Source organism: Ahaetulla prasina, chromosome 4 (genome assembly GCF_028640845.1).
Source record: "Ahaetulla prasina isolate Xishuangbanna chromosome 4, ASM2864084v1, whole genome shotgun sequence".
NCBI classification, from domain to species: Eukaryota; Metazoa; Chordata; class Lepidosauria; order Squamata; family Colubridae; genus Ahaetulla; species Ahaetulla prasina.
The window spans coordinates 36,859,675-36,982,682 of record NC_080542.1 but is presented as its reverse complement, the minus strand read 5'-3'; the positions used below and the strand labels follow the sequence as shown (position 1 = coordinate 36,982,682).

General features: G+C 39.3%; 6 protein-coding genes across 15 annotated transcripts in view; 3 read left to right on the top strand and 3 right to left on the bottom strand.

Moving 5' to 3' along the window:
• The first annotated feature begins 6,165 nt into the window (after window positions 1-6,165).
• Window positions 6,166-6,729, top strand: LOC131198185 (uncharacterized). The gene has a single exon (XM_058182685.1). The coding sequence runs from the start codon at window positions 6,166-6,168 to the stop codon at window positions 6,727-6,729; it is 564 nt and encodes a 187-aa protein (XP_058038668.1).
• Window positions 6,730-15,829: 9,100 nt separating this feature from the next.
• CALCOCO2 (calcium binding and coiled-coil domain 2) lies at window positions 15,830-48,067 on the bottom strand. Its single transcript, XM_058182303.1, has 13 exons — window positions 48,006-48,067; window positions 45,288-45,362; window positions 34,768-34,974; window positions 33,836-33,938; window positions 32,386-32,519; window positions 30,677-30,802; window positions 29,974-30,080; window positions 23,283-23,373; window positions 21,962-22,084; window positions 20,162-20,248; window positions 18,360-18,483; window positions 17,632-17,651; window positions 15,830-17,213 (listed from the first exon to the last, which is right to left on the bottom strand). Exons 3-13 carry the CDS (start codon window positions 34,963-34,965, stop codon window positions 17,031-17,033), a joined length of 1,296 nt encoding a protein of 431 aa, XP_058038286.1. The 5' UTR covers window positions 34,966-34,974; window positions 45,288-45,362; window positions 48,006-48,067; the 3' UTR covers window positions 15,830-17,030.
• Window positions 48,068-61,385: 13,318 nt separating this feature from the next.
• On the top strand, window positions 61,386-74,262 carry ATP5MC1 (ATP synthase membrane subunit c locus 1). Of its 6 annotated transcripts, none has more exons than XM_058183638.1 (6): window positions 61,386-61,468; window positions 61,919-62,078; window positions 63,052-63,100; window positions 68,296-68,373; window positions 69,513-69,688; window positions 74,073-74,262. In XM_058183638.1, exons 3-6 carry the CDS (start codon window positions 63,062-63,064, stop codon window positions 74,185-74,187), a joined length of 408 nt encoding a protein of 135 aa, XP_058039621.1. In that variant the 5' UTR covers window positions 61,386-61,468; window positions 61,919-62,078; window positions 63,052-63,061; the 3' UTR covers window positions 74,188-74,262. The 6 variants fall into 6 exon arrangements, with proteins under 6 accessions (XP_058039621.1, XP_058039620.1, XP_058039617.1 ...); XM_058183635.1 differs by having other exon boundaries at window positions 61,413-61,555; XM_058183639.1 differs by lacking the exon at window positions 61,386-61,468 and adding an exon at window positions 61,469-61,530.
• A 4,600-nt stretch (window positions 74,263-78,862) lies between these two features.
• Window positions 78,863-106,173, top strand: UBE2Z (ubiquitin conjugating enzyme E2 Z). The gene is made up of 7 exons (XM_058180902.1): window positions 78,863-79,309; window positions 81,431-81,503; window positions 88,306-88,493; window positions 93,818-93,929; window positions 96,853-96,965; window positions 101,222-101,312; window positions 103,633-106,173. Exons 1-7 carry the CDS (start codon window positions 78,948-78,950, stop codon window positions 103,801-103,803), a joined length of 1,110 nt encoding a protein of 369 aa, XP_058036885.1. The 5' UTR covers window positions 78,863-78,947; the 3' UTR covers window positions 103,804-106,173.
• Window positions 106,174-107,734: 1,561 nt separating this feature from the next.
• On the bottom strand, window positions 107,735-119,360 carry SNF8 (SNF8 subunit of ESCRT-II). Of its 5 annotated transcripts, none has more exons than XM_058180903.1 (8): window positions 119,189-119,360; window positions 116,533-116,583; window positions 115,957-116,095; window positions 114,970-115,074; window positions 113,413-113,485; window positions 111,857-111,998; window positions 109,853-109,927; window positions 107,735-109,296 (listed from the first exon to the last, which is right to left on the bottom strand). In XM_058180903.1, the coding sequence occupies exons 1-8, from the start codon at window positions 119,240-119,242 to the stop codon at window positions 109,159-109,161; spliced, it is 777 nt and encodes a 258-aa protein (XP_058036886.1). In that variant the 5' UTR covers window positions 119,243-119,360; the 3' UTR covers window positions 107,735-109,158. The 5 variants fall into 5 exon arrangements, with proteins under 5 accessions (XP_058036886.1, XP_058036888.1, XP_058036889.1 ...); XM_058180905.1 differs by having other exon boundaries at window positions 116,047-116,095; XM_058180906.1 differs by lacking the exon at window positions 119,189-119,360 and adding an exon at window positions 118,965-119,182.
• Window positions 119,361-122,521: 3,161 nt separating this feature from the next.
• GIP (gastric inhibitory polypeptide) overlaps window positions 122,522-123,008 on the bottom strand; it is a 6,527-nt gene continuing 6,040 nt past the window's right edge. The window contains exon 4 of the mRNA XM_058182683.1: window positions 122,522-122,618. Coding sequence (XP_058038666.1) covers window positions 122,522-122,618 — 97 coding nt within the window. The remainder of the gene's footprint in view (window positions 122,619-123,008) is intronic.

Below are 123,008 nucleotides of genomic sequence, written 5' to 3'. Positions count from 1 at the left end.
TATTCATCATTTTCTGTAGTGGGGTTTCTACAAATGCTGCTATATTATAAAAATAAAGGCATGAAACAGTTAAGATAACAATGAAAAAATTCTACACATTCAATATTCATTAATACAATACAACTCAAAACACAGCATTCAACAAATTTTATTTTTAAAAAGAGTGATTTTGGTTCTCATTTTCACATATATATGGCAACAGCAATTTACAAAAAAGCATAATGAGATTTTGGATTATTAAACCAGGGGTCTCCAACCTTGACAACTTTAAGCCTGGCGGACTTCAACTCCCAGAAATCCCCAGCCAGCAAAGCTGGCTGGGGAATTCTGGGAGTTGAACCGCCAGGCTTAAAGTTGCCAAGGTTGGAGACCCTGTATTAAACTGTTCATTTTCTCTTATAAATTGTGCCATTTCCTAGTAGTTTCCATTAAGCTGATTACACATTGGGAAATAAAAAATAGGATGCAAGTGAGTTAACACTAACTTTCTAATAAATATTTGAATAATAAACTTGCTGGAAAAAACCAGAGAAAAATAAACGTAATAAATATATGTACGTACAATATCACCATAAAATGTATGTATGTCTGCATGTATATCTTATTGCATATAGTAAGTATATTGTTAAAGAATAACTGAAGTGGTACACTAATTTGGATTTCCAAAACCTTAACATTTTTAACACCTAAGAATGTATAATTCTATTTATTTTTAAAAAGAGAAAAATACTTTTTATTTACTTCTGGGGCTTTCTTTAGTATATTTAATTGTTATATTTATCAAAACTAACCTGATTCTCTGGCTCCAATCCTTAGAATGATTTTTAGACTCTTCCCAGATCTGTTCATAATGGAAGGAGTATGTTGCACTTGTCATCTTGATGTCTCTAAGCAGAATAAAAATCACACACAGTGCAGTGCAGTGCAATCCGATAAAATGGCAAACTATACTTTAAATACTTGATGTGTTTAACTGTAGATTATAATCACAGCAGAGTCTTGAATAAATCAGAAGTTACTTCGGAGTGGTCTGTTATGGCAATGCATCAGTTCTTCCGTCACTAGGGAATGGTTTGTTTGTTTCATTCACAGTTGTCTGAGCATGCCTTTCTATGTATATGTACACAATTGCAAGTGATAAAACTGTACAGAGATTTTTTTAAACCGTGACTCTCAAAGTATATTATTCTTTAGTAGAAATATGTTTTTAATTTAAAAATTAGATGTATTCATCATTTTCTGTAGTGGGGTTTCTACAAATGCTGCTATATTATAAAAATAAAGGCATGAAACAGTTAAGATAACAATGAAAAAATTCTACACATTCAATATTCATTAATACAATACAACTCAAAACACAGCATTCAACAAATTTTATTTTTAAAAAGAGTGATTTTGGTTCTCATTTTCACATATATATGGCAACAGCAATTTACAAAAAAGCATAATGAGATTTTGGATTATTAAACCAGGGGTCTCCAACCTTGGCAACTTTAAGCCTGGCGGACTTCAACTCCCAGAAATCCCCAGCCAGCAAAGCTGGCTGGGGAATTCTGGGAGTTGAAATCCGCCAGGCTTAAAGTTGCCAAGGTTGGAGACCCCTGTATTAAACTGTTCATTTTTCTCTTATAAATTGTGCCATTTCCTAGTAGTTTCCATTAAGCTGATTACACATTGGGAAATAAAAATAATTTTGGATAATAGCTGTATCCAAGTTTACATTGGTGTATTAAAGGCATAACATGGTACACTGAAAGTTTCACTAGCAGAGCTCAAGTACGATGGGGTGCATATAAGAAGTTCTCATCTACAAGACAAACTTAGGTTTTTGAGAAGGCTGTGGGATTTCAATTAGAGAGCCCTACCATAGATGGACTACCTGGTCTAATGCCAGTTAAATTTTATTTGTGGATGACTTCTAACAAACTCAGGATAGAGGAAATGTGACTTGCTTAGTATTGTTTGCTCACTTTGCAGCCATTGACACCATTAGATCTGCTAGTGTAGATTCTTTTGGTATCTCTTTTCTCAGAATGATCAAATGTGCGCCTGCATCAAGAGAGGGGGAGGATTTGGTCCCTTCAGAGTTTTCCCAGAAAAAGACTGCTGTCCTGAGCTGGATGGGGGAAGAGGGAAGTGGTTCAGTGTAATCACACCCTAGAATCTCTCAGCAAATACCTAATAACTTAGAAAGTTGTACTGGGGCAAGATTCTACTAGGTGTAAGCAAAAAGTACTGGACTCAGTTAGGTCTGTCTAGTCCCTGGGCTTGGGCCTAACACCAGTCTTCCCCACTGCAGCTGCAGGTGCACATTCCATAACAGAATGTCATCAACAGTTTCCTGCCCTCTTCTGTATAACAACACTCTCCAAGAGATTTGAATGGTCCTCCCTATTTTTTTAGGTGTTCCGAAAGTCCTTTGTTTTCTTGAACTTTTGAATATTTGTGTAATGCAACTGATGGTCTGGGTATGTATGTATGTCATATATATGTATGTATACTGTATGTGTGAGTTATATATGTATGTGTGTGTGTGTGTGTGTGTGTGTGTGTGTGTGTGTATCTCTATGTTTGTGTACGTGTGTGTTTGTGTTATGTTAATTTTTAATGTAATATTTTTAAATATAATTATTCAGAAAGGCATACGGCTGGACAACAAACAATATATAAGCCTAGTAAATTCATAATAAATACATTCTATTTCTTTAACAAAATAAGCCAAAGTTCTTCATGCACAAGTTTTAAAGTGAAATATGCCTATTGTACAAAATCTGATATTTAACTAGTTTCGGGAAATAATAAATACTATAATAAATAATAAATATCTTTCATGAGGTATCATCCATGTGCAATTGCCAAAAAACCCCAAACCTAGAATGGTTTACTCAGCTACTTTACATTTATAGATTTCCCCATACATTCACAGAGCTTAAAGTAATTATTTAAAATATAGTTAACTATAGTTACCCGTAAAATTAAATAAATGATTTCATGACACCAACTATAGTAATAATGTTCCTTCGGAATAAAGCAGTAATCACATCAGCCACCTCTTTTTTTCTGTTACTGTGGCTAATGAGTTTCTCTTACATCCTGCTTTTCAAAAAAAGGAAGAGTCATTGTAATTAACTGAGTTTAAGAAAATTGGTGCTGAATGTGAATATATTTAGGAAATTAAAAAGAATATTTTAAAAGGTTATGAAACTATCTTTGGAAAAAAGGAATGAACGTGAGTTGGTAATATGAACAGAATAAATAATATAAGGGGAGATTTAATCCAGGTTGCTAAAGAGCTTTGAAGAGCAGTGTTTACACAATAAGCTTTGATTAACTGAAATATGGCTTGTTGAATTAATCTAATTCCTAGAATTTGCGTATTGTCTCAAATCATAAACCAACTATGTGAGGAGGCTCTGTGTAGGCTAGGCTAAAATGTGTTTTGCAAAGTTACAACTCAGTGTAAGCCTGCTGAAGTGACTGTTTGGAAAGAATACAATTTCATCTCAAATAAATGTGAAATAGGGACAGAAAAAGTGGCATATTTGCTGTATATAGAAAACTGTATGAAGGGAATGTGCCTCGTTTTAAGAAGATGCCAAATAAATATAAGCAAAGACCAAACTCTCTTCTTGGTAGGCAGTAAGCAATAACGCAGAATCCTTTGCTTTTGGGATTGAAGAGAGTGGAAATGGAGAAGGAAATGGGGCGAAGGCTTAGACCTCCATTGCCTCTATTCCCCTGCACTCTGGGATGGGAGAGACCTTCATTACTTCCAGCTAGCTTAGCCAAAAATCGCACTGTCTGAAAAGAGTGAGCATTTGTGTTATCCAAGACCAGCCGGGCGAATAGGGGGATTGTTTACTACTGTTTGGAGAGCGTGAGAAACGAAGGAACTCACTGCTGAATACATATGCATACTACGGATTTCTTATTTAGCACTTCGTGAATGCATATTTGATACTCACTGCAACCTAAGCCAGGGTCTGTGAGAGCAAGCAAGGCAACCAACATCCATAACTGCACGCCCTCCCGCCAATTAAAAGACGCCAAAATCAGGTCCCTCGGTGGGTTGGGGGGAGGGAGGGAGGCGGAGGGAATGCAAAGCCTCTGGCTCTTTAAAGGGGCGTGGCCTCCAGATCCACCTTTGTATCAACCCATTTTTCTATGCACCCCTCTTTCACCTTTCCTGCATCTCAACCCAGCCGTAAGCAATCGAGTTTATTACTTGTCGTCTGCTGCAAGTCAATCGGAAGATTAACTGAATCCGAGACCCGAAAAACTCCTTCTGCTTAAACTCATTGGAAAGGAACAAAACATCCCGCTTTCTCATTGGTCCAAATTAAATCCCGGGATGCCTTTCTTTCTTTGTTTTAATTAGGTGACATCAAAGAGGAAATGCGGACGTGGAGAGAAAGGCTGGAGCAGAGATGGTTGTCATGGAGAAGATTCGAACAGCTGCCGGGAATACAAATCCCGAGAGCAAACGCGGCGGCTGCGCGCGCATTCTATTTCTCGTTTTTCTCTTTTCCATCGTTCTCCTAATGATTCAAACGCCCGATTCCAATTCTGTACATGCGTACTTGTGGTTCCAAACGAATGTTCTCACGTGTTTTCCCCTACTCATCCTCACGGTGACGAGCGGTTGCTTTCTCCTTTCCATTTCTTTCTTTCTTATTTGTCAACAAGTACAAGGAAACAAGTAATAGTACAGGCAAAGACATGGCCACATGAAAAAAATTGGCACAAATAAAACGATATAAATAGGCAAAACATAGCCATAAACACATGGAATGATTATATGTAAATGGCGACTGTAGACGTTATTAGATACTATCTAATCACAGTTGGCAGAGTAGCAAATCATGGCTACCTGGCTAATTTGAATATTTGTAAATAATCAACCTTCGTCTCTCCTCCGGCGCCCGGAGACAAGAATTAATTATGATCTGCTGTTGCCATAGTTCTGTCTATAGTAATTTAATAGGAGCTATCATGGTCTCACGATTCTTCAATAGTTAGTTTAACAAACCAAATGCTGGGATATTTAAACACTTTATGGGCTAGGAGGTGCAATGCACGTGCTCAGTAATATTTTTCTTTTCTCCCAATTGTCCATGATACACATAGCAAGAATTCTAAATACTTATGCATGAAAAATGAGCAATCGAATAGTTCTTAACATCAGACCAATTATTTCTAAAAAACACACGATTGGGAGATGTCAAGAATCAGCATTGTGGTTTAAATGTCTTGAATAAATGTTCCCGTTTTCACTTGTTCTCTGCTTATTTTGCCATTTGTTACAAAAAAAAAATTAAAGCTGGACACTGCAATACATAAAATCAAATTGTAATGCATTATTGAATCAACTTCACATATATTTCTATATATTTTTAAAAGTCTCACTTTTCCAAATGAAGGAGGCAATGTCTGACATTTTAAAAATCTCTATAGTAGTTTTTAAAAAATAGTTTTAAAAAAGATTATAAACTTACTTGGAAGTAAATCTCACTGAAATTCAGATTAATTCTAAATAGGAATATTTTACTATTGATACAACCCAATAATTTAAGATATAGCACAATTCAGTTTTATTCTTTTATCTACATTTCTATATCTTTTTCTTTCTGTATTAGATACAATATTGTATCAATTTTCTAATACTTTTCCTTATTTAACCAAAATTGTCTCATTTACATGCAGTAGATAACTGTGACACTGATCTTTAGAGAGCTAAGTTTGCAAGAATATAAAAATCTTTAGGAAGAAAAAGAAACCTAATCAAATGGAACTCGTACCCTTCAGATAGCAATAATATACCATAAAATCTCTCTCTGTGCATATATTCTTATGAAATGTTATAAAAAGTATCAAGTTGCCTAAGTATTTCCTGAATATGTGTTAATAATAACAATGAAGCAGTTTTATTAATAAAGTCTAAGCAGAAATTCATAACATCATTATAACATGGCTAGGCTTTAACAGTTGTGTCAAATAGGTACTCTTCAAAACTTACAGCATGTCAGCTGCTAACAAGATAATATTGTAATAATACTGTAACACACCACTCCCTCTAGCGTGCAGCCAATGAAGTAAAGGCTGGCTGGATATAAGATTGCAAACATTTCCCCTCTGTTTCATACCTTTCTTACGCTTAAACTAGCCATGGGGCTTTTATTCAGCCGAATTTTCGATTCTGTCTACGGGGTGGAGGCTCGTATTCTCCTCGTGGGTCTCGATGCCGCTGGAAAAACAACCTTTCTATATAGGCTGAAGAATAATGAAACAACTTTCACCATCCCCACTGTGGGATTCAAGGTAGAGACTCTTAAATCCTTTAACAATGTCTCTTTCAACATGTGGGATGTTGGTAGACAAAACCGTATCTCAGGTCTATGGAAGCACTACCATACCAATACTGATGGGCTGATTTTTATGGTGGACAGTATGGACTGTTATCGTTTTGAAGAAGCCAGGCTTGAATTAGAGGCATTACTGGAAGCTGATGATTTGCGAGGAGTGCCTTTGATGCTGCTGGCCAACAAACAAGATTTGCCGGATGCACGACCTTCCATGGAAGTTGCAGAAAGGATGGGAGTGAAAAAAATATCTGGACGCAACTGGCGTATTCAGGGTTGCTCTGCTATAAGTGGTGTGGGGATCCCTGAGGCCATGGAAAAACTATCTGAGATGGTCAAGGAATATCGGAAAACTAAGAGGTCCATCTGACTTCAACATATGAAGAATACCAGCTTTCTCAACTTCTTTCTATTTGCAGCAGACACTTGAAAAAAACCTCTTGAATCCCATTTACTCCTGATTCTCTTCATGGACTATATGAAAGAACATTCTTTAACATTGGGACTGCTTTTTGAATATAGAGTACGCTATAAAGCTCTGTTGGACTAAATACCAATTAGACTTTTAAAAAATGCAATTTGCCATCTTCATCCTCATACTGAACCAGGTTGAGAATTCCAAGACTTGAATAAATGAGACTTTAGTATCAACATTGGAGGTTTTTTAGAAGAGGACAAGCTTATTTTGAATCAGTAACATGTTAATTCTTCTGCTGTGTTGTGATAATTCTAGTTGTATTAAGAAAGCTGATGCTTTGCTTCATATCATATAAAAATTTATGTAATAATAAATAGATTGCATGTTAAAACTGGTATTTCTTCTTTGGTGATTGGGTAAAATGTACCAACTTTTCTTAAATACTGAAGTATTTCAAGCACAGCACTAAACTTTGTCTTTATGGGGGGAAAACTTACCACTCATTTTATGTTCCTTTGGTCTTAAGCATTTTACTGCTTAGGTGATGTATTTTTGGAAGATGCTGGTTATTTTGAAGAGGAGATGGTTTCCCTGATAAAAGTTCATAAATCTTTTAGCTTTATTCTTTAAACCACACACGCCCCTTTTAGGGTTCTATGTGAGCCTAAAAGTATCATTACTTTAAGAATTGCATTAGCTTTATCTTATGGGTTCCTTAAAGGATTAGCATTTTTTTTCAAGACCATATGGAAACCTGAAAAGTTAATTAGGAGTGAGGTGCTGCATTTGTACAAGGTCCAAAGGTTTTCCATGAAATATTTTTGAAGTGTACATAACCCTAATAATATATATTAAAAACACTGATGCTGGCTGATGAACATTGGCTATAATAGAACTATTTCAATATAGAAGCCTTGCTGACTTTATATAATATTTTACTAGGTTGCATACCTTTTGCAACCTTTTCTTAAATTGAAGTTCAATGCCTTTATTCCTCTTCGTCAAAACAAGTGTTAAAAGAAAGCACCAGAAAGTTGAAATAGTAAGAGAAGTTTCAGAACCTGGAGGTAAAATTAAAAGAGGGATCAGCCTAGAATTCTAGGTAGCCACTAGCAAAATGAGTACAGCCCCCTTTAATCATTGGCTGTATCAGGTTAGTTGAGAAAATTCTGCCTAGCTATGATTAACTTAGTTTAATTGGACCTTCATGTGGACCTGATCTTTCACACATCTTTCTGGTGCAAGGCATTAGTAATCAATTATAAAGTTAGTTAGTTTTTATACAGTTCTAAAAGCCACAGAGCATCAGAAAGAAATCTAGATATGTAGGAAGTTGCTACATATTATTAAAACAGCTGGATTTATGTCTGATGAATTTCTTCTGTATATGGAATATGGGAGAAGCACTATCTGTCTTGTTGAGAGGCTCCTGGGATACATTCCTGTATCAAGTGATGGGGAGAATTTGTTGATTGTCTGCCTGGGCACATGGCTCTAAATTTCCAGTGTAAGCCTGAAAAGATAAGCAAAATGCAAGCAGGCAGGTAAGTATGATTGGTATCATCATAGAACGGTGACTGGAACAAGTTTTTGCAGGCTACAGAGATGCTAAATTAGCTATATTATAGGGAACTGCAGTTAGTTGGATTGCCTCAAAATAATGATAGGCATGCATCGTGGTTTGATGCAAACATCCCGACATTCAACAAAAGTGTTTAAGGGGACCATGCTGCATGTTTCATCACTCATCTCTCTTGCAAAACCTATGCAATTTCCTGGTTGGCTTAAAGCATAGATAGAGATTGGGAGACTTTAATGTCAACTATTATCCAAGCTTTTTAAATTAATGAATGTACAAGATTTTATAAGATCAATAACTTATCAATAGAGTGAATTGAATTTGTTCTTGAATGAATTTGTTTGAGTTCAGTATGAGCAAATAACATACCATTTTTGAAAGAGTACTTGCATTTGGGAATGTAGTTTCACTGCTCCTGCCAAAATAAGCAAACATTTTTATAGAATACTGTAGCTCCCACAAGACAATATGAGCTGAAATGTAGTTTCTTTTACAATTAATCTTCCGCTTGCCTGCTTTCTACAAACCAAAGATAAATGATCAATCAATTGTAAATGTTGTACCTTGATGAACGTATCTTTTCTTTTATGTACACTGAGAGCATATGCACCAAGACAAATTCCTTGTGTGTCCAATCACACTTGGCCAATAAAATTCTATTCTAATTCTAATTCTATTCTAATTTAGTTAATTCCCTAAGCCAACCCCAGATCAAATTTCATGTTTACTTAACATATTGCCATCAAACAGATCAGATTGATTCTTCAGACTTTTAGCTTAAAGATCCATGAAAGACAAGGATGGCAGCTGTTCATTTTCAGACTTTTAAAGATCCATGAAAGACAAAGATGGTAGCTATTCATTTCTGAGCCACCACTTTTTATTTAATAATTCCAGGATGTTGGCTTATATTAGCAAATAAAGTTATCCCAAGAATATACAATGATTTTTGCCATAGCTGATTAACAGAACTTCTCCATGATTGTGCATTTTTCTTGCTTTACCTAATTCACATCCAGAAGGGGGCGAAAAAGTTTCATTTCAGCAGGCTTAGAACAAAAAGTTATTTCTGGTTTGTTTTTGCAACTATTGAACGTATCCTGCTTGTAATGATAGCTATGCATATTGTTTGAATTTGCACACACACTGATGCTGGCTGATGAACATTGGCTATAATAGAACTATTTCAATATAGAAGCCTTGCTGACTTTATATAATATTTTACTAGGTTGCATACCTTTTGCAACCTTTTCTTAAATTGAAGTTCAATGCCTTTATTCCTCTTCGTCAAAACAAGTGTTAAAAGAAAGCACCAGAAAGTTGAAATAGTAAGAGAAGTTTCAGAACCTGGAGGTAAAATTAAAAGAGGGATCAGCCTAGAATTCTAGGTAGCCACTAGCAAAATGAGTACAGCCCCCTTTAATCATTGGCTGTATCAGGTTAGTTGAGAAAATTCTGCCTAGCTATGATTAACTTAGTTTAATTGGACCTTCATGTGGACCTGATCTTTCACACATCTTTCTGGTGCAAGGCATTAGTAATCAATTATAAAGTTAGTTAGTTTTTATACAGTTCTAAAAGCCACAGAGCATCAGAAAGAAATCTAGATATGTAGGAAGTTGCTACATATTATTAAAACAGCTGGATTTATGTCTGATGAATTTCTTCTGTATATGGAATATGGGAGAAGCACTATCTGTCTTGTTGAGAGGCTCCTGGGATACATTCCTGTATCAAGTGATGGGGAGAATTTGTTGATTGTCTGCCTGGGCACATGGCTCTAAATTTCCAGTGTAAGCCTGAAAAGATAAGCAAAATGCAAGCAGGCAGGTAAGTATGATTGGTAACACCATCATAGAACGGTGACTGGAACAAGTTTTTGCAGGCTACAGAGATGCTAAATTAGCTATATTATAGGGAACTGCAGTTAGTTGGATTGCCTCAAAATAATGATAGGCATGCATCGTGGTTTGATGCAAACATCCCGACATTCAACAAAAGTGTTTAAGGGGACCATGCTGCATGTTTCATCACTCATCTCTCTTGCAAAACCTATGCAATTTCCTGGTTGGCTTAAAGCATAGATAGAGATTGGGAGACTTTAATGTCAACTATTATCCAAGCTTTTTAAATTAATGAATGTACAAGATTTTATAAGATCAATAACTTATCAATAGAGTGAATTGAATTTGTTCTTGAATGAATTTGTTTGAGTTCAGTATGAGCAAATAACATACCATTTTTGAAAGAGTACTTGCATTTGGGAATGTAGTTTCACTGCTCCTGCCAAAATAAGCAAACATTTTTATAGAATACTGTAGCTCCCACAAGACAATATGAGCTGAAATGTAGTTTCTTTTACAATTAATCTTCCGCTTGCCTGCTTTCTACAAACCAAAGATAAATGATCAATCAATTGTAAATGTTGTACCTTGATGAACGATCTTTTCTTTTATGTACACTGAGAGCATATGCACCAAGACAAATTCCTTGTGTGTCCAATCACACTTGGCCAATAAAATTCTATTCTAATTCTAATTCTATTCTAATTTAGTTAATTCCCTAAGCCAACCCCAGATCAAATTTCATGTTTACTTAACATATTGCCATCAAACAGATCAGATTGATTCTTCAGACTTTTAGCTTAAAGATCCATGAAAGACAAGGATGGCAGCTGTTCATTTTCAGACTTTTAAAGATCCATGAAAGACAAAGATGGTAGCTATTCATTTCTGAGCCACCACTTTTTATTTAATAATTCCAGGATGTTGGCTTATATTAGCAAATAAAGTTATCCCAAGAATATACAATGATTTTTGCCATAGCTGATTAACAGAACTTCTCCATGATTGTGCATTTTTCTTGCTTTACCTAATTCACATCCAGAAGGGGGCGAAAAAGTTTCATTTCAGCAGGCTTAGAACAAAAAGTTATTTCTGGTTTGTTTTTGCAACTATTGAACGTATCCTGCTTGTAATGATAGCTATGCATATTGTTTGAATTTGCACACACACTTATTTTTTGCACATGAATGATGGCTAGTTAGTGTGATTTAGTATATTGTGTGAACCCAGACTATTTAATTAATTTACAATTCACTGTATTATTATGGTTTTGGCAACCAAATTAAAGATGTAATGTGAACTCAGCCATTCTCTTTGAAAAAAGTATCTTAAAACAACTTGTTCCATAGTTAAATGTAATTGTTGCCTCATTAAAATAATTCAGAACCCCATTATTATGTATAACTATAATAAAATGCCAGTATATTAAATAGAAGCATCAACTGGAGGTTAATGTTTCTAAGTTAGATTTTACTTAAGGTATTTTCTGAGTTTCTAACCTTTGGAAGTTACTCTGCCAATAGACAAGGATACAACCCATCATTATGTATCTCTTACAAAAATCAGATAATGGCACAGACACTATGAATTAATAGTGGGAGAAGGAAGGCATACAGCCAACAGCAAATTTCTTCTTCCTATAGATTTCTCTCCTCTTTACAAAAGCATTCAGCCAATGATAAACCTCACATTCCTGCAGACCCCTCTCTTCTTTGCAAAAATGTTTTTGCAAAGAGCAGAGGGGTGTGAATCAGTGGGGAAATCTGAACTGATTTGCCACTGGTTCACTGGCCGCGCATGCACATGCATACTGTGCGCCAAATGTGCACTGTGCGCACATGCACAGTGCGCACCAAAAGGAGGCTTGGGAAGGTAAGTAGAACAGCGAGTGGGGGAGCGGATCAGCTGTGCCGCACGATTTAGATTCACTAGAAGGCAGGTTTTCTTGCTTTCTAGCAATTTTAAATCGTGCGGCACAGCTGATTGTCAAAAATACCAGTTCGGAGGAACCGGTAGCTTTTTTTTTTTTACTTATCTTGAGCTTTGGATATCTTAGAAAGGTAAGTCAGTGATCAGTGATGGGGTTGGTGCGGAAAAGACCCAAGCAGCTGTGGGGACCCAAGGTGTGAGAAGTGGAGCATGGGATATCTCAATGGATGAGGAGAGGACTTGGGTGGCCAAAAGCAGGTGATCTTGTTCCTGCACTAGGCTCCCCTGGTTTTCCCCTCTCCTGAGGTACCCCATGTGCTCTTAAAGACCTACACATATTTGGGAGGAGCAGGGATAAGAGCTCATTTACTTAATGTGATTCAATTAATGTCCTCTTGGCATATGATGGTAATGGATAGCTCCATTACAGTCATAATACGGACTACCTGTATTCTTTTTGGTAGGGAGAATGATATATGACAACCCTGCAGAGTAGTATTGTTCGGTCTTCTGGTATGATAAGATCCACAGCTTCTGGTGCTATGTGATTTTTGGGTGGGGATAGATTTTAAAAGTAATAAATCATTCTCAAATTATCCCATATCTTAACAATCTCAAACTATCAAATGATAAATGTTCTTTTATGCTTCTGATGTTTCAGGTGGGAAAAGTATATAAACACCAGTTTGGTGAAGTGGTGGAGATGCTCGCCTAGAAACCAGGAGACTTGTGAGTTCTAGTCCTGCCTTACACATGAAAGCCATCTGTGTAACTTTGGGCCAGTCATTCTCTCTTAGTCCAATCTACCTCACAGGATTGTTGTTATGGGGAAAATAGGAGAAGAGATATGATTTATGTAAGTAAACCACCTTGAGATATTAATAAAGTAATAAAGATAGGATATGTGTGTTATGTGTGTTTGTAGCGCAAAATTAGGGGCACAGTTGCTCAGTGGCTAAGACGCTGAGGTTGTCAATCGAAAGGTTGGCAGTTCAACAGTCTGAATCCCTAGTGCTGTAATGGGGTGAGCTCCCATTACTTGTCCCAGCTTCTGACAACCTAGAAGTTTGACAGCACGTAAAAAATGCAAGTAGAAAAACCTTTGGTGGGAAGATAACAGCATTCCGTGCACCTTTGGTGTTTAGTCATGCCACAGAGATGTCTTCAGACAGCGTTGGCTCTTTGTAAGTTTTCCTGAATTTTTAAAGCTTATTTTAAATCATGGGAAGAGCATAGAGGCTCTATGGCAATATTATGTACGATACGGTGCCTTTGGGTGTCTAACTGATTGAGTTACTGCAGGGGTTGACAAATGGTGGCTTAGTAAGCTGTGTGAGTTCAGTGATGGAATAGCTCATTTTTTATTTTTTATTTTTTTGTTTACATTTATACCCCGCCCTTCTCCGAAGACTCAGGGCGGCTTACAATGTATAAGGCAATAGTCTCATTCTATTTGTATATTTTTTTTACAAAGTCAACTTATTGCCCCCCCAACAATCTGGGTCCTCATTTTACCTACCTTATAAAGGATGGAAGGCTGAGTCAACCTTGGGCCGGGCTCGAACCTGCAGTAATTGCAGGCTCTGTGTTTTTAATAACAGGCTTCTCTATTGCCTGAGCTATCCCGGCCCCTACTCATTGGGTAGCTCTCCATATATTTTGAAGGACATCTGCCGGTACAGCAGGCAGCACAACGTCAGGTATGCTGGATGTAGTTCAGTAAATTTGAAAGATCATAACTTGTGCTTTATCACCTTGACTATAGAAACATTGCTAAATGCATTTTTGTATCACAGAAACACATTTTGGATTTATATCCACCTTTCATTCAAGAGTTCAAAGTGACATACGTAGTGCTCCTTCTCCAATTTAGAAAACTAGACTGAGAATCTCAGACCACCAGGGAGCACTTGTTGTGAAGGGTGGACCAGAACTTAGTGTCTATTTCTAGTCCAATACCTTCATCACCATTTTCAGTGGCTAGATAGGGACAAGAAAATTCAATATAATTTTAATTTTTTATAATTTTAATTACTTAAGCTCTATATTGTAGCTTATATATTCTAATTCAAATTGCACCAAGAATCCTTTTTAATATTTAAACTTTTGTGGAATCCCATATGACACTAGCAGGACTTTCAGTATCTGTTGATTAAAATAAAACAATGATTCAAAACCTAGCATGAATTCAATTTTAATTTTAATCAATTTGAATTCATTTGAATTTATTTTTTACTAAACACAATTAAAGCACAGGCATTGCACAGGCAATGGAAGTTTCCTCATTATACAAAAGTTAATAATTTTGGGTGGGTGGTGCATATTGTTGAGCTTGGTGCTCAGATGAGACTTAAAAGGAAGCCGGTGGTATAACCTAAGGCAGTGATGGGGAACCTTTTTGGCACAGAGTGCCCAAATTGGAATGTGCATGTGCATGGAATGTGCATCATAAACCTGAAGACCAGCTGGCTGGTGCGCATGCGAGTGCTGGCAACATGGTTTTGGGGTTTCTGGTGTGCATATGCACACCGGCCAGTTGGTCTTTGCGTGCGCTGGAGTGCCAGAAATGCATGCTGGTCTTTGGGTTTCTGGTGCTCTGGCGCACCTGAAGATCAGCTGGCCAGTGCAGATCTGGGCCCTGGAAACCAGAAGAGCAGCTGGCGATGGCGCATGTGCCCACAGGACCTAAGGGGTAAGGTGGGTGGAATGTCTTACTTATAGAAGAAGAAAACCGAAGAGGGGATTGCGACAGATGGGATGCATGAGAACCTTGGTGGAGTAACAGAAGCTCTTGGGGCAGGGAATACAGAACAAGGGAAGCAATGGTTATAGTTGTGTTGTTAGTAATAGGACAAAAAAACCAGAACCATGGGCAGTTCAGGATTGCAACTAGGCTGGAAAAATTACTCTTAACCAGCAGGAAGAAAGGAACTGGCCTAAATCAGTTGCGAATCTACCTCCTAAAACTGTATTTATCTTCTTCCCAATACTTCAACTCAGGCAGTAAAGCATCTGTGGCTTGTTTTATTCTCCATGTTTGATACATATTGTAGATTCCTTGCAATAACACTTGCGCCCCCCTCCCCTCAGAATTTAGGATTAGTGATTCAACTAGTTGCATAATGATAGCAGGATCTGCTTTTTTCTGGAACAAACTGTTCATATTTGGTGTTCCCCAATAAGCTAATTATGTATATTCCCCTATTTCATATTATTGTAGATTGGAAATTGCCCAAATGTGATGTGAGGATGGATAAATTAGACCTTTTCCAATTCTGTCACAGTGCTGATTGTGTGTGTATGTGTGTGTGTGATGTGTGATTTTCTAACAGGGTGCTGCAGTATTGGCTCTATCATTAGACATGCCCTGGAAGTACTAAGCAGTAGCTATTGCTAAAAAAAACCAGAGCTGGATATGTAAGGAACTAATCTACTGCCATTTCATTTGTGTAAATCACTTTATATCTATACATGAGAAAAAATTCTACTGCAAATCCATTCAGCTTCTCTATATGAAACTATGGAAATAAAATCTTGGGCATTACTTCAGGCAGCAAAATATCTTAAGGTATGTTTACACAGCACGTCTGTTACAATCTTTATGCAGCTCCTATAATAGAAATCTCACCAAAGAAGACTAACAATTACAGAGTAACCAGATAATAATTTTATTTTGGTAAAAGCAGCCAAGTGTGAAGAGAGCCAAAGTAAACTTCCAAGGAAGCTACAGAACTTCATCAAAAGAAACAGATGGCACACAGTACAAACAGAAAATATAAAGGAAGAAATTACTTTTACAACTGATAAGACAGGATCTTTAATTGCTTCCTGAGTGCAAGCAGAGTATCTTCTGGAAAATACCCTAATCCTGTTTTTTTCTGGTATGCTTAATTATCTGACATATTAAGTAGTACAATGGTCTCAGTTTAGTGCCAAAAACTAAATTTACTAGTACAGGGTAGATATTTAGAATTCACTATATAGGATTCACTGGATACACAGGTGTGTATCTCCATTCTGAAAAGAATTTGATATATTTTCAATAAGTAATAAGTACTTTAAAAAGATAAACCAAAATTTATTTAATTATCTAAATTGAATTAAACTGAATGCTTTATTTGGCCAAATGTGATTAGACAAACAAGGAATTTGTCTCTGGTACAGAAGCACTCGGTGTATATGCAATTATAAGATAGTTGAAACTCCTTAATGCTGGAGGTATGATACTGCAGTCCAATCTGAAGGATTCAATAAACTGACTCTATGCTAAAGCCCTAAAAAGTATTACTATTTTGTTTTAGTAAAAAGGGCCTTTTTTGTTTAATCCTTTCCATACAGTGACAAGACTGGTGAAAACTTGTCAGTGCTTTTATCAATCTCAGTAATATTAAAAAAAATTGGGTTCAGTCTTCAGATAATTTTCTGATTGATAGCGAGCTCCCTGACAACAGACATGGAACATTTTTTTAACTGGAAAGAATAATTGCTGCTTTTCTAAACAGGCATAAAATAGAAGCAACGCAAGCAAAAGTGCAAATTTTATTCTTTACTATAGATATAGAAGTCATGAATAAAGGTGAATATATGTGACCCAGGATAATGTTGTAGGATCTAATCTGGGTCATACAGAGGCACCAGAGGTTTTGTCTTCCAAACTTTCAGACTCGTGCTAAAGCACATGTGCTATGGGAAATTCTGCTTCGAAAGCAAAAACTCAAATTTATTTTAACACATGTATCACAAGAAACTTAAAGTAATCAGTACCTTAGGCCCAACAACAGACTTCAGTCTGTTTTGTCAATTTTAGCATATTAAGTATCTATCCCTGCCAGATCATACAAAGGAGAGAAAAGGAAAGAAAAAAAGGCATTAGTGTAATATCTTAGGTGATGCAAGCAGGCTTAATCCTGGTCTAAGCAATGGCAAAAGACATGGTCATTGTACACTTGCTTCTCAGAGCTGCGAAAGGTTAAATCGCAAAATGGACATTCGAGAATGTGATTTTGCACATGATCCAAATATTGCTGTTGCTCGATGTCATTAGGGAAGACTTCCTCGCATATGGGACACTTTTTCTGAGGGACCTGAAAGAAGACAATGGAATGTTTTTTTTTTCAAATTGCTTTGCAACTGCATGATATACAGTAAATTTCTGTTATGGCAATGGGAAAGCTTTGTTCTGTGGTATTATGGCAAGTGATGGAGTGAAACTGTAGCCAGCAGACAAAAAAGAGATGGATACCTCAAAACAACAAGTGCAAAATGTTAAGTGACTAAGGACTCACAACACTAATCTGCCTTTCCTTCAATTTTAAACAAGGCTGGTTTAAAGCACTGAAGGACTATTAAGGACAATGACTGTAACCAACAATTGCCGCTTCAATCACATATCCTGTTGCTGTTTTCTCTGACTTTTTTTCACTGTGGCACTGTCTTTACTGTGTGGTTTCAGGTTTTTTTGCATTGTGCTCAATAATAAAGGCATTAAAAGTGAAAACTCACCGGGTCCATTTCTGGTGGTGCTGTAAGACAAACCATAGAGAGAAAAATAAAACACTTTGACATTAATTTACATGAGTTATTTAATTTTAATTAATGTTAATATATAGCATCAGTGACACTTCAAAAATACCGTGGGATGGTAGAGAACAGTGATGTCAGGAATCAATCATGAAGTCTGTACATTTGTAAGATCTGCCAATACATAATCTATTCCATCTTATTTGGATGTACAACTCAGAATCTACCAATGCTTAGTGACTGTTCAAAGTTGGCATGGACACTCCCCACCCAAAAAAAGGTAGTTATAACCTGGTTTCAAAATTTCAATGACTGCCCCTGCCTACAGTCTTGTGATCACATTTTGGGTACTTGGCTATGACTTGTATTTACAGTCATTTGCAGCATCTCATAGTCAAGTGCCCACAATTTATGAAGTTTTTGCCAAAACCCATTGTTTGCTTCTGATTTTTGGCAAAAACATCCCATAGTGAACCATGGATTCACTTAACAACTGCTACAAAAAAGGGACATAAAATTGGGTCAGTCACCTGATGACCAACTTTATGATCATCATGACTTATGTCAATAATGAGCAGGCTCCATTATGGTCATAAGTTGAGGACCACCTGAGCAATTACGTATTTTTAAACAGCACAGCATTGAGTTATCAATTAGCAAACTTTTGCTGCTAGGTTGAACCTCCCAACTGGATGTCAAAGGGCACTCACCAGAAAATGGATTTCTAAACAGAAGCTCAGAGTTAGGTGGTGACTGGGATAGGAGGAATCCAGGAGGTGGACTGCGTATTGCAGGGAGGCGTGCCCTCAACATCTCATTTTCTCGCCATAATTTCTGTAAAAAGAAAAAAAAAAGCTAAAATGCAAAACCAGTAACTTTGGAACTTATGATATATAGATAGTTGGGGCCAGAAACAGTTGTTTGCATCTGAAATATAGGAGCAAAATTTCCTGGTTGCACATGGAAGTTGGTTTCTCACCAGTCCCATAACATATTTTCACAGTGGGAACATCCACACAAAGGTTTCCAACAGAAGCAGCTATAGATTTTTCTGATTGCATTCAGCTGGTTGATCTGCAGGGAACTGGAAAAGTTTATTTTTGTTCTGTGGTGATTTGAAACCTGAGCAAAATTGGATGCCACCTTTTGCAATACTGCAGAGCTTGTAAGCAGGCTCTTCTTTCATACTTGAAACTTTTGCTTATCCCACCTCCTCCTTTCAAAACTCACATTACTTTCTCTTGTCTCTTCCATCCTATAGCATCATTGTCCTATTCCTAGAGTTTGTCTACAGGTAAAATTTAATATGCACTTGCCACTGAAGCAACATGCAACCATGGTTATAACTAGTGAGTAAAGTGTCTGCCTACAAAAATGCCATTATTTCACTTTTTATAGTTAACACACAATACTGTAGAATACAATGCACTGTACAGTAAAGGAACTTTCCTGGTCATAAGGACCATTTAGTTTTGTTTCAAATCATCAGACAAATAGACACACATATATTGAAAATGTATATAGATATTATATACTTGACAACACAGTATCAACAGTAGAAACCTTCAAATTTCTAGGTTCTATCATATTGCAAGATCTAAAATGGACAATTAACATCAAAAACATTATCAAAAAAGGACAACAAAGACTGTTCTTTCTGCGCCAACTCAGTAAGCTCAAACTGCCCAAGGAGCTACTGATCCAGTTCTACAGAGGAATTATTGAGTCTGTCATTTGCACCTCTATAACTGTCTGGTTTGGTTCTGCAACCCAACAAGAAAGACACAGACTTCAGAGGATAATTAGAACTGCAGAAAAAACAATTGCTACCAACCTGCCTTCCATTGAGGACCTGTATACTGCATGAATCAAGAAGAGGGCCGTGAAAATATTTACAGATCCCTCACATCCTGGAATAAACTGTTTCAACTCCTACCCTCAAAACGACGCTATAGAGCACTGCACACCAGAACAACTAGACATAAGAACAGTTTTTTCCCAAAGGCCATCACTCTGCTAAACAAATAATTCCCTCAACACTGTCAAACTATTTACTAAATCTACACTACAATTAATCTTCTCATCGTTTTCATCACCAATCTCTTTCCACTTATGACTGCATGACTGTAACTTTTTATTGCTATCATTAAGGGTTAAATTGCAACCTATGACCATCATTTGTGTTGTAAATGTTGTACCTTTGATGAAGGTTTTTTTTTTCTTTTTCTTTTATGTACACTGAGAGCATATGCACCAAAACAAATTACTTGTGTGTCCAATCACACTTGGCCAATAAATTCTATTCTATAAATTCTATTCTATATTAGGAACTGATTTTATTTCCCTTTGTATAGTGGGGATGTCACATATCTCCTTGTTATGGGAGGCTTGTATTTTCTTCCTATAAAATAACCTGGAAACTTCTGCCTGTCCCTAATTGTACAATACTGCCCTCTGCACAATAATCCAACAGTAACAACTCTCATTACTCCCCACATGACAAAGTTTGCACCTGATTTTCGTGCTCTAGGTCATCTTTTTGCTTCTTCAGGATTTGAAGTGTAAGTGTTTGTTCTTCCTGGAGGTTGTTCAACATTTGCTGGGAAAAGAAAAAAAGCTTAAAAAATTAGAAGCCAAAAGAAAATTGTAAACATGTTTCCATCTCCCCCCCACTCCAAAAAAAATCCACTACCGGTAGAACTCAGGATTAAGATCCATTTAATTCTTAGAGTAGCTCTGTGGAGTACGGTAAGATTAGATTGAAAGATAACGGAGTGCAAGATCTTCCACTAAGTCTCAGAACTGGGAATTTAAATTAGGCAGGCTCTATCTCTAATTACTAGACAAGCCAGCATTTCCAGAAAGATGATAGCATTCACACTGGATGCCCTAATCAAACAATCTCTATATAATTCTAAAGCACTGATAGGTGATTTTGCGTTTTAGGCACAGATAAAATGGGTGAAGTGGGCAACAGGGAGACAGAATTGGCCCAATTTAAACTATGCATCAAAATTCTGTAATAGTAGGATTTATAAAATAAATGAACAGACACTTAGTTATGAGAGAGAAAAGAACTTTATAAAAGGACAGATAGATAGGTGAATGGATAATTTTTTTAACCGATTCAAGAGAAATTCAAGAGAACACAGTGTTTAGGACAAGCTTCAGCATAGGGTAAATAACAGAATTGCGTGGCTATGGAGGGATATTTTTGCCAAAACTGGAGCAAGAAGTTCATTAAAGGTTTTAATGGGAAAAGAGAAAGAATAAAAGGACAGCATATTCAGAGAAAGTCAGAACATGTGGATTATCTTCCAAATATAGCTCAAAGCATCTGCCTTAGTGCATTCCCATTTTTTGTCCTTGACTAGGCACTGAAGGAAAACAATGATAATGAACAGATTGGGAGCCTCAAACTAAAATATTCACAGATGTCGAATGAGGACTAACTGAAAATCATACCTAGGATGATATATCCTAAGATATTCATCCCACTGTTCATGTCCTGCTTATAGTTTTCTTATTATTAAGCAAACAAATCCTTTTTTCCTTTTTCCCCTTCTTTCTTTCTTTCTTTCTTTCTTTTCTTTCTTTCTTGTTTATACTTGTTTACTCTTTGCAAAAAGGCTTTGCTTTCTAACTCTTCCTCCCACTCTTGGCCCAATAAAAAAACCCTTACGGTAGAATTGTGAGCCTTCGTCCTTGCCACTGCCTCCTTTCCTCCCTCAAGCAGAAAGTGCATCATCGTTGTCTATCACAACCATCTCTCACTTCATAAACACAGTTAACCACTGAAATCTGCAAGGTTAATTTATAGAAGGCCATTGCTGTTGTATTGTGCACTTCAGAAAATTATTATTGTGTGGGTGACTCCGAGTCCCCAGACAAAACACCTTCTGGCTGCTTATTATCAGACAGCGGTGCCTGAAGTCTACAATGACAGAAAAAATGCTGGGAGAAGGTCAGGGTGACAGAGAAAGGATTTAGCGACAAAGAGTTGTTTTCATTCTTACATGCCATGCAAGATAATTTCTGTCTGTGATTAGCTTTTTCTTTGAAGGGAGAGGTGGTGTGATAAACTACAGTGAAGTGGCAGTTTCCCAGAAAGAAGGGATAATAAACTTTTTGCAGAGTTGGAAAAGTATGCATCGATCTGCAGCAGCTAGATTATCTGGAGTATAGGATCCCTATGGAGAGACTGCTTCATTAGATTAATAAACTATGCATTTTCTAGTAAAGAATACAAATTTAAAGTTATTTAAGGTTTAAAAACTATATATTAAAAAGAGAAAAAATGTAGGAAGATTACCTGTCTAAACAAGGCAGCATTTAATTGATAATTCTCTCCCTTCAATTCTTCCAGGTCCATTACTTTATCTTTAATGCGATCCTGCAGGTTGTCAATCTCCTTCTGTTGCATGTGCACTTGTAACTAACAAAGGGGAGAGATGTGTATCAAGTCTCAAATGCAGATCAAGAAAAGAAACCATTTAGGCAATCAGACTCAAAGTTAGTTTTAGGACAATTCTGTAAAATTTCCAGATTTGATAATTATGAAATTATATAATTCCTGACAGATATGGAAGCTAAAAAACCTTAACCATTCTGGCAGATGTTTTGATTAATGCCACAAATGATTGAGTTCTTTCAATAGCTGAGGTGACTAGAAAATAAACAAAAATCTTCTCTATGTATATATTATTTAGAAATCCTCTACTCCAGGGATGTCCAAACTTGGCCCCTTGAAGAGTGGTGGACTTCAACTCCCACAATTCCCCAGCCAGCAACTTGCTCATATTTATAGATCATGCTGGCTGGGGAATTCTGGGAGTTGAAGTTCACCAAGTTTGGACACCCCTGCTCTACTCTCAGCCCTCTGAAAATGGTGTTCTGAGCAGTTGCGAGTTTTTTTCCAGTTGATGAATGGCTGATTTCGCTGCCAAAACCAGCTCTTTGGAGGCAGCTGCTCCCTAGATAAAAATGAGAGCAACTAGGAACAGTCCCAGATGACTCTTGGATAACCATGTTTACCTGTGGAGAGAAACCTGGATGGTTGAAATTCACAGTGAGAACAACCAGAAAGTCAAGAATTTTGTTCATGTGGGGGTATTGCAATGGTCAGAAATTTAAGTCAGTGGTAAGTCCCTTAATTCTAGGCAGTCATAATCAATGGTATCAAGGGTCATAACTTGAGGACTATCTGTTTATGGAACAACTAAGGTTTTTAATTCTATGGTGTTAAATGTTAAGCATATAGATGCAGTGTAAATATAAATAGGGAGTATCTATTGAAAGAAGTTGTTCCTAAATTTAGATAAGGACGAAAATATGTATCAGAATTCATTTGTGGTAGATGCTGGTTTGGAAGTAAGTAATGTGAAGCAATTGGATATATTTGGTCCTATTCATTCAAGCACAAATGAAATGCTGTTTCTCTAAAATTGGGATTTGAAAAGCTTCCTCCTTCCAAGATTGAACCTTGTCTAATATGATATCCTTTGCATCTGTTGAGACTGTAAGAACCTGCAGAATCTGTACCTCTAGTAAAATTGAGTGACCTATCTGGAGAGGATGTGGTTACAAGCAATTCTTTTAAACCCTTAAGAAAGACCCCAGAGCTGTTAACTCACTTGAAATTCTTCTTTTTGATGCAAGGTGGTTTTCAGAAGGTTTTCCAGCTGTTCTTTCTGAGATAATGCAGATTCTTTCCCTATTTTGATCCTGTTTGGAAACAGGCATAAGAGATCATTATTACTACTTTATTGCACTTATATACTACCAGGAATAGTTCGCTGGATAATTCAGAAGATAAAAATTATACTGTAATCTCTATAGCATGCAAATGAAGTATTTATTGCTTAAGGTAAAACCTGTCATATACAAATAACCAGAAACATTCCACAAATAGGCCCAGGTAGATACTTTACCACTGGTCACCCACATTACAAGAATCTTGTCAGACTGTCTGCCTTCTCTTGGGAAATGGCAGATATAGTTCTAAAGGTTTTTTCGAATTGACTCCAAGCTAGAATGGTTTTTTACTCCCCTAGAGAGAGCCTGTTTCCTTCATCTGGTGATTCTACCACATCATGCACTCCTCTCTAAACCAGGGGTCACCAACCTTTCAGACCTCAGGGACCACTAAGTTCATAATTTTAAATCCCGTGGACCACTAATATAATCTACCTAATGACCGACTGGGTGGGTGTGGCTAGATGGTCATGTGACTGAATGGACATGGCCAATTCCTCGACTCCCCACCTGGGCTCCTTAGGGCCCCAACAGGAAGTAATTTTGGAGCTAAGCAGCCACCACGAGAAAGAGTTGGCAAAATAGCTCAGTTCAAATTGGATCTGACTGAGAAGGAGGCTTAGCAGAAGTACCTCACTGAGAACTATGAGCATAGGCTTTCCAAGCAGTGGGAAGACTTATGGGAGTACAAGGCCAGGTACCAGTGCCTGGAGGCTCAGCGGGCTGAGATGGTCAGCCAGTTCCAGGCCATGATGCAGTCCCACTGGAACAAGGCCCTCCGGCTCTTTGCCATCAGCGACACTTCCCTCCAGCCTTCGCTCAAAGCCCTGTACCAGGAGGCCGAAGCAGGCCCCAAGTCGGAATTTCTGCCCTCCTCTGACCTGCACAAAAAGACCCCAAAGGGGGAGACTCTCTGCAGCAACACAATCGTTCATTGTATGTATCCGGCCCAGGGGCTGTAGTTTGAGGACCCCTGATTTAGTGCAATATTAAAAATGCAAATAATTTTTCTGCGGACCACCAAAATTTTCTCGCGGACCACCAGTGGTCCATGGACCACCAGTTGGTGACCTCTGCTCTAAACAACCCCCCTCTTTCCTCCATTTGGTTTTCTCTGTCTGAATTCTCATGGGAACTGGACAATGGGGATAGCAAAGACATAACATGTAAGAAGAGCTGTCCTCCTTCAAGTCCAAGGAATCCTTCCTGTTGGGTGGTTCCCCCTGCAAAACATCTAAAGCATTAGAAGCCCCCCCCCTTTCCCTCAGAAAGTGAAGATCCAAAGTTGAAGACTGAACCCCTGCCAGTCTCCATAAAAGGCACCCTTGAATAGTTAAACCCCTTCACTCACTGGTTCTCCTCAGGTTCAGGACTGAAGCTGGTACTGGGGAACATGGAAGATCTTGGTTTGCTTGAGAAGCACTTGTGAAACTTTTATTAATTCTGGAGCATCCATGTACCTTGCATTTTCTCACAAGTAATCTGCTTCTGGGTAGCCCTTCTAGTGAATCAAACACTGTATTCTTTTCTCCTGCCTCAAGTCCAATACTTCCCTCACTTCAAATTCTCTTGGCCTTCAATGTTCATGGGTAGAGGTTGTGTGTGGAGGCTGCCAATGACCGCAAAGTGCCTCCTTCAACAGCAATGAAGAATGAAAATGGGTGCACTTTGATAGATGGTGGCAATTGAAAACAAAAGTCCATAGCACCGACCTATCATAAGACCTTAAAAGGGCCCCCAAATTTTGCATGTAGATGTAGTAGGAAGCCACATACTGTACCCCTCTGCAACTGCTTTTATGTTGTTGTTGTGTGTGTGTAAGGACCAAGAGTGAAATGTAATTTTTTTTACTACCGGTTCTGTAGGCATGGCTTGGGGGGTAATGTGATTGGGTGGGTGTGGCCAACTTTTTTTCTTTTCTTTTAAAAGTATTTTTTCTACAACCTCTTCGAAGAGCTTGTAGAAAAAAATGCTTTGAAAGGATTCTGACGAGCCCAGATGAGTTGCCTGATCGCCAGAACCCTTTCAAAGCTTTTTTTTAATAGACTCTTTGGCCGAACAGCTTGTAGAAAAAATGCTTTGAAAGAGTTCTGACAATCCCAACTGAGCCGTGGGATCATCAGAGGCTTTTTTTTTTACTTTTAAAAGCATTTTTTCAGCAGATGATGATCGGGCGGCTGATGATCGGGCGGCTCAGCTGGGCAAGGGGAGGGGAGAAGGGGGGCAGGGATATTTGCTACCGGTTCTGCGAACCACCCGCTGCCATCACTACTGGACTGAGCGATCTGGTCCGAACTGGGAGCATTTCATCCCTGGTAAGGACTCTTGTAAGAGAATTTGGTTTAATCTAGCTGCTCTTTCAACAGTGCCTGAGCAGTGCATTGCTCCTCTGGAAAATCCAGCCCCCAGGGATGCAACCCTAGTGTGAGGTTGCAGATAAAACCCTTGATACATGGATAGAATTATTATATACAGCATTGGCTAATGGGTTAAATGATGGCCAATTGTGTTGGCTGTATGTACAATAACACCTCAAATACTATTGCAACATCTGGTTGTTAGTGAAGAGATCCACCACCACCAATATAGATATATAACCTGCATTGGGAGAAAATCTGTTCTAAAATCAAATGATACTATAAGTCAAGGCTGGTGTGTGTGTGTGTGTGTGTGTGTGAGAGAGAGAGAGAGAGAGTGAGTGTGTGTTTAGGGGCTTGTCTCTTCGGCACACTTGTCATAGTCTTTGATGTCTGGCATCATCCTAGGCCACCAAAGTCTCTTAATGTTCTGTGCAGTGTCTTGAAGACTCCCCTGTGTCCAGCCATCTCAGTACCATTTCAAAGTTGCAATACTTCCTCCCTTAAAGGTACAGGCATGAAGATCTGTCTTTATACTGCCAATTTTCCATCTTTGACTGAAAACAGATAATGTCCTTTCATGAGTCCCCTTAGAGGTCATCCATCCAGGCCCGAACGTATGGGTCTTGCTGCGGCTATCTTGATTCTGGTAAACAAATCCTGAACCTGTTATGCTGCCCCCAAATACTTTTCTAGTACTGCCAACTAAAGTTGCAAGACTGTAAAATCTTCACAGGGTTGGTGCTTATTGCAACTGAAGATACTTGGCTTATGAAATAAGAGCATTAGGCAACAAATATAGCACTGCCTGCACCTTAGTAAATCTGCAGACCATTGGTTGAAATCCTGTAGCCTAAGTAGTCCAATCGGTGGAGGGCAAAGGTGCATTTCTCAAGCTTCACAAGCAGCTTATTCTCCTGTAGCTTTCACAACATCTCCCTAACGTACTGCACACAAACCTCTGCATTCTCAGAGACAATAAATTTTTATTTATTTATTTATTAATTAAACTTTTATACCGCCCTTCTCCCGAAGGACTCAGGGCAGTGTACAGCCAAGATAAAAAACAATAAATATACAAAGTTAAAAATCAATTTAAAATACCTATTCAATAATTATCGCAAATTTGTCATATCTGGGGAAAAATTGGTTCATGAATCTAGAGAATACTACTCCACAACTAACTAATCCAAAAGGTATAAACTATACATGGATAATCCTCAAATTACAACCCCAATTAAGCCCCAAATTTCAGTTGACAAGCAAGGCAGTTGTTAAGTTTTGCCCCATTGTTTGACCTTTTTTGCCACAGTAATTAAGCAAATCTCCGCATTGTAATATGAACCATCTGTTCATTAAGTGAATCCCACACTGATTTTGCTTGTGAGAAACCAGCTGAGAAAGTTAAAAATGACCACATTTTACCACATGTAAAAAAGTCACATGACCACAAGACAGTGCAACTGTCATCAATACATGCCAGTTGCCAAGCGATTGAATTTTGATCATGAGAGTGCTGTAGTGATCATAAATGTGAAAAACAGTTATAAGTCACATTTTTTAGTCCTGATGTAACTTTGAACAGTCACTAAATGAATGGTTGTAAATCGAGGATTACTTATATTGAAACTTTCCATAACTTGGTATTAAAGACTGTCAAATAACCTTCTTTGATTATAACAAGATTATATGCATTCCGAAGATCCCAAGTGCTTGGTAAATATGGGAGCTCTCTGTAATCTGTCCATCAAATCCAATATCAGGAAACGATCCCTCAACCTTGTTGAGATCCTTGTAATAGTGTACTGTGAGCATTGGAACGTCTCCCTTCAATTTCGGAATACCTGCCTCTTGCTTCTTTGAAAAAAAAAAAGTAGGTACTGAAGATAGTGATTTAGAACAGGGGTCTCCAACCTTGGCAACTTTAAGACTTGTGGACTTCAGCTCCCAGAATTCCTCAGCCAGCAGCTGGCTGAAGGATTCTGGGAGTTGAAGTCCACAAATCTTAAAGTTGCCAGGTTGGAGACCCCTGATTTAGAAGGTCTTTTCTCTAAAGACCCTCTAAAATTTGAATACAAATGCATGATTAAAAGTTCTTTCATTAATATTGGATATTATCTTTGGAACTTAAACTCCAGGTTTCAAATCAACATTACAGTCATAATCCCTAGGCGGGGGGAGGATTGAAGCCTCATCTTCCCCCAAAATGTCTGCAAAGGTGGTAAACATGGCTGGCAATTCTAGTCCCTCTGGCTCAGCCAGCAGGCCTGTGGAAAACTGCAGATTTAGCTTCCAGGCTGGAGAAGGGAATGATGGTGCCCTCCTCTCCCCATCTACTATTGAGTTGTGTAGCTTTAGCCATGTTGTCCATAAGACGATCATGCTTGGTATGTTCTCCAGTTGTTAACAACAATGGTACTATAGATTGCATGATGGGACCGACTCTTAAAGACTGCCTGTTATCATATCTATCTTCATTGGAGCAGGCAGGTCTACTGTAGGTATATATAATTCTTCTAATGATTGTAAGTCTATGAAATACGTGGTGTCCTCAAAATCATGCAAGGCTTCTTGCTGTCCATCACGCCCAGAGTCAAAAGATAATGTGACAAAAACAATTAAGAGTATACTATGGTCTAACTTGAGCTCTCTTTACAAGCTAAATGGTCCACTCTGCGAGCTCTTGAGAGAGGGGATGTTGTTGTTTCCTTAAATTGGTGACTGATGAGAGGAATGAGGCTTTTCTGCACCCTGATCAGTCATCTTGCTCTCATTCCATAGCCCACTGGCTGGGCAAGCTCTGATGGCGTGCCCTGATTTGCCACAGTAAAAGCAAGCTGCCGAATCCCGTCGTCTTTGTCTTTCCTTAGCAACTGCCACTCTTCTGCCTATTCCAAACTGCACTGGCTCTCCCACATCCGGTTTGGTTGAGGCGGGCACAAAGGGAGGAGGCCTCATGAAATCTGATCTAACCTTAGGCCTGCATGATTTCTCCTGCTTCCATTTCAATTCTTGCAAATGGGCGTCTATGAGCAAACAACTATGGAATAACTCCTCTAGATCCTTTGGAACTCTTTGCTTCACCAGCTCATTCTGAACGTCACTGTGCAAACCAAACTTGAACTGGTCAATCAAGGCTGACTCATTCCAGCCAGCATCTGCTGCCAATAATTTAAAATCAGCAATGTACAACTGCACTCTTCTGTTGCCCTGCTTAAGCTGCTGAATCTTCTGACTGGCTGAGACTGTTTGGATCAGATTCCCAAAAGATGCTCTGAATTTCTTCATGAATTTTTGATAGTTGTCCAATATCGGGTCATTGCCTTTTATGATTGGTTGCGCCCACTTGGCCGCGGATTTCTTTAACAAACTCAATATAAAAGATACTTTTGCATGATCTGTTGGAAATTCTGCAGCTCGGTTTCCCATAAACAATTCACACTGACCAATGAATTCTTTCATTTTGTCTGCTTCTCCTCCAAACTTCTCTGGCAAACCACTATGGGAGGAGACTGGTTGCTCTACTGGGGCCACCGATGGCTGGACCAACTGAAGTATCGTTGCTTGTAACTTCCTCATTTCTGCTTCCACTTCCTGTTGATGTAGCATTAAGGTGTTCACCATCTCTTGTGAAGACATAGCAGCTGCCATATCCGTTGTGTTCTCCTTCCCAGAAGCGCAGAGTCTGGCAAGATTAATGTCAGGCGGAAATAACCAGAACCATTCCATGAATAGGCCCAAGTAGATACTTTTTTGCTGATCACGCATATTACAAATATCTCACCAGACCATCTGCCTTCCCTATAGGTTTAACCTTAGATGTTTCCTCCCCTGAACTGATTCCAGGCTAGAATGTCTTTTTACTCCCCTTAGAGCAGGGGTTCCCAAACAGGGGTGCTCGCACCCCCTGGGGATGCAAGAAAATATTCCAAGAGGTGCAAAAACTTGGGTTTAGAAGTTTCAAAATTATAGTGTGTATGCATAATTATATGCATATAATTATTTACTTTTGTAAGAGGTGCAAGAATATATCAGAAGCGTTTTAGAGGTGTGGGATATAGAAAAGGTTGGGAACCCCTGCCTTACTAATTCCACTGCAACCCAGAGAACAGGGATTTCATGAATCCAAGACTTTCCTAGGCTTCAATCACTAAAAGTTTACTTAATGTTGTGACTGAACCAGCTATCTCTAGGAGGCAAAATAAATACTTACTGCATCAGGTCTTCCTTTATGGCATTCTTCTCCTTTTCCAGATCTTTATTTTGGGATTCAAGTTTCTCACACTTGTCCTCTAAAGTGTTCACTTTATCTTGAAGAGTCTGAAGTTGCAGAGCAGAAAAACAAATCATCAAGATTTCTATTTATTATAATGTCACAGATAAGAAAAGAAGAGTAATTGACATTTCTGTTTTACTTGTTTAACATATAGTTATGTTTTAACCTTGTCACCCTATTATATTTTGGACAATCTATTAGCCATTCTACAGCAAATAACCCTTTCCTCTTTGTTTGTGGATAATTTTGTTTTGCAGTTTTTCTATAGCTTCCATTATTACAGCTAATTCTAAGGAAACTTAGTTCTAAATTCAAACAGTTCTGAAGCAGCCATCAAAATATCCTCTGTTCTAAAGCTTCTTTATTTTTGTTTGAACATACAAAACCTCCTTCCCATCCAGAGTGTCCTAACGTCAATATAATCTTAGTGACTAGGATTCAATCAGCTTTGCTGGCTGAGGAACTCTGGGAGTTGAAGTCCACAAGTCTTAAAAGAGCCAAGTTTGCAGACCCCTACTCTAAGGCAATTTCTGTGGAGACTGTAAACTTTACATTATTCTAGGAAGAAAACACTAGTTAAGTACATTCAGTTTTCTTTTGTTGTTGTTGTGTTTTGCTATGTTTTGGAGATGGTTCCTACCTTAGCTGCCACAAGTTCTTCTTGAAGATGCACGTTCTTCTCCTGGAGACTTGCTAGGTTCTTCTTCAGGTTGTCATTTTCTTGAAGCAATGTTTCATTTTGCTGCTTTATTTTCTCCCCTTCCCCCTGCAAACCAAAATCAAATTGCATGGTATTAATATGTTCTGGAAAGGTGCTCTGGAGCCTTCAGGATACAAATAGCTCTTTTGATCTAAATGTTTATTATATATTGTTGGTAATGAGTTCTGAGTTTATTAGTCTTTGATTACATGCAGTGCTAATTGCATCAGGAGAAACAGTGCATTAAGGATGTTTTTGATCTCTCCAGTTTGGTCAAACCATTTTGGATTCATTTTTTGAAATATTAAAGAATTGAAAAATAGAAGACTACTTTAGTTAGCCACCATGCTTGCCTATGCTGCACTATCTTGGTAAGCATTATTTGCATATTTTATCATCTGTCACAGATGATAAAATGAAGCACTAGCTGTTTGGATTACTGGGACACAGACTTTTTTAGATAGAATAATTCAATAGATTGTATTTTTATGAATGGGGTGGACTACTTAATTTAAGGTAAATCACCTTAAATTAAAGTCTCTTTTTGTGTCCATTCTCTATAATAAGTAGCCACTACTAAAATCAATCTGGTAATACATTTTTTTTCTGAAAAAGGTAAGATTTTAAAAATATGTTAAAACATGTAAGATGTTAAAAATACTCCATCAGTATCTGAACTCCTACTGTTGTGCCCATAAAAGATGCTGATGATTCATTCTACTTATTTTAAATACTGCTTTTCCATCGTTGGGCTTAGAAGTGGATTAAGGGAATATTTTAAAAACATGTATACATTAATGGGTGTTCAAAAAAACTTTCCCAGATGTCTAAATAAAGATTACATGGAAATGCATATGAGCAAGAGTTTAACCAAAGATGTCATGCCACTTCCCATGTTAGCATGCTGTGTCCTGATAAAAGTATGAGAATTTGCTGTACATCAATATGCATTCAATTCTGTCCCTACAATTATTTCATCAAATTGCTAGAAATATTTAGTGTTAATTTTGATTATCTTTTTTAAAAATATTTTTCTCTGTTGGATGTTTCTACGTGAGTGCTTGATGGTTTTATGGCAATATTTGAATTTCAGTAGCACTGAGAAAAAAAAGGAGGTCTGCCAGTTCTTTGCTACTCAAGCTGATCAGATTATAGATAAGGTGGAAGAAGTACCTTTCTCTGTCAAAATATGTGTAAATATGGGTATATGCAGACCTCTATACTCCAATCAACCAGCTGCCCATTCCTATTGTATGGAATCTAATTTTTTTTTAATTGCTATAATGGAAACCAGATTGGAAGGATTTTCTTTTTCCCAAAATGTGTTATACTTTTTTAAAAAACATAGAACAAAGCCAAAAAGGCATTCATTTGATGGTATAGATTACCGTATCTCAGGCAAACCATTATCAGAATGTGAAATGTTTTCAACCTGCTTTGACTTTGAAATGCCTCCCTTAAGGCTTGAAACAACTGTCTACTGTGAAACTATTTAAAGTGGATTGGGAATGTTTCAATTCCCAATGAAACATTTCAAAAATACTCAAACAGCTGTTTTATGCTTAGAACCACGCATTTTGAAGACCATAATATCCTCACCCAATCTGCAAAAGCCTTTATCCAGTTTAGGACTTAGAAAGGGAACTAACCTCTTTAGTAACTACTGGTATGTCATCCTTAGCCTCATCACGGAATTGAAAGGGGACACTGGCCCCATGGATTTGCCCATCTTGATCCACATAGCAAAACTGATAATACTCATCATCCTTTGGCAGATAGTAGGCTGAAAGAACAAAAAAGCCACATTCCACGTTTAGAGTCTCAATCACTCAGAAGAAATACAAAAGTTAGCTATCTAAGACTTAGTTATGGCTTACCTTTCAGAGATAATTTGCTGGATGCCAAACAGAAGGAGCAAAGGAGCAAAGCTCACAGTTCTAGGTAGATATCTGTCTGGGTCTTTTGCACAAGGATTTTGAAATCAAACCCAGATTAAGACTAAGCACTTAAAATAAAATTAAGCCTAGTGGATCCACCCTTCTATTCTTCCTTTTTTATGACTTCAATCTAATATTCTTTATTCTTACTATCAACAGCAAGAACAAGCAATTCTATTAGCACTATGCGAAACCACACTTTTTATCTCCTATAGGCGTGATGGCAAACCTATGGCAGGCGTGCCACAGGTGGCACACAGAGCCCTCTCTGCGGGCACGCGAGCCATTGCCCAGCTCAGCTCCACTGCGCATGCACCCACACTTCCCACCGGCTAGCTGATTTTTGGGTCTGCCCTGCAAGCGGGAGACACGTGGGGGGACCTACCTTTCTCCTCACTTTCTGCTGCCTGTGCCTGCCCAGATCTCCGGAGATTCCCCTCCCAGCGTTATTTTGGAAGGTAAGGCTTCCCCCCAACTCCCAGCCACTTTGGGAGGCAAAGGCTCCCCCCCCTCAGCCATCTTGGAGGCTTCCTCCCCCCCAGCCGTTTTGGGAGGCAAAGGCTTCCCCCCCAGCTGTTTTGGAGGCTTCCATCCCCTGCCGTTTTGGAGGATTCCCCCCCCCAGCCATTTTGGAGGCAAAAGCTTCCTCCCACAGCCGTTTTGGAGGCTTTCCCCCAGCTGTTTTGGAGGCTTCCCCAGCCATTTTGGAGGATTCCCCCGCCCAGCCATTTTAGGAGGCAAGGATTTCCTCCCCCCCTCAGTACTGTTTTGAATTGTGAAGCCAAAAGGGGGGGTCACGTGCGCATGCACGGGGGGAGGGTGGTTGTGCGTGTATGCAAGGATTGCACGCATATGCAGGTGGGGCAGAGCATGTGGGAGTGGCATTGCATTATGGATGTGGCCACGTGCGAGCATGCGATAGCATACATGCGCACGCTTTTGGCACCCGAGGAAAAAAAAGGTTAGCCATCACTGTCCTATAGGAAGGAAGGGAAAGATGACAGGCACTAACAGGATTTGGAGGATGACTTAGCAATACTATCAGCAACTAATTCTCACTCTGGCCAAATAATAAAAACAATTCATAAAATTAATAAATCCAGTAATTGGTTTCACAGGTTCTTTTTAAGGATGCACCACCAATTCTCTTTTCATCACTGACCTTTAAAGAGCACTTTCTGTTGTTCAGCATAGCCGCTCTCAGAATCACTCAACTCAGGGGCCCAAATGAATGTGAAGTATTCACGGGTTGCCTTCCATCCCACCTGTAAGGCAACAACAAAATGCATGTGAAGGCTACTGATTCCTGCTCTGACTAGTCATCACTCAGCCTGGGTTCCTCCACACATGCTGGAAGTGCTAAAGTCTATATTAACTATGGATCTGGGGAACTGCAATCCAAGCACATCTTCAAGGTGTCAAGCTGAAGACTGTTCAAATGTTTTAGAGATGCTGTGTTGTATTTGTTTTGCATTCTCTTAGTGCCATCAAATAGTTACTGAGTGAAAGAATTATAGACTGTATTCAGACAGAGCAATCTTATGTGAAATTTATGTTGGAAGAAGAAAAGAGTAATGATCCACGTTGGCCCTGTTGGTTTGCTGCATCCAAGGAAAGGAGAGGGAAAGCCTTCATCTTTCAAATTACAATGAATAGGAAGGCATTATCTATACTGGCAGCAGGGCTACAATACAATACATTCACAATTTGAGGGAAAGTAATATTCAAGGAAAACTAAAACTCAACTGACTTTTGTGGGGAGAACCATAAGAGATAAAATGTTCACTTGGTACCAATTGGCAGAGTAAACAGCTGAAATTGACACAAGCACTACTTACATGCTAAAAAGACATATAATTTATTAAAAAAAATTGAAAGTTGAATGGAAAAAATAACTCCCCTCCTATATTATTTCTTCTTGACCTCAAGATACGGATCTCAGATAAATCTAAAAACTACCAAATCTCAATTTTCCTAAAAACCTGACTTCTTTTCTCCTGATGTCTTTATCAACAGAGATCGACTATCCTATATCAGTTCCAATTGCTGTGTTTTACAATTCAAATATCAATGGTTTTTGCAAATCAAACTTACTTTGAATATGCCCACCCAATCGTTCTTGCTAGGTATGAAGGACTGGGAAATGTTATAATAGCAAGTTACATCTTTTTCAGGAGCATAGAATTTCTTTACGTCTACAAAGACGACCTGAGAGAAACTGCAGTTTTCTGACATGACAGCAGAAGTAGGTGGTTCCTCCAAATTGTTACATGAATAAAATTTATCCTCCATACTGAAGTCCTGTAAAGAAAAGAGCCAAATATAGAAAGAGAGAGAAAGGGGGTGGGGAGGGAGAGAGAACACAAAGGCAAGATGATTAAAAATGTTCTCATCAATCTTTACCTCATGATGCAAAGTTGTACAACTCTTTCTTGGATTATTTGAACTTCTTAAATTCCTATTATGGGTAATTATTATTCAAAAGAGCAAGACACTGTGCTCCATATTAAGATGAATCCAAACTTTGAAGTTTTAGCAACCTGTTGTTTTTATTAACATTTTAAAGTGTTAAGAAATTAGTGGCATTACCTAAAATGGGCCATCATGATTTCTGGCCATCAAAATTACCTCAGGATAAAGGGCACGTAAATGACTTTCCTATGTAATATGATAGGGTGGTAGCAACTTCTATTAGATAGCAGTGTCAAGGGCAACATCAGAGTGGAGGCAGATTTGATTCATAAGACATACTAAAATGAAAAAAGACTTCCATAGGAGAACAGCCCAGTAAACTATGCCCTCGTTGTTCTAAAACTAATAGCAAACTCATTTTAAAAACAATATTTCTTCTGCAATCAGAATGATATGGTCAAACCTAAACAATAGATCAACATTCCTAGGCTCCTTGTTTTTCCCCTTGAAAACAGATAGATAAAATTCCATGGGGTATCAGTCCTGGAGGCTTGCAGCTGGGCAAATGTTCAAGGCTAATTCCCCAACTGGTTCTTCTGCCCTGCCTGGCTGGAGACTTCGCAACAGATGCCAGCCAAAAGGACAAGGGAGAAATAACAGCAATTCTCAGAAATTCAGATTGTCAGCAGATACAGAATGAGTTCTCTGAGGTTGGAATGGGAAACACAAGGGGGAGTAATGAAATAAAATTGAATGCCTCCAGGGTTTTGGATCAACTCCCAACAGCCCTGTCCAGCACAACCAGTGGCAAGGGATAGATGTAGTAATTCTGTACTGCTTATCACACAAAATATTATCAGGGAAGAAAACATGGCAGAATGGAACAAGTATACCTATTTAGTGTTTGGCACTGCAACATACATTTTATGACCATGAAGTGAAACATTGAATTTCCCAAACCTCCTTTCCCAGAAACACTTGTATTTAATACTACCCACTTTTCCATCTTTATGTAGCTGACTTGTAATTAGTGCAGCCTATAACTATCTTTTTAGGAGATGTCTTTTCCTGCTTCCCTTATCTTCAGCATATGTGATAGGACTCACTATGGTCTTACTTGCCAATAATTAGGATATCATAAAAATAAAATAATAATGATGATGAAAAGGAAAATTAAATTCTATAATGCCAACTCTTTACCTTGTAGACTTTAAAGAATGTGATTAGAGAAATTAGCCCCTCTTCTTTAGGAAAAGAATAAAAATCATAAATCTACCATTTAAAATGTTATTTTTAAGAAAAAAACCTAAAACTTTCTTTATAAGTTTACACAATCAAATGCAAAACCCATCTAAATTAATAGGAAATGAAAATAAACAGGAAATGATTTCATTTGCCTAAAATTCATCTCTGGTTTTTTTATTACTATCATTCATTAAAATCTGAACTGTATCTCTAATCAATTTATAATTCAGTTGATTTTCACCAACAGTAACATGGATAACAGTGATTCCTACTTTGTTATATTGTTAGCCCCTTCATTAAATTGTACACTTTTACTTCTTTGCATATACTGTATTTATAAACTCCACAAAACCACAAAATCAGACCTAGTTTTCTAGTTTTCCTCTTCCTTAGCTTGGCAGACATATTTTTTTTGTTATATTTTTGTTATCATTTACTGCCTTACATTCCAAGATGCAATTTTCTTGGAGATATTAGATGAATCTCTAAATATTGATCTCTGATGTGTATAATGGCTTGAGTTGATTAAAACTTTCATGAATCACTTTGTCAATAAAATAAAGTGTAACCTAAGTTACCTGTTGGTGTATCTGTACCATATCCATAACAGTAAGGGTTTGAGCACATTTTGAATAATATGTCACAAACGCAAGCATTGTCCAGTTTACCCCCAAGCACGGTTATACTGTTCTCTGCAAACTAGGCTGTCTGGAGATTACCTTGCAAGCCAACCTACTATTACTTGCATTACTAGAGGTTTTTAACAAGAGATTGAACAGCCATTTGTCTGAAATAGTTAGGGTCTCCAACTTGAGCAGGGGGTTGGATTAGAATACCTACAAGGTTTCTGATTCTATTCTATTCTATTCTATTCTATTCTATTCTATTCTATTCTATTCTATTCTATTCTATTCTATTCTTATTCTATTCTGAACAACAAGGTTCCAAATGCATACTGATACATTCAAAGTGCAATAGTTATGTTAAAATGTTATAACCTACATCAATAGATTTCAGGGTGAACTCAAAAGATGAAAGCAATTCAAACAAACCAAAAGTAATAAAAATGTAGCTACATGAATGCAGTGGGCTGTGCAATCCAAAATAAAGAATGGTTAAAGTCAGGTCTACCAAAGCTAGAAAGAATGCCTAGTTTTCACTTGGCATAGTGAGAGTCAGGCATATTGGCTTGTGAACTACTTGGCTTATTGGTTTGCAAACAAATCATCAGGAGCTTTTGTAAATCATGAATTGGCTGCTCCATTTTTATTGATTTGTTTGTGCCTTTGCTAGAGACATCGTTACTAGCAGTTAACTGATGTCTTCTTTAGAACATGCTAGTAAGAGCTAGAGGGGATGACAACAAACACGTGTAGACTAGCTGGCAGAATGTGGCTTTTATACCCTTGTGAAGGAATTCTGCAAATGGGCCCGTTAGTGGAACAAAGGTAAGTAACATGGGATTTAGCTGAGTTTAGCAATGTGTCGGTAAAGGTCCAGAGCTATTATTAGTAGGTTAAAAAAACACATGTGTACATCACAATGTGTGATTTTGTGTACATGTGATTTTTTATAGCATAAAAAGAGATTGCTGAATTTCAACAAGTTTGCTTGATTTGAACTTGGGTCCCAAGCATATCTCTTTACTCCTGTAACAGAAATAAAGAGTTTGCATTACACCTTATTCTGCATGAATTCATTGGCCTACAGTGCTTGAACCCAGTGTTGGATTGGACCCACAATTACAAAACAACAACAACAACACAAAGAAAAAAAAGAACAATATTGGTATTAGCATAGCTTCCTTGGGAAAAACACTGAAAAATTTGGAGGCAAGAACAGAATTTCTCATTTACCATGTTTGATGTACAGACTATTCTTCTCCCCCCACCCGCCAAAAAAATATTTAGGCAGAGATGCTTTTGTCAAATAGTTCCCCGTTTCCTTCAGAGGTGTGGAAAACAGCACTATCCAGGCAAATCAGGGAACTTTTGCACCATAACCACACAAGATTTGAAAATGTCCTTATAATTTTAAAAGAACTTAGGGAATAAAGACAGTATTCCCCCACCCAATCCCAAAACAGCCTGAGAAAGGAAAGTTTTTAGGACAGGAATCTTGGTAGCCAGCAGCTAATCAAAGCTACAACTTCCTATCCAATTCTATTACAATTATGTAACAATTATTTAGGCTGGGACTGCAACTGTGTTAAGGGAAAGCATCCCTAATCTCTTTTGGCCATTATTAAATCATTGGTTGTGGTAGATAAACCTTCTGGATTGGGGGGGGGGCACTTTTGAAAATCTGAGAGTGCCTATAAACCCAAAAAATGAATAAACCCCAGCAGTTGTCCTCCTGAAAGACACCACTGACAGACTTAAAAATGCCTATTAACTCCTGCTTTCCAAATTCCTTATTGGCCTTTTGGAGCCTACAGATATTTCCTTAATAAAATAATGCTACAATTTTGCTGCATACTGTCTTCTTCCTATTTGCTTTTTTTAATTTTAAAAGACAGGGAAGCTGATAGATGTGTAGAGGCATCATACTGGGGGATTGTGTGTTCAAGTTACACCTTAGCCATGAAAGCCAGCTGGGTGACTTTGGGCCAGCCATTCTCTCTCAGCCCAACACACCTCACAGGGTTGTTGCGGTGGGAAAAATAGGAGGAGGAAGGTATACATTTGCTACCCTGAATTATTTGAAAAACTAATAAAAGTGGGATACAAATAAATAAATAAAATAAAAAAATGGGAACCTGCATAATTGTTGATGACATATTTATCTACATATTGCTTTTACATTTTTATGAAAGATGAGGGAAAACATGCCTTAAAATTATGTAGAGAAAATTATCTAAAGTCCTCTTGAGCAAGAGTCTTGGGAGACACAATAAGGTGATACAACAATGCATTTATTAATAGGGCTTTCAATGCTTTGGATTTAACTGGGAACAGAACTTTGGAAACTGCAGGAACACAGGCAGCATTGCCTGCCTCTGTTTCCAGATTTGTACAGCTGTGGTGGAAACCTCTGAAACAGCTAAGTGATGCTAGAAAAAGATGTGACTGATTACTGAACTGCAGACAGGTGATTGTGAAGAGATACTTTGGGACTCAAACAATCTAATTCAAAGCATAGTACAAGGCAACCCAGTAGTAATCTTTTTACTACAAAATTACCACAAAATCCTCTGACAATTTTCTGTAAACTAAACCTAATGAATGCACAGGGTTGGATGGAATTGGGATGTAACAATGGGGATGGGGATGGTGGTGGTGTCAGAGATGAGAATGAGTCTGACTGGGAATACGAAGATCTCTCAGCACACAATAGTTCTAAGCAACATGGATATCAAATTAAGTCCATGAAGCTTGCCAGAAATAAACTCTAATTTCCCAAGGACAGAAGTGGCCCTACAAAAAGAATAAATTCTTAAACAGTTGTTAGAATATTTTATAGAATATAGTATTAGAAAATTTTATTTGAGCATTTACCCTTTTACTTAGATTGAGAAACCATATTTTGTTTTAAAATTTGCTGACTTTTTTACTCCTCACTGCTCAGAGGCATTAGAAACAGCTTGCCCAGGAAAGTGAGATAAAGTATACACCCCCAAGGACAGCTTTTTAGATAAATGTGTCTTCACAAAACACATAAGAAAGTAAGTCCTTGATATGGAATTATTTGAGGAGAGAACTGGGTGACCGGATCGGGGGGTGGGTGGGTGGGGGGTTTGATAAAGAGACAGACTATAATGTAAATAACCTGGCTGGCTGGATGTTTGCCACTGCCCACCAAACAGCGTGCTTTCATTATTCTTGACTTAACTTGATTTCATACAAGGAATCAAGGAAATTTCAACACAGCCTCAAAAGACATGTTGGTAATTGTTAATAGTAGCAAAGTAAGAGTCAGATCAAAGTAGTTAACGACCGATGTATTCTACTGCTTGTTCATTATTTCTTTTATTAAAATAAATAAGAATTTATACAAGACATGTTTCCATGGATCTGGATCTGAATCCAGGATTGCACTGTGTTTTTTCACTCAGTTGCCATAATAGTGTGACTGACTCTGGTGACAGGAGGTGGGGGGGAAGCACAAATACTCATAAACTGGGGTGTGTGTGGAGGTTTGCCTTTTGAACGGTAAGATGATTTGCTGGACTTGTTCAAAAGGCAATAGAAGCAATTCATTTGGGAAGGGCAGTATAAAAATTGGGAAACAGCACTTCTTTATGATCTGCCTCCTCTCAACACATACAGCCCTTGGTAATGGAAGCCCACCTTATTTTAATATTGTTGCTGTTACTAATTTTAGCAAATAATAAACAACATGCCTTTCTCAAATGTTCTCTCCTTCTCCATCACTGCTAGATAACTAATATCTAGATTACTAATTTGTGTTTTACTTTAAGAGAAAGAGTCTTTTATATCAGTTGCTGTCAAGATCAGTAATGTGATCTGCAAATGAAACTAAAGGCACAGGGGCTTACAATCCAGCATAGGCCAAAAAATGTTTCTTGGTCTCAGCAGTTTCTTCCAAGCAACATTTTTTTTAAGCCATGTATGCTTTCTGCTACGACATTGGGGGCCTTTGATTGACTAGAAACACAGGCCTACCTAAAATGCACAGGTACCATATATGTGGTACCTTGCTCAATAATAGCAAATGTGAGAGGGATCTTGGAATCCTAGTGGACAACCATTTAGATATGAGCCAGCAGTGTGCAGCAGCTGCCAAAAAAGCTAACACAATTCTGGGCTGCATAAATAGAGGGATAGAATCAAGATCACGCAAAGTCTTAATACCACTTTATAATGCCTTGGTAAGGCCACACTTGGAATATTGCATTTAGTTTTGGTTGCCACGATGTAAAAAAGATGCTGAGACTCTAGAAAGAGTGCAGAGAAGAGCAACAAAGATGATTAGGGGACTGGAGGCTAAAAAATATGAAGAACGGATGCAAGAACAAGGTATGTGTAGTTTAATGAAAAGAAGGACTAGGGGAGACATGATAGCAATGTTCCAATATCTCAGGGGTTGCCACAAAGAAGAAGGAGTCAAACTATTCTCCAAAGCACCTGAGGGTAGAACAAGAAGCAATGGATGGAAACAAATCAAGGAGAGAAGCAACTTAGAACTAAGGAGAAATTTTCTGACAGTTAGAACAATTAATCAGTGGAACAACTTGCCTGCAGAAGTTGTGAATGCTCCAACACTGGAAATTTTTAAGAAAATGTTGGATAACCATCTGACTGAAATGGTGTAGGGCCGTGATGGCAACCCTATGGCACGCGTGCCACAGGTGGCATATGGAGCCCTCTCTGCGGGCATGCAAGCCGTTGCCCAGCTCAGCTCCACTGAGCATGCACCCACACTTCCCGCCAGCCAGCTGATTTTTGGGTTTGCCCTTCAAGCGGGAGACATGTGGGGGGACCTACCTTTCTCCTCACTTTCTGCTGCCTGTGCCTGCCCAGATCTCCGGAGATTCCCCTCCCAGTGCTGTTTTGGAAGCTGAGGATTCCTCCCACCTCCAAGCCATTTTGGGAGGCAAAGGCTTCCCCCCACAGCTGTTTTGTAGGCTCCTCCCCAGCCGTTTTGGAGGCTTGCCCCCCCAGCTGTTTTGTAGGTCCCCCCCAGCCGTTTTGGAGGGTTCCCTTCCACCAGCCATTTTGGAGGGTTCCCCCTCCCAGCCGTTTTGGAGGGTTCCCCCCAGCTGTTTTGGAGGGGCCCCCAGCCGTTTTGGAGGTTCCCCAGCCGTTTTGGAGGAATTCCCCACCACCAGCCGTTTTGAAGGCAAAGGCTCCCCACAGCTGTTTTAAAGGCTTCCCCAGCCATTTTGGAGGCAAAGGCTTCCCACAGCTGTTTTGGAGGCTTCCCACAGCCATTTTGGGGGATTCCCCCCCCAGCCATTTTGGAGGCAAAGGCTTCTCCTCCATAGCCATTTTGGAAGCTTCCCCCCCAGCCGTTTTGGGAGGCAAAGGATTCCCCCCCCCAGTGCTGTTTTGGAATGTGAAGCCAAAAGGGGGATCATGTGTGCATGCGCAGGGGGGAAGGGTGGCCGTGTTTGCATGCAAGGATTGCACGCATATGCAGGGGGGGTGGGGCATGTGGAAGTGGCATTGCATTATGGGTGTGAGCATGGGCGAGCATGCGATAGCATACGCGCGCACGCATTTGGCACCCGAGGAAAAAAGGGTTAGCCATCACTGGTGTAGGATTTTCTGCCTGGGCAGGGGGTTGGACTAGAAGACCTCCAAGGTCCCTTCCAACTCTGTTATTATTATTATTATTATAAACCTCTTTTGGCCCTGTAGCATTTGGCAAATCCTTAGTTCAGCATTACATAGCTTATTCACTGAAATAAGGTAGCTTTCCCACCACCCAGGGCTCTCCTTATGTGCGTTGGTCTACAATTCTCTTCATCTAAAATTTGGGCTGAAGATGACTGAAATAGCCTATGTAGCTACAAGGCCCTAGGCAGGGAAAAGGTGTTCCAAGGAGACAGAGCTCCATGGAACAGCTCTTAACAACCCCACATAATGATCAGGAAGACATTACATTTTGAAAATAACACTAGAAGCCAAACACACAGCCCTTCAGATGATGTTGGATCGTAATTTTCAGCTGCCATAGTGAGCATGAACTGTAAAGGATGCAGAGAAGTATACTTTGGTTCATTCCATAATTAATATGAAGAAAGGAATATAGCTGATACCAATCCCCTTTGGGATGCTGCTGTTCTCATGGCTCCTGTGCTTTTAATACTCATTAAAAGATGTATCGATATTGCACAGGGGAGTTAACTGTTGCAATTCTGTTATAAGCAACTTCTACAAATACCTCTTCCAGCAATTGCTGGGCTGGAAGGGATGCTTGTAGTGGTTAAAGTATTGAGCTATTATTGAGAAAGCCCATGTTTAAATTTTTTTCAGTCACTAAAACTCAAGCTTGGTTCAGACAACGTATTAAAACAAATTCTCAAACTCTGCCTTTGGGTCTCTTAATATAACACACGTATTAGCAGAAAACAACGACTAGGAAATACAATTATGCGGTATTGATTCACATGAGGAATAAGCAAAAGTAATTGGAGATCCTACACTAAATATAACAAAGATGGAAAACAAATATCCCATCTACTTAGTCATAAGTGAAATCAGATATGAAGATATTAGTCATATGCCATACTTGTAGTCAATTATTTGCACACATTCACAGCAACTATATAGATTTGCTATATTATAGATAGTATGCACTGCTACCTGGGGAATTCTGGGAATTGAAGTCTACGTGTCTTAAAGTTGCTGAGTTTGAGAAGTGGATCCAGGATAAAGTGCAGGATTGGACTAGATAACCTTCGTGATCACTTCAAACACAATTATTCTATGAATCTTTCAGATAACTCCATTTTAAAGAGAAGTGCAGGTTTGCTTTGCATTGAACAATTGCTCAATTTTGAGATTTAGTTTGAGATTTAGTTTGAGAATCATGTTCTACATTTATTTTTGAAAATGCATGTTTTTTTTTTAAAACATGAAGTGCAGAATCCAGGAAGCAACATTACTGGAAATCTAATTTTCAAAAAGGTGTCAGAAAAGAGATCAGGAATTAACAAAAATATATCATTTCAGTTTAGTATTGAAAAATTGTTTAATCATACATTTGCATTTCAGTTTTAAACTGGAAAGATAACATGCAATGAGTGATATTGTTGCCTGTTATTGTCATTGTCAATTATATGAATCTTCTAATGGGTGAATGAAGAAATCTGATTGACATTGTTACTGCTTCCCTTGACCCCCAATTCTTAATTGTGTTTGGTGTTCGTAAATCTCTTCCATCAGTTTTGCAGTTTCTTCCCCCCCCCACCCTTTCAGTGTCAAACTCCTTCTCCCTTCCCCTCCTTCTAGTTCCCTTTGCAGAATGAGAGCCAAGTTAATGATAAGAACTTTGCACAACAACTATCTGTCCTTCAACCATGAACATGCTACCCTTAACACTAAACACAAACCATGCTTGACTTTGGGGCCATATCTTATTGAGAAAGGAGGGCAAAATAACCTTCTCTCAGGCTATTCAGATATGGTTGCAAACTATTTTGCAGCATTCCATGTTGGCAGAAGCAAGAAAGATATCAGGGCAATGACTTGCAAAGTAACTACAGATTCTCTTGATCTTGTGTAATCCCAGGAAGTGGGGCAGGGGTCTTACCAGCATGAGCTCTACCTTCAGTGAACTCAATCCATGTTGGCTGGACTTCTTCAGGCAATCCTACCACCACCCAGGCTGAAGTGGCCCCCATACTGCTAGGGCAGCGGTGAAATGCTCCCAGTTCGGACTGGATTGCCAGATCCGGTAGCAATGGTGACGGGTGGTTCGGAGAACCAGTAGCAAAAATCACTGCCCCCTCCCCATGCCCAGCTGAGCCGTGCGATCATCAGAGGTTGTTTTTTTTAATTAAAAAAGTATTTTTTTCTTCTGCCAAAAAATGCTTTTAAAAGTAAAAAAAAGCCTCTGATGATGGTGTGGCTCAGCTGGGATCGTCACAGCCTTTTAAAAGCATTAAAAAACACTTTTAAAAGGCTCTGATGATCCCAGCTAAGTTGCCTGATTGTCAGAGGCTTTTTTTTCTTTTAAAGGCAAAAAAAATTGCTTTTAAACGTAAAAAAAAAGACTCTGATGATCAGGCAACTCAGCTGGGATTGTCAGTCTTTTAAAAGGATTTTTTAACAATCTCTTCGGCTGAAGAGGTTGTAGAAAAAAATGCTTTTAAAAGTAAAAAAAGTAAAAAAATAAAAAGTTGGCCTACCCAGTCACATTAGCCCCCCACCAAGCCACACCCACAGAACCAGTAGTAACAAATTTTACATTTCACCACTGTGTTAGGGCTTAGTAAAATAATAACCAGATAAGAGCATCAAAAAGACCATCAAATAAGTACTACTTACCAAACAGCAGAGACTGTTCTGAGCCTGGGCTTGTCTTAACAGCTCTGTGACAGGCAGAAACTGAGCTGGAGGTCCCTGAGTAGGGATGCAAAGGAAAATCAATATTAATTTCAAGGAATGTAAATTTCTGCATCTACACACAAGGGGCTACATCAGCATGAACTATGCTGTGGCATGTGATCTGCAGCAGCTGTAGCTACAAACATTTTAAAATTATTTCCACCCTTTTTATGGGTTTAATTTTCAAATTTACAAGAAGCTGAATATAGTAATAAATTTAAAAAGCAAGTGACATTTATATCAAGTGCATCAAGAATAGCACAGAAAGTATAACTGGCCCAAAATCACCCAGCCAGCTTCCATGACTAAGGCCAGACTTGAATTCATAGTCTTCAAGTTTCTAGCCTGGTGCTTTAACCATTAGATCACACTGGTATTTTTAACAGAACCTAAGCAAAGTTATGCTTTCCTCTGAAAACTACATGCAGTTTTCCGGGAAGCATTTTCAGAAGTGATTTTTCATTGTCTTTTCAGGGCTGATGAGAAATGACAGGTTTATGGTTACCCAGCTGACTTTAAATGATTCCACCATTTAAAACAGGGGTCTCCAACCTTAGTAACGTTAAGGTTTGTGGACTTCAACTCCCAGAGTTCCTGGGAGCTGAAGTCCACAAGCTTTAAAGTTGCTAAGGTTGGAGACCCCTGATTTAACCAAAGTGCCTAGTGATCAGAGCCCCGGTGATTCCAGTTTTGGGGCATTACTGATGAATGTAAGCCAGTCTGTAATAAAGCTCCTCTCATTTGTGATTTAATTGTAAATGAAAAGGCTAACCTTGCATATATTACTGAAACTTGGTTGAGCATGGGATTTTTTTTAATTTTTTTTTTGAGGGTTTTCTCAGAAACTCTTTATGGCTGGGTAATAGTACTTGCACATTTACTTTCTCCACTGGCCAAGCTCCAACTCCTTTCTTGAAAAAAATGTCATTTAGTGGGACCCAGGAGGAATGCCTTCTTTGTTGCAGCACCTACCCTAAGGGGCACAGACTTCTCTTTTATCACACTAGATTAGAAATGGAACACGTTTTTTAGAGTTCTGATACAGAAGATACATTAGAAACAAGTTGAAAGTAAATACAAATACAAAATATGTTATTTTATTCTAATGAGTATGCTTTCAAATGAGAAACCTCTAGGTAGGCAAAATAAGTAGGCAAAACATCGTACACCCCAGCAGAATCTCTAAAACAATCATAATTATTAAAAAGACTCTTTGATGGAGATGGGCAGTTTAGAAATGGGAAATACAAATAAACAAAAAATTTAAAAAACCTAAACTCCCTGGAAACCCAGTTTGTTTGATATAATATCCACTGTATAACCCTCATCCCTGCTCTTTTTTTTCCTTGGATTATAAAACAGCACAGTAGACTGATATGTAAATATAGAATATGGCATTTCTTTCTGAATATGAGGAAAGAGTTGGGAAAGCAAATTCTTCCTCAGTAGATGCTATGAATAAAGACTGGGACAAAAAAAGTTGGGAACTGGAATTATTCACAAATATGTAAATAGGACAATCAGCAACAGGATCCGTTCACGCATGACGAAGCTGAAAATTTGACCAAAACCAAGTTAGACTTACGCAGGTGTCAGGATTATGGCAAGGAAAACTCTGAACCTGTCGGCAAGAACTTATTAGAAAATGAGCAAAATATATCATTAATCAAATGACCTACAAAAATAAAAGCCACCAAATCCGGTCTGAGACACTCCCTAAAATATTTTCTAATGCTTAGGCATGATTAAGGAGAAGCAAAAATAAAACTACGCAATTATGAAACTTTATTCTGGATTTAGTAAGGTTCTATTTCAAACCCATTCATATAAGGATGCTATCTTCTATATATTCAAACAATTAAGACTTGATACTTTGTTATCTACCATGGAAACAAGTCCTACCTGGAAAAGTCAGAAGAATAAATAGGGTTCTAAGATATGCAAAGCAAATGCTGTATATAACCTTTGTTTAATGCTTTGTATACAACTTTTGTCTCAAAATTCCTCTCAGTCCTTGGTACTCTTATGGGAAACCTAACCTAGTTAAAATTATAAGCAATCAAGTGAAAAAGTCGTATCATAATGCTAATATGCATTACAAGACCTCTAACATGCATCTTTTCTATGGCCAATCTGAATTTTGCAAATAAATACAGTTCATTTTTCGGAGCTGCCTTCAAGGATCGTGCTTGCATGCGTGCAGAATTCCTGGGGAGAAATCAAAGCAAAAGCGGAACGGGAGCTTTGATGCGTTGTTCCCCCGATGAATTCCTGACCATTATACATTACAGCAGCAAGTAACAGCTAATGCCCTTTGCTTTCTGAGACCCAGTAATGATTGAATCACATTTCCCAATTAATAATAAGTTGCGGCAGAAATCAGAAAAAACATAGTAAATATACAATATCCCCTAAATGTATGTCCTGAAGATCCACCCGAAAGGCATCAAATTGGAGAATTTATGTCTTACAGAACTAGGTGAACAGTCAACATAGCAGAACCAGAGAAGCAAAATACACAGCTAAAATGTGACAATTTTTATAACATCCCTCTTGGACTTTCATCCCGTCCTTGAAAGGCACTTTTCTTCCCCGTACCTGCTAACGAAATAGTTAATTTGTTGCCAGAACCAAACTTTTTCTTAACTTTCTACTCACTTTTTTGCCGGTGGTTAGCAGAAGCGAAGATCTCCCAGAATTGAAAACTGCTCAAATCGAAAGACGCACGCAACTAGCCTCAGTAAGAGACGCCTGCCGGTTTTTGAAGAAAAACTAAACGCCCCCCTTCCCACGCCCATTGTGGGATGCTACAACCTAAAGCGTTGCAAAGAATGCTGGGAGATGTAGTTCTGTAATGCAATAAAAAAAGCCTTCTTCCAGGCATTCTTTGCCGACCTTCTTTCCAGATGTGTGCAAATGCAGCACCCCTATAATCTTCTGAGTTAATAACAGTTGGGGTTCAGGATGAAGAAGGATCACTTTTAGCCGATCCTTTATTTTTTTGTGTTTTCAGATCAACCCTCAAACTGAAGCTTATCAAATCATTAGTTCATTTGTAATACAAATTATAAAAGAGACTATTTCCTTACTTTTTTCCTTGTGGAAAAAATGCTCAATTACTTTTCTTAAAGCATCTCACAAACATTTTAATGTACATTTTCTTGCACTAGTAGGGGCAAATTTCAGTTCTACCCTGGGAATTAGGGTAGCCAAACAGAAAGCAAGAAAGAAGTGAAAACTGGTCTTAGTCTTGTCATTACAAGTCTGCAAAGAATACTATCCAAGTTGCATGTACTTAATTGCTATCTTAGTAACCTTAGAAAAGAACGTTTTGGTGCATCTCATCTACAGGTAGTGACTTACCTGTTTCCAAAATATAAGGTTAGTGAATATCTCCTCCTGGTGGTATTTTTGTGAATTGACAGATGAGCTTGATGTGAAAAGATTGCTGGACAGAGAATAGTGTACTGTACAAATAAATGTACATTTTTCTTCTGGAGGGTTGATCAGTATTAATCTCATTATGATCAGATAATGGCATTAGAACTATTAGGCAAGCTCACAAGAATCCAAGTCTTGAACGAGCTGAATTCTCATACATTACTGGATAATACCCAAGTATACTAATAAGCAGGGTGGGAATCTGCTAGGTAAGAATATCAAACTTGACGCTTCTTGTAGTCGATTGATCACTTCATCGGCAGATTCTGATAGTGTGATACAGCAAAACTATGTTCTCTTTCGATACTCTTCACTTCCTAAAACACACCAATCAGCCGATCTGCAGACTGCAGGAAGTCATAGACAAAGAGGGAGAGTTTGGGCAGACTCTAGCTAATAAACAAATGATCTTCATAGACCATGCATAGACTTAATTTGCAGGTTACTAAAAAGATGTTGAGACTCTAGAAAGAGTGCAAAGAATAGCAACAAAGATGATTAGGGGACTGGAGGCTAAAACATATGAAGAATGGTTGCAGGAACACGGTATGTCTAGTTTAATGAAAAGAAGGACTAGGGGAGACATGATAGCAGTGTTCCAATATCTCAGGGATTGCCACAAAGGAGAGGGAGTCAAACTATTCTCCAAAGTACCTGAGGGTAGAATAAGAAGCAATGGGTGGAAACTAATCAAGGAGAGAAGCAACTTAGAACTAAGGAGAAATTTCCTGACAGTTAGAACAATCAATGTGGAACAACTTGCCTGCAGAAGTTGTGAATGCTCCAACACTGGAAATTTTTAAGAACATGTTGGATAACCATTAGTCTGAAATGGTGTAGGATTTCCTGCCTGGGCAGGGGATTGGACTAGAAGACCCCCAAGGTCCCTTCCAACTCTGTTGTTGTTGTTGTTGTTGTTGTTATTACTATTATAAACCTCTTTTGGCCCTGTAGCATTTGGCAAATTCTTAATTCAGCATTACATAGCTTATTCACTGAAATAAGGTAGATTTCCCACACCCAGGGCTCTCCCTATATATAAAATTCTCTTCATCTAAAATTTGGGCTGAAGATGACTGAAAAGCTCCAGGCCTAGACAAGATAACGCCTTCTTTCTTAAAAGTCTGAGCTGACCAATTGGCCCCCATCTTCACCCATATCTTCAATAAATCACTAGAGATGTACTATGTTCCTTCTTGCTTCAAACGCTCTACCATCATCCCAGTGCCGAAGAAGCCCACCATCAAGGAACTAAATGACTAGAGACCAGTTTCTTTAACATCTGTAGTCATGAAAGCCTTTGATCCGCTGTTTAAACTCCTTGCAATTTGCATATCGAGCAAATAGATCAACAGATGATGCTGTTAATATGGCTCTGCACTACATCTTACAACATCTTGAATCTCCAAAGATCTATGTAAGGGTCCTCTTTGTAGACTTTAGTTCAGCATTCAATACCATCATTCCAGACACTCTTCTAACTAAGCTAAACCAGCTACAGGTACCTGAACAGACTTGTAAGTGGATCACAAGCTTCCTAACAAACAGGAAGCAGCAGGTAAAGCTAAGTGGTATCACTTCAGATACCTGTACAATTAGCACAGCCCCCCCCCCAAAGCTGTCTGCTCTCCCCACTTCTCTTCTCTCTGTATACCAATGACTGCATCTCCAATGATCCATCTGTTAAACTACTGAAGTTCGCAGATGACACAACTGTGATTGGTCTCATTTGAGACAATGACGAATCCGCATATAAGATGTGAGGTCGAATGACTATCCTTGTGGTGAGACCGTAACAATCTGGAACTGAACACACTCAAAACTGTAGAAATGGTGGTAGACTTTAGGAGAAACCCTTTCATACTTCCACCTCTCACAATACTTGACAACACAGTATGAACAGTAGAAACCTTCAAATTTCTAGGTTCTATCATATCACGAGATCTAAAATGGACAGTTAACATCAAAAACATCATCAAAAAAGGACAACAAAGTGTTTTTTTCTGCACCAACTCAGAAAGCTCAAACTGCCCAAGGAGCTACTGATCCAGTTCTACAGAGGAATTATTGAGTCTGTCATTTGCACCACTGAAACTGTCTGGTTTGGTTCTGCAACCCAACAAGAAAGACACAGGCTTCAGAGGATAATTAGAACTGCAGAAAAAATAATTGCTATCAACCTGCCTTCCATTGAAGACCTGTATACTGCACGAATCAAGAAGAGGGCTGTGAAAATATTTACAGATCTCTCACATCCTGGACATAAACTGTTTCAACTCCTACCCTCAAAACGACGCTATAGAGCATTGCATACCAGAACAACTAGACACAAGAACAGTTTTTTCCTGAAGGCCATCACTCTGCTAAACAAATAATTCCCTCAACAATGTCAAACTATTTACTAAATCTACACTACTATTAATCTTCTCATCGTTTTCAACACTAATCTCTTTCCACTTATGACTGTATGACTATAACTTTTTGTTGCTATAATTAAGGGTTAAATTGCAACCTATGACCATCATTTGTATTGTAAATGTTGTACTTTGATGAAGGTATTTTTTTTTCATTTCTTTTGAATGAGAGCATATGCACCAAAACAAATTCCTTGTGTGTCCAATCACACTTGGCCAATAAAATTCTATTCTATTCTAAATAGCCTATGTAATGTATCTTTAAATATTTTGGCGGGAAACAAGCACGTTGCTGATTGGTTGAAGCCGCCGGTTAAACAGTATATAAGGAGAGGTTTTTCCCCAGCCTGGTTGCTGGGTTCACCCTATAGTAAAGAGCTGTTGTCACTACCCTGGTCTCCTGCCTCGTTATTGCCCGAATCTAACACTGGCGACGAGGGTGGGATTTCGAGGTTAAGAGCATCAGGAACGAGCTGAACACACGAAAGAACCGAACCCAGCAAAGCTCAGGGCAGAATCGGAGATGGCCAGCTACACTCCGCCCGCCGCTTTGACCCATCCAGGGAGAAATGGGGAACATGACCCGCTTCGAGAGCTTCCTGAGGCAAATGAGCTGCAAGGAGTTCCAGACAACCGCAAAGGGCATATTTCCTGAGCCACTGCGGTCCCGAGGTCATCGACATCGGAAGCCCTGGCAGAGCCAACGCCGTACAATCGGTATCGTGGCAAACTCTGCAAAATCTTCTAAAGAACCATTTCGCGCCAACGCCTCCAAACGCGGGCGCTTTGAATTTGGAGAGCGCAGATAGCAAGAGGGCGAATCCATCAGCGAGTACATGGCCGCCCTGAGAAAAGCCTCCAAAGACTGTGGGTACCGAGATTTGGACGAGTAGCTACTAGAGCAACTCATCCGTGGGGTCAGAGACATGCGTTTATGGAGGCGGCTGCTATCAAAAAGCAATCTAACGCTGGCAAACGCCTGGACGAAGCCAGAGCTCATGAGATGTCCACCCAAGCGCGGAAACCCTACAAAAGCCACTCACGCCAACGGCGCGAAGCACAAAGAAACCCCGTGCACAACGAAGAAATCCAGACCGAATCAGACGGTGAGGATGAGGAAGGAGTTTGCCTCACCGAGAGAAGGGGCCAAGAAGACCGATGAATGCGGAAGTTGCGGAGGGCAACACCAGCGCCAACGATGCAAGTTCAAGGACGCTACATGTCGGCGGTGCGAGAAGAAGGGCACCTGGCTCAAGTCTGTCGAGCACCCCAACCTTCCCGCCGAAAATTCAAATCGCCAATCAGAGCGCAGGATCGGCAAGGCGACCCGCGATTGGTCAAAACAAAAAGGCGCGAATTCAAATCAAACGACGTGTAATAGGCCGCAGCAACCCGGTGGAGAAGAAAATCTTCACCAGACCAAGATAGAAGGAGTGCCGTGCCGACTAGAAGTGGACACAGGGTCAGCGATCACAATCATGTCCTGGGACACTTTGCAAAAGCTTTGCCGAAACCGCCAAACGCAAACTGCAAACACAACGGCTACGAGTCCACGACTACCAAGGGAATCGCATCCCTGTTCGAGGGACCACCTCCGTCCGCCGGCACGGACCACACAAGAAGACCCTGCCCATCACGATAGTCGAAGGGACCCTGCCAAGTCTGTTGGGACTAGACTGGTTCTGCATTGGGCATGGGAGTGACTGGCATCTACAGAAGTGACTGTAACCTAAAAGACACACTCATGAACGAGTTCAAGATGTCTTCAAGGACTGCCTGGGCAAGTACAAGGGGACCCCTATTTCCTTCAACTTAGACCCCAGGTAGCCCCATTAGGTTAAAGGCAAGGAGAGTCCTTTGCCCTTAAACCTAAGATTGACAAGGAGATAGACAAGCTCATAAATCAGGGGATTCTGGTGCCAGTCGATCACGCAAAGTGGGAGACGCCAATCGTCACCCCAGTGAAACCAGATGGGTCAGTTAGAATCTGCGCTGACTACAAGGCGATGTTAAACAAAGCCTTACAGAAAAGCGCCACCGGTTCCTGTGGTGCAACACTTGCTGCACTCTGGGGCAAGGGCAAGTCTTTGCAAAGTTAGACTTGGCTCAAGCCTATCAACAACTGCCCAGACGCCAACACAGCGAAGCCCAAACGATTGTAACTCACAGGGGTGCTTTCAAGTGTACCCGATTACAATTTGGGGTGAGTGTGGCACCGGGGCTATTCCAAAATTTAATGGAACGACTTCTGCAAGGGCTCCCAGGGGTAGTCCCCTATTTCGATGATGTATTGATATCAGCAAAATTTAGAGGAATTGGGGAGCGCTTGAGAAAAGTTCTGGGCATTTTCGGTCAGCGGACTAAAGGTTAAAGTGAACAAATGCCAGATAGGGGTAGAATCCGTAGAGTTCTTGGGCTACAGAATAGACAAGAAGGGAATTCACCCCACTGAAAGCAAGGTCAAGGCAATAAGAAAGGCTCCAGCGCCCAAAAACAAAACAGAGCTACAGGCATTCCTGGGGCTAGTGAATTTTTACGCGGTCTTTTTTAAAAAACAAGGCAACTGCTTGTGAGCCGCTGCATAAGCTTCTGGGAAAGAATACTGTTTGGTCTTGGGGAAAGTCGGAAGCTAGGGCTTTCGAAGCAGTAAAAAACCTACTCACGAGCGATAGCTTACTGATCCAGTATCATAGCTCATTGCCATTATTATTGGTTTATGCCTCCTTACGGGGTGGGGCTGTGCTCAGCCACAGACTTCCAAATGGCACAGAAGCCCCAATAGCCTTCTACTCCAGAACGATGTCCTCGACAGAGAGGAACTATAGCCAGTTGGATAAGGAAGCGCTAGCCATTGTGTCAGGGGTAAAAAAGTTTCACGAATACGTTTTCGGGAGAGACTTTGAAATTGTTACAGACCATAGACCTCTGTTAGGGATACTGGCTGGCGACCGCCCAACGCCTGTGGCACTTTCGCCACGATTGACCCGATGGACCATCTTCTTAGCCGCTTATTCCTACAAGCTGCAGCATCGACCGGAAAAGAGTTGGGGCATGCGGACGCTTAAGCAGATGCCCACTACCAGGGGCGATCAAGACCCCACTCCGGGACGCCCATCCTGCTAATTGACTCTCTGGACTCTGGCCCAGTCACGTCTAAGGAGGTGGCTCGCATCATACCGGGACATTATTTTGAGGACTGTACTCGGTTGGGTACAAGAGGGTGGCCGCTGCGCGGGCGAGCGCTTTAAAGAATTTGTAAAAAACGTGGGGAACTTTCGGCTCAAGGGGGGTGCCTGCTATGGGGGGATAGAGTGGTGATCCCAGAGAAATTAAGGAAAAGGGTGTTGGATCTCCTGCACGAGGGTCACCCAGGGATCGTTAGGATGAAGGGTCTAGCGAGAAGCTATGTGTGGTGGCCCTTAATGGACTCCGAAATTGCTGAAAGGGTAGGGAAATGCCAGGCCTGCCAGGAGTCCAGACCTCTACCCCCAACGGCCCCGGTTCAGGAATGGGAAAGACCCCAAGGGCCCTGGTCAAGAATCCACATTGATTTTGCCGGCCCCTTCCACGGCCAAACCTTCCTGGTAGTAGTGATGCTACTCAAATGGCTGGAAATCATTCTCATGAGATCCATGACAGCCGAAGCCGTGATCTCAGTCCCACGGCACCTATTTGCAACCCACGGGTTGCCTGACATTGGTTTCCGAACGGCCCGCAATTCACGGCAACACAGTTTGAGGAATACTTGGCAGAAGAGGGCATCCGCCATGCCCTCTCGGCGCCTTTCCACCCTGCGACGAATGGCCTTGCAGAGCGTTCGTCCGAGCGAAAAGAGGCATTATCCAGACTCAAGCCAGGCGACTGGCAATCAAAATAGATATTTTCCTAGCCCAACACCGAACCCCTGTGCCACCACCGGCAGAAGCCCTGCCGAATTACTAATGGGCAAAAACTCAGGTGCCCACTAGACCGTTTAAATCCCAACTATACACCGGAGGGATACAAGGGGGGACTCGAAAAGACAAGAGGAATGGATATAGGCGACTGGGTATGGGCACTCAACTATGGTGGGGGCCCGACCTGGGTAACAAGAAAAATTCTAAACATAACAGGCCCCAAATCAAACGTGGTAGAGTTAACGGATGGCGAGTATGGGCGACATATAGATCAATTGAGAAGCGGTTGGCGGACAACCCGAGTCAGACGAAACAGGCCCTGACTATTCTATGTTTGAACCAACAGCTGACTCAGACCCGGGAAAATCGCAGGACTTAACTGAATTCCCGGAGGTCCAGCGACGCCCACAGGTTCCTGTAGAAAACAGCAGGGACAACTCGGAAAATAATCCAGGCCGGATGGCCTAGAGGAGGAGCCGAGAGGAGCAAACAGCCCCTCCGGCCAACTCAACCCGCTCCCAGAGACTGTACTGCGCAGGTCCGAAAGAGTCAGGAGACGCCCAGTCTATTTACGTGATTACGTTGAAAAGTAATATGTAAATAAATGTAAATATATAGGTAAAGTGTTTTCTGGGAGGGAAGGAGTGTAATGTATCTTTAAATATTTTGGCGGGAAACAAGCACGTTGCTGATTGGTTGAAGCCGCCGGTTAAACAGTATATAAGGAGAGGTTTTTCCCCAGCCTGGTTGCTGGGTTCACCCTATAGTAAAGAGCTGTTGTCACTACCCTGGTCTCCTGCCTCGTTATTGCCCGAATCTAACCAGCCTATGTAGCTACAAGGCCCTAGGCAGGGAAAAGGTGTTCCAAGGAGACAGAGCTCCATGGAACAGCTCTTAACAACCCCACATAATGATCAGGAAGACATTACATTTTGAAAATAACACTAGAAGCCAAACACACAGCCCTTCAGATGATGTTGGATCGTAATTTTCAGCTGCCATAGTGAGCATGAACTGTAAAGGATGCAGAGAAGTATACTTTGGTTCATCAACATCAGTGGACTCTAATTCCATAATTAATATGAAGAAAGGAATATAGCTGATACCAATCCCCTTTGGGATGCTGCTGTTCTCATGGCTCCTGTGCTTTTAATACTCATTAAAAGATGTATCGATATTGCACAGGGGAGTTAACTGTTGCAATTCTGTTATAAGCAACTTCTACAAATATCTCTTCCAGCAATTGCTGGGCTGGAAGGGATGCTTGTAGTGGTTAAAGTATTGAGCTATTATTGAGAAAGCCCATGTTTAAATTTTTTTCAGTCACTAAAACTCAAGCTTGGTTCAGACAACGTATTAAAACAAATTCTCAAACTCTGCCTTTGGGTCTCTTAATATAACACACGTATTAGCAGAAAACAACGACTAGGAAATACAATTATGCGGTATTGATTCACATGAGGAATAAGCAAAAGTAATTGGAGATCCTACACTAAATATAACAAAGATGGAAAACAAATAACCCATCTACTTAGTCATAAGTGAAATCAGATATGAAGATATTAGTCATATGCCATACTTGTAGTCAATTAATTGCACACATTCACAGCAACTATATAGATTTGCTATATTATAGATAGTATGCACTGCTACCTGGGGAATTCTGGGAATTGAAGTCTACGTGTCTTAAAGTTGCTGAGTTTGAGAAGTGGATCCAGGACTAAGTGCAGGATTGGACTAGATAACCTTCGTGATCACTTCAAACACAATTATTCTATGAATCTTTCAGATAACTCCATTTTAAAGAGAAGTGCAGGTTTGCTTTGCATTGAACAATTGCTCAATTTTGAGATTTAGTTTGAGATTTCCAATCATGTTCTACATTTATTTTTGAAAATGCATGTTTTTTTAAAAAACATGAAGTGCAGAATCCAGGAAGCAACATTACTGGAAATCTAATTTTCAAAAAGGTGTCAGAAAAGAGATCAGGAATTAACAAAAATATATCATTTCAGTTTAGTATTGAAAAATTGTTTAATCATACATTTGCATTTCAGTTTTAAACTGGAAAGGTATCATGCAATGAGTGATATTGTTGCCTGTTATTGTCAGTGTCAATTATATGAGTCTTCTAATGGGGTGAATGAAGAAATCTGATTGACATTGTTACTGCTTCCCTTGACCCCCAATTCTTAATTGTGTTTGGTGTTTGTAAATCTCTTCCATCAGTTTTGCAGTTTCTTCCCCCCCCACTTCAGTGTCAAACTCCTTCTCCCTTCCCCTCCTTCTAGTTCCCTTTGCAGAATGAGAGCCAAGTTAATGATAAGAACTTTGCACAACAACTATCTGTCCTTCAACCATGAACATGCTACCCTTAACACTAAACACAAACCATGCTTGACTTTGGGCCCATATCTTATTGAGAAAGGAGGGCAAAGCAACCTTCTTTCAGGCTATTCAGATATGGTTGCAAACCATGCTTGAACTTGTGGTCATATCTTATTGAGAAGAGAGGGCAAAACAACCTTCTCTCAGGCTATTCAGATATGGTTGCAAACTATTTTGCAGCATTCCATGTTGGCAGAAGCAAGAAAGATATCAGGGCAGTGACTTGCAAAGTAACTACAGATTCTCTTGACCTTGTGTAATCCCAGGAAGTGAGGCAGGGGTCTTACCAGCATCAGCTCTACCTTCTGTGAACTCAGTCCATGTTGGCTGGACTTCTTCAGGCAGTCCTACCACCACCAGGCTGAAGTGGCCCCCATATTGCTAGGGCAGAGGTAAAATGGGGGTGAGGTCAATAGTAGACAGTTTTTGGTTGAAGCTTTGGGAATTTTGAGAAGAGACCACAGAATTAGGTAGCGTATTCCAAGCATTAACAACTCTGTTACAGAAGTCATATTTTCTGCAATCAAGATTGAAGCGGTTAACATTAAGTTTAAATCTATTGTTTGCTCTTGTATTGTTGTGATTGACGCTGATGTAGTCTTCAACAGGAAGGACATTGCAATAGATGATTCTATGAGTTAAACACAGGTCCTGTCGAAGATGGCGGAGTTCTAAGTTTTCTAAACCCAAAATTTCAAGTCTGGTGGCATAAGGTATTTTGTTGTATTCAGAGGAGTAGAGAACTCTTCTTGTAAAATATTTCTGGACACGTTCAATTGTATTGATGTCTGAAATGTAATATGGGTTCCAGACAGGTGAGCTGTATTCAAGAATTGGTCTAGCAAATGTTTTATAAGCTCTGGTTAGTAGTGTAGTGTTTCTGGAGAAGAAGCTACGTAAGATTAGGTTTACAACTCTTAATATGCTCCCAGTTCGGACCGGATCGCCTGATCCAGTAGCAATGGCAGCGGGTGGTTCGGAGAACCAGTAGCAAAAATCACTGCCCCCTCCCCATGCCCAGCTGAGCCTTGCGATCATCAGAGGGTTTTTTTTTAATTATAAAAGCATTTTTTCTTCTGCCGAAAAAAATGCTTTTAAAAATAAAAAAAAAGCCTCTGATGATCGCGTGGCTCAGCTGGGATTGTCACAGTCTTTTAAAAGCATGGTCTCCCCATCTTTGCTACGCCAACTTACCTTTGAGGACAGATAGAATTTGTCCTTAGCTAAGCAATCATTTAGGAATCCACTACTTTTTAAAGTTCCAACTAATAATAATAATGAAAGTAGGATGCTCTTCGTTTCTCCTCATTAAACCTCCCATTAAAGAGAGAAGATAGTATGGAAGTAACAGGCAGCAGAGAAAAATGCTTAACTCATTTTTTGCATCAGTCTTCACACAAAAAGAAACTATAGCCCAATCTATCAAAAACTGTAACTATCAGACAGAGTAGAAATAAAAATTAAAATAAGCAAGAAAATGGTAAGAAAACACTTATTTGACCTTGATGTATTTATATCACTGGGACCTGATGAATTACATCCCAGAGTTCTGAAAGAGCTTGCTGAAGTTGTCTCATAACCATTGTATCATATCTTAAAAAAATCTTGGAGCACTGAGGAACTACCAGAGGATTGGAAAAGAGCTAATGTGGTTCCCATCTTCAAAAAAGGAGAGAAAAAACAGACCCAGGAAATTACAGACCAATCAGCCTATCATCAATACCTAGGATGATACTGAAAAAAATAATCAAAAAATAGATCTGCGAACATCTAGAAACAAATCAAGTTATAACTAATAGCCAATACAGGTTTGTTAAAAATAGAACATGCGAAACCAATCTTATTTCATTCTTTAACAAAGTGACTAAATTAGTAGATCAGCAAAATCCTGTGGACATAGTATATTTAGATTTCAGCAACACATTTGACAAAGTAAATCACAACCTACTTCTTCGTAAGCTAGAAAAATGTGGGATAGATAGCATCACCACCAGATGGATTTGTAACTGGCTGACAAACCATACTCAACAAGTAGTCCTTAATGGTACTACATCTACATGGAGAGAAGTAAGCAGTGGAGTACCACAAAGTTCTGTCATAGGCCCAGTACTCTTCAATATCTTCATAAATGACTTAGATGAGATAACAGAATCTGTCATCAAGTTTGCAGATGACAGTAAATTGGCAGGAATAGCCAACTCCTCAGAAGACAAACTCAAGATCCAAAAAGATCTTGATAGACTTGAACAATGCGCCCTATGCAATAAAATGAAATTTAATGTGGAGAAAAGCAAGGTTTTATACCTGGACAGGAAAAGCCAAAGGTTCAAGTACAGATTAGGTGAAACTTGGCTCCAAAGGAGCGTGCATAAGAGCACAAAAGTACCTACCGTTCCTGTCCTATTGTTTCCTTTCATTATAACAAATTAATATAGTTATTGCATACTTTTGCTCATATATAAGCTTATATGATATGTAGTTATTTTATGTTGATGCTTGTGTATATTGTTGTGACAAAATAAAAAAAACAACTGTAAAAGGGACCTTGGAGTCCTAGTGGACGATCATCTAAACATGAGTCAGCAGTGTGGAGCAGCAGCCAAAAAAGCTAATACAATCCTTGGTTGTATAAACAGAGGCATAGAATCAAAATCATGTGAAGCATTAGTACCGTTTTATTAAGCCTTAGTAAGGTCATGTCTGGAATACCGCATCCAGTTTTGATCACATTACAAAAAAGATGTTGAGACTTTGGAAAAAGTGCAAAGAAGATCAACTAAAATGATTAAAGGCCTGGAGACTAAAGCATATAAAGAACAGTTGGAGGATTTGGGTTTGGCTAGTCTAGAGAAAAGAAGGACTAGAGGGGACATGATAGCAATATTCCAGTATTTGAGAGGCTGCCACAAAAAGGAGAGGGTCAAAGCACAGAAGGCAGGACAAGAAACAATAGATGGAAACTTATCAAGGAGAAAAGCAACCTGGAAATGATGAGAAAATTCCTAACAGTGAGGAATTTTGGAGGAACATTGTTCCTCCAAAACATTGCTCCAGTGAGAAACAATGGACCACCTTGCCTTCAGAAGTTGTGGCCGCTTCATCACTGGAGGTTTTAAAGAAGAGACTGGACAGTCATTTGTATGAAATGGTATAGGATCTCCTGCTTGAGCAGGGGGCTGGATTAGAAGACCTCCAAGGTCCCTTCCAGCTCTATTCTGATTCGGGATGAAGGACTATTAGGTATACAAAACAATAAAAGTGAGAGAAAAACAAAACTGCAAGTTACAAATTCGCATTGTTTTTTAAAAATCTTAAAATCACACTCAACTATCCCTCAGATCTCCAAATTTTGCAGACTACAATTTTGCAGACTACAATCTATGGAGGTCCCATATAGGATGAACGTGCAAAGTACCAGATTAGGGAAGACAGGCCCTTGATAGAAAAGCAGCAGGCAAATCAAATCTAAGGTGAGAGTTTTAGGAATTTTTTTGATGAAATTCAAAATTTATGATAGCAATAAAGGTGTTTCGTATACGGAATTTCCCATGCATTACAAAACGTGGCTGGTCCATTTCCTGCACAAGAAGACTCCCCACGTTCTACATCAAGAAATAACCAGAACTCGTGACTCTTCTGTCTTTCTCTAGCTAGCATCATTTTATGAACCATCTCCGACAGCGTAAGGGAGGTAGCCAATGGGCGAACAAGGAGTCTTTCGGAACTACCCAATCCTCCCTGAGTGGGGGAACAAAAAAAAAAAGGAGCGCGCCCAAAACGCGAGTAGTGAAGATAGTTGTATCCCGTCAGCCCCTGGGCCGCGGCAGGGCAGCGTTTCTTGCGTCGCGTCAACCAATAGGAGCGGAGGACGCGGTGATACATTGGCAAGGTGAGCGAGGGCGGGCGGGGCTTGGTTTTCGCTGGTTGGAAGAGCCGCGATTTTGAGGGTTCAGTGGAATCTTTCTTTGCTCTAGTGTAGAAGGTGAGCAGCGTAGCGCTTCGGAGGGACGGCGCAAGCAGCAGTAGGTGCTGCCCCTGAAGGAGGTGGGGAGCTGTGCAGGAAGCCGGGGTGCTTATTATTATTATTATTATTATTATTATTATTATTATTATTATTATTATTATTATTATTATTATTATTATTATTATTATTTACATTTATATCCCGCCCTTCTCCGAAGACTCAGGGCGGCTTACATTGTGTAAGGCAATAGTCTCATCCTATTTGTATATTTATATACAAAGTCAACTTATTGCCCCCCCCAAATTTTGAGGGTACAGACCGCTAGAAAATAATGATTAATGATGTACAGATGGAACGAGGAAGTCAGATAGGACGAAGGCCCCCCGCCCCGCCCCGCCCCGTGGTATTTTCATTTTTTCCCCATAACAGCTTCTTATTTTTGACTAACCAAGAAAACATGGCTTAAAGTCTCTCAGGGCTTCTAGAAGTTGCGCAGCCTCTTCTCTGAACAAATTTCGGAGAACTACCAACCTGTGATTGTCGACGTTACTGTTATTGAGTTAGACTACAACCCGTCGTTTCAAGGTGTAATCCTGATGCCAACAAAGGAATAACTCCATTGAACACGGTGAAATTGGCTTCTGAATAAATACATATTTAACTGATGCTGGGGAGAACAAATAAATGGGGTGGCTCTGCTTTGATCCTCAAAAGCTGTTTATGTTGTGCTGTATCATTCTGAGAAACTGGCAAAACAGATAAAGAATTGGAGCTTAAATTGGAAAAGAGAAATGAATAAGTGCATCTATTTTTTTTTCCATTCCTAGGTTGGGTATGTAAAAGAAAAAGTACTGGGATGCTGTTAGTGATATATTCTAGCATCTGGAAAAGATTTGGTGAGGAAGCTCTTGCTTGAAGCAGGAACACTCAGAAAAGAGATTTTGTATGAGATAGCTGTAGTTGCTTGCACATTTGTAACTAAAGGAGTCCATATGTGCATTTTCTTTCCGTCGTGGTTTAATATTTTTCAATATCACTAACAGAATCTACAGCCTGTAAAAAAGAGACTGAAAAAAGTAATTTGCTGTTGAATATCATAGCCATATTAACTTATCTACTTTTCTGATAATTTTTCATTATCATGGTAATTATGTCAGAGTTAGTGTAACAGAATTAATACGTATCACATCTCTCCCTCCATAGGATTCATATTAACTGATAGATTTAATACTCCGCATTTAATGACTGCTCACATAAAGTAATTTTATGACCATTCCTTGCATTTGTTATCCTTGAAGGTTTGTAAAACAAAAGAAAGCCAAAGTATGATCATTAAGCACAGCGATGATTTCATTTAGCAACACTTTGCTCAACAACTGAGTTGCCAGTCTCAGTTGTGGTTGCTAAATCTACCATTTAATTTTTGAATTTATACTTTGTTAAAAAATATACTAGTAATGGGAAGCCAACAGATAAAAAAAATGTTCTTTATAATGGCAATATTTTGCCATACAGTGGTGGAAGTGTTTGTGCGTATCTTTTAACTCGGTTATTTGTTTTAAGCTATGTGTACCTCATTGTAGCTGTTTTCCTTCATTCAGGACAATCAGAATGCAGACTCCAGTAACTCTTATGGCTTCACCAGCTCTGGTATGGAATGTTTGCCTTATACCTGTCTTAATGGAAAAGTAATAAATAACTTCATTTTTCTTAATAACATAGATCAGCTGGATCAAATAATTTAACTCTCCTATTTTACAGAGAAAGCTAAGTGACTTTTTCTAAACCTCACAATGAATTTTGGCAGATTATTTGCCTAGTTAAATTAGTTTCTGAAGAATTTATTAAAATGGTCAAATAATTCTGTAAAAAATACAAACAAAACATCTCCCATTTTATTTGCTCATCTGCTAGGCAAGGTCTCTGTCATTTATTAGTAACGGATACATTTGGGCAAAATGGACCTTCCTGGAATAATCAGGCTCTGGACCATCCTGTTAATTCTCTATCCTAGAATCTGTTTTCCTTCAAAAAAGGCCAATCAGTGTGTTTCAAGGATAGTTTATGCATTTACAAAATGGTTAGCATAGTAATGGTTTCTGGTTCCAGACAAGTTTGGAAGCAGCCTGTATTCTTTCTCTTCTTGAACAGCGCATTTCCACAAATGCACAAATTATTCCTGGAATTCTTAGATTAGAAATACAAGGAAAAGAACAATTTGTTCTGGAGCCACATTGTTTCAAAATGGACAATTTTCCACATATCCCATGACTGTTAATTTATCCAGGTAGAGGAAAAAAAATGTTGCGCTAGCAGGAGACTCTATGGTGAGGGAACTGGACTTCCGGTCAGCAGAGGAAAAAGGACGCCACGCTAGGAATAGACTCTATGGTAGGGGAACTGACTTCCAGATAGCAGAGGAAAAAGGACAGTGTGCTAGGAGGAGACTGTATGGTGGGGGAACCGGACTTCGGGTCAGCAGAGGAAAAAGGGCGCCGTGCTAAGAGGAGACTATGATGGGGGAACCGGACTTCTAGTTGGCTCCAGAATTGAATGTGGGCTTCCGGTTAGAACCTTTGTGGCTCTTTGAGTGTTTAAGGTTGCCAACCCCTGGTGTAGCATCATTTGAAAGTCTATATATTGTGCATCCCTGTTTTAGTATCATAAAAATATTTATTAACTGTTGCCTGGATGAAGGTAGACAAAATAATTTATCATCTAAGTGTTGTAGATTCAACCATTTCATTGTGTAAAACTCTTGGCAATTTTATAGATAAGTACTTTCCATATTAACTTCTTAAGCACAGCTTCTTTCAGTTATTGGATGTTCATCTTTGTATCACTTTAGAAGATATCAAACCAGCATGTTCTTAGCTTGCCCCTTCTTCTTGTCCCACTAACCATTCTTAGCATCATTGACTTCTCCCATAATTTGCACTTGTGACATATCAAAGTAAATCAGATGTAGTCTTACGATTTGGCTTCTAGAGATCTGTATAGTTTGATTCAATACCTTTTTGTTTTAAGTGGTTTTTCATGATATACACAATAATTTATACCAGCACCATCATTCAAAGGCATCAATTCTCCGATCATTTGTTCTCATGTGTCCATACCCATACATCATTGTAGGGAAGATTATTGCTCTAACTAGCCTACTTTTTGTATATTTATATTAGGATCAATATCAATTATATCTGCTCTTCCAGATCTTATCTTATCTCAATGTTAACCATTGCAGTATGACCTAAGGTTATCCTATATTTCATTTCAGGAGAACTGTCATTGTGAACAATTTTTGATCCAAGAAAGATAAATTCTTGAATTAATTCAGTTTCCTCCTTTTTGATTTAACTTATGTCTATCTGCAGCTGTTATCATTATCTGTTTTCATGATTTTAAGAATCAGTCCTATTTTTCACTTTGGTTCTTGATTTTTCATATCATTTTTTAAGGCCTCCTTATTTTCAATTTTGTATCATTTGCTTACCTCAAATTATTTATGATTCTCCCTCCAGTCTTCACTCCAATATCTAGTAGTTCCAGATCTAATGCATGATCACTTCAGCATATAGATTGAACAAAAATGGTATAAAATACATCACTGCCTAACTTCCTTATTAATCCTGAACTAATTTGTGTCACTACTGCACAGAATAAAAGTGTTCTCACTATTGCCTCCTGATTAGTGTATGGTGATCTTATAAATCTGATTAGGTGGGTTGGAACACCAAAATTATGCAAAGCCGGGCATAGCTTATTGTGTTCTATATAGTCAAAAGCTTTTCTGTAATCAATAAAACACTTATATAGATTCTTTTGATATTCACATGCCTTTTCTATAATCCATATTGGAATATACCAATATACAATATTATTGGTAATAATATTGGTAATAGGATCTTGAGTGCCATACCCCTTTCTAAAGCCAGCTTGTACATCAGATAATTCTTGATCTATGATGTTCTGTGGCCTCTATCTAATAATCTTTAACAGAGACTTGCTTGCATGAGAAATCAGTGCAATCGTGCCATAGTTGGAGCAGTCTGACATTTCCTTTCTTTACTAATGAGATAAAAACAGATCTTTTCCAGTCCTGAGGCCACTGACATGTAATCCATATAGAATAGAATAGAATAGAATAGAATAGAATAGAATAGAATAGAATAGAATAGAATAGAATAGAATAGAATATAATAGAATTTTTTATTGGCCAAGTGTGATTGGACACACAAGGAATTTGTCTTGGTGCATATGCTCTCAGTGTACATAAAAGAAAAGATACGTTCATCAGGGTACAACATTTACAACACAATTGATGATCAATATATCAATATAAATCATAAGGATTGCCAGCAACAAGTTATAGTCATACAGTCATAAGTGGAAAGAGATTGGCGATGGGAACTATGAAACGATTAATAGTAGTGCAGATTCAGTAACTAGTCTGACAGTGTTGAGGGAATTATTTGTTTACCAGAGTGATGGCCTTCGGGAAAAAACTGTTCTTGTGTCTAGTTGTTCTGGTGTGCAGTGCTCTATAGCGTCGTTTTGAGGGTAGGAGTTGAAACAGTTTATGTCCAGGATGCGAGGGATCTGCAAATATTTTCATGGCCCTCTTCTTGATTCGTGCAGTATATATGTCTTCACATAAGGCAGAGATGTAATTATGCAGGTATTCCATCAATACCTGGGGCTTTCCAGTTTGGCAATTTTTCCATGGCCCATTCTACAATTATTTTCAAGATGTGTGGTTCTTCATTAATTGAGCTTTCATCATTGTCATCTTGATAGTAAATCAAATTGCTATATTCTGTATATTCTTTCCATCTGTTCTTGATCTTCTACTAGTCACTTATACATACCCATTGTGGTCTTTAATAGTTCCTTGCCATGCTGAAAAGCTGGATCTATGGCAAACCTAGCCTCTTCCAGATATTGGCATTGCTTCTCTCACTGCCTATTTTGTCTTTCCAGATTTCATGTTGGAAAATTGCATTCAGCTTTTTAACTTCGCCCTTATCTTTGGTTTAGGTCAGCTGCTCTTCACTGGCCTATTCAGCTATTTTAGTGGTATCATCGGATAGCCACTTGGCGTGATACATAGAATCCAGCAATGTCAATGATTTTACTTGGTTCTCTCGCTACTGTTCATTTGGATCTTTCTAGATTCAGTGGTTCAAACCGGTTCTTAATTTGTATGGCATACATAGGTGAGATGTTGTTCACACTGAATTTTTTAATGAATTAGTTCAATACTATCATGAAAATTACATTTCTTCTGCCTTTTTTTACTCTGAGCTTCAGTTTAGCCACTAATTAGCTGATGATCTGAGCTACAATTAGCACCAGGAAGTATCTTACGCAGTGGTGGGATTCAAATTTTTCCACTACTGGTTCTGTGGGCATGGCCTGGTGGGCAAGGGGTAATGGGACTGAGTGGGCGCAGCCAATTCGACATCACTCAGGACAAGGTGGGACGGCACCACCGCACCAAGCCACACCCACAGAACTGACAGAAAAGTTCAGCCAAGTCTTCTAGCGTTCAACCTGGCTTCTTCTCACCTCCTTCTCATGTTTGCTCTGTGTGTATGAGGCCAAGAAGGAAGAGAGAAGCAGCCACGTTGAATGTTGCAGCAGAAAGAAGCCAAACTTTTCTGCCTCCCTTCACAGTGGAGCTGCTCAGAAGGCAGCTCCTTCAGCCTGTCCCTCCAGTGCAGCAAGCCATTCTCCTGGCCACGTCCGGCCATGGGCAGCACTGGCAGGCAATGGAATGGGCGTGCATGGCTGGCACGAACAGAACAGCAACGGCGGTGACGGTCCCGGGACTTCTCATGGGACTTGTCCCATGACTCGCTGCCATGTTCTTTGCGCTGGCTGTGCATGCGCACCCCATTGCCTGCCAGTGCCTCTCATGGCTGGACCCAGCCAGGAGGACGGCCTGCTGTGCCAGAGGGATGATGTTGCAGCAGAGCTGCTTGGAAGGCAGCCAAAAATGACCGGAGGCTTCCTGCAAAAGGTGGGCGAGCCTCGCCCTGTTCCCCCACTACCACCAAGGTGACCGAAACAGAATGTAAGTGAGCGAGGCAGAGAATGGGCAACAAGCAGGTGGCAGCTCCAGGGCAAGGCTGGAGCCAGGGAATGGCGTGTTACATGGCTGAGGTGAGCGGCAGTTCTAGGGCAAGGCTGGAGCCGGGGAATGGTATGTTCCCTGAGGTGGGTGGCAAGTGGGCAGAGGCTTGGGCCTCATAGAATGACGCGTCCCTGGTTCCCAGCCCCCCGACCCAAGGCGAAGGGCAAGCGGGTGGCAGGCTTACCTTTGGTGAGCTGAGCAGAGCAAGCGTGGCGCGGAGGCAACTGGTGAGGCGATTAGCTATGCCGCATGGCAAAGGCAACATATATAGGGCTGGGGTGGGCGGGGCAAGCAGGTGGGCAGGACAAGTGGCGAGTGTGGGGTGGGGCCAACCAGAGGTGGTATTTACCAGTTTGGCGAACCAATTCAAATTGCAGCTACTGGTTCACCCGAATCAGTCTGAACCAGCTGAATACCACCTCTGGTCTTAACAGAATGCAACCAAACCTTTCCAGCATTGTTGGCGTAAGATGAAGTCTATCTGATTTGTCCATTTGGTGCTGTCCATGTGTATAAATGTCACTTGTGTTGAATAATATAAAAAAGATTCTTTTTTGGTATTTGCTTGAAAACATATTGAAGGTCACTAAAAAAAAATTCAGTGTAAGGAATTTTAAATAGATTTGGATTAGTTTAGGTTTGAATAGCTAGCTTAGACTATTGCATAGATTTGTATGTAGTTGGATATAAACTGAAATGTTTTTCTCTCTAGCTCCGCTGCTGTTCTCGAATTCTAACTAGGCCAGCTTCCCTATCTTTACTGAGCAGGCCTGAGACTCAAACTGTGCAGGTAAATATAAACAGTTATTATTATACATTATATTCTGAAAGTACAGAAGTTGGCTATTTGGCCCTTGGATCTATAGGATATTACTGGCCTGTTACAATATTTTACAAATTGGGAACATAAGAAGAATTTTATATAGTCTTATGCACATTAGTGTTGGTCTCCCCAAAAGAGAGGCAATGTCACTATAGGAAACTATTCTTTCTAAATGATCAAGGATGTTTAATGTTACTTAAGTAGTACCAGAAAGAATTCTTTTGTAATGGTTCATAAACCACAAGCATAGGTGAACACAAACATGGGAAAGAAGATAGTGTCCATCCTGATATTATTATTTTCCCCCTAGTCTAATTGCAATCTTCCCAATTGATGTTTCTTTACCTTTCATCATCAGTGTAAAAATTACTTTGAGTTAGATGGTTCATGAATTTCAACTTCCAAGGACCATTTAAATAAATATTCATTCATTCACTTATTCATTCATTCATTCATTCATTCATTCAATGTTAATGCTACCTGATACCAACTGACTATATTTCTATTATTCTTGTTCAGTTGTTTTCTGGAGTTTCCTCTTAATCATAAAAGATCACACAATTAGGATGTCTTATATGGCCAAAATTTCAAGTGTATCTATCCAGTACTGAGGTTTTCAGAATCTGCATAGTTGTAGTTTAATGGTAGCTGTCATCTTTAAATAGGCACAGATGAGGTTTGGATTTTCTAAGATTTCTTATAGGGAGGTTTGAGTCATGAAAATTTAACCTTTGTTTTTGTTCTGTAAAAACTCCCATGTGATTTTCTATGTTTTATTATTATGGACCTCCAGTACTTAGAAACTATAAAAAGCCTTTAGCCCTCTAGATACTGTTGAATAACAGTCTCTATCACTATCAATTGTGCTAGCTGGGGCTGATGGGAATTAGAGGTCAACACTATCATGAAAATTACATTTCTTCTACCTTTGGCTAAAAGTTTGGCAAGACATTAACCTTACTGTTGTTTCTTTACTCTCACATCTGTCCTTGATATATCCTAATACATTACCAGCTAACTGCTGAATTACAAATTTTTGTGCAAGAAAACCATGGAACTTTCAGATGTTTGGGTCAAACTGTACTAATTATTTGCTCATTTCACAGCCTTTTGGCTTTTCCATTCATCAGCTGGCTCATCGGGAAATCCAAACCAGCGCTGTCTCCCGTGATATTGATACAGCTGCTAAATTCATTGGTGCTGGTGCTGCTACGGTGGGAGTAGCTGGTTCAGGAGCTGGGATTGGAACAGTGTTTGGCAGCTTAATCATTGGTTATGCCAGGTAAACTAAAATGCAAGAACTATTTCTATGTAGTTATAATCTATTTTATGACCTTTTTCCACAAATAAATCCATCTTCTAAGAAGTAAATTTTCACAGTGAAAGTTGAGAAATATGAAACTTTAGTTAGGGAAGTCTGTAGACGTAGATTTAGAATAATTTTATTGTCACTTTGAATGTACGCTAATCAGCATATATTAAAATGAAATTTCATTGCATATAGCTCTCAAAGAGTCTTCACCTATAATATGCACCACATAAACATGACTAAATAAATAAATACAAAATTATGCACATACCCACATATATGACATGGAAAACAACACAGTCTTGTTCAGATGTATACATGTAAATGGCGAGAGAAACGAATCATGTGAGTTTCCCAGACGGATGTCATAGAGAACAAAGCTGTTACAGAATCTAGAAATCCTGCTAGAAATACTTCAAAACTTCTCCCAGAGGGGAGCAACAGAAACAGATTGCGAAGTGGGTGTGTGGGGTCTCTGACAATGCTTTGACCTCTAAGCACATAGTGCTTAAAAGCAGTATCATAAATAATGGGAAGTGAGCTTCCTATAATCTCAGCTGTCCTTACCACTCTCTGAATGGACTTTCCCTCTGAGGCACTGCTGCCACCAAACCAAACAGTGAAGCAGTTTGTTAAAACTCTCTAAATCGTGCCTCTGTAAAAAGTGGCCAGTATAGAAGGAGAAAGATGTGCTCTCCCCATCTGACGAAGAAAATGCAGATGCTGGTTTGCCTACTTCACTAAGGATAACTTACGGAGAGACCAGTTCAGATTGTTAGTTATCTGCACCTCCAGATACATAATATTGTTGACCACCTCTATAGCTGCATCCTTGATACTGAGTGGAGTATGACCATGCCAGCTCTTTCTAAAATCTGCAATCTTTGTTTTATTAACATTTAGAACCAGGATACTTTTATGGCACCGTTCCACCAGTCTTCCCTATATGCATCTTCATTGTCGTTCCGTAGCTGCTTCTCCAGAAACATTACACAACTAACCAGAGCATATAAAACATTTGCTAGACCAATTCTTGAATACAGCTCGCCTGTCTGGAACCCATATTACATTTCAGACATCAATACAATTGAACGTGTCCAGAAATATTTTACAAGAAGAGTTCTCCACTCCTCTGAATACAACAAAATACCTTATGCCACCAGACTTGAAATCCTGGGTTTAGAAAACTTAGAATTCCGCTGCCTTCGACATGACCTGAGTTTAATTCATAGAATCATCTATTACAATGTCCTTCCTACTGAAGACTACTTCAGCTTCAATTGCAACAATACACAAGCAAACAATAGATTTAAGCTTAATTCTAACCGCTCCAATCTTGATTGCAGAAAATATGACTTCAGTAACTTTTCCACACCGGGCCACCCCAACGAAGCTGTCGAAGTGCTGTCCCGGTGTCTGGAGGCCGTACGGGTCTGGATGGGGAGAAACAGGCTCAAGCTCAATCCCTCCAAGACAGAGTGGCTGTGGATGCCGGCACCCCGGTACAGTCAGCTGCAGCCACGGCTGACTGTTGGGGGCGAGTCACTGGCCCCAACGGAAGAGGTGCGCAACTTGGGTGTTCTCCTGGATGGACGGCTGTCTTTTGAAGACCATTTGACGGCCGTCTCCAGGAGAACTTTTTACCAGGTTCGCCTGGTTCGCCAGTTGCGCCCCTTCCTAGACCGGGATGCCCTATGCACAGTCACTCATGCTCTCGTGACATCTTGCCTGGATTACTGCAATGCTCTCTACATGGGGCTTCCTTGAGGAGCACCCGGAGGCTCCAGTTAGTCCAGAATGCGGCTGCGCGGGTCATAGAGGGAGCCCCTCGTGGCTCCCATGTGACACCACTCCTGCGCAGACTGCACTGGCTACCTGTGGCCTTCCGGGTGCGCTTCAAGGTTTTGGTAACCATCTTCAAAGCGCTCCATGGCTTAGGGCCGGGTTACTTACGGGACCGTCTGCTGCCACCGGCTGCCTCCCACCGACCCGTGCGCTCTCACAGGGAGGGACTCCTTGGGGTGCCGTCCGCCAGGCACTACCGACTGGTGACACCCAGGGGAAGGGCCTTCTCTGTAGGGACTCCCACCCTCTGGATTGAATTTCCCCCGGGACTCCGTCAACTTCCCAACCTTCGAACTTTTCACCGCGAGCTTAAGACACATCTATTTATTTGCGCAGGACTGGGATAGGATTTTAATTTTAATTTAGTTTTTAATGGAGTTTTATTATTTTAATTATAAATTTTAATTCGGCCTTATTCAATAAGTTTTTTAATTAGTGTTTTATCTTGTATTTATATTTGTGTATTTATGTTTTTAATAGGCTGTAAACCGCCCTGAGTCCCTTGGGAGATAGGGCGGTATAAAAATGTGATTAAATAATAATAATAATAATAGTAGTAGTAGTAGTAGTAGTAGTAGTAGTAGTAGTAATAATAATAATAATAATAATAATAATAATAATAATAATAATAATAATATTGGTTGTAAACCGCCCTGAGTCCTTCGAGAGAAGGGCAGTATAGAAATTTAATAAATGAAATGAAATGAAATGTAGGGGAAAGGCATGAAACCATATAGTCCTTTACCAATCTCTCAAAACACTTCATCATAATGGAAGTGAGTGCAACTGGATGGCAATCATTAAGGCATGCAATGGTAGTTTTTCAGAAGAGATTAGCGAGTTCCAAATAGAATTTTGTTATCAAATGTCTTGTTGTGGAGATATACAGATATCATTCCAGATCCACTGTTTATGTCAAATCAATCTTTTTGAAATCAGTAACAAAGTTAAATTTTATAAGCACAGATAATTATGTATTGTGTTAAGATACTTGCTGGATAGCAGGAACTGTGCATACTATTTGGTAGTAAATCCTGAAATTTGGAAGTGAATTAATTAGGGCTGTGTAAGGTTCCCTGTAAAGTTGAGAATAAAAGAGGACATGCTTAATGGATTCCACTTATCCTGACTCATACGGATATAATGATGGGGATATATTTTTGTATACCTTCCAGTAATTCTGAAAGGAATTGCAGAAGAGTAGACTTCTTAGACTCAAACCATCAACTTGCAGGAGAGATGCAGCTAATGCTATGATGTATCCCAGCAGTCGCCAATCTCTGTAGCTTGGTGGTCTGGCTGGGGGGTGGGTGGGAGAGGGGAACCAGGCCACGCGAATGATGGGCAGTGTGCACACATGCGCGCACAGCTTGACTTGTGCAAGTCGAGCTGCATGTGCATGTATGCCGGCCCATGGCTTGGTTCTGAATAGGCCATGGCCCGCTAGTGGGCTGCGGCCTGGGGCTTGGGAACCCCTGATGTATCCATTGATTAGGAGAATCATAAATAGTTCCAAAGCATGCAAAGCATACTTGTCTTAAATGCATGCTTTTACCATCTGGGGCATTATCTCCTTTTTCACAAAACAATTATATTTCTGTTCTATTGTCATTTTTCCCCTTCTGTACAGTATATAGATACATCTGTTCATAAACCTTTGAATCAAAAAGCATGTCTTATTTTTGGAAAACTTTACCTAAGACCAAAATTGACCCTGAATTTTCCATTGCTAAGCAATGATTGTTAAATTAATTTTGACCCATTTTACATCCTTTCTTGCCACAGTTGTTAAGTGAATCAGTGCAGTTGTTAAGTTAGTAACAAGGTTGTTAAGTGCATCTAGCTTCTCCATTGGCTTTGCTTGTGAGAAGGTCACAAAAGGTGATCACATGACTCTGGGACACTGCAATCTTCACAAATATATGCCAATTGCCAAGCGTCCAAATTTTGATCACATGACCACAGAGAGGCTGCAACGGTTGTGTGAAAAATTGTCATAAGTCTTTTTTTTTTTCAGTGCCATTATAATTTTGATTTTGATTTAATTTTGATCAGGCACTAATAAATGGTTGTAAATTGAAGATTTACCTGTAAAGCATTTTGCATTTAGGAACATCTTTTATTGAGTTTTAAACTAATGAGAATACTGAGATCGTATTCAGCGCTTTTGGTTTAAATGATCCTTCTTTTGAGAAAAACAATTCTAGCTTCCTGAATCTCTCCTTCCATTCATTCTAGGGACAAAGACACAAGAAGCAAAGCTAAAATATATCATCCACTGCTGACAAAACAGAAGCAGTTTCCATGGATATATATAGCCTTTATTTACATAGGAGCAGAACTATGCAAACTTTCCTAAGATTTTAAATAAATTAGAGTCAAGTACCTATGATCTATGCTGTTTAACACTTATCAGTGTCCATAATGGTTTGGTAAACATTACGTAGTATTTTATTCTGGAGAATTCAATAGGAATTTATGTCACAGGCTTTTCTTTTGTTTCTATCTACAGGAATCCATCCCTCAAGCAGCAATTGTTTTCTTATGCTATCCTAGGTTTTGCCCTTTCGGAAGCCATGGGGCTCTTCTGTTTGATGGTGGCATTCCTGATTCTGTTTGCCATGTAAAAAGCCTCTGCTGTTCTCTCATTTAAGCCTGCTGTTAGAGATATAAACAAACTTTAAATAAATATAATTCAAGTTTTTTTTTGTTTTTGTCATTCATTATCCTTTATGCTTCACATAGAAATAGGGAAACAGAAAACTGACGATAGAAAATGACCCGAAGGCTCATCGAGTCTGCCCTTTTGATGGTTTTAATTTTATTTTTAAATTTTTTGTCAGATGATGGACATGTGTTTATCCCAAGTATGTTTAAACTCAGTTATTGATGATTGACCCACTATCTGCACTGGAAGTTGGTTCCAAGTTTCCACTATGCTCAAATTAAAATAGAAATAAAATACTTCCCACTAAAATAATGTACTGTACTTTCATCCTATTTTTTCTTTACCTCATTGATTACTGTTCTGCCAATTTATGGGATATTTCAATCATCTAACAAAATGGATTTTAGTCCACAAAACTCATAATAAAAGCGAGTCAATATACCAGTGTCGGTGAACCTTTGGCGTTCTTGTGTGCTAGCAGTGGCACGCGAAACCATCCCATGGCAAATGTGCGGCCTCGCCGGCTCCTCTTCCATGTTCCTGTGCCTAAATGTGTGCCGGTCAGCTGGCCGTCGCAGGGGTGGCGGACCCCAGAAGAGCAGCAGTCCATCGCGAATGCGCAAGCCAGCACCCAAACACCTGACGAACAGCTGGCCTTCGCCCATGCACACAATGACAACCCGGAAGGTCGGGTGCCGGCCTGCACATGCGTGATGGACTGCCGGTCTTCCGGGGTCTGCTGCCCCTGCAAGCGCAACGTCCAGCTGACCAGTGTGCATTTAGGCACAAGAACACGAAAGAGAAGCTGGCGAGGCCGCGCATTCGCCGCAGGATGGTTTCGCGTGCTGCTTCCGGCAAACGTGGCATAGATTCGCCAACACTGCTATATACAGTATATCAGAAGTGAGTACACCCCTTCACATTTTGTAAATGTTTAAGTATACAAAAACTTCATATGACAATACTTCATGTGACAACACTGAAGAAATGACACTTGACTATAATGTAGAATAGTGAGTATACTGTTTGTATAACAGAGTAAATGTCCTGTCCTTTCAAAATAATGCAACACACATCCATTAATGTCTAAACTGGTGGCAACAAAAGTGAGTACACCCCTAAGTGATAACTTTGGGTCCAAATGGGCCCAAAGTGTCAATGTTTTCTGTAATATTATTTTCCAGGACTGCCTTAACCCTCTTGAGCATAGAGTTCACCAGAGCTTCACAGGTTGCCACTGGAAATCCTCTTCCACTCCTCTATAATGACGTCATGGAGCCGGTGGATATTAGAGACTTTGCGCATCTCCACCCTCCATTTCAGGATGCCCCACAGATGCTTAATAAGATTTAGGTCTGGAGACATGCTTGGCCAATCCATCACCTTTACTCTCAGCTTTAGCAAGGCAGTGGTTGTTTTGGGAAATTCAAAATTTTTCCTTACCAGTTTTGTGGGCATGGTTTGGTGAGCATGGCTTGGTGGTGGGCATGTGACCAGGTGGGTTTGGCCAACTTGACATCACTCACATCACTCACTGTTCTAGCCAGGAGATGTGATGGATTGAGTAAAATGTGGTGAAACTCACTTAACAATGATTTTGCTTAGCAGCCAAAATTTTGGGCTCAATTGTTATCATAAGTCAAGGACTATCCCTGCCTTCCTCTTCCTCTTTCTCTTTCTTGTCTCTCCTCTCTCTCTCTCTCTCTCCCTTCCTCTTTCTTTTTCTTTCCCTTTCCCTTTCTTTTTCTCTCTCTCTTTTTCTTTCTTTCTCTTTCTTTTTCTTGTCTCTCTTCTCTCTCTTTCTTGTTTCTCCCTCTTTTTTTCCTTTTCTTTCTACTCACTCTCTCCTTCCTTTCTTTCTCTTCCTCTTTCTTTCTTGTCTCTCTGTTTCTTTTTTCTCCCTCTCTCCCTTTCTTTCTTTCCTGTTTCTCTCCCTTCCTTCCTTCCTTTTTCTCTTTTTCTGTTAAAGCACCGTATGGTCTTGGCCACCATGCTGCAGCTCAGTTTCAGGGTCTTGGCAATCTTCTTATAGCCTAGGCCCTAGGCCATCTTTATGTAAAGCAACAATTCCTTCTTTTCAGATCCTCAGAGAGTTCATTGCCATGAGGTGCCATGTTGAACTTCCAATGACCAGTATGAGAGAGAGAGCCAATAACACACAATTTAACACACCTGCTCCCCCTTCACACCTGAGACCTTGTACCACTAACGAGTCACATGACACCAGGGAGGGGAAATGGCTACTTGGGCCCATTTGGACATTATCACTTAGGGGTATACTCACTTTTGTTGCCAGCAGTTTAGACATTAACGGCTGTGTGTTGCGTTATTTTGAGAGGATAGCACACATACACTGTTATACAAGCTGTATACTATTTTACATTGTAGCCAAGTGTCATTTCTTCAGTGTTGTCACATGAAAAGATATAGTTAAATATTTACAAACTGTGAGGGGGTGTACTGGCTTCTGTGATATACTGTAATATTGGTATTCAAAAGTATGCAATGAGATTTGCAACTAAATGTTGCCACATAGTTTTGCCTTAAATTGAGAAATTGCCAGTCAGCATTCACAAACTATCATCTGATACCTATTTTTGATCCACTTCTCTTCTAGAGGAGTTGATTGTTTCTTGTAACCAATACATTTAATTTAAATAAAGTTTATGAAAATTAAAGACATACAGAATTTGTTTCTTTTCCATCTGATGTTTTGCTTTTTGATTCTTCTGGGGCAAAAGCTTGAGCTTCAACCAAAACATACATACATACATACATACATACATACATACATACATACATACATACATACATATATATAAAAGCAAGAGGGCATACAATTTATACATTTGTTTTGCATTATGTTTGCAAATCTTAAAAATGAGTACATTAACATTCCTGTTGTATTCAGCAACTGTTTTGATTCGATTTTGGGATGTATAAAACAGCTCACTATTAAATGGTATAATTAGGGTGATATTGCAGAAAGATTTATTTTCTTAGGATTATTCTCAGTTTGACAAAGGACAGGACTCTGACCTCGACTTTTCTACAAGTGTCTTGTTATGAGGAATGGAGACCAATTAACTCTGGGTAAAACGGACTTGATGTTTTTGCGGAGTTTTTAAAACGGACTTGATGTTTTCGCGGAGGCATAAAAACGGTGCTGCTGAAGCAGATACACTTAGCTGGCCGCTCTTACAGGTAGTCTAGGGAACGGAATCTACCTCCAGAAAGGTTCGAGGGCGGAGCTTATGCCTGCTTGCGTCTGAGCAAACTCTACGTAAGAAGCGGAAGGGTAGTGTCTACGACCGTAAAAGGGAATTTTTGAAAGAATTACTTAAGGCAGGTGGGAATTCGTTGCTTTGAGTTTCGTTGGATTAACTATTGATAAAGAGTTTCTTTGAAAAGATATTCTGTTAGGTTTTTAGTGCCCCGTTCCAAGAAAAAAAGGTATAATTTTGTAGCTATTTAGGAGGTTCCGGGGCAATATTCTAGCATGGTTTGCAGAAAGGAAAAAATGCAAAGAGCTGTTTTTTTCCTAGAAATTTGATTCCCGAAGCAATAAAGTCCTCCATATGCAGATCAAGACAGTGGAAATTGAAGCTGACACCGAATAAGTAGTAAGAATAATCATGTGGGAAATTTCACTTTGCCACGAGCTGTATGTTCAGAGATCTGCAAAAGGAATTAAATAAATGGTTTTATTTCCCCCTCATAATGGTCTGTAGAGATTCTCAGTCATTCAGGTCATGGTTGTCCCAAAGGTGCTTTTTCAGGAGGCAACTGGACTTCCTTGTTTTTTCTTTGAAGACATTTCGCTTCTCATCCAAAAAGCTTTTTCAGCTCTGACAGGATAGTGTGGAATGGAAGGATTTATATTCCTTGCAGACAGCTTTCTTGGATGAGAAGCGAAACATCTTCAAAGAAAATCCAGTTGCCCCCTGAAAAAGCACCTTCGGGAGTCCACTCATAATCTTTTTAAAATGGCATGCACTTAAAAAAAAATAAATCTCACGCTGCTTTGCCAATCAAGTGAATAATTCAGCGATGAAACGCTTTATCCATTTAATTTCTACCTGGCATCTTATTTTTAAAAATACAATTGAAAACTCCGGGCGGTAGTTCTACGAAAATAACCATCATAAAATCAAAACGAACGTTGCCTGGGAGGCGATGACTAGTTGTTATGATGCTTTTAGAGGCATTAGAGATTTGTCGAAGCGTCAACACAGAAGTTTTTTTAAAAAAAAATAAATCCCAGTTTTGCTACCCGAACTTCTCTGGATAAAGTTAAGGAGGGTCAGATCTGCTTAATACTTGGCACAGATGGCCACGAGGAAAACCCACAGCTGTCAGAGAGACATCCCGGAAGCAAACAGCAGAAGCTTGGTTTTGTTTTTTTGGCAAAATAACACCAGACGCATGTAACAGAAGCTTTCCCTTTCCAATTGTTTTCGTGAGAACTTTTTCACCCACGCCTGATAGAACTAAACTATTCGGAACCGGAAGTGAGGACAATGCTCTAGAATGTCTAGGCAATCAATGTTCCATTAGCTGCGAGCGAAGGAATCAACAACGTGGGGCGCTCTGGAACACTGTAGCTCAATGGTTGATTGGCCCCCCCACTGTCGATAGTGGGTGGAGCATCGTGATCCGCTCTGCCCACCTCTGTCGATGGTGTGGGAAGTCCCGGAAGCATAGCAGGGACTGTTGGCGATGATGGCGGAGAGTCCGGCTGCTGAGGAGATCGCTTCGGCCGCGGTACTGGCCGCCCCGACAGGCGGAGGGCCCGGAGCCGGAGCCGGTGGCGGAGGCACGGGCGTCTTCCTACCAGCCGAGCTCTGGGCGGTAGCGGGCTTGGGTTCGGCAGGAGGAGGAGGAGGCGGAGGAGGAGGATCTGGAGCGGGATCCGGAGTCGGTTCTGCAGGATCCCCAGTGCCTGGGATTCCCCCTGCCGCCGCCGCTGCCGCCGCCGCCGCCGGAGTGCTCCTTTCACACTCGGCCTTCTGGGACCCCACGACTAGTGGTGATTGGGACGGAGAGAGACCGAGCGCTGCCTGCCTGCTCCGCATTAAACGGTAAGGAACTCCGGAAAACGAAAGAAGGAAGTCGATCTTAATCATCCCGTCTTTCCATGAGAGAATTTAGCCAACATCTGGCGAATCGCGAATGGCAGTGCTTCTGAGCATGGGCAGAGTGCTCAGTTCTGTCCCCCCCATCCCCACCCAAGCCTTTCGCTTTGTGCCCTGTATTTCGGGGTGAGGCGGGGTTCATGCTTCCACAGTTCAGTCTTGTTTGAAATATTATTTTATATTCCTGGTGATCGATTGAGGCATTGGGACAGCTTCCTCTGTTTCATCCCTGCATTTTCTTGTAAAAATACAGAACTCTAAACATATTAAATCAAATAGAATAAGCTTCCGATTACAAAAGCCTGATGCTTTCCAGTCACCTAGCAATTCCCAGACTCCCTGAACACAAAAATCAAAGTCATTTGACCCTTAATGAAGACACTGAATGAAAATTGCTTTCATTGTAATACTGACTTCCTTATTTTGCATCAGAAAGCAATTGGTATTTAACGTATTTACAACTTCAGTTAAATTTCTACTAATGAGTATATGCAAATAATATGTTCTGTGTATTTATAGCTGTCCAAGGTAGGAGAATTCTAAGCAGGGCTATATCTTTATTTGATTGCATATCATTTTGTAGTCTTTTCTGTATGCATTTCGTCTTGCATCAACAGCTTTTAAAGGCAGGCAGTCAGCATTATTTTGTGGAGGTTATCGCCCAAGGACATATGTTGAATTGATAGTAGAAATAGATCTGCATTCATGCCACCAGTTTGCTTTTTTTGTGTACTGGTATTTTATTGTACATGTTTATTGTACGTATTGTCTGTGGAGTTCTTCCTCAAATATAGCTTAATAGAAAACATTTATCTGTTTAAAAGATACCCAACATATGTATTTATTTATTTATTTATTTTATCACATTTATATACCGCCCTATCTCCCTAGGGACTCAGGGCGGTGTATCCAGGTGTAACTAAAGGGGGCAGTTGAACAAAGATTTTTTGAGCCTAAATAGTCTCCTCTTTTAATTAATCTTATTAAATCATGTCAAAAAGTGCAGTAGAAGGGAAGTCCCTTCTGTTATTTCCCCAAGTACTAGTTAGCACAAACTCCTTAGCACAAACAAGGCCACAATTTGACTCTTTGCCTGGGCAATTAGGTGAGACTTGCAATGAAGATTCTGAAAAATGGGACATAGGGGGGAGGGGCTTTGATGCTCTCTGAGGTTGGTTATTTTCTTGCAGATGCTTCATTTCCCAACAGCTGCTAAGCAAAGTTTACTAGGAAACTGGTTTTGTGTGTCCTCATATAATTAAAGTACACCTTTGTTTTAAAGCAAAAAAGTGAGGACCAACTATAAAGGACAGTTTGAGGTTATTCCCATAATTAGACATATAAATACTTCAGAAATAGTTAACAGCAGTTTTATGTAACCACAGTAACAAAAGTTATATTGTTGGGATATAGAGCATGAAAGTGAAAGTCAACTTGCAGAAGTATTTCTCAGAAGTTTCACTGAATGCCTCCAGGGATTTTGGCTGTTATTTTCAAGCAAAACTATTGTTTTAAAGCACTATTGATAGATATTTTATACATTTGGGGAATGCAAGGCTACTAAACTTAATTTTTCCATTTATTTCATACTTTAGTGAAAAGAAAATAGTACAAGTAAGTTGAAGGGTAGCAACTTTCAAAACAGCTTGTCAACATAGACACTTTTGTTGATAAATGTATGCTGACAGATTGAGGGATGAGGAAACAGTTCCTTATGAACAGGTGTGGGCTGTGATAAGTTCTTTCACGTTATGTTCCCATCCCCTTTGTGGGAGATCTCTTTTTCTCTCATTGTGTTTTGAACTTATGTGATAGAAGGATATGTGAATTACAAATAAGCAGAAACAGTTTACTGATTAACATGAGGTACTGTGTGACCAGAATAAATTTTTATCTAAATTATGATTCTTAAATTTAGGTCAAATCTATTTATTTTAGGCACTGCTTAGGGCAGACTTCGGACATTTTTTTTAATGCATTTTTAAGTAAGATTATTTGTCAGTAACTTAAGAGGAAACTTAAAGGAAACTTGCAAAATACAGAAATATATTTGTATTTCTTTCCTAGGGATATTATGTCAATTTATAAGGAACCACCTCCTGGAATGTTTGTCGTACCTGATCCTCATGATATGACCAAGGTAAGTGGTATCCAAGTGCTCTGTAATCTAACTAAAAGGTTTTTCTAACAATTTAAAAAAAGTGCTTCGTAATATAATGACTTGGCATATCTGCACCTGTCACTTTTGGAAAAACTGCTATAAATAGAAAAATGAGATTAATTTTTTGCAATATCCCCTTAAGAAACTTTCAGTAATGCTCATATTGTGTTTATACTGAGTAATTAATTGAAATGAGACAAAACTAAGATATTAGTAGTATTAAAAAAGCAGTATTTATATTTATATCGCCATTCCTAACATTTTTATGTTGTATGCATTGCTGTGAAAAATATAAAGCACAGGTTCTGCCTTTCAGATTTGCAGTCAAAAAGACAGAAGTGGATTAGAAAATTGGTGGTAAGGAGGAGATGAAATTGTTAAAAGGTGTTTATATAGAAATAGAACTGGGACAATTTTTCCTTTGGTATTGATCTTTAGAAAGACATGTTTAGTCTTGTAGCGTTGATTTTTTTCAGGCACAAAATATTGTATTTTTATCAAAGAAAAAGCCTGAGGCATGGAGATACCAATTTTTTTAATTCATGAATCTGTTAAACACCATAGAGACTTCCTTTGATTTGAGTTCCTTACAGAAAAGAAAAAAAGTAATTCTACAAGTCACTTAAGTTGTATGTTATTCATATATGCCCAAGGATCTGCCAATGCAGTTCTACAGAGGAATTATTGAGTCTGTCATTTGTACCTCAATAATTGTCTGGTTTGGCACAGCAACCAAATAGGACAAGTAAAAAGTTAGGATTGCAGAAAAAATAATCGCAACCAGCCTGCCTTCCATTGACGATCTGTATACTGCATGAACCAAAAAGAAGGCTGAGAAAATATCTACAGACCCCTCATATCCTGGACATAATCTATTTCAACTTCTTCCCTCAGGATGCCACTATAGAGCAATGCATGCCAAAATAACTAGGCACAGAGACAGTTTCTCTTCCCCCCCCCCCATGCTATCACTCTGCTGAACACTTAATTCCCCAGTACTGCCTCATTTGCCATCTTTTTTCCTCATCTTTCCTATTATCTTCTCCTTTTGGTTCCTTATTGTTATCAATTGTTGTTTGTAACTTATGATTAACGATTATAACTATGATTTATAAATAATTCTATTCTATTATATTCTGCTATGCTATCCTGTGCTGCGCTGCGCTATGCTGTGCTATGCTATGCTATGCTATGCTATGCTATGCTATGCTATGCTATGCTATGCTATGCTATGCTATGCTATGCTATGCTATGCTATACAGTGCAGGGGTCTCCAACCTTGGTCCCTTTAAGTACGTGTGGACTTCAACTCCCAGAATTCCTCAGCCAGCTTTGCTGATACAGTGCACTATACTGCACCGCACTGTGGTTAGAATGCAGTATTACAAGCTAATTCTGCTGACTGCTGATTGCCAGCTGTTCAGCAGTTCATTCCTGACCGGCACAAAGTTGACTCAACCTTACATCCTTCTGAGTAAACCATTCTGGTAAAATGGAGGGCCCAGATTGTTGGGGGCAATATTCTGACTCTGTAAATTGCTTAGCGAGGGCTGTAAAGCATTGTGAAGCGGTATGTACTGTAAGTCTAAGTTCTATTGCTATTGCTATTGCCTGTTCTGTTCTGTCAGATTAAGCTACGTGCAGATCAAATTTTATCAAATACTCTAAGCACTGCCATTAGAACTGCCATGAATAAATACATAAAATAGGTAGTGGTAAATCTAAGCGAGTAGCACTTATTTATTGCTATTATGTTCTGCCTTTCATTCTAAAAGTTCTTTGATGTACATAGCCTCCCTCCCATTTTTCCCTTCAAAAATGCCCTAGGAGGAAAATTTGTCCAACAGTGTTTAATGACCCTATATTTCCTAACAAGATTATGAATTAGAGTGGAAAAGTTGTTACAGTCCATTGTTTTAAGCAGTGGACACTGAGTTTCAGCATTAGTGACAGTATTCTTGTTTTGACATGCCTGCAGTTATAACAGATGACTAGTTTTTAAAAAATGCTCCATCTCTGGGTTCCCCCCCCCCAAATGCTATAAGACTAAGGACAGACAGCAAGCTTCAATCTAACCTTTGCTGACGGCATTGTTTTTTTAGTTATCATTCACACAATTTTTAGTGTATATGGAGTCAAATAATGATCAATTCACTTGTCAGTTATACTAATTGATCTTACAATTGAATAATGTGTCAATCCAAGGTCGATATACCCGTGTTTCCCTGAAAATAAGACCCAGTCTTATTTTCTTTTGGGCTCCAAAATAAGCATTAGGGCTTATTTTCAGGGAATGTTTTATTTTTTTCCCATGTGTGGGAGGCTCACTTCTTCTGCTTGTTCGCAGTGGGGAAGGAGGCCATGTGGTGTGCCAATGACACGAGGCAGGGACTGGAACTGCCCCATGAGCCCCCTACTGGCTTACCTGCCTCGCAGTGGTGGTTCCAGCAGCCCCAGCCAGCAGGACTATACATGGCCACCAGCCCACTTCTTACATTTGTTCACAGCCACAATGGAGCAGGAGGCCAAGCAATGCACCAGTCCCTGGCCATGAGGCAATTGGGGTGTGGATGGAATGGCTGCGAGGGCCTGAGAAAAGCTGGTGCGCACGTGGGGCAGCTCCGCCTCCCTTCGCCTCCTTTTGTGTCAGCAACGCAAGCAACCAAATAGAATGGCCAGCTGGCCGGCTGCACAGACACTTAAGTAGGACTTATTTTGGGGGTAGGTCTTATATTAGGTGTATGTGTAAAAACATACTAGGGCTTATTTTTGGGATAGGGCTTATTTTTTGGGAAATAGGGTATACCCCTAAGGATCCCTTGGAAATTGAAATTCTCATTGAGACATCCCCATATGAATTTGTGACATTTTAGTAAGTATTTGGATTTTTGGAAGCAAATTTGGAATTTGAGTAAATGTTTATTTTCTTTAAAAATATATTGTCCCATTTTTCATTCAGAAAGGTTTCCAGTGTGATTGATAAAAATTAAAACATTGCTTTTTCAAGGTAAATCTGGGTTAACTAGCAGGGATGGAAATGACCATTACATATTTTAAAATCACACCTCGCTGCTCCGTAGCCTGCACTGGCTTCCTGTGGTCTTTCGGGTGCGCTTCAAGATTTTGGTTACCATCTTTAAAGCGCTCCACGGCTTAGGACCCGGGTACTTACGAGACCGCCTGCTGTTACCTTTTGCCTCCCACCGACCCGTACGCTCTCACAGAGAGGGTCTCCTCAGGGTGCCGTCCGCCAAACAGTGTTGGCTGGCGGCCCCCAGGAGTAGGGCCTTCTCTGTGGGGGCAGTGATGCTCTGGAATGAACTTCCCCCTGGCCTGCGTCAAGTGCCTGATCTTCGGACCTTCCGTCGTGTGCTCAAAACATATTTATTCATTAAAGCGGGACTGGCATAATTAGCGATGAATTTTAATTGGGTTTTCTTAATATTTAAAAATTTTAAATCTAAATTTTTAATTATCAGCCTTTATAATTTGCTTTTTTAAATGTTGTTTTAACTGTATATATTTTGTTTTTATTTTGGCTGTACACCGCCCTGAGTCCTTCGGGAGAAGGGTGGTATAAAAATTTAATAAATAATAATAATAATAATAATAATAATAATAATAATAATAATAATAATAATAATAATAATAATAATAATAATAATAATAATAAAGGGTAAGCAACCCCGTTCCTCAGAAGGGCCCTAATGCAACCAGAAGCTAAGGCTTTGCAATGACCATCTTATTTGATGATACGATGTCCAAGCAAAATTTAGAGCACCTAAGACAGTTGCATGGGTGTTTGAGGGAAAAAATGGACTCCAAAACTAAATTCATATAAGAGGTGAAGGGAGAGTGGAACCACATTAAAACACATGTAGTAAATAAAACAAGTGAAGTAAAAAAAAGTTTTAAAATTCTATTTAAAAAGTAATGCTAGAATAAAATTTGTCTAATTTTAGTGGGAATTCTGCAGATGTGCAGTAGGTGCAGAATTGACAAGCGTGTCTTGTGCTTGCCAACTACTAAGAACCTACAAGAGTCATTTGAGTCATCTTAAAAGTTAGACAGATTGAAGAGGGGAATCCTTCACATGTTCCCAATCCACTTAGGGCTTTAAAGATCAAAACTATTGGTTTAATTTAATTATAGGTAGTCCTGGACTTAGGACCACAATTGGAATTCTGATCACTGAACAATACAATCATAAAGTGAAATGTCATGTGACTTAGCAACTAGTAATTCCTTTTGCCATCATTAAGCAAATAGAATAGAATAGAATAGAATTTTTTATTGGCCAAGTGTGATTGGACACACAAGGAATTTGTCTTGTTGCATATGCTCTCAGTGTACATAAAAGAAAAGATACCTTCATCAAGGTACAACATTTACAACACAATTGATGATCAATTTTACCATTATTAACAAAGGATCCACTCCAATCCATTTCAGGCTTGGCTCCTCCCATTTCTGAGTAAGGTAAAGGAGTCCTCTACTCACTATACCCACCTATTTCCCCCCCCCCATTTCTGCCCTTTTGGCCTCCCTGCACCCTGTTTTTCATGATGGCAACCAACCCCAGGACTGCATGGCTTTGGAACTGCTTGCCATGCCTTGGAAAGCCGCAGCCACCCATAGCCCATTCTCAATTGCCCTTGTCATCCTGAATTCTGAGAGCCCTGCTACCCTATACTCTGCCACACCATCTTCTTGTCCCTAGTGCTGGCAGGGCTGAGCTAGGGCTGCAAAAAAGGAAAAGGGATTTTGCCGTCTTTTTTGCAGCATGAAGCCAGCTCTAGTCTGGTCCAGCAGCCAGGCTAGCTATGTCTCAAAAGTGAGAGCAAGAAGAGGGTGAAGGTCAGCTGGGATGATAGAGTGCTGGGTGGCAGGGGGCCGAAACGGTATAGACGGGGAGCTGGGCAAGTGCGGGAGTTGCAATGCTCTTGCAGTCATAAGCACATGTGGGCTGCAAAGTACCCCAATTTTAATCATGACTGTGAGGGTACTGCAACCGCCATAACTTCTGGCATAGGTCGTAAGTCTCTTTCTTCAATGCTGTTGTAATTTCGAACAGTCACTAAATGAATAGTTGTAAATCAAGGATTACCGATAAGAAAAATAGAAGAAGCTGGAGAAGCTTCTTATGGAATTTTCCAGTGCATTGCAAAGCAGTAATATTTTTCACCGCTTCAACTAAATAAGTAGTAATGAAATCTGAGACATTTACCATTATTAACAAAGGATCCACTCCAATCCATTTATTTATTTTATTTATTTATTTATTGTTTGAATTTATATACCGCCCTATCTCCCAAAGGACTCAGGGCGGTTCACAGGCATATAAAAACATCAATATACAAATTAAAACAATCATTAAAAAACTTATTCTACTGCCCAATTAATTAAAAGTAAAAAATATAGATATTAAAATCAATTTAAAAACCCCTCTAAATTTAAAATCTAAAAAACTAAGCCAGTCCTGCACAGATGAATAAATGAGTCTTGAGCTCATGACGGAAGGTTCAAGGTCCGGAAGTTGGCGGAGTCCTGGGGAGTTCGTTCCAGAGGCGGGAGCCCCATAGAAGGCCCTTCCTGGGCGTCGCCAGACGACACTGCCTAGCTGACGGCACCCTGAGAGTCCCTCTCTGTGAGAGCGCACGGGTCGGTGAGAGGTATCTGGTGCAGTAGGCGGTCCCGTAAAACTGCCCTATGCCATGGAGCGCTTTAAAGGTGGTCACCAAAACCTTGAAGCGCACCCGGAAAGCCACAGGTAGCCAGTGCAGACCGCGCAGGATAGGTGTTATACGGGAGCCACGAGGGGCTCCATCTATCACCCGCGCAGCCGCATAGGCTTGGCTCCTCCCATTTCTGAGTAAGGTAAAGGAGTCCTCTACTCACTATACCCACCTATTTCCCCCCCCCCATTTCTGCCCTTTTGGCCTCCCTGCACCCTGTTTTTCATGATGGCAACCAACCCCAGGACTGCATGGCTTTGGAACTGCTTGCCATGCCTTGGAAAGCCGCAGCCACCCATAGCCCATTCTCAATTGCCCTTGTCATCCTGAATTCTGAGAGCCCTGCTACCCTATACTCTGCCACACCATCTTCTTGTCCCTAGTGCTGGCAGGGCTGAGCTAGGGCTGCAAAAAAGGAAAAGGGATTTTGCCGTCTTTTTTGCAGCATGAAGCCAGCTCTAGTCTGGTCCAGCAGCCAGGCTAGCTATGTCTCAAAAGTGAGAGCAAGAAGAGGGTGAAGGTCAGCTGGGATGATAGAGTGCTGGGTGGCAGGGGGCCGAAACGGTATAGACGGGGAGCTGGGCAAGTGCGGGAGTTGCAATGCTCTTGCAGTCATAAGCACATGTGGGCTGCAAAGTACCCCAATTTTAATCATGACTGTGAGGGTACTGCAACCGCCATAACTTCTGGCATAGGTCGTAAGTCTCTTTCTTCAATGCTGTTGTAATTTCGAACAGTCACTAAATGAATAGTTGTAAATCAAGGATTACCGATAAGAAAAATAGAAGAAGCTGGAGAAGCTTCTTATGGAATTTTCCAGTGCATTGCAAAGCAGTAATATTTTTCACCGCTTCAACTAAATAAGTAGTAATGAAATCTGAGACATGTACCATTTAAAGAAGTATTTGAGGTTTTTTTTCTGACTGCTTGCAGAGAACCTTCTTTGCCTCCCCTGACTTGTGTCAGCAGCTGTTGGCACTGGGCAGGTGCTGCCACTGATGCTTCCATCAGAAGTATTTGCGCAAGCCTGGGCTTTTCTCTTGCAGATTCATGCGTTGATCACAGGCCCCTTTGACACGCCTTACGAAGGGGGTTTCTTCTTGTTCCTGTTTCGCTGTCCTCCAGATTATCCTATCCATCCGCCACGGGTCAAACTGATGACAACTGGGAATAATACAGTGAGGTTTAACCCTAACTTCTACCGAAATGGGAAAGTCTGCCTCAGTATTCTAGGGTAAGGACCCATTCAGCTCAAGCTCTTTTCCAGGGGAAGCCCAGGTGGGTGCTTTGGAAAGGCTTATATGCAGATCTTTTTCTCAGGGACCATATGTGAATGTGTGTTTTTCAAAAGAATAGGGCAGAGGAAAAGCATGAGAATTTTACAGCACAGAGGGCCAAATTAACCACATAACTGGAAGCCATCCCTGGCCACAAGCTGTTGTTTTCCATCTTTTAATAAAGAGGCAAACTTGGGGCAATTAAATTTGCATATTTTTTTTCCTACAGCCTTTGATCAGCTTTGTGCACCACTCCCTCCCTCTCCCCCCCCCCCCCGGTCTTATGCCAGAGACAGTAGTACTCGGGGTCAGTGGTGCTTCTTTTAACTTTCTAGGCTGCTGGGTTTTTTTTTCAATCCAGCAAAAAATACTGTAAAACTTCTGTATGTTTGTTGGAATGGATGTACTTTGATATATATGTATAGAAAGAAGGAAAGAAAGAAAGATACACATGTACTGTTTGAAACCACAGAGAAATTATTTCAAAAGATTGCTCCATATTCCTGTATGCCATCTGTTTGTTTCTAGTTACTTGTCCTTGTGTGGATTCAGTAGAGGAGAAGGCTTCTTTGGATGCTTCAGTGATATTTCTTTTCTTTTTTAAAGAAAAAAAAAAAAGATAAACTAGTTAAATGGAGATAAAGGAATCAAAAGTGGTTGCTGTTATATTAAGTTTGTGACTCCTTCTATCAATACCATGTCGGTATCCAAGCGACATGATCATAAAGTATGATATCACATGACCATATTCCCAAGGGGCATTCCATTTGCTGTTTCAGGCAAATCCCACATGATTGTTAGGCATGATGTCACATGATCACCATTTGTGACCTCCTGCTGGCTTTCATTGCCTTTACTTGTGAGAAGCTGGCCGTAAAGGTTGCAGATGGCAAGCATGTGACTATAGGATACTATGATATCATAAATGTAACCCCCAGAATCGTGATTGCATGATAGCCACATCTGGTCATAAGTCTCCTCATTCAGCACCATTGTAACTTCAACCAGTTGCTACCTGTAATTGCTTTCAGTAGAGTGTTTATTAATTCACAAGCATAGGTACATTTGTAAACTTTTTATTTTGTTAACTGTTCTGTTATGTGAATTAGAATGTATCAATTCAGAAATCTTAGAACTCCAAATCCAGTTGGAGCCCAGATCAGTCCTTGTGCCATAAAACATCTAGTGTGGAAAGCAGCATTCCTAAGAGCTGTAAATACAGCCAAAGGAATGTCAAAAATTGATGTCTCTGTCAAGAAGGAGCTCTAAACATCCTACAAAACACAGATATTCTGTGCGTAGAGCCAACTTTTATCCTCATGATGAATTTAGTCTTTATTTGAATTTTGGTCAAATTGAGGTGAAAAACCAGTTCAGCATTCCAGTTGGGCTGCAAGGTTTCAATTACTGCAGTATCCAGGTGGATCAAGATATAGAGCACACCTACCCCACATGGGATTGTTGGCTACCTTCAACACTGCTGCCTGTTACCTGATCTTCGGTGTTCCCCTTTAAGAAATCCTATATACTGTTACTTTTCATCTAATGGTTTTTGACAGGAGGTTGTTGCCAAAAATAATTCCCAGCAAGAACTAGGGGCTCTCCATATCCCACCATGTTTAGGGACTTTCAGTACTTATTAATACTTAAGAGACAAATGATATAAACAATAACAATAGCTTGGTGGCACATCTTATCAGAGACTTGATCGTAACTTTAGATAGTGGAACTTCTGCAAAGGATAATTTTAGGGAAGATAGGGTCTCTAATAGACTGTGCTTAGAGATGGTGCAATGACTCGAAAGCCAAGATAAGTACCGTATATACTCGAATATAAGCCGATCCGAGTATAAGCCGAGGTCCCCAATTTTACCCCAAAAACTGGGGTAAACTGGGGACTCGAGTATAAGCCGAGGGTGGGAAATGAGGCACCTACCGGTTGGGGAAACCCTCCCTCCCTCAGCTGAGAAGGCTGGCGGCTCCCCCGCCCTCTCACTGCACCGGCAGGGCTTCCCCGCGCCGTCCGGTAAAATGTGAAAAAAAGAAAAAAAAACAACTCGAGTATAAGCCGTATATACTCGAGTATAAGCCGAGGGGCTTAAAAAAAAAAACAACTCGAGTATAAGCCGTATAGACCCGAGTATAAGCCGAGGGGACGTTTTTCAGCACAAAAAACGTGCTGAAAAACTCGGCTTATACTCGAGTATATACGGTAATCCTTGTTTACTTATGTCCTGACCAGTATTTTCTATAATGCCCTAACCAGCTTTTGTACTATTGTATCATAAAAACAAAATCATTCTAGCTAACAATTATTAAAATATTGAATTCTATGTCTGCTCAGAACATTAGCATATATTATGGTACTTTTGTGAGATTGCATATCCAATCTAATCTCTACAGTGAGTTGATAACCAGCAATCCTAGATTTGATAGGTTCACATCTCAGGATTTTGAAGGAGCTGGTATATGTAACTTCAGAGCTATGTTTCAAAGATCATGTAGCATAGGGGAAATACCAGGAAAGACCTGATACATTTCCAATTTACCAAAAAAAAAAAAAAAAAAAGGGGGGGGGGAGGGATGGAATGGATCCAGGAAATTATAGGCCAATCAGCTTAACATCAATACCTGGGAAAATCCTGCAAAAGATAATCAGGCAGAGGATTTGTAAACATCTAGAAACAAACAAGGTGGTTAGTAGAAGCCAGCATGCTTTTTTTGATAAAGTAACTAAATTAGTGGATCAGTCATGTCCATAGTATACTTGGACTTCAGCAAGGCATTTAACAAGCTAGACCACAACCTATTTCTTGGTAAGATAGGGGATAGACCATATCACCATCAGATGGATTTGCAATTAGTTGACCAACCACACTCGGTAGTTAATCATAAATGGAACTACATTTACATGGAAGGAAGCATGCAATGGGGTACTTCAAATTTCAGGATCCAGGACTCTTAAACATCTTCATAAACGATCTAGATGAGGGGATAGATGAGGAACTTATTTGCAGACCACACCAAGCTGGGGGGGAAAGCCGATATTTTAGAAAACAGGCTCACGATCCAGAAGGATTTTTACAGACTTGAGCATTGAATCTATTCCAACGAGTTGCAATTCTATGATGAGAAAAGTAAGGTCCTGCACTTAGTCAGGAAAATCCAAATGCATAGTATAATGAAGTGGTACCTGGCTTAACAGTAAGTAACAGTGAGAGGGAGGGAACGAGATGTCCTAGTACAGTGTCGGTGAACCTATGGCATGCGTGCTGGAAATGGCACACAAAACCATCCCGCAAAGAATGTGCGGCCTCGCTGGCTCCTATTCCGTGTTCCTGTCATTATATGCGCGCCTGTTAGCTGCTCATCGTGTGTGCGAGAGCAGCGGAACCCGGAAAAGCGGCGTTCCGGCACACATGCGCAGGCCGGCACTCGACCTTCTGGGTTGACATTGCGCACATGCATGATGGCCAGCTGTTTGTCGGGCATGCTTCCATCCAGGTGTTTGGGTGCCAGCTCGTGCATGTGCAATAGACCGCCACTCTTCTGGGTATCGGCACTCCCATGCACGTGAAGGCCAGTGGGGCCACATATACCTCGTGGGATGGTTTCACGTGCCACTTCTGGCACGGAGGGTGGCACACGGGCATGTCAAAGATTTGCCATCATAGTCCTAGTAGATCAATATTCAAGTATGAGTCAGCAATGTGTTGTAACTGCTGAAAAGCCAATGGAGTCCTAGGGTGCATCAACAGCACCAAGATAATGAAAAATGATAATACCACTTTACATTGTGCTTGTGAGACCATACTTGTGAACGAAAGCAAATATACATGTCCCAGGACCTATTGCAGGATCTGATCTGGGTTTTCCAAACTTTCAGACTCCTGCTAGAGCCCATCCTCAGAGAACTTGTCTCTGTCAGAATGTGTTCACATTCCCTGTGGATGGGCTAAGCATGAGTCTGAAAGCTTGGAAGACTAAACCTCTAGTTTTGGTTACCGACCCAGATTGGATCCTGCAGACCACATTTGGAATGCGATCTAGTACTGGTCCTTACAATACAAAAAAGATATTGAGATCCTGGAAAGTTTGCAAAGAAGAGCAACAACGATAAAGCATCTGGAGGCTAAATCGTATGACAAAAGGTTGAGGGAGCTAGATATGATAGCTCCCTCAACCTCAAGAAAAGTGGATTGGCTTTTTCTCTAGAGCACCAGAGATCAAAACAATAAATCATGGGTAAAAGCTGTTATAGAGAGAGCCAACCTAGAAGTAAGGAGAAATTTTCTGACACTGAGCAATTAATCAGTGGAATAGCTTGCCCCCTAGTGTTGTTAGTGCTCCATGACTGGAGGTTTTCAAGAATAGACTGGACAACCATTTGACTGGGATGGCATAAGGGTCCTGCCTTGAGCAAGAGGCTGAGCTAGAAAACATCTCAGGTCCTTCCAGCCCTAAGATACTATGAATATAGCCTTAGGCCTAATTACAGAAGACCTTGGCAATTAGTTCAGATCTGTGGTAACATATCCTTTCCAAACAGCTCAGAAAAGTCAGAGAAGAGGAGGCACACAACACATTAAGGTCTAACCTTACCTGTTGCTGACTTTGGACAATTTACTTATAGCAATAATCTTCCCTAGAGAGAGTGTTTTCTGATTAGGACTATATTACCTCAGGTTACTACATTGATTATGGCCTATAAATAAGTTGTCAACAGGTGTAAGGCTAGACATTATTGCTGGACAACATATATTGATCTCTATTGGTATTTTTCTTATTCATGCTACTAAACATTTCAGGAATGTAATATTTTCTTCTTTGTTTCTAAGTCTTGACAATCTTCAGTTTGACTTACCATTCAGTTTGACCTAGATACAGTGCTTTCAATTCAAGCAGAGAAAGGTACTTGAGCCTCTTGGAGCATTCACATGGCATTCATCTGGAGCTCTTTATAGTGATGTGACATCTTTTCCTTGCATATATTAGGTGTCTTTTGCAGTGGCCACATGATCCCAGTAAAACTTTAAGCACAACTGCTTAAAGACTTGTGGACAGGTATTACCTATGTGTCCCTGAAAGCTTTGAAGTATCTTTTTGCCTTTGAATCCCGGGAGCTATTTCCCCCTACTACATAATGTATTATTTATTTAGCTGGGTTCATAAATGTGACAAGGTACATCAAAATACATCAAGGTTCCTATGTGTCATTAAGAAATTATTTTGTGTTTGCATCTATGGAAATAAGCTCTTTTTTTTTTTTGCTATCTCACAGCACATGGACTGGTCCAGCCTGGAGTCCTGCACAAAGTATTTCTTCGGTACTTATATCTATACAGTCTTTAATGACTGAGAATCCCTATCACAATGAACCTGGCTTTGAACAGGTAAGGAACCCCAATTTTGAATTATATGGCTAATGGGACATTTTTTCATTGGGTAATTGAAAAGATTGGAGTAACATTGGTGTAGATTTAAAGAAGCTAGAGAAAGCTTGCAGAGCATGCTTCTAGATTCCCACCCATCCCTTTTTAAAATAATAGCTTCATTGTCGATTATATGACCAAAAAGTAGGATGGAGAGGGGTTTAGAATTGAGGATTCATCAATGTTGCAATTCAGTATTGAACTATTGTATGATAAAAATGCATTGGGGGAAATATTTCCTGCATTTTTTCTCTACTTCTCAATCCCATTTTCAAACAAAGAATACAAAAATACGAACACAAAATACAAAGAAATCTGGCAAAGTAGCAAGATTTATTGGGCAGCTAAATATTCTTTTAAATAGAAATTCCAAAGTAAGGGCTATGTTTCCATGGACCCTTATCAATGGGATTGCAGCTGTATTGGAGTTAGCACCGAGTGACCATTTTCTTTCAGCTTCGTAATCTTTCATATAGAGGTAATCCCCAAGTTAAGAATGTTCCCTTAGCAAACATTTGAAGTTATGAGATAAGCATCCCCTAATATTTATGAACAAGTCCCGAAACTACGAATGTTGCAGCACCATGGCAGTGGTTCACTCTTACAAATGACTGCAAAGACTCTGCAACATTCGCCGTCCTATTTCCACCCCCTCCCCCCAGTGCCAGGTTTTCATAGCCACTAGGCCTGTGGATACTCACCTTGCAAAGATCTAGAGAGCCTTCGCTTTCTTGGCCTGTTTCGATGCTTTACACCTTCAGTGAGTATGCAGAAAATGGAGGCCTAAGGTACGCATGATCACGCGACATCAGTGGTACAAGATCTCATGCTACTGATCTCTTGTGATCTCACGGTACTTTAGGCCTCTGTCTCTGCAAACAGAGGCCTGGGTGAGATCTGCAGCAAAAGACTTTGCAAATGGAGGGAATGCCTGTAACATTGAAGCTTTCCCTATTTGTCTTTGCTGCTAAGAGCGGAGGCTGGGAGGGACACGTGCATTACACTGGAGCTCCGTTTTTGCCAGGAAAGGACTTTCCTCAAGGCCTGTGCTGAAAAGAACGGAACCCATGGAGGGAGCGCACGTCGCTCCAGAACTCTGTTCCCTTTGGCAGAGGCCTTGAGGAAAGTACTTTCCTGGTGAAAACGAAACTCTGGAGCGATGTGCACTCCCTCCAGGGGCTCTGTTCTCTTCGGGAAAGGCCTCCTCAAACCTATGGGGGCATAAACACTTTTCAGCCAGAGACTGAAAGCTTCTGGGGGCCATGATCTCTTATGACTTCAGGCACACACCCACTTCTGCAGAGAATGGGTGCCTGTAATCTCATGAGATTAGGGCATCTAGAAGATTCCAGTCTGCACACGAAAAGTTTTGCACACCAGTGGGAAGCTTTAAAATTTTGTGAATCAGAGAAGCCAAGTAGAGTGCACGTCCTGCTGTCCCTCTGCTCTCACCGCTTGGAGGCAAAGAAATGGGCTGGAGAGGAAACAGATCTTCACAAGGTAAGTGAAGGATGGGGAGCAGCAATTGTGGGGACCCCAGGGGAGGGAGAATGTGTTGTGGTCTGTCAGCAGCCTATAATGCTGGTGGTGGAATTGGACAGTGATGAGGCGGAGGCGAGGCCAGGGCCATCGAGAAATGGGGTGTGGATTCCAGAGCCTCCAGGGCCTGAGAGTAGTGAGAGTGACGTGCAGACTCCAGAGGCCGAGAGTAGCGAGGAGGAGGAGGAACTGGGAGAGCCTGTCCCTAATGCCCGAATGAGAAAAGCTGCCAAGAGGCAGGAGCAGCTCAAGCAGAGGTCACCTCATGGGTAGGGCCAAGAGATAATTGGCCCTTCCCATAAGGTTTAAAAGGAGACCAGCATCGGTGTTTCAGTTTGCCAGAAAACAATGTTGGAGCTGCACTCATCCCATTCTCTGCTCTGGATGTTTCTCCGAGAAGACCATGGCATCTCTCCATTCTCTGCTCGAGTCGGTTATCTGCAAAGGACTTTGGCAATTATCTAAATTGGACCAGGTTGCAAATAATGACAGACTGTTTTGTGCGAGAAGCCTTTGCTTTCTTTTGAGTTTCATGACGCTGGGAATGGGTCAATTCCCAGCTGCTTGAATAAAGTTTATTTTCATTAAGGACTGCATTTGTTGCTACCTGCTCGAGTCTGGGTCACAACAGAGTGAGGTATCTCAGTGGGTTGGGGGAGGCCTTGGGTGGTCTGAAGCAGGTTGCCTGTTCCATCACTTAGCCACCCCATGGCCTCCCCCATCTTGAGATATCTAATGTGCATTTAACGAGCCGCACATTCGATTAGAGAATGTGTGGGTGAAAGGAGGGAGTGATCACGTTCATGTTATGCAATTCACTCCTACCAATCCTCAGGTTATAAATGGAATGGGCAGGTTCCATTACATTCATAACTCGAGGGCTACCTGTAATATAATTTCATATAATAGTATTAAATATCTCAAATACTTTGACCACCTAATGAAAAAAAAAAGACTCATTGGAAAAGACCCTGATGTTGGGAAAGGCTGAAGGCAAAAGGAAAAGTGTAAGGCAGAGTATGAGAAAGGTAGAGTCATCAGTTCAATGAACATGAGTTGGGCAAACTCTGGGAGACAGTGGAGGACAGGTAGGCCTGGTGTACTATGGCTCATGGAACTGCAAACAGTCAGACATGAGTTAGCGACTAATAACAAATGAAAGATTGTATACTACTTTATAATGATTGTAAATGAATATAATTCTTGTATCCAATTTTTATTTTGCTTTTTGCTGAATTGTTTTCATGACAGTGGATATTGGGGGTGTTGTATATTGTGAATAATTCTTATTCTGTTTGTTTGTATATCATAAGTGGAGAGATTCTCAGGAATTGTTGTTTTGTAGGAAAGGCATCCAGGAGACAGTAAAAATTACAATGAGTGCATTCGACATGAAACTATCCGCATCGCTGTATGTGACATGCTGGAAGGGAAATGCCCTTGTCCAGAACCTTTACGGTATGTTTGGAAAGACATCATGATTTAACTTGCAGGTTCACTTTCTATACTCCATTGAAAACCTCAGAAAATATATTTCTGGAAAAATTGGTAAAATAATCTTCACCATTAGAATGTTCAATCTCCACTGCTTTCATAGCCACATAGTTAATATTCTGGGAGATTCTGCATGCCACTACAGAAGAATTGCAGTTTTATAATATGGTTTCTCAAGCCTTGTACCTTCCACTTATGTTGAATGTTGGCTGAGGGTGATGGCTGTTCTAGTTCAATATCTTTAGTGTGTATCAGATTGAGGAAACCTGGTTTAGGTAAGTAATAAGATTGCAGTGTTTAGATATGTCAGTTCTTTTCTTTTTTTGGTTAAGATGGGAAAAAGAATTAGATCTAGGCAAAAAAATCCAGTAGGAACCAAAGAAATCCCATCACATAACATCTGACTGGTGTTTTTCCTCTTTTTTATGAGTTTAAAAGTTCAGATAATTAGAAGGGCCGTGTTCATATTTCTTCATGATCTTAGGCCTTTAGCGAAGCTGTTCATTCTCTCTTCCACACTCCAATCATTTAATAGAAATGTACTAATATCATCAGGTTCAATTTTGGTTTCTTAATGGCTACACCAGCAGCTTCACTTTTATCATCTTCATTGTGTTTCCATCCTCAAAAAATTGGAACAATTTATAGAATGTTTGCCAAATTTTTTTTTAACAAACATAATAAAAAAGAATCATTGTGAACAAATTATTGGTCAGGTACATCTTTAAACATATCAAATTTTACCTAATACAATGTATTTTCCTTCTTCTTTAAGTTCAATTATTTATTTGCACACAATCTGATTATAGAAATAGATCAAATTCAACCCATTCAAGAAAATATTTAAATGAAGTCTAGTCCCCGTGCTTAATCCCTTCAACATCATTAATAAATTATATTTACGTTTTAAAATTCACCACTCTCAGCTTTATATCTACATTACTAATCAGAGGTCATGCTATCTAAAATCTCTTTCTTAAAACTGCTCAGAGATCACATAGACAATTTCATTCTTCCCTTCGTCTTCCTCTGCCTCTAAATCTAAACATATATTTAAATTTCCATCTGTTCCATCAGTTTTCCATCTGATCCATTTTAATATCAAGTAAAAAATTTAACATTTGCAAGGGTAATCACTAATTATTTCCCCATTATTCCCTCAAAATATTAACTGTTTCCTTAGAAGTTTTATCAAATCCTTTTATTACCTTACTTATTTGTAAAAACAAAAAAAAGAATTTTTTCCCCTCAGTATAATAACACTCATTTCCCTCTTATCCCAATTTATTCTAGTATTTTTCCCTCCATTTCCCAAAACCTCAATTATTTTTATCATAGTTGTCACTCATATTTTAATATAGATATTAACATTTTCTAAAATAAATTTCTTAACATAACTCTAAAAGCAGCCATTAGTTCCTTTCAAAAAAAAGTCGTGTGTCTACATGGGAATGGGAATAGTCCACTATTCCATGCTTACTTTCTTTCTTTGCCTCTGAGTTCTTCTTAAGTAAAGAATTCTCCGCTTAAATCAATAATCCAAAGACACACCATTTAGAAATCTCTTCTAAAACTGTTGTGTGGTCCCAACGACATCAATCCTCATGGGAATAGTCACAGGAAAGCTATTAGACTCTTGCTATTTTCCTCTGCCTCTAATTATAAAGGCAGCCATAAGTTCCTTTCAAAAAAATGTTGTGTGCCCACACCCACAGAACTTTCTTCATGGGGAATAGTCTGCTATTCCATTCTTGCATACTATCTTTACCTTTGGGTTCTTGATTAAATAGGGAATTCAATTTCTATAGTTCAAAGGCACGCCATCTGAAACTCTCTTCCAAAGCTGTTGTGTAGTCCCAGCAACACCAATCCTCTAGCTATCTTCCTCTGCCTCTAGATGTCTCCTTTTGAAACAGTTACAGCTCACAAATAGTAAGTAGCCATTTTGGTGACAAAGTTCCTTTGTTCTCAAATGCTTTGGTATGTGGAGGTCAATTTTCCAAGATTTCCCCTTAATTATATTTATTTATCTTCCATATTCTTATGTCCTATTGATATCTTAACATTCCATAAATTTAAAACAGAGGGATTTGAGATATTCGCATAAAAAACAGTTCAATAGCTTCTTTTACTTTTTTCTCCTATTTCTTTAATTTCTAATATAATCCGTTAAGACTTCCAAGAATCTCCAAACCATTGTTTAGTTGGAAAAAATTTGTTTTCCTTTTCTTTATTTAAATGGGGCTCTGCTTCCATTCCAAGCCCTATCTTCTCTCTTTCACTTCCCAAATGTGTATTCTCCAAATTGACTTTCACTTTCACTTTTTATTCAGTTAGCCGCCAATCTACAAATTCTCCCCAAGGCTTGTGCCTATTTTAAATTTTTATTTTTTCTTCGTGAGATCATCACTCACTCGACTTCAACAATTTGTTTCTTGATGCTTCTTCCTCCTGCCCGCTCTTGTGGCCGTCATGGCTTTGGTGCAGCTGCCATGATGGACTATGGCACTGCATTCCTCCCCGCTGGGTTGGGGGAAAAGATCTGGAGCTACGGGGAGTTTGCCATCTCCCCGTTCGCTCCGGCGGTTCCTCCACTCTTCGCTGCCCCTTCGAGGCAGCTATGGTCCGATCCAAAGTTTGGACAGACCCCCTGGGCAGGGGGATATTGGCGCAAACCCCAGAGACATCGGGGTTTGCGACCGTCTCGCCCGCAACGCTGGCCATGCCTCTAGATCTAGATCTAGGCAAAAAAATCCAGTAGGCACCAAAGAAATCCCATCACATAACATCTGACTGGTGTTTTTCCACTTTTTTATGAGTTTAGAAGCTGTTCATTCTCTCTTCCACACTCCAATCATTTAATAGAAATGTACTAATATCATCAGGTTCAATTTTGATTTCTTAATGGCTACACCAGCACCTTCACTTTTATCATCTTCATTGTGTTTCCATCCCCAAAAATTTGGAACAATTTATAGAATATTTGAATGATTTATATATTAAGTAATTTATATATGAAATATATTTGTGATCCTTCACTAATGAAAGCATTGCCAATATATCAGTGTTTTCCAGCTAGTGTTCTCCAGATGTATTTACAGTAGCCATGCTGGCTGGGAATTCTGAGTGTTGCAGTCTATCTGGAACTCACCAATTCCAGAAATGTTGGTGCAAGTTGTTTTCTGAGACTCACTTGAAAGTGGATTAATTAATGCAACTAATGCAATGGGAAAATGAGATTATGAAATTAACATATTTTGTCCAAACAAAATAAAAGCACAAATTTGTTGGGGGGGGGCAATAAGTTGACTTTGTAAATATACAAATAGAATGAGACTATTGCCTTATACACTGTAAGCCGCCCTGAGTCTTCGGAGAAGGGCGGGATATAAATGTAAACAAAAAAAAAAATCAAACTGGACATGCATTCATTCCTATTTTATTACTTGTGGTTCTTCAAACCTAGCTCTTGACATGTCTAAATCAGCTCAATTTGTTTTTTCTCTAAACCAGGGGTTCCCAACCAGGGGTGCAAGATGATATTCCAGAGAGTGCAAAAATTTGGGTTTAGAAGTTTCAAAATTATGGTGCATATGCATAATTATATCCATATAACTTTTGTAAGGGGTGCAAGAATATATCAGAAGTGTTCTAGGGATGTGTTCTAGAGGGTAGAAAAGGTTGGAAACCTCTGCTCTAAACAAACAAAAAATAATAACTTGTTTTAGATTTTCATATAGTAAAGAAGCAACATTGAAGGATGTAATGTTATGGATTTTTTTTTTCTTCGAGTCAACTTTGGAGTAACAGACTAGCATGTAGCAGCATACTTGCTTTGAATGATAAAACGTGATTCTCAGAATTTTGCCTTTTTATTTATACAAACACAGCTATAAATAAATACTGAGGTGATTTTTTTTGAAAGAAATGATTTCTGCATAGTGAAAACAATTATTGTTTTTACTCTTAGAGAAGAAAATAGTGTGGTCCATATAGATATTTAGTTATATGTAATATACATAAATGAAAAGCTAGTCTGCCCTTGCACCTCAAGATTTAGGAATATTATGCGTAATGGGAATACCCTTGTTAAACAAATTGTTGTTTTGTGTCTGTAGGTTTAAAAAATAGTTTTAAAACTGGGCATTAAAACTTTTTGATGGGGAAAAAATGGCTTTATTGCTGGTGGGTCTCATATCTTTTTGCTTCTTTTCTACTAGTGGAGTTATGGAGAAGTCCTTCATGGAATATTATGATTTTTATGAGGGGGTATGCAAAGAGAGGCTTCACCTCCAAGGACAGTCCATACAGGTAAGGACGAGATGATGTGTACATGTTGACTGGCAAGTAAGATTTGTAAAAACACTAGCAATAATCAGGGATTGAGTTCTCATCTTCTGATCTGAGAAAATAACTTTTTCATTTAGCAGAACTTTTTTCTGAACAGATAAATCCTATCGTTTTACCCACCAAATGTATTAAAAGGATAAAAATAAAATACAGGTAGTCTTTGACTTATAACAAGTCATTTAGTGACCATTTGAAATTACAGCAGTGACAGGTTCAGTTCAGTGTTGACAAATAGTGCTGGAAAAAGTGACTTATGAACATTGCAGCATCACATGACCAAAACTCAAGATGCTTGGCAACTAGAATGTTTTTATGACAGTTGCAGTATCCCAGGATTATGTTATCACCTTTTATGACTTTCTGACAAGCAGTGTCAGTGGGGAAGCCATGGTCATTTAACAAGCATGTTACTAAACAACTTTGCAACAATTCATTTAACAACTGTGGCAAGAAAGATTACAAAAGTGGGCAAAAATTATTTAACTGTCTTGTTTAGTGAGGGGCTCAGTTGTGGTCATAAGTTGAGGACTACCTGCATTAACAAAAAATAAATCTCTACAACCTATTAGTTTCCTCCTATGCATAAGTAAAAAATTAAAATCTTTACCAAATGTAAATTAACTTCAAACTCTCATTGTCTGAATAAAAATGCCTTTGCTGGCCTAGATTAGCATATGTATGAGAAGCAAGAGCACCCCAAGAACACAATGTATTCCTCTCAAATGTCACCCCAATACTGTGAAGGCAGAAAGAAATAGCACTAGCAATAGCACTTAGACTTATATACTGCTTCACAGTGCTTTCCAGCCCTCTCTAAAAGGTTTACAGAGTCAGCATATTGCCCCCAACAATCTGAGTCTTCATTTTACTCATCTTGGAAGGATGGAAGGCTGAGTCAACTTTGAGCCTGGTGAGATTTGAACTGCCAAACTGCAGTCAGCTGGCAGTCAGCAATGTGGATTCACAGGTGGCTGTTACATATAAATTGGGTTGACAAAATCAGAAATGAGGAGGTGATAAGCTGCCTTGGAAAGCTAAGGAAAATTATCAAAACCATAAAAAAGCAAAAGTTAGAATATTTTGGTCATGTGATACGACACCCAGAAAAATATGGTATACTTCACTTAATCCTCCAGGGAAAGATTGAAGGCAAATGAGGTCTAGGCAGAAGAATAATATCATGGCTTCAAAATCTAAGGGACTGGGTGGGCAAAACTCAGCAGCACTTTTTCGTGTGGTTGTTGATAAAAATAGGATTGCCAACATCTGATGACAGAAATGGCACAAGAAGAAGGCAATCAGCAGAAGTAGCCTGCAGTACTGCACTCTAACCACTGCACCACCGTGACTCAAAACAGAATTATCATAACTTCACAAATTTGTAATTATTTTATAAAACCTGCGGTACAATTGTGTTCATGTACTGCCTGCAGGTGGAAAAGTAGAAGGGATTAAATAAGTTTTTGCTTTATCAAAACTGTGACATTCTAGACATTCTGTTTCTAGACCATAGCAGTATCTTAAAATGTAGGCTGGATATATAGTTAAAGTTGCCATTGTAGATAAGCTATATTTGGGTTTACAGGATGCCATTGAGGATTCACATCAGGTGTGAGCACAGACTGGCTGGGAATACACAGCATATTACGCTACCTTGTGTTTGGCTAGTTGGTGGTTCAGTATGTTGTTTGAACTAAGTCAGTGTGGTTCAATGCATTATGCAAGTTAGTTGAAATAAATCATAGTTAGCCTTTTTTCCTCTCCCAAAAGCTCTGCTGCCAGATCTCTTCCTTCCCTCTCTCCTTCTTTGAAGCAACTCCATTTAGAAATAGCCCAATCTGCAGGGATTTCAGTTTTAAAACTTCCCTTTGAATGTAAAGGCAAAAAAATGATTAAAGATGCTTGATGAAGGGTAGCAAGGCCAAAACCAGCCTGCAGTGTTGTCGAGAATAAATTGTAATTATCAATGCAAAATAAAACACTGCTTGAATAAATGGAGGATGTCAGAGATAGCATTCTATTGCAGGAGCAAGGATGTCATCAAGAATGCCAAAGCAGCTGTGGAATCAGAACTGGCACCTAAATTAAAGCCTAATTCAGAAATTCTGAACCCATCAATTAACATTTCACACAGAATTTACATATCTCTTTCCAGCTTTTTCAAGCTCTCTTCATTTGTTAATATAGAGTGAATAGGGAAGAGTTAGTTTATTGCTGGAATAATTAACTTGATGGATGCTTAAATTCCTTTTGATTTACTGCACTTTTCCCCCCCTTACAGGATCCCTTTGGAGAGAAGCGAGGACACTTTGACTACCAGTCCCTTTTAGTACGTTTGCAAGGAATCCGCCTGAAGGTTCAGGAGAAGCACCAGCAGGAGAATCCAGAAATAGACTCAGAAAGCAGCTCTTCCGAAACAGAAACAGACACTCAGGGGAGCATTAAGATTTAGATGCCTCCCACCTGATTATTTGGGAATCCAAAACGTGAGGGTGGGATCTTCCAACTCCAGGTCCTGTGGAGGACCCCAGAGAGACCTGAGAACTGTTTAGGTTCCAGAGTGAGCACACAAGTGGAAAAACAGCAAAACACAAGTGTTATCTCCATCAAGCGCTCTGGTACATCCTGTTAAAAGAGCTAAAACCGAACTGGGCTTGTGAGAGGCTGCATTTTAGAAATGACCCTTCCCTCTGCTGGAGACCTCTGAGTGAATGACATGCAAAAAAAAAAGCATTTTGGAAAAACCTGTAGGCAGGTTTACGTCTCCCTTTCCGCCAATTCTCAAAGAGCATGAGATAAAGCATGGCTCCTTGTTCCATTGTCCTTGTTTCATAAATGTACTGCATATTCCTAGCACTTCCCTCCCAGCTTGTTTCTACACCTTGATGGGCTCCCAGTAATTGAGTCTGTTAAAGCACTTTTTGACTATTTGTACATTGCATTCTATTTCTTCAGATCTGGTGCACTGTAGCTTCCCGATTGGTTTGATGTTGCCTGTCTTAAAGACAGACCAAAGAGGAAGAATTTCTGCTGAAACTGGGCTTCGTGTTTTGTTTTGTTTTGTAGTTTCCACAGCTTTATTAAATTCTTGTTTTCCTGACTTTCACCCAAAGTCTAGGCAGGAAAGGAGTAAAACGCAACCCAGGAAAAGAATTAAAATCTATGTTTTAAGCCTACTGTGCAAGTCAATTTTCAGCTTTCCAAAGCAAACTTTACTTTACCTCATTTTACTGACCATTTTTGATGGCTCTAAAGGAGAAAAAACATCTCTCCTTTGGCAAGATGGATATAATTTTGGGGATGGGTTATATATAGTGTGGGAGAAATAATGATTGCAGAACTGAAGTACAAATAAATGCAGTAGCACCAGCAAATTAGCATGTTTATCTGAAGTAGCTTTAGCTTCCATGCTTTATTTTTGGGAGGCAGGGAGAACATACCTAGGAGTTTTGTGACAGGGAAAGAAGAAATTGTAAGCCGCCCTGAGTCTTCGGAGAAGGGCGGGGTATAAATGTAAACAAAACAAAAAAAAATACATTCAATGTCTCTTAGATTGTTATGCCTGGGAATAAATTTTTGGAACTATTCAGTCAAAGGATCAGATCTTATTTTAATAAGAATTTATTGAACCTGAAATATGGAGTTGCGTGGTAGTGGATGAGTTTTTCTATAAAATCTATGATAACTCCATTCGTCCAGATTGCATCTATGAAACAGAAAAGGTTCCAGATTTCTGAAGATTTTTTTAATGTAGGGATTTTAATTCTTTCTAGAGAAAACCCAGAAGATTTAGCACTTTTAGAACTGGCTCTAAGCCTTTAGAAAATTGGGAGGAATTGATGTTAATTATTGATGCACATTGATCTGAAGCAGGAGCCATTCTATAGGAAAGACTGCATTCAGCCATCAGCCTAGTAATGTACAGGGTTCCATGCTTGCACTTGCCATCCATCTCACCTCTCCCTTTAAACATGCTGTATGTTCATAGGCAGTATCCTACGTACTTGTTCTTGTACTTCCTTTGGGATATAAGAAGGGGCATTCTACTGCTCAAAATACTCTGCAGCTTTGGGTATTGGAAAAATCAATTACACTAAGAACAAAGTAGAATTGTTTCTCTGTCTTTCCTCTCCCCCAAGGGATATGTCCAAGGGATATGAATAGCTGGTGGTATCTTGGAAAAAAACATTGCAATACGAGTTTACATGTAGATGCCTTGTAAAAGGGAAGGCCTCAAGAGGCAAATTTTATCATGTTCATTTTGATCTCTTTAGATACAATCCAACAAATCAGATTTACTTATTCTCTTCTCACTTCCCTCAAAATCAAAGGGATGTAATTTTAAAGTCCTGCTGGAATCAGTGAGACTTAGGCCTTATGCACTCTGTGCCAACTGAATAAATTTGGCTATTCACTAGGGCTAGAAGTGCTTCTGGATTAGAGCACTATGATTTCAAGGCATCTTAACTCCAGATGCATGTTGGCTGTTGGAAGTATTGCATACATTTCTTTAAAACAAAACATGAAAAATGCCTTATGTGATTTTTTTTTCATGTGGCTCGCATGTGGGTGTAAGAAAAAACGGAATCTGATTTTGTAGCTGCCCATAATTATCTGTCTTCTGAACGTTTCCATTTTAAGAAGTGACAATCCTAGATGACTGATCTAGACAAATGTTAGTGACATAATTTTAGACCTAACAAGCTTAAGAAAAAAAAAGAAACATGCACAAGGGTCTTCAAATAAAGAAACCTTGTTTATATACAGTTGTACATAAGGGGTGTTTTTTTTTTTTGGTGCAATAAAGTTTGTTTTGGCAGGATCTGGAGTTCAACTGTCCTATCTGAAATGTAAAACTGCTACCTATCCATAACGTATGTTACAGAGACTGAAAGAACAACTATCTAAATATACTTAATATATGCTATTTCTCCAGCATCATTACCAGATCTGCAATGATGGAATTTCCAACTGGAAGCTAGATTGTTCAGCTCTGGCCTATGATCTTGAAAGAGTTCTAAACTGTTCTTCCAAAAGTAGTGGAGATAAAAGAATAATCCTAATCAGCATTCTAAAGTCCAATTGCAAAATCCAGATTACATAAGAAATACGTGTATTAGATGTGTGTAACTGATGTTCTCAGGGCAGCATATAACACTAAATCCTTCGGTGCATCCATTCCCAAAAGGCTTCCAAAGATCGTGTGGCCAAAGAAGGAAAATACAGACCTGGATAATAATCACGTGAACTTACGAATATATAAAATGGAAGCAACTTTTTTTGTGTAGCTTCCAATTCAGAAAGTTGCCCAGAAATACATTGAGCCACAATGTTTTCCGATGCAAATTGCAAAATTGTTTCACATTATATTACTTAAAGCCATAATGCAAGTTTGGTTTTGGCTGGTTAAATAGGTTTTCCATGCTAGGTTCTGGGAGGACTTAAATGAATTTGCACAAGAGAAAGGAAAAAAACCCTCTAACCTGCCATTCACTCTCATTTTGATAGTAACTGTCACCAGCATTTGCAAGTGTTGAACAAGCAGTGACCGGCTGCCTTTCCCTTTCTATCTGTGAACACATAAAAAATGACTCCTTAATCCCAAATTTTTTTAAAAACTCTGATTCTGAATGATTGTGGCGATTCCATCCCTTCCACTTCATGTTTCACCTATAGACAGTATTTGCATGTGGGTATGTGAATGTGTGGTTAATATTCAAGGGAGTATCCCATATACATGCCTGCTTATGAGTAAGCCCTATTGACCTCTACAGGAATTATCGGTGGTAAAGAAATTTAGGATTTCTCCAGAGTAAACTTACAGAACTGTTTGCAAAGGCAATAGGAAGGTGGTTCTTCAGTGGCCTCAGGCAATCACAATGAAAAAAATCCATGCCATCAATCCTCAAGTAGATATGTGGGTGTTGTTGTTTTTTAAAGGGCCTAATAAATATTATTCCAGATACCAATCACTGGTTACAAACTGATATAATTTCAGAAAAAAAAGCTAAACAGATTCCAGTAATGTTGGGTGTTGCTTCTTTTTATGACAGAAGTTAAGCTCAATCACAAATAAGAAATTGAACCCTCAGACTTTTATCAAGTTTGGTTTTTTATAGTCTTCAAGACAAGCAACCAGATGTACAGTGCATTGACTGCAAGCAAATATTGGCTAATCTGAATCCTGAAAAATTATAAGGCATCTGGAAACCATACATTCCAACCTGAAAAATAAACGTTCTATTTCAAAAAAGTTGTGCATATAAAGAAAATCAAATAAATCAAACAAATAAAATAAATAAAATGGCTTTTTGTACATTTTAGGATAACAAGAAAAATGCCCAAAGCACTGATCTGCTTGGTTAATAAATTAATCTTCCAAATTAATGTGAAATTCAGATTTTATTTTTTGTACATTGGAGGTATTAATTTTGCATTCAAAATAAACAGTGTACTATTCATTTTATTGCAAATGTTCTATCAGTATTGTTTCACCTCTTGATAGGGAATTCTGAGGAATTTTTTTTTTACTAATAGGCTGAAGTAAAATGCACCTTAGATTGAGTTCCTGCACTACAATATGACTGTTCAGTAATTTTTGTGGGAAGTCAGCCTATTGCTTGCATCTTCTAGATAAACAGCTGTCTCTTGATATATTCGTAACCTCAACATCATTAGATTGGGCATCAATCTATAGCAGGCTAACTCTGCACATAAATTATTCCCAATAAATTTTCCTTTGCATTTTGTATGAAATCATAAAATGATTCTTAGGATGTTAAAGGAAGCAGTCTCTTCTTCCACACGGCATGATCTGTGAATATAGCTACAGAAAACTTTTACTAGGCTAAGTGTAACTTTTCGGTCATGAGTAGTAAGTCCTCAAATAAGTTTAATCCTGACATTTTTTTGTATCCATGAATTATATTCAGAACATATTTCATGCTATTTTATGAAAATCAGTAAGACTTCAATGCAGTCAATGGTTTTTCAAATGTCGATAAAGTTTTATATCCACAACATGAAGTTTAAGACATAGCTTTATGAATTTCAAATTTGTATGTGCACTGCACAAATATGGAAGGGTATATTTACTGTTTACAGATTTCAACATGCTTAAGGCACAACATGGTTAGGGTTGTGAAGGTATATTTTCACACAATATCTCAGGTCAGAGGAACCCTGACTGCCTGAATGGCTGAAATTGGACTAAGCATTACCCATGACTTTCTAAACTGTCTTTCCAGATACTCTTGCTTTTTTTAAAAAAAATGAAATTGTGGAAACCTCCAAGAATACATAAGTTGGAAATAACAATAATAACAGTTTGGTCCTTTACCCAAAATCCAAGTAGCAATAAAGAAGTCCTGCTGTTTCATCATACAGAAACAGACTTACACAGAACCCTTTACAAGTGAAGGGATTCGGTATGTATATAGCTCAGTCACTATACTACTCAACAATCGTGGGATAAGCAAATGAAAAGAAATCAAACAGTTTTAGCATCTGAGATTAGTCCTCATTCTAAACATTTACAATAGAAAGAAAGAAAAGGCTACAATTTTGGACAGACTCCCTCTTGCTCTCATCCACATTACAAGAACCAGAAACTTGCTAATTAAATAAAAATCCTCATTTGGCAGAAATCCACATTTAGTATCAAACACATGCTGAAATTAGGTATTAGCAAAGCAGAAATTTTCTTATATTTTAAGATCCAAGGTAATAACTACTGTTCAATATTACCGTATTAACAACCAACAATCAACCTAATTCTGTGTTCAGTTATTACACATCTTTGATGCTGTCAAGGTAAAGCTTCCTTTGCTTCTTCGGGTGTGATTTCCTGAGAATACAGTTCTGTAAAGAGGGCAGGTAGCCAGTACTGTGGCTCTCCTGGAGCTTGTGTATCAAGCCAGGCCATCCCTTCCTTCAGCAAATGATCCTGTTGGAGAAGAAAAAAGAACAAAAAAATAGTAACCAAAAATAAGTAGATGATTGCACAAACTGTCATAGGTACTGAGCATGTTTAGTGACCATGAAACACTGGCTCATGTTTGGGAGAGAAGGTGAGAACAACAGACTGAATAAAATGCCTAATAGGGAGAATTTCATAATTATATAATTATAAACAGCTTGACACAATGCAAAGCTCAGCAGCCTTTTTTATGCCGCTGAGTCATCTCAAGCAAGACTATATATTAGTATTAAAAAAAAAGTTGAAAAAGCCTATTCCCCTACATATCAGTGATCTTGCCCAAAATCTCATGGCTTTGATGGTTTCCTAGGAACAAGAAAGATTTCAAGAATAAATACTGAAATATAACAAAATATAGTGTGACGCTGATCTCATTAATTAATCAAATAAACAAGATGCCGTAAGAGGATTCTGTAAATATTATTAGCCTCTGGAGAAAACAGTATTTCCAACTTTTAAAAAATATGAATTTTAAACCCAAATTCAGGCAGTTCTTTGTTATATGTCCAAATTACTGACATACCAGCACTTGCTTGGCTCGTTCCATTTCCCACTTTAAACTGGACTTGATTTCACTTATAGTCACATAACCCTTTTTCTAAAATTAAGAATGGAAAAAATAGGATTTCAGTAAATTTGCCAAGGCAGAAAAAGAATGCATAAAAAATAAAAAGAGAATAAAATACATTTAGTGACTGCTGTTTGGGAGGAGATATACCAGAAGCAGAACATGTGCTTTGCATGCCCAAACATCAAATAACATCCTAATATCTCTGATTTAAAATTAATTTTAGAAAATATTTCCTTACCAGTTTTTTTCCTAATAAAACCATGAGGAAACAGTTTCATACAAAATGACACTTATTCAAGATTCTTCACACAATTCTAAAATCTGTCTGGAGAAAGAACAGCTAAGACTGAACTTTGGGGGAAAAAACTGCTCTGTTCATATGCTGTCTAATAGGAAACATAAACTATGTTTGTTTTTGCTTAGCATGACATTGAATAGATTTGAATAATCTAGTTTGTTTAGGATAATAAAACAATTTGAAATGATAGTTTGGTATTGTCTTATTGACTCTGGCTTTAATGTGATCTGCATAGCTCGTGCATAGTTCTGTGAAACAAGCATAATATATGTTAGATGAAAGGAACTGCGATCTATGAATAATTAAATGCATTCATCTTTTGTTGCCCTAAATACGTTTCCCAACTACTTACTTTATTTTTAATAAACATATAGGACCCAATACAGATTGACACTATAGCATGCAAAAAGGGAGGATTAATTCTTCGCTTTCCAAAGTAGATTATACAGTCCCTGAATTTATCTCCCCTGTTGTAGTTCTTATTCAAATCTCCAACTCAACATGCAGAAACACTATTTATTTATTTATTTGATTTTTATACCGCCCTTCTCCCGAAAGACTCAGGGCGGTTTACAGCCAACATAAAACAAATTATAAATAGAATTAAAAGCATTTTAAAAATCTTATTCAATTTGGCTAACCCCATTTAAAAACTATAATAAAAATGATAAAAACCCCTATTAAAACCGTAGTGTATCAGGCCAGCCCTGCATGGTGGAACAGAAAGGTCTTGAGTTCCCGTGGAAGGTCCGGAGGTCGGGGACTAATCGTAACCCCAGAGGAAGCTCATTCCAGAGGGTAAGTGCTCGCACAGAGAAGGCTTTCCCCCTGGGGGTCGCCAGCCGACGTTGTTTGGCTGACGGCACCCTGAGGAGACCCTCCCTGTGCGAGCGCACAGGTCGGTGGGAGGCTATCGGTGGCAGCAGGTGGTCCTGTAAATAGCCCAGTCCTGTGCCATGGAGAGCTTTAAAGGTGGTAACCAACACCTTGAATTGCACCCGGAAGACCACCAGCAACCAGTGCAGCCTGTGCAGGAGAGATGTTATATGGGAGCCACGAGTAGTTCCCTCTATTACCCGCGCAGCCGCATTCTGGACCAGTTGGAGCCTCCGGGTGCTCTTCAAGGGGAGCCCCATGTAGACAGCGTTATAGTAGTCAAGCCGGGAAGTGACGAGGGCATGAGTGACCGTGCATAGGGAATCCCGGTCTATGAAGGGGTGCAACTGGCGAATCAGGCGCACCTGATAAAAAGCTTCCCTTGGCGACGGCTGTCGTATGTTCTTCTAATGACAGCCGAGCATCCAGGAGAACGCTCAAGTTGCGAACCCTCTCCATAGAGGCCAATGATTCGGCTCCAACAGTCAGCGATGGAACTAACTGGCTGTACCGGGATGCCGGCATCCAAAGTCACTCAGTCTTGGACGGATTGAGTCGAAGCCTGTCCCTCCCCATCCAGACCCGCACGGCCTCCAGACACCGGGATATCACTTCAACGGCCTCGTTGGGGTGGTCAGGGGTAAAAATGTACAGCTGAGTATCATCATGAGTATCATTGTTTACTTTCATGTTAAATTTTAAAAAGTTTCCACAACTGGCTAAATCAAAATAAATGTCCACACTCGTAATTCCATTCATTCATTCTTTTCTAGTATAAGCACCTCAGCAAGCTGTATCACAACAGTGTGATCCATGTTTAGTTCAGCTGGCACAGACTGGATCAGATATGTCCCACCAACAGGAAGAATCCCGAAGCCATTTCCTAAAACTTTCAGCTTCTTAATTGCTCGGATAAGGTCATCTCTATGAAAATAAGGAGAGTTTGTAAAATAAGGCACGAATAGCAGAAATTTTCAACTATTTCCAGAGCAATATGTTTCAATTTCTCAAAATAACCTACTCAAAATACACAGAAAATTGCACTGGAAAATGCAGAATGGAATCCCCAACAAATAGGCTTTGACACAAATCACAGTATTTGTGTCAAAGCTTATGCACAAAAAGACAATTTTCTAGCCTTTATAGTCATAAAGATGTTAGGAAGCCAATGTGAACCTACAGAAATTCAAACAATGGCAAAATATTTGCAGTGAGATACAGTGAACTTCGAATTTGTATAACTTCTTAATTTAGTTAATTTAATTTCTCAAATTAGAGATAGGCTAGGCTAGGAAAGTGGGTAATTCAAGGTGTCTTTCTGAGAACTCCTTCAGACTTTACCTTCATATAGTAACTGTTGTATTGCTTTCCTGGGAAAGATCTTGAGCATAGACTATACTGACTGTCTTCCTTTTGAGAAGGACCAAATGATTTTCATGGATCTCATGGCCGTTGTTCTTGTTGATGCTATAAATGTTTTTCATGATACAGCTTCAGTAAATCATATAGCCAAATATTTAAATTACTTTACTTGTCTTCTCACCATCTAGGGTAAATCTATGTCTCTTGGTCTTCTGACAAAAATGACTACTTAATTTTAGAATAGTTTCTCTGCCAGTAGGTGCCAAATTTTGTCAGAATTCTTTTAATTCCAATTAATGATGTTGATATGAATGTTGCCTGCATATAGTAATACAGGGGCCTTTCTGGTTTCAACTGATAGGTCAGGAAAGGAAAGATTGTTAAATTCTTCTACAATATTGTTTATTTAAAAATTAAAGAGGAAGGGGTTGGGATTTATCCATACTTGCATGTAAGTGTCTTCACATAATGTATACATTTTATAATCTTTCCCTCTATTTATTGTATTAGATGATTAGTCAATAAACGTTGGATATAAATATTTTGATGTCCGATTTATTGATTTGTGAACCAGGTGTTGCAAGGTAAAGCAATGATCTATAGTACTATAGTCCTTTCTAAAATATGCCTGTTCTTCTGCTATAATCTGCCTAGTATCTGCCCAGTCAGTCTATTTGGAAGGTATCTGGTATATAGCTTACTCCCTATGTCAATAAAGCTTAAAGATACAAATAGTCTTAAAGTTGCCAAGTTTGAAAAGCAATTGTATACATATCTGGTACAACAAAGTATTCATTTTTATACAATATATTGGAATATATGAAAATGAAATACTAATAAAAATACTCACAACAAATAATGTTAACCATAATCATTATGGTTAACATAATCAACTATTACCATAACCTGCATGTTTTTTTTCATTGTTAAAATTACACTTCCCTGCAGAAATTATAGTCATGAATGCATCACTTACTGACTAACATCTTGAGCAAATTTTCCTCTTCCTTTGAGCACTTGTTGATGGAGTTCATCCAATATAATTAATCCTAGAGGGAAAAAGGAAACGAGGCAGATTGTAAGAACAGTTGAACCCTACCAAAGATTTTGTAAATTAAGATTGTAATTGTATAAACCAATTTTCCCCAGGTTGCTGCCATCTGTGCATGTCAGGACTGTAATCACATACTGGTCAAAATTGCTTCTGAATAAATGTATATAGGATTGCAAGGCAATTAAAAAAAAGAGCTTTAGAATCATAACGCCATGTTATGTTGCCACTAAAGCAGGCACAGTCAAAATTATCAACGTTTTAGGGAGAAAAAATGGAAGTTTATCCAGTGGTGGGATTCAAGTAATTTAACAACTGGTTCTCGGCCCCAATGATTTCTTCCAACAACTAGTTTGCCAAACTGCTCAGAAAGTTAACAACCGGTTCTCCCGAAGAGGTGCGAACTGGCTGAATCCCATCACTGAGTTTATCTCTTAATCCTGGAAACAAAGACCTATCCACTCTGGGGGGTCTTTAAAAGAGCTACTGGACCGCACCTAGTGTACTCATCTTGATTTAGCCAAATGTGTGAAACAGGCTATAGATATACATAAAATGTTTAAAGATACTCTCTCAAATAAAGTGTCTCTAAAGGCAAAAATAGATTACTTGGTAGCAAAAGATTTTATACTTGGTTGTACATACTTAAATTACTGGAATTAACTTCTTAGTTATGATGTATAACACTGAATCGTTAATATTTCTGGAAGATAGCATTCATATATCAAGAAAGTTTGGAGGCTATGATAATCACAAAAGTGTATTATAGGTAGTCCTGAAGTTACAACCACAATTGAGTTCAAAATTTATGTTGCTAAGTGAAACATTTGTTAAGTGAGCTTGTCCTCATTTTACAACTTTTTTTGCCACAGTTGTTAAATTAATTATTTTGTTTGTTAAATTAGTTAAATGAATCTGGCTTCCTTGTTGACTTTGCTCAGGTTGTAAAAGGTGATCACATGACCCTGGGGCACTGCAACCATCATAAATATGAACCAGTTACCAAGCATCTGAATTTTGATCATGTGACCATGGGATGCTGCAACGGTTGTAAGTGTGAAAAACAGTCATAATACAACAGTCAATGCTGTTGTAACTTTGAACAGTCATTAAATGAACTGTTGTAAGTTGAAGACTTCCTGTATTACAGAGATGGGCAATGAAAGTGGATTTAGGAATTGTAATTTAGAAACTCAAGTTTCCAAGGCTTGAAGGTGAAATTATTGAAACAGAAGTAACATCACCACACCAGGTGGGAAAAAATGAACTTTCGTTTGAATTTTAAGGGGGCAGAGAATGAGAATATGAGGATCTCCCATTCTTAACATTACAGAAAAACAAAAAAGCCTAAGAAACACATTAATTTGATTGGGGGTGATGGGTGGGAATGGAAGCAGAATGCCTCCTACATGTAGAACATTTTACCAATGAAATTCATCAGCAGAAAGTTGGGGCCTGCACTGAATTACTGAATAGAGTTACCTCCATTTCTGTGCTTGAGAGCCAAGCAGACTTCAATAATCTGGACACCCAGCTCATAGTAGAAATCTCCGACACCCAACATTTCTGACCAGAATCCTTTACCAGCTGCAAAAAAAAAGAAAAAGAAAAAAAGATGTATGTTATTTTTTGGGAAGGGGGGGGAGAGCTATGTATTTTCTCAGAGGGATATTCCTCTCCTCACCAAAGTCTCCTAATCCTTAAAGGGAAATTATGACTGGCTCTCTTTATGCTTTAGAAACTGTTTGCTATCTAATGCTGATCCATTTCCTCTCTTATCCATCTTATCCATTTCCTCTTTTATTTTCATTTCCTACTGAAACAGGCCAAGACAGAACAGTTTACTTTCTGCCAATGACGACAAGGAATTCTACATACGTGAATAGAAGCTGATGAACGATTAAATAAAACAGTATTTCTCAACTTCAGCAACTTGAGATGTTTGGACTTCAGTGTCCAGAATTCTCCCATCCCAGAGTTCAAGTCCACAGATTTCAATGTTGCTGAGGTTGAAAAACATTGATATAAACAATATGTTCTTCATTCTGCCATCCATCTTGTTTAGCTGCATCCATACTTTGTCAGTCTCCTTGGTAGGAAGTTATTTTTCTAGATTGTAATCCTGCATTTCCACATGATTTCCCACTCCTTTAAGGCTTTGAAATCTTAACATGATGATTTAGGGAGAAAAATAATGAAGACTAGTCATACTTATGGATTGATTTACTAGGCTATTCTAGAGATTTCCCATTTGCTAAAAAAGCTTTATGATTATCTCTTTATTCTAATTTTTGTTGGCTATAAATAACACTCAGCATTGACCATTTTTATATCTAAAGAACAGAGAAGACCAGATATTGCTTAATTCCAAATACCAGCAGCAAACTGAGAAATGCTAGGTATATTCAACTTCAATTGAACAGCTATGATTCCCCCATCAAAGTTTTCCACTCCTTCCCCATTGCTTACAGGCTAGTGGATCAACACCAATTGTTGCACACATATTTTGGAACTGGACTCTGAACTCAGGATTTTTACGGATTTCTTGTTTGTGCTTACTAGCAAACTCTTCTAGGTTACTTTTAAACGTCTCCAGCTGCTTAGACATCTGTAAATGTATTTGAAAAAGACAATAAAGAAACATAATTAGCTGGTTTGAAATACTACAACAGATTCTTTTAAATAACTTTCCACACAAGACAACATATTGCACAACATTGTGAATTTTCCAATTCAAATATCAATGTTCAAAACATTGGTTTAATTCAATGGATCATCTAATCCAAGCAACAATCTACTGAAAATGTCCAAAATTTATAGGAAGTTTACAAGTGTTGAAATATTACACATTTTCTACATGGAACTTTTCTAGCCTTTTCTCCAAGCTGCTGATACTCTTGATCATTTCAATACCTTTGTAATCAAGTTCCATAAATTATAAGTACATTTTGTATAGAAGCTTAGAGTTACAGCTTAATGCTTGGGATCAGAGCTACAAATATCCTTCCAATTCCAAAAACAAATACAGGCATTTTCTTATCTCACCTGGGCTAACTGATCTTCAGCCAAAACGGTCCCACGTTCTTTATATTTGGCCTAAGAAAAGAAATAATTATTTTTTAATATTATTGATGATTTTAGTCATATTATGATTGTGCTATTTATGTTGATTTTTAGTGACCACTTAATTTTCTCCATGACATATTTTGATACTGAAGGCTTAATTTTTTGTTATCAGATGAGAATATTCTTTTCCATATTTTATATAAGACTTTGTTAACTATGTTTGCACAACATGCTAAACCATAAACATGGTTAAAAAACAGAGTACTATGTTAATGTTATGTGCTAAGCTAGGACACGCAAACCACATTCTGATGTGTCTGGAGAGGGAATTATTCAGAGGCAACTAGAGCCTGTAAAATCAGTACTATAATTTCTTCTCCCACCACATTCCTATGAGGAACAAATTAATACTCGTTCCTTTAAGAACCATACTGGACAGGCCAATTCCTTATGAAAGAAGTGATCTTGAAAGTAACTGGGAGCCAAGCCATATCAAACTTTTAAAAGCCAGGTTAAAAACAACATGAATTGCACTGGGAATATTGGAAACCAATGTAGGGCCCTTAACACAGATGTAAAATATCTACAGTAGCCTTAACTCACAACCAGGTCACTGCATTTTGCCCCAACTGCAGTTTCCAAGTGGTTTTCAAAAATAGCCCTATATAAAATGTATGATCCACCTTCACCAAGGCCATTCATTCCAGCCAATGTATGAGATTCAATTGTAGCATCTAGCCAACCTTGGGGCTGATCTCAAAAACCTAAACAAGAATAGACTTGGTTAGAACATAGATGGAAAACCTCAAGGAAATGTCAAAGCTATAGGTTACCCTGAAGAGTTGCAAACATCCTGGAAGAAAATTAAGGCATCAGGAATTGACCTCTACTCAAGGTAGATCCAGCCAGATAATACATTGTTTTAGGATGTACCACAAAATATTGATAATGCTTAGAAAACAGATGAATGGTTAGAAAAATTTGTCACTTCTTTCCTTTCTGCAAGGCAAAGTTAAGTATGGGATTGCCTGCCCCCTCGTATTGACATCAACCAAGGACTTGTGGCTGGTGGCATATAGGAAAAGAGCCCATTCTTCTGGCCTTCAGGGAATGTCTTAAAACTTGCCTATGCTGGATGGCATGGGGCCTTGAAGGATAGCTACTGACTGGAGATAGCTACTGTAATAACAGAAAGGTCATCACCTTCTGCTGTAAACCCGTGGTTCTCTAGTTCATTTTAATTATTCGTAATTATAATCTGCTTTTATACCTGCAATAGTTTTTACATCCATATTTTTTTATGTTGCATCACCTCAAACCATGAGGTGAGCATCACATCCACTGACAAATAAATTTGATCAAATTCTGCATTCAGTTTTGGTTGCCACGATGTAAAAAAGATGTTGAGACTCTAGAAAGAGTGCAGAGAAGAGCAACAAAGATGATTAGGGGACTGGAGGCTAAAACATATGAAGAACGGTTACAGGAACTCGGTATGCCTAGTTTAATGAAAAGAAGGACTAGGGGAGACATGATAGCAGTGTTCCAATATCTCAGGGGTTGCCACAAAGAAGAGGGAGTCAAACTATTCTCCAAAGCACCTGAGGGTAGAACAAGAAGCAATGGGTGGAAACTAATCAAGGAGAGAAGCAACTTAGAACTAAGGAGAAATTTCCTGACAGTTAGAACAATTAATAAGTGGAAAAACTTGCCTGCAGAAGTTGTGAATGCTCCAACACTGGAAATTTTTAAGAAAATGTTAGATTTGTCTAAAATGGTGTAGGGTTTCCTGCCTAGGCAGGGAGTTGGACTAGAGGACTTCCAAGGTCCCTTCCAACTCTGTTATTACTATTACTATTACTATTACTATTATTATTATTATTATTATTATTATTATTATTATTATTATTATTATTATTATTATTATTAAATATCAGTCCTTCCTAAAAGTATGGATCATTCATTAATAGAGCAAAATAAACATTTTCAGAGGTAAAGTTAATAAAGAATGCAGAGCGGGCTAACTTCTCTGAACTGATTTAGCACAAGAAATGAATAAGAAAAAATAAAATAATAAAGAATAAGAAATTCCACGAGTTAATTTCTAACACAATCTCGATTGCAGAAAATATGACTTCAGTAACAGATGCCTGGACTGCACTACCTGACTCTGTGATCTCATCCCCAAACCCCCAAAACTTTAACCTAAGACTGTCTACTGTGGATCTCACCCCATTCCTAAGAGGTCTGTAAGGGACGTGCCTAAGTGCACCAGCGTGCCTACCGTCCTTGTCCCAATGTTCCCTTTAATTGTATTCATTTTATGTATTCAATTCATGCTTATACTTATATATATTATTTAATATGTACTCGACAAAATAAATAAATGAATAAAATAAAGCAATCATTACCGAAGAGGCAAAATACCTCTGGGCATGTGCGAAGTATCTCCCCCACGCCAGTCCTAGTCCCTTTACAACCGCGACCCAGGCCTCCTCGCCACTTGGATAGGCGACAGAGAGGCCCCACCAGAAACCTCCCGGCACTTTTGGCTAGGAAGGGAAATCCTTTCCTTCTGGAAAGGGTGAGAGAGGAAAGAGGGACTCCTCCACTCCTCTGAAGGAAAGGACCTCACCTCTGCCAACTTTTTTTTGGCGATGGCGCCGGCCCCCACGCCCCGGCGGTGCATCTCTTGCCCGGGGGTGGGGAAGGGAGAAGGAGAAAAACAGCCTTCGGATCCGAGCTCTTTGCCGAGGAAGGCAGCACCGGAGGTGGCTGACCCTGTAACCGTCCCTCTCCACTGCGTCATCAACATGCGACAAGCAGGAAGTGCGCCCGGGTTGATAATTTCCTTCTATTCTCTCATCGCTCTGACAAAGAGCCGTTAGACTCGAAGTTGCGGGGGGGGGGGACTCGTTCCACTTCGTTTGTCTGATACTGAAATCCTAAAAAAGGGAACGGAGGCTAAAGGAGAGGAATCTTCGCCAAAGCCCTTGCGACGTCTTCAACCGACTTCCTCCCGACCTTTTGCTGTCTAGAGCAGGGGTCTCCAACCTTGGCAACTTTAAGACTTGTGGACTTCAACTCCCAGAGTTCCTCAGCCAGCTTTGCTGACTGAGGAACTCTGGGAGTTGAAGTCCACAAGTCTTAAAGTTGCTAAGGTTGGAGACCCTTGCTCTAGAGGACTGCAGCTCCCATGATGCACAACCTCCCGTGGGGGGTAGGGGGCGCGGGGACTGTCGCAGCCCTCGTGGACGTCAGCCGAGGAAGGATGTTCAGAACGATATTAATAGGCACGCTTTCCGATCAATCAGTTGAAAGCCCGAAAGTAGTCACGATAATACTGTAATGCAGGGGTCTCCAACCTTGGCTACTTTAAGACTTGTGGACTTCAACTCCCAGAATTCCTCAGCCTTTCTGGCAGTAGAAGTCCACAAGTCTTAAAGTTGCCAAGGTTGGAGACCCCTGCTGTAATGAACGCTCAGTTGTCAAAATTACACAATTTGCTGGCGAAGGAAAGAGATTTTTCCCTCTCAAATTCAGTCATTTTCTAAGTTCCCGGGGGCTTTATATTCAAAAAGTAAGCAACTTCAACAAGTAAAGAAATGGGTTGCAGCATTAGCCTTGGAGAATTTTGAGAAAATGTTAGTTTTTCTAACGAGAGATTAAAACGTGATTGGTTAATTATGGTTCACTGTATTATGTGAATCCACCTAATGTGGTTGGTTTATGGTTCTGTATTCTGTGAACTCCAGCACTTGGAATAATTTAATAAAATATGGCCCAGCTAATAGTTTAGTACATTGTGGAGACACAACTATGGTGACACTTCTTGAACTAGAGTTGAACTAGAGCTGTAGAGTTCTCCAGATGTTTTTAGGATCTTAAGATCCAAACCTCTCAGCACATTTGGAGAGTGGCAGTCTGGGGAAGAATACTGTTGAACATAACTTGCGACAAAGTTATAGGATCGTATAATCCCCTTGTACTTAATTATACCTTGACAACAGCATTTCCTGTTTCCTGTTCTCTTATTAACTATGCCTAATAAATCATGTTTTCTCCTTTGTATAAACTATCTCATATCTTCAACATATATATAATCTGTACAAATAATTCTTGTTTTAGATCCATTTGTTTGGTGACCGTTCAAAATTATAATGGCACTAAAAAAAGCTAGTATTCACAGACAACTGTTGCAATATCTCCATGATCATATGATCAAAATTTGAGTGCTTGTCAATTGGCATGTACGGTATATATTACAGTTGCACTGTCCTGGGGCCACGTGATCACCATTTTAATTTTTTCAGTTAGTTTCTGACAAGCAGAGACAATGGGAAAAGCCAGATTTGTTTTACAACTGCACGATTCACTTAACAACTGGAGCAAAACAAGTTGTAAAATGGGGCACAACTTACAACTGCTTTGCTTGGCAATGAAAATGTTAGGCTCTATTGTGATTGTAAATCAAAGATTACTTGTGATACGTTGTCTCTCATACAGTATATAAGGTGATTCACTATCACTGTCCTATTGAGAATGTGCTTTCAAAGTGTGCTTTGAATGCTCCAGGCTGTTGTGAGCATGCTTCATTTCTTCTGGTATCAGGCCAGCCCCCAAAGAAGCCATCTCTTTCTCACCATTTGCCCTTTATATGCCTTTTTTTTGGTGTTCCTTTTATATTCCTCATCCTATCCTTGACACGAGATTATCTTCAAGCTTCCAAGGAGAACAGGAGACAAAAGCCAAGCTCTGCAACTTTAGTTGAGGAAGAAGAGGTTGTACTAATCTACTTTCACACAACACATATCCTGAAATGCATTCCATTTATTTGGAAATGCGGAAGCTCAACTTTTCAGAGCATTCAGAGAATTAGAGATTTTTGCTGCAATTCTGAGTTTTGAAGACACTGTATTTCTCTCCCAAATTGTTTTTATTTATCAGGATAATTGAAGGAGCTGACTCTTTGTTGTACATAACAAAGATCAGATCAGTAGTCTAAATCTAAACTATGTTTGAGATGAAAGAAGCCTCAAATCACTGAATGACTTAGAAATAGAATGTGAGCCTCTTTCAGAATTTTATCCACAGCCTGTAATAGCTCACCAATTAACAAATAATGACCTTTTCCAACCAGATGCTCTTTTGTTTTGTTGGACTACAAGTTCCATGAGCATACTGATTGGGAACAATGCCAACTATTGATGGCCAGTATTGTGGTCCCTAACAGAAGTCTCATATTTCCATTTCTGTTCTTATTGAATAACAAGCTAAATCATTTATTGGCTTGAGAATAAATCATTTATTGTCAGTGTCAGCATTGACAAACTCATTAATAAAGGGTACAAAATAGTTTAAATTGAAAAAGGAAAAGTAGATCCAGCTTCTTCCTCTAGGAATTTATGGAATCCTGAAAAATTATAAATGAAGATGGTGAAAAATCTAGTTTGGTAATAGCCTGATGATTTGAGAAAAAAGGCAGTGTGTGATCAGTACAACCATTTTTATCCATTTCTTACAAACCTCAAATAAATTTTTCACTTTGAATAGTTTCAATATATTGGTTAAATTAAGTTTCTGCAAATAATTACAGTAAACTGTCTATCTCCCCCCTTTTGAAGCAATAAATGTATGATTACTGACTAGCAATAGTGAATAATATCTGAGAATTTTCTATTACATATATTTTGACTGTGGACCTCTCAGTAGACAGATACTGTTTTTGTGTTTCAATGAAAGATCCATGAAAACTACTGTGTTTCCCTGAAAATAAGACCCTGTGTTATATTTTTTTGAACCCTGAAATAAGCGCTTGCCCTTATTTCCATGCGCTCAAAAGCCCAATTGGGCTTATTATCAGGGGATGTCTTATTTTGGGGGAAACAGTGAACCATGTGTTTTTATGTACAGTTGACATGGTCCTGGTCTTCAGAACAAGGAAGATGTGAATAAAAGAGTGATTTACTCACACTAGCTTACAGAGATCAGCAAAAATCAGCCACACCAGAAATTCTTGTCTCTGGATGTTCTTCCATTCATCTGAATCCATTGGAAAGGAAGGTCTACAAGAGAAAGACTATGGAATCTCAGAGACAAGCAAATAAAAGAAAGTGTTATTAATTTTCTGGATGGCATTGAGAGGACCCCCCCAATTCATAGTTGCCTAGGCAACCAAAAATATTAGACCAGTATCTATGAATGTGAAGCATCTTTCAGTTTGCACAGCCCATTAGGGCATTTCATAAGAATTGTATACTTGACAGCTATTTCTGTCTACAGCATTTAGAAGAGGTTGTCACCAACTTGTAATCAGTTACAATTATCAAATTTAATCTGTACCATAGAAAAAAAAATTCAAGAGTCTAAATTAAAAACTGTTATACTCCCTTTGTATATAGCAAAGGTGGAGTTTATGCCTAGTTAAATTGTCTCTGTAAATATACAAAATGTGA

Bases quoted from the DNA above. Each gene is read 5' to 3' on its own strand.
- SNF8 (XM_058180903.1), bottom strand. From the start codon at position 119,242: ATGCACCGCCGGGGCGTGGGGGCCGGCGCCATCGCCAAAAAAAAGTTG. The intron at 109,928-111,856 runs GTGCTTATACTA...TCTTAATTTTAG, and splicing joins TTGTGATACAGCTTGCTGAG to AAAAAGGGTTATGTGACTAT. The intron at 109,297-109,852 runs GTATGTCAGTAA...CTTCTCCAACAG, and splicing joins AACGAGCCAAGCAAGTGCTG to GATCATTTGCTGAAGGAAGG.
- UBE2Z (XM_058180902.1), top strand. From the start codon at position 78,948: ATGATGGCGGAGAGTCCGGCTGCTGAGGAGATCGCTTCGGCCGCGGTA. The intron at 88,494-93,817 runs GTAAGGACCCAT...GCTATCTCACAG, and splicing joins GTCTGCCTCAGTATTCTAGG to CACATGGACTGGTCCAGCCT. The intron at 96,966-101,221 runs GTATGTTTGGAA...CTTTTCTACTAG, and splicing joins CCTTGTCCAGAACCTTTACG to TGGAGTTATGGAGAAGTCCT.
- ATP5MC1 (XM_058183638.1), top strand. From the start codon at position 63,062: ATGCAGACTCCAGTAACTCTTATGGCTTCACCAGCTCTG. The intron at 63,101-68,295 runs GTATGGAATGTT...TTTTCTCTCTAG, and splicing joins TTATGGCTTCACCAGCTCTG to CTCCGCTGCTGTTCTCGAAT. The intron at 68,374-69,512 runs GTAAATATAAAC...CTCATTTCACAG, and splicing joins CTGAGACTCAAACTGTGCAG to CCTTTTGGCTTTTCCATTCA.
- CALCOCO2 (XM_058182303.1), bottom strand. From the start codon at position 34,965: ATGGAGGATAAATTTTATTCATGTAACAATTTGGAGGAACCACCTACT. The intron at 30,081-30,676 runs GTAGGAACCATC...CTGCAACTTCAG, and splicing joins AAGAACTTGTGGCAGCTAAG to ACTCTTCAAGATAAAGTGAA. The intron at 22,085-23,282 runs GTGAGTTAACAG...CCCCTTTGTTAG, and splicing joins ATCAAAAAGAAGAATTTCAA to TTACAAGTGCACATGCAACA.
- LOC131198185 (XM_058182685.1), top strand. From the start codon at position 6,166: ATGGGGCTTTTATTCAGCCGAATTTTCGATTCTGTCTACGGGGTGGAG.